The sequence below is a fragment of the Botryllus schlosseri genome, chromosome 16, assembly GCF_051294905.1.
Source record: "Botryllus schlosseri isolate E-star chromosome 16, Bs_hap1, whole genome shotgun sequence".
Taxonomy (NCBI): Eukaryota; Metazoa; Chordata; class Ascidiacea; order Stolidobranchia; family Styelidae; genus Botryllus; species Botryllus schlosseri.
The window spans coordinates 2084113-2200107 of NC_137251.1; the positions used below are offsets into that span (position 1 = coordinate 2084113).

The window sequence follows — 115995 nt, forward strand, 5'->3', positions numbered from 1 at the left end:
ACCATCGCATATCCGTGAATTGCCTTATAATAGATTCAAAAAAGCCCTACTTGATCACCTCTTGTCGTTACACTAACACTGTTGCCCTACCTCGTCCAGACATTGCTTCATTGATCATTTGCTACCATTGTTTAATTTTTTTCTATTTTCCTTTCGTAACTAAACATTTTTTTACAGCCAGACTGTTCTGAGTCAAGTGTACCTGTTTGATGCTGGTGTGATCAGACTAGATGACCTTCACGGTCTTATCGATCATTCCTATCTAATACCGAATACTGTGCACGCATATTTTCTGTACCACCATCACTGCCGTTTGTTATGTATTTTGGTTCGATGAAAATAAAGACTCTCTCTCTCTCTCTCCAGGATATACAGTTAGTCAGACACCCGAGTGATATCTGCGATACGTGCGATGTCGTAGTATATCCACGGGGCCGCGTCAAACTATAGATTACAAACGTATTGTGCGTACGAGTAGGTAATGGTATATGTATTGTATAGTATAGTTAGACTATAGTTGGATTAGCTACTAATTTATTGAACTACGGATGATCTGTCGTATTAAACATTGTGAACAAAGTCCAACCAATTATTCATAACTACTGACGGCGGTAGTGACTAGAGACTCACATAAGCAAATAAGCATACCAGGCGGAGGCGCAAGCTTCTCTTCTGGAGTGACAGCCTGACACGTATCCTAGCATACTCCAGTCAAGTCTGTCTGTGGTTTAGGTAGATTTTGTATATAGGTTCGTTCGAACGCCGGCCAGATCAGACCAAAAGAGTTGCTTGTATAAGGCGTTTGGCACTAGTGTTGACGCTGAGGACTTGATAACCTCTCTTTCTTTACATTGTCATCGTCGAAGTACCGCGACGCTGTAGACGCAAATACACTTCCTTCCTTTGCATCTTGCATGTAAACTGCGTACCAGAGATATGATATAGCTCTGTTAGTGTATATAGCCGGTTACGACTCGTATACTGTGTCATGCTGCAATAAGTAGCCCTCTTACTCTTCGCTATTCGGTATTTATGTATTAGGCTATATCATACGGGGTCAGATTATGTTAGGATCTGTACTGTATTGAGACTGCACAATTTATTTGTGAAACATTTACCACAAAATGGTTGTAATCCAGCAACAACTTCGCACTGCAATTATGTTCAGATCAGGCTGATTGCGCGAAATTCAGGAGTTGCATTTTATGCGATCTACGTATAGCTTATCAAGGTTGATTTTTCTGGCCCGTGTGAATAGGCCTATATTATATAGATATACAGTTGAGTGTGGCGGGGAACCTGATCTAAAAGCATGCTGGGTCAGTGGGTCTACCTTGCTACGTTACCTTGGCTTGGGACCAGAGTGGAATCGGTGGCAACGGCACACGCAACGTCACGCGAGCATTTATGTCTGATCACGCCGGTTAATGAATTATGCTGACGTCATGAAGCGTTACCATAGTCCATATCCAGAATAGGGAGCTTGCGCTTTACAATGTTACGCAAGCAAGCGTGGCATTTGCGCAACAGCGAATATACGGCGTAACCCTAGTCTGGCGTATACCAGATCTATTTTAGCACATTGTGTCGTTTAATAAGTAATTCAGTATTGAATCAGAGAGAAAAATAATTCCGTCACGCGGATGAAATTTTCCAATCACACGAGAAATCCGTCTGTCACGCACAACATGTTGTCGAAAACAACCACCGATTCCAGTCTGGCCTAAGAAAGATTTCATTTTTGTTTCGCTTACATGTGACTTGTGACATCTATTATGACGTAATAAATTTCAAAGTAGTGTAAAATGATGTGCATCAAACTATCGACCATTTCACCTAGACGAATTTATGATTGAATCTCAAACTTTCCAGATCTTTACACTAGGCTATGACGGGAGGGCATGGCATCCAAAAGTTGGGTGTCTGGGTATTCGGTTTGTCCTTTTGTGTTGCTGTCTATGGATTAGCATGGAATTCCGGAACGATCACTCCGGCAAAGAAAGTCCAGTTGAGGTATGTTTAGAATCTGGACTTGACTTAGTTTATGTGCAAGAACATTGTTTGATTTTCTCATTTGGTTCATAACTTTTAATTGACCCTACTAGATCTTGAAGTTATTAAAAAAAGTCTCTACCTGTATCTGTATGTATCATCACTGCCACAATACCACAATTTTGCTGAGTTTATTAATAAATAGTTGTGTCTTGAAATTGAGGTACTATTTCATTCTTAATGCACCACTGAGGCCGGGTCTGCATTATAAATCTCAAATGCAGAGTTGTAATGACTCCGGTCATGACTCGAGTCCCAATTTTTCTTTGACTCGTCTTGACTCGGATTATTTTCTTAAAAATGGGATGTGAATCGAGTCGACTTGAGTCAATTTGTGTATTTTTTCGACTTGTAGGCATACCCGAGTCATTGCGCATGACTCGACACGTTCGATATGATTGATCCAAGTCTTGTATATCAGGACCAATAATTGAAAAATAGACCCAGAAACTGACTTTTATCTGTTTATCTGTTTGAATGAACATGGTTAGAGTGATAAGAATAAGTATATTATGAATCTGAGGCCTTCGATATCAGTATCACAGAGAGTTGAACCTGGTTAGAACTCGATATTGAACAGTACAAACTACGACTACCCAGACTCGAACTGTTGCGCCCTTATTTGGACTTGACTCGGTGGTGAAATAAAAATGACTGGACTTGAAACTCGAGTCAAAACAATAACAGTTGGATTTACTAGTGACCCAGAACATTGGGACTTGAAACCCTGCCGAAACGTCTGTCTCTATTCTGGGCGCATTAGCCATTTTTTCTTGAGCATTCAATGGTTGAAGGTAGCACTTTATGTGGTTTAATATCAAAAGCTGCCTCCTCTTGCAACAGTCTACTTTTTTCAGGGATAAAGTTCTTGAAATGTTCACACATGCTTACTCCTCCTACATGGAACACGCCTATCCCGCCGACGAACTAATGCCAATAGCCTGCAAAGGCCGATACCGAGGAGTTACGACATCAAGGGGAGATGTTGACGATGCACTGGGAAAGTATGATAGAGTTCTTTTCTTTAATCTATTTTTAGCACTGCAACTTCATATGAAGTGCATTATTTTACCAGTGACTGACAGTGACTGAATATATTTTTGAAGACTCTACCAATTTTTGGTGTCATTTTGCGTTGGTCGCTATTATATATCTTGCAATTTTGAAAGAACTTTATGAAACCAGGCCTACTTACTGGAGTAGGCCTACTTTTCAGGCCTTATATTTAGTATTTCAAGTAGTTTTGACATGTTTTGGAATTTAATACGGTATTTTACTTGCACCAGTACTGGAGTAGGAATCTACAGCGTTTCTTTAAACTCTATTTGACTATCTTTAAACTCTATTTGACTATCTTTGACGATCTACGCATCTTAACTTGAAGAGCTTCTTGGAGGTACAGAACTTCACTATTCTATTGAGTAGTATATTCACATTGAAATGAGCCCGAATATTTTCGGCTGACACTCTTCAGGGGTAATCGTCAGCAACTAGTAGAGAATTGGAAAGAACATTGTATATCAACAATCGTATCGCTCTAATATGACGCCACAAGCGCAAAATTTCAAATAAGAGAGTTAGAGAGAGTTCAATGTAGCCTACTATTTTTAGATTGTACACTAAAATAGTACATTAAACCCTCTCTTATTCGAAATTTCGTTCTGGTGACGTCATATTTTGTGATACAGCGTACAGTTGTTGATATACAATCCAATTCTCTACTAGTTGCTGACGATTACCCCTGATGAGTGTCAGCCGAAAATATTCGGGTTCATTTCAATATGAATATGCTATCCAATTGCATTTTAACTTGAAGAAACTTCAGGCCACCTTTGAAGTCATTGCTCCTCATGTGAATGCTTTAGTATATTTCCACAGCTATTAGCAGGAGACTGCCGTTACTGCCGCTGCGTAAGATCACAGTTGAATATGTTTTGAATTCCTGTTCAGTTTCTCGTTGACTCTGATCGACACTCTGGACACGTTGGCTGTTTTGGGATTGTACGACGAGTTTGAGGATGCCGTAAAGAAAGTGGAAACTGACGTCCGTTTCGACTCCAATCTAATTGTATCGGTCTTTGAAACCAACATTCGAATTTTGGGGTAATTCTGCGTTTTCTCGAACTAAAGTTAGAGTCTGTCACCAGTAAGATTTGTAAACGCTGATTGTAAGGCCAATGTGAGATTACACCAAGCAATGCCTGTTTCGGTATGTTGAAAGATTTGGCTGTAGATCTAGAAAGCTTGTTACTATCAGTACCTGCAGCACTGGTCTAGCTGGCTGTGTTACTGTTGGTGAATGATTGGACTCAATCTGAGTGCTGTAGAGCTACCCCGACCCCCTGTAGATACTATTATTACAAATTAAAAATTTCAAAAACAAAAATTTTGCGAATCAAAACTTTTTAACAGTAATAGCTTCACTCTCCACATTTATAATTTAGCATTTTTTTCGTTTTTGAATTCTTTGGTTAGTAATATTATAGGGTTGCCATATTCGAAAGAGAGGACACTTGAAAATTCCGAAAGTACTGCTAGCGGCTAAGAAAACTGGTGAATTTGAAAAAAATTTTGTACCAAAACTTCTGCGTTCGACAAAAGAAAGGTTGTCACTCACCAATTCTGCCTAGAAGTCGACTGTTTCGTGGCATTTTAATACTTTTCTGATAAAAGGGAACAAATTCCCCCCAAAACAGAGGACATTTAGGCGTCCTCGGAGGACACTTTCAATTTCGCTTTTTCAAGAGGACAAATCCTCTTGAAAAAGGACATATCGTAACCATATAATGATAGTATTTACGGTGGGTAGCTTGATAATATATCTACTATACGCTAGTATCAATGCTGACTAGACTGCTTTGAATTCGTGCCGTGGCCAACAATTTCTGTTGCTGTCGCAGAGGCTTGCTCGGGGGCCATGCCTCAGCATTAGAAATCCAGTTGGAGCACGACCGAATGAAATGGTACAACGGTTCTTTGTTGAGGATGGCAAAGGAAGTGGGGGATAGATTGCTTCCCGCTTTTAACACAACAACTGGAATTCCAATGTCGCGGGTACGTAGATTTGTCCTTGTCATAAATTCTTGCTAAACGTGATTCTCTATTGTACCAGTACGTAATGGATATTCCGGCCAAGCATGTTTTATTCACGTACAGAATAGGATCCCTAATCCGCTGGGCGAAACTCCCGCACTGGAAAGGCCCTAACATTAGGGTTGTTCAAAAAGAACTTATTTTTCACTGATTAAATTGTTGGGTTGCCGAAAAAAACCATGCACACCAAATTTGGCTCGATTCCAACTGGTAGATGTGAACGTACAGGAGTTTGAAAATTCTGTATTTATTATAAGAAAATTAGAAAAAAGAATTTCAAACTCCATTTCCCACTGTTTCAGTACCCCTGCACTAGGGCAATATTTCAGAACCCGATTTCTACATAGTCTTGGTAATATCCTTGACTATTTTTACCGACTTCTTTGGATATATTTCAGTTATCAAGCATAATCTATCATGACTGTATTGCCTATGCCTGTGTGTAGGTAAACTTGAAAACGGGAGCTGTCAATAGAATCCATGATAAAGACACTTGCACTGCGTGCGCGGGCACTATGATTTTGGAAATGGCTGCCCTGTCAAGGTTTACTGGTAAGTCTTTGAAGTTAGATTCGCTTGAAGCCTCATCATCTGATATTGTTTGTAATTTTTATATGGATACTGTTGCTGTCACTAAAACTTTATCATCTCCATTTTATATTTGTGTCCTGTGATACTGGTTAATTGCTGTGCTTTTTCTCGGCCCAGGTGACCCCATTTATGAGGATAAAGCACGTAAAGCCATGGATTACTTGTGGTCTCGTAGGCAGAGGTCGTCAGATCTGATGGGGACTGTACTAAATGTCCACGATGGCGAATGGATAAGGTAAGGAATTTGAATTTGCTGTAGGTTGGCGTGATTCGTAAAACGTGCAGCTTTTAGGAAGGAAAGCGGTATTGGTGCGGGTATCGATTCCTACTATGAATATCTCCTAAAAGCTTACATCGTTTTCTCGGATGAGGAGTACTTACTTCGTTTCAATGCACACCACTCAGTAAGTCTTATGCTGTATCCAATTTCATAATCGTTCAGTAGGATGGATCAAAATAGGGTACCGTCCAGATTCTAATGGTGCTACAATGCGGTATCAGGGTGCCTATGACCTTTTTTGTTGAATGCCTTTCCTAAAGATGTTCATGTTCAGTCAAAAACACTGTTTTGTGTGATTTTTATAAGCTGTTGATCATTTTAAGGACCTAGATGTCTGAATTTAGTGTCTTGGGTCTGGACTGTCAAAGATTGGGAGCCACTGAGTGTCAGTCCACGATTATATTGGGACAAATTTTCTTTTTGTCGAATCCTAATCGAGACATATGTTGTTACAGTAACATTTTTGTTATGTATCCCAGTAATGCAGATATTAACTTGGCAATACCATCAAAAATGCTCAAACCATACTCTGAAACTCTACGTCATGACCTTAAATCTACTAACGTCGACCTCAATGTTTCGACAGGCTCAACTATCTTTAGTATGATAACCGTATTCAAAAATTTATAATGAATTAAAGTAATAATCTGAATATTCATAGCATAGTGCTTAGTTCGCAGTCTTTTTTGTAGTTTTTCAATATCAATTCATTCCGTGCATAAATAAAATCACTCTAATGCAGGAGTCACTAACTCATTTGTACCAACGGGCATGTCATCATTTTGTTGATTCCTAAGGGTCAAATCCTCTGATTTGGTGATTGAGTAACACAATTCTACCGTTGTACTGGAAAAAGTCAGCGTCGAATGTGGTGGTATGATATTTTCGTGTAACATTGGCGACAGCATGAAATGACCATTAGTTGGAACAAATCTTTAATGCTAGCTACATGCTATCAATTATTTATTTTGATGTTACACTGTTAGCATCTTACACTGGTATGCAGAAGGCACTTGTCATCGTGTGCTGGATGAATATTCCTTGGTATAATTTGATCATAATTAAAAAACAGGACATCGTTGTTGTGTCTTGATAATAATTTTTTTCGTTACTGACACACTGTGGACCCAACACAAAGTTGAGCTCTATCAAAGTAAGAAGGGGTGAAAAATTTTGAACTTATTAGAGAAATATTCCAACGATTTTATTTTGATGGCTACTATTGGAAGCTTCAAGTAAATTTGTATCGTGTTAAATTCTGGTTCTTGGCTTTCTGTCCAGGTGAGTGCACATTGAGGAGTGTTGTTCAACAATTTTATTCTTTATATCATATTCCTGCTTCTCAAATAGACTCGAATTTTGATAAAGCATTTCATATTGTTCCAGTTGTTCGTGTGTTCATATTCAAATGAACCCGAATATTTTCGGCTGACACTCGTCAGGGGTAATCGTCAGCAACTAGTCAAGAATTGGAAAGAACATTGTGTATCACAAAATATGATTAAGTGAGGCCAATTCCATAGATGACAGCATGAGCGATACAGTAGTCTTCAATACAAGGCCTGAATTCACTCGGTATCATGCCATAATCTACTAAAAACTTCAATACGCCACATGATCAATAAGATGATTGGAAATTCCATATCTAAATCGAATCCATTAGAGCGAAACTGAATTCAAACGTGGCCCAAATTTTTAATGCATTTTTAATTAACATTTGTTTGTATATCTGCGATAAATGGCATAGCTTTAATCGCGTGTCGGTTGTGCCGTGAGTAACGTCACGCAGGCTTCGGTTATCATTCTCAAAGCTGCATCGGTGCTTCAAACTCACCATGGCGCCTCACTTTCAGGCTATAAAGCAGTACGTCAAGCAAGGCCCGTTGCTCATCAACGTGATGATGCACCAGCCGAACACCCCTTCGCGGAATTTCATGGACGCTCTCGGAGCATTCTGGCCTGGACTTTTGGTAAGAAGCCTTGAAATTATGTAGTTCCTCGCGGTAACCAGGGATTGTCGATGTTCAGCATTGGTAATCATGAAGAACTAGATGTAGCGCTGTATATTTCTACTCTATTAGCCATTTTGGCGGTCAAAACTGCTTCAAGTGAAATTAGTAGGTCGCCAAAGTAGTCGAGGGGTCATATTATCAGTTCATCGAAATTGCAAGATGTATGTTTGCTACTGCCTCAGAATATATAACAACATCACAGACAGGTGCAATCTTCATCATTCAAGACTATATATACCAAGTCACAAGACTCCGAGTCACAAGTCAATCTCACTTATATACGTTTGACTTGAGTCAAGTCGAGTCATGTTTAATTCACCACCGAGACAAGTCCGAGGTCAAGTCAGCGAGCAGAGGGTCGAGTCCGAGTCATTGTGTTCGCTGCTCAGTTTTCAGTTAAAGTCTTGCTAAACCCGCTTTTTATAACTGTACTTGGTGATATCGAATGGTTCACATTTATAATATACGAATTTCCCTCACTTTTAGCAGTTTCTGGTCTCATTTTCAAGTACCAGTACCAATAGACGAAATGCCAATGGGCTGGTTACTTTACTATTCTTCGAAATTACAAATTGGCTGTCTAAGTCTCGAGTCATATGACTTGGTTCGATGCATGCGAATTTGCTCAATGACTCGAGTCCAAGTCGAGTCAATACACGAATTGACTCGAGTCGAGTCATTTCCGTATTTTGAGAAAATCAGTCGAGTCTAGTCATCAGAAAATCGTGACTCGAGTCGAGTCATGACTCGAGTCATTACAACCCTGGTTACCATGCATCCTCTGGTCAGATTTCTCCTCCTTTTTGATGAACTCGGAAATATCCTCCGAGGACGCCTAAATGTCCTTATTTTTGGCAATTCGCGCTCCTTTACAGCTTTGACAACCAGGCGATTGCACGGGCACAGCTAAAAAACGCCATAAATGACATACAATCTTGATCTGCACGGCAGAGATTGACTAAAAATTACTTTAGAGTGGATCTACCGCGAGTCGAGTTGGATAAATGACATTTTTTAAGTCAACACAACAGTATTTTTAACCGTACCGTGGTTTGTCAAAAGTGTCCGTTTTTTCGGATCTCAAAATATGTTTTTCGGATCTCAAAATATGTTTTTCGGATCTCAAAATATGGCAACCCGCATTCAGTTAACTTGATGCAGGGGCTGTTTACTGTGGTTCTCCTGACTATTCACACAAGGGTTGTAATAACTCTAGTCACGATTTTCTGATGACTTGACTTAACTCGAGTCATTTTCTCAAAGTACGGAAATGACTCGACTCGACTCAATCTGTGTATTGACTCGGCTTGGACTCGATTCATTGCGCATGATTCGAACCAAGTCATATGACTCGAGACTCAGATGGCCAAGACCGACATTTCATTGTAATTTCGAAAAACAGGGATTTCGTCTATTGGTACTGGACTGGTACTAAAAATGCGACCAGAAACTGTTAAAAGTTAGGAAAATTAGTATATTATAAATGCGAGCCATTCGATGTCACCAAACAGAGTTATAAAAGTGGATTTAACAAGACTTTAACAGGAAACTGAGCAGTCAACTCAATGTCTTGGACTCGGACTCGAGTCATAATACCATGACTCTGACTCGAACCTCTGCTCGATGACTCGGACTTGACTCGGTGATGAATTGAAAATGACTCGACTTGACTCGAGTCAAAACTCTAAAAGTGAGATTGACTTGTGACTTGGAGCTTTGTGACTCGGTTACAACCCTGATTCACACGTAAAAGCAATGCAAACTTATCCCAAACCTTCTTTCTAGTTGTTGGAATCCCAATTGTAGAAAGTATGCAAGCCTAGTTTTGCGTAAAATCTGTTTAGAAGAAGTGGAAGTACCAGTAATCAAAAGTTTCGCGCTGTTCTCTTGTCCGTACCGGTAGGCAAATTATTTTGAATGAGTAGAAGTACTTACTGTCACTGACAGCCTCTTGATTGTCGCTATGTGGATTTCAGGTGTTGAAAGGTGACTTGCTGCCCGCGATCGAAAACCACGAGCTGCTCTACCAGGTGTTCCAGCGGCACAAATTTCTGCCCGAGGCCTTCACCACCAGTTTCGACATCTTCTGGGGACAGTACCCGCTACGGCCCGAGTTTGCCGAAAGCACGTACCTTCTGTACCAGGTAATTTTGTGTCGTGTTTAGAGCTGGGAAAATTCCTACACTTGTGGTAGTTTATCAGAGGATTCAGTTTAATTGCGTTTCAGGCCACGAAAGACCCGTATTATCTTGAGGTCGGCAGAACGATTATAGAGAATCTGGAGAATCATACCAGGGTGGAATGCGGATACGCCGGGATAAAAGTGAGTTTGCTTTCATATTGTGTAATAAAAATAAAATATTTTTGGGATAAGTTTGTGTCAGTTCAATGCGTGAAATCATAATACGAACAGTCTAAAATCAATGTCACATTGACGCCCGAATATATTGCTGAAGATTGTAATCATTTCTAGTAGCATTAGTCAAGATACAAGATTTTTCGAAATTTCATGCCGGTGACATCGTATTTTATGGTACGATTGTTGATATACTATGTTCTTTCCAATTCTCTGCTAGTTGCTGACGATTGCGCCTGGCGAGTGTCAGCCGAAAATATTCGGGACCATTTCAATATGAACATCATATTCAATTGTATTTTGAGGATGCATTTTGCCGCTCTGACCAACTTTGTTTATGTAGCTGTTTTAGCAATACTATATGGACCAAAGGTTGCCGATTGTAGCCTACTACAAGAGATTTTACAATATAGAAGAAGCCTATTCCGGGTTATGTGATAACATTATTTGTATCCAACTAATAAAGGTCAAAGTGGAGTATGGTAAAACAGGATGCTTGTGCGTTCAACCATGAATATGTTTGGGCTTTGTGAGATTTTGAAGGGCGGTGTCTGATGAAACTACATTGTTCATGCCTCTATAGATTTAGAATTGCTGAATTCACAAATACTAAGAAATTTAATGAGATACCTAATTGAATAGTTTCTAACAAAATTTAGCAGAATTGATTCTTATGGGCAAAAAAATGGCAAATGTCTATAAACCAATCTTTTCTCGTTTAACACGATATAGTTATCCTGTAGCATTTACAGGAAAATCAAAATGAGATTCGAATTGAAGTTCTGACGATAGAAACATTCCCTAAATTAGACTACAATCAGTTTACTGGCCTCGTATTCTAACAAGTCTAGTTATCTATTGTAGTTATCCGAGTATGGCGCTTATAGACTATTATACTGATATTATTATTGGACCAGAGGATTGTAACCAAGTCACAAGGTTCCGAGTCGCAAGTCAATTTGTTTTTACAGTTTTGCCTCGAGTCAAGTTGAGTCATTTTCAAGTCACCACCAAGTCAAGTCGTAGTCGTGAGATTTGAGTCCGAGTCGTAGTGTTCAATGTTCGTTATCGAGATCAAGTCAGGTTTTTGAACTATTTGGTGACGATCATAATAATATACTCATTTTTCTCACTCGTAACATGTTTATTCGAATGGATAAAAGACATATTCTGGGCGTATTATTCATGTATTGGTTTAGACTTGCGACCTTGGTTGTGTGGAATAATTGTAGGCTCAACTGAAGTACGTTGAAAAATGCAGGATGTTCGGACGTTCAATCACGAGGATCGTATGGACTCGTATTTCCTCGCCGAGATGTTCAAGTATCTGTACTTGTTGTTTTCCCCCGCGACCAGCACGGAATGTGGCACGACCGGCCCGGGGCTAAAGATGGAAAATTATTTACTCACCACCGAAGCGCACCTTTTACCGCTGTACTTGTCGACTATGCCGCCGCACGGAAATAAAACGTCCAGCGTAAGATTTTTTTGCCATATTCAAGTTTGGTCATGCTTGACCTTCTGCTGTGTCATCTCCTGTTTGTCGTTAATATCTTGAAAATGTATGGAGAGTTCGAATAATCGATTTTGGTATTTGATCAGTGAAATTGTTACTGTTGTATTAAGAAATTTGAAAACGGCACAAAAGCCTGTGCTCTTTCTTCGGCGAGTTGTAAACATATTTCGGAAGGCGCCCTTTCGCAGTATTAAACTGCTTGCTGTACCTCAGTCTGTCGGCGGATCCGAACGGTTAATGGAACGACAGTGCGAGAACAGCGAGTACGTACGCTCCACAAACTTGAAGCATCTTCAGAAAGTACGCGGTACCGTGCGGAAATTTTTTCACAAGCTGCAGCCCGATTCCGCCTCGCAAGCCTCTTGCAAGATCAAGTACGTTATCATTGTCGTCTGGTTGCAGACTTGTCTTCATTAAATGCAATAGTTAGTTTTCTATGTTAGCATAGGCCTGCCAAGTGTCGCACATATCCAAAATTTTATGGCTTTGTAATTTCGTATTGAAATTTGAACGAATCAAGAAAGTTACCATAGTTACTCCCGGGCGTGATCATTGATCGGTAACGAAGCACTTCTACTCGACAGATTTTAAGCAAAACAACCTACATTTTAGACTTGGATATTGAAGAGTAGAAAATACTTTAAGATGTGTTTCCATCACGTTAACGAACCAAATTGTCATAGCGGTTGAGTGAAATATCACCTGTATCACGGTGACTGAATATGTTGGAGAAATTACACCAATTTGTGGTGTAATTAGTAACTACAAGTCATTTTTTTGCTTGTCGTGTAAATCGCCGCTTCTTGTAATTGATTTGAAATTGAGGCATTTGCTTTGACTTTTCTCGGGTGCAAGCAATAACTACTTAGGCCGCCACTGGCCCTAGCACATTAGCCTGCTACGTGGACTTGCGATTTACAGAGTCGGCCAAGACGCCGTGACCCAGCAGCTAAGATTTGACGGCCCGCGGATGCTGGTCGCCAAGGACTTTGACATGATGGACAAGGACCACATCAATCTAATCAAGCTGATGGGAATCACGACCGAGGTGATCGAGAAGGGGAAAATCCAGCTGAACTTCGACCCCAAGTTGGCTACTTCGGAAAGGAGCGCCGCGGTGAGTGATTTGGATTGACGTTTACCAGCGTTTTTTAGAAACGTGACATTACGTCTTGTATTCTGCACGAGTGCATTGATTTATAACTTGAAGACCATTATACAACAGTGATTATCAACCATTTTGACCTCGCGGATCAGTAAACCTTCAAAATATATGTCTCGGACCGTTGAACAACCAAGATTAACCCTAAATTTGAGCAAGACATATGTATGCAACTTGAATTTCATGCAGGAAACTTCTTATAAAGCCGCCTTTTTGACACAATATATTTATACGTGCCTCTTTTAAGGTTTCTGCAAGCCGCAACTCCCGGAGTCCTGTTAAAACCACTAATTTGGTCGTGATTTTTCGCTATCCTTTGAAAGAAATGAAACTTTTATGTTTGCTATAGCCTCTATTATTATGCCAACGGTCGTTTAATTGCACTGTCAGAATTTAACGAAGTTTGTTAAAAAAGTCTCCACCGTTTTCACATATAACTTGTCCGAAGTTGTAGGCTATTTCCAAACACTTGCACCATTAGATTATTACCGGGGTTTTGCAAACTTGTTCTGTTTGCTCTTTTAGGAAGGTCGCATATTTCTCTACGAAATTCAAGAGCTCAACAAGGCCACCGAAGAACAGTCCGTGGAACCCGTTCTCATTCAGTTGCTGAGCCAACCTTATCTCGGGGCGATCATTCTGAAGGGCGGACCCGCACAGTTTGGACCGTCCATGTCGGAACTCCCGCCTGTAAGCTGCCTAATGTGGATCAGCGGCTCATAAAGTAGTTTTGGCCGTGAAATAGTAATGCTTTATTTTCCTGTTGTTGCAATATTTGGGTGGATCTGTGTAGTGAGTTGATTTTTGATTAGTGACGACTGACGAGTGTCAGCCGAAAATATTCGGGTTCATTTCAATATGAATATACTATTCAGTTTTGTTGATGGTAAGTTGACACTCATTTTCCCTAACCGTAACGGACCCCTGCCCCCAAGTTACAGTTCAAATTTAGTGCAACTGTCTTGTGCAAATATCAACTGTAGGCTAGCGATAAACAGTAAAAAACGGCGTATCTTGAAAATAACATACTATGGTTTTTTTGGAGTAGTGATTATGTTATGTATATCACAGGACAAAAATGGATTTCTGAAAATATTTCAACGTCACGCTGATAGACCTTACCCTTCCAAGTACTTGTTTTTTCTACAAACCCCAACAAAACGCTTATAAACAGCAATATGTTTGTATCAATAGACTATTTCCAATGTGGCACAATAGGAGATTTCATCTCGGATGCTCATTTTGTTGATGAGCGTCACAAAGTTTTAAAAGTAATGAAGCGAAACTTGAAAACTTTTTTCTAAATTGGCTGCCGGGTTTGAAAGTTTATCAAGCACTGATTTTTAGGTGTAGTCAGGAAGTTTTTGACTAAATGAGTTTCAACTATGTTTTCTACTGAAAAAAAAGGTAAATTTATAATAACCAGATGGTCATTTACAGTGCAGCTGGCATTTTATTCGACCATCGTGGGCCTGTATCTACTACGTTATTGTTCGTTTTTGAGACGGTGTTCCAGTAGAGTGGTAATTTACGAAACAGGCCAAAACTACTCCCAGCAACAAAAATTTATTAGTATCGGGATTGCGGTATTCATTCAAGATGACTAATACAGAAACTGCACTCTGCCGGACTATAGTTCCGCCATAGTTTGCACTGTACAATTAGTCCGTTTTTCAGTGATGAATGCTGGTTATTGTTCAATGTGCGATTCCATCGGACGATTTATCTTCTGTCTGACAAATTCTCTTTTAAGTGTTTCTATGTGATGAGGGCAATATCGCTGATCAATTGTGCCAACGACGTTAATTAGCTTCTGCAAGCCCTTGACAGTAAAAGGCTGTGTCACCAAGTTTTTATCATGCCAATATGCCTGAAGAATCTTCCTTGAACGTTCGCGTAAGATAAGTGTGCAGACATTAAACTACTGCCCGTTATGTAATTTTCAGACAGTGGGAGCTCTCGAATTCGCATACCCCTTCAACGCTTGCTCCAAGTTGCAAGATTCCGACAATTTGCGAGGAAAAATCGTATTAGCCGGACGCGGCGACTGCATGTTTGTGACCAAGGTTCTGAACATCGAGCTTGCAGGCGGGGTGGCTGCGTTGATCATAGGTAATAAACTGATTGCTTATCTTGATTATGATGTTATCTAAACCGAATGACTTTCATTCTTTGTGTGCTGTCCAGTCGTGCTGAGGGTTATGCTATCTTATAGGCTTCAATATAGTAAGGTTGCAGGAGTAGCATAGCTTTTTAGGAGATATGTTCAAATGAGATTAGATATCTTGCATAAATTCCAGTCATGTCATCTACTCTATAAGATAATCTTTGAATTGCCTGTCAATTGCCTATTATAGAGTCGGTTGAGATGTCACTGGGCTAATTTTCGGATGAAGACGCTGGTAATCGCTGTATATACTTGGATATGATGACTGCAAATGAATTTGTCAATTGCCATATCCGGCAGTCGATCATTAGCCGTTGGCGGGTCGTTGAGTGGATTCTTTGCTCGTTAATTCATGTTGGATTGCTTCTTTCCATAGGCCGCACGCACTGAAATACCCGCTATGCCTATCTTGTGTCTAATGTTGTATGTTCGAATAGGCCTTTTGTGTGCTGTATTTTCGCACGGTATTACAACTTAATATGTTTTGCTCTGCTGGTTTTTTATGTGTCAGTACGGTGGCACTACAAAGTTCAAATGACAAAACATGTTGATCTCATTTTCAATTCGCCACCGAGTCTAGTCTGAGTCCGAAGGTTCGAGTCAAAGTCACTGTGTTCACTGTGCATTCTGGGGTTTAATCCTGTTAAATTCACGTTTTTACAACTCTGTTTGGGTTGTATTGAATGCCACACATTCATAATATTGTAATTTTTGTCACTTTACACAGTTTTTGGCCCCATATTACAAACACAAGTACTGGCAGACGAAATACCAATAATATGGTAGCTTACTTTTCATCGCAGTGACAACGACTGTCTTGGCCTTCCGCTACTCGAGTCGAGTCATTTTCCATATTTTAGAAAATGACTCGAGTTAAGCCGAGTCACCAAAACAATTCGACTCGAGTCATTACAGCCCTGCATCACATAGATTATCATATATTAACCCTTACGAGGTGGGCGTATCATATATGACATGGCATGTCTCCGACACCGATTTCTCCATGTTGACACGCCCTAGACATCGGGTACTACGTTTTTTGAAAAGCCGAGACTTTTCCGATGTATTTGGTACCTTACTCAAAAATTTTGGTTTATAAAAATAAACAAAAAATTGAAAATAAAATAAAATATGGTTATCACCTAAAACTTCCGGATATTTTCCGAGTGGGAAATATTGTCGGAAAATCTGCCAGAACATCAGAAGTCGACATGTACGGTTTTCTGTGTAAATTTTCACCGTTTCAAACATCAATACGTTTTCTGAGGGGGATTTGTAAATTTTGGTCACGCTTCAGTGCAAATTCAATCAGCATATGAGTCATAAACAGGTATACTATGCCTGCAAATGGTTGGATATGACAAAAGAAAGCATATCGCGTTGTTTTATGCCATAAACCGGACTGTAGGGGCCGATTGAGTCTTGATCATGAACTTGACCTTGATGACCACTCACTGACCACGCCCATTTGTAAATTTTATATGTATTTTCCATTTTTCGATATCTAACGAACCGCGCGGTTTACAACCATGGTTTACGGTTTGTTTGAAACCAGGCAACAGTGGCTACGCACTGAAGCATCACATTCCTCTCTCTGACGCCATCCTGAGGGTCAGCCTTGAAAATTGAGAGAGAGATATTTTTTTGGGGGAAAAGCTCGTTTATTTAAACTTATTAAAAAACCTCAGACACGTCATGGGGTGTCGATCAAGGGTGGAATCGGTAGAGGGCTATACTCCGCCCACTTTTAAACTGGAACGGCCCAGATTCAAGACCTGGTGGGGTCACGGTGAGAATTTGAAAAGTGAAGGTCAATTCTGCAAAATATGGCCCCACCTCGTAAGGGTTAAGGGCATAAGGACCAAGACAGACATTTCAAAGAATAGTGAAGTAACCAATGATTCGTATTTCGCCCATCAGTCCTGATACTTGGAAAATAGGGCCAGAAACTGTTGGAACTGAGTAAAATGACGATATTATGAATGCAAGCCCTAGCCCTTCTATATCACTCTGGCAAAGTTTAACAATTAAATAGTATATTCATATTGAATCTATCCTGTCGTTTTTCGACTTATTTCGCTTCAATATGAATATATTATTTAATTGTATATTGAAGTTCTATACCTCCAAGAAGTTCTTCAAAGTTTAACAAAGTGAATTACACCGCATTAAACTCAAAACTGAACAGAGAACACAATGACTATGACGCTATGACTCAGACTTGACTCGAGGCAACACTTTTAAAGGAAGATTGAGTTGTGACTCGGGACCTTGTGACTTGGTTACAACCCTGATATAAGGTATAAGTATTCCTGATGTTTTGAAATGTGAAACGCAGATCTCGGGGCTAAATCGTTTGTAACGTTCATAGTAATATTCGATAAACGACTCATTCTTCCAGATAACAATTCCGAGTCGGCCTTTGCGGAAGGCCCCGCGTTCACGATGGCCGGTGACGGTTCCACGGAGACTTCGATCCCTTCTGCGTTCTTGTTCTCGAAAGAGGCCAAAATAATCCAAGCCTGCTTGGAAGAGTTCGGCCTCGAACAGGAGTCCTTGGTGATATCGATGGGCTACCAACAGAAGTCGCTGGGTAAGGTTTAATACTGATCTTGGTCGATGGTTGTCACCATTTTCAGCTTTAGAAACAGTAAATTTAAAAATGAGTTTTGCTGACCCATGAAACTTCGAAAATCCTATAAATATATTTCGAGAGGGCGGTGAATCGAAAAAAGTTGAGTTTATATTCAAAAGAACTGTGACTTTGCTGTTTGCTGATCTATATTTTATCACTAAATTCTTGTGTCAAAATTTATGGGATTTTCATTAAAAAGTCTTCTTAGCTTCCACACGTAACTGGAATCAAACGAACTTCAGGCTTTTAAACGTTGGGTGTAATGCTAGCAGCATCGTGATGAGCACTAGTTTTAAAGTGGTGAACTCTACATTCCGACACGCTGCAGAAAATTTGTTCCGAATTTCTACACCGATTTTAAATTTGGTGCTAGATCTCTCTAATTATATGACATGCGCCCGTCTTGTTGCATTATGCGATTGAGATTTATAAAATTTTAGTAGATTCGGATGACCGTCGGTAAAATGTGGTGTTTTTCAACCACTTAATACAATAAATCATACCAAGCACCGAACACAAATTCTGTAATGATGGCAAATAAGCACAGATACAGTATAATGAATCCAGTTTTTTTCTTTAATGCGACATCGTTGCATGTTCGAATTCGGGGTGGCTGTCATAAAAATCCTCGAATGGGAGATTTCAACCTAAATTTAACATTGGATTCGAATGGTAAAATTACTCATTCGGTTTTAGGGATTGTATTTGATGTCGCAAGGTTAATAAGGGATAGGTTCTGGATTGGAATTCCAACTAGGATTGTGGAATTATGGTAAGAAACCATTTAAAATCGATGAATTCGATTGACGATATGAGGCAAATTTATTAGTTCAAGAATTACCGAGTCATGGTTAGCAGCAAAGTCGCGATTTGGATTTGGGCACGGAGTTCAAAGTGCTGGTGAGAAATGCTTTTAACTTCCAGGTGTTTATTAATATGTCACGGTCTCATAGTAAAGATGAAATCAGGAAAAATTTTTTGACCGCTTTCATTTTCTTCCGAAAGTCACCGTAATGGTACTGAATCTATATATAGGTTAATGTAGAAGTAGTATACATATAAATGAATCTCTATGGTGTGGCGTCCTGCGGTTCTACTACTAGTTGATTAGCAGTACTGACTGCTTTGACGCCTCTGCACAATTTTACAACATTTGTGTGAACTATCCAATCGTACATTAAATTGTGTACCTCTAAGAAACTCTTCAATTATTATTATTAATCATCATCTGTTTTCTACAGACGAGGTCATAAGGGACTATGGCTCGGAAACATCAGGAAGCGGGCAAAATGGTAAGGAGAAGGAGAGTCCGCCACCTGAAAACAGTTCGACGTTAGAACCTGACGGCGAATCTAAATCATCTTCCGACAAAACCAAGGAATCGGACGGTTTAAAACACAAGGACGAACTTTAACGACCAGCGCCGCGCGCCGTACAAAATGCACTTAACAGACGCCTCATTGTATGCACCGGGTGGGAAGCGTGGATGTCGGAGGCCGCTGCCGTCTTTTTCTTTAGGAAATCATGGGATTAACGGGAGGATCCCGGATATTATCCGAACTGTGCAATATACGAGTGCAGAGTGTGTTGAACGGTGATTCCAACGAGTTTACGTTGTTGGCATAGCGAAATTCATTTGACAAGCTGTGTGTTTCGCGATTTAGATCGTCCTGGGAAGTGCGCATTTGATTTGTCCGAACAATGTTGTGCGCGTTAGTTCAAGCTATATTGTCTTTGGTTCGTTGAACTGCTGTATCGACGCGTGGTTGACCTTTAGTTCATTATTCCCATTAGGGCTGTTCGAAATTATTTACAGATTCCAGTGATTCACTGATTAAATTTGCAGGTTACCCAGAAAAACCCTGCATACCAAATTAGGTTCAATTCCAACAAGTATAAGCTGCCGCAGAGCCAATTAAAATTTTCAATTTATTATGAAAAATTTGAAAAAAAAATTCCGATTTTTTTTGTCAATCCCATGAAATTGTTGAGTTGTCTTCAAAAACGATGCGAAACAAATTTGACTCTATTCCAACCCGTAGAAGCGGAGTTATTTGAGTTTTTCATTAATAATTCTGGGATTACCCACCCACCGACAATGCTAGTTTTGCAAATCCAGCACTTTCAGCTGCATTAACTTCACTTATACGGGTTGGAATTGAGTCAAATTTGTTTCGCATCGTTTTTGAAGACAACTCAACAATTTCATGGGGTTGAAAGAAATTTTTTCTTTTAATTTTTCATAATAAAGAATTTAAATTGGCTCTGCGGTGGCTTATGCTTGTTGGAATTGAGCAAAATTTGGTGTGCTGCGTTTTTCTAGGGAATCACTGGAATCTGGAAGTTATTTTAGAACAACCCTAGCTCCCATGCTTCTGTCATCAAATATTCGTAAACGGTGATAATCGTTGATGACACGTGCCAAAAATATGGTAATTAGTTGTGAATCGGATTAAATTTTGCTTCCGATAAGTTTCATATCTGGACATGAAAAACCTACGGTAATTTTTTATCGAAATCAACTTATTTAATCATATTGGCTGGTGCCGCAAGGTTTTAGAAATTGAAGTAGAACATCCTGGCCAAAATAGTCATCAATCCTGAAAGTACGCTAATCTGCCAAAAAGAGTGGTGCAGTTGCTCGGAAAATATATTTTCTTCTTTTACGGAAGCAGTGCTCCCCAGAAAAATATTGACAATTGTCAAAACGAATCAAACAATAACGTGAGGGTGGTTTCTGCTATGCATGCAGTGTATACCGGCCTGCTGGCGTATTTTCTCATTTCTTTGCCAACGCAGGGTGCTCAATGCTGCACGCTTTTATCGCTGCTGGTGCAGAATACCGACTTTTATTCGCATGGTGCGCGTTTGTGGTAGGCTATGACATTGCTTCATTGATTCTTTACTCTTTTGTGTGTGATTGGGGATGCTGAGGTCTTAAAAAACTTGATTGATTGAGTTATTTTGAAATTAGTATTTTCGATATGAGCCGACATTTTTCCAATTAACTTCGAGGTATTAGCCCTAAATTTTCAAGGTGATGATTCATATCTACCTCTCGTTGAGTTTTGGTGGCCTGGCCCAAAATGATTTTTATTAGAACATAAATCTCCAAAGTTTTCTGCAATCCGAGCGTACCTTTGCCTTTTAGTTTCCAGGGACATTTGTACAACTGAATACTCGTCTTAATTTGTGAAGGACCCAACAAAAAGGTTCGGGTGTTTCATATTTGTAGAGCCATACAATGATTCAAAGTTTTTTTGTGAATCTACAACCAGGTTTCCTTGTCAGGAACACAATCATTTCTGTCACAGGAAATGAGGATTATTGAATTTGGTATCTTCTGATTCTTGTTCTGATTTCTGGCTTGTTTTCCGAATGAACCCAGACTAAATAAAGACTGCCTCTGGGTGTCTTCCTCTAAAAACAGTAGGCTATGGATTGAATTTAAGATCGAATTTAATATCATTGTGGTGCAATCACAAACAGATACATGCTAGTCAGAATACTTGTCGCGATGCAGCATTTACATGTCTTATGTACTGATTTTGACCTGCGGTTAAAGTAATTGTGTTACCCGTATGGGTGAATTAATAGACCGTACCAATGATTCTCAATATATTTGATTTTCCTCATGTTAATGGTAAGGATCTGTGCTCAGTCATCCAAAATAACGATCAATTTCTAGTAGTTTTTGTTCATTGACTGTATTGTTAGCGCTGCTATCTTCAAATCCACATATTTCCTGGAATATATCAATAGAATTAAATATTAATGTGTTAAGATCAAAACAAGATATTCTTTCCTTTTATGCTTTTTTAGTGTTCCTGTTTACTTCGCTCCATACAACCTATCGATGACCCTCTTGCTGTTTCCGAATTCTGAAATATCTCTATTTTCCTGATGGTATGTGTATTTATATATTCAAGTCTCTGTGTCCGTTGTTGTTGATGATAGTAAATATGAACTGGCGTGGGTTGAATCTCTCGCACTGTGTTTTACTGCCTTCATTAATATATATTTTTCAAGCTTCTGTTGGTTCCAGCATAAATAGTAATGCCTTGGGCAAGCAATAAAAGGATGACTGGATAATGTTTGGAAGTGACTGGTCTCTGATATTAGTTTAGTGATTATGGACAGGTCAAGGTTATCCGGGACAAGAATGGTAATCCTGTTTCGGATTCGGGATATTTTCATGCGGAGGAGATAGCGTAGCGGTGAGCGTCAGCGCCGTCTATGCAGGCGGCCGGCGTCGGAGGTATTTCTAGGCTCCTTGTCCCCGTGTCACTGTATTTACGGCGACAAAAAGCCCAGTGAAAGATCTATTGAAGAATGAAAGAAAAGAGCAAGAGATAGCGTCTAACAGGACCGACGAATAAAAGTGACCAGCGACCTGTTCTTGAGTTGGCGACCCGTTTTAAACGAAGCCACTTGTTTTGAGTATAACCCTACCCAACGTCCAAGAAAACAAATCATGAAAATGAACGGGAAAGTAGAGTTTGAATTTCGTATTAAAGTGGGCTACATTACGTTAATAAATTCATTGAACACGGTTTTCAGTCTTTAGAAATCGCTTAAAGTTTACGTTAAATACGATATATTCCCGGTATAAGTGAATAAATTCGCGATTAATGTATCGATTCAGGAATCCGGCCCGCCGAGTGTCAGGTCCACCAACTGGAGAAGTTACCCGCCCCTGGCCTAGGCCAAGGTGGGTGTCTGATTTCAAAGACTATTCCAAGTGGTTTCGACACCTTCCCATCTACATATTTTCATTGTATCGCAATTTTTGTGGTATACTGAACTGATAAATAATGCTGACCAAGCGGACAGAACAGAAAAAAAATGCAGAAATATCCGGCTCGAGTCCGAATTTCGATTGATTTGGTCTGGTGAGTACGGGGAAATCCCTTGAATGTGCATCCCGTTTACAAGATATTGAATCTTCTTTAATTTTGTAATTCCGGAGTTGTAATTGCTTGGAAGGCCTTGTATCGAAGAAATCGTGACATGAATATTTCAAGACGTACAAGTATATTGAAACGACGTTACAAGCCATCAACGTACCGTTTGAAATTGTCAAGGAAGCAAACAAATCAGGGTTTCGACAACAGCCAGATGGTGAAGTCACACGAAGCTCAGTGCTTAAATTTGGTCCGGTATGCTCGACGATACGCCCCTAAATCCTTTCAATTGGTTACTAATTGCTAATGTTGCAGAAAAGGTGACTGGGAAGGATACGTTTGCACGCTGCTATTCCCCAAGGTCCCCAGAAAGTCTGCCTTCGCAATTCGTGCTTTTAATACGGAATTATCGCGGGTGGGTGCAGTATTGGTTTTTATGTGAGTCAAATGATGATAAAGCAATATATTTCGACATTCGACTGAATTCTGAGTGATTTTCTTCAATTAACAGAAAGGGTCAGAGTCTTCAAAGATTTTTTATTGTTTATCCTTCTATATTAAACATTGAATTTTAATTATAACATAGGAAATGAAATAGGAAAACATGTATAGTTAAGAATCATACATACAATTAGACATGTATCATTGAAAGAATTTGGGCCTGCTTTGGAAGTGGGAATTTCTACTTATAGAATTTTAGTTGAGTATGTCAATTACACAACAATACTACTACTTGAGTAGCCAGTGCCCCATTACCACATGTGTGTTAGTAAATGCGACGTATTGAGTATAGGTAGTAGCTCTATTGCTGTTCAGCTAGCATGTTGTCTGCAAACCTACTTCTGTGTAGTGTATTTTAGTATGCCAATACTTTATATTCCATCTTACCCACAGGTTGCCGATTCTGTATCAGGAAAATCTTTGGGATTCATGAGGTTTCATTTTTGGAAGCAAAATCTCGATTCAATATATCAATCCGTCCCTCCAAATGGCCCTGTAGGTGGTGAGCTGTATCGTGCTGTGCAGCGGCATGGGCTGTCTAAAAGTTGGTTGAAAAGAATGATTTCGGCGCGGGTGAGTTTGAAATTGGTCTAGATCCCAACAGTATACATTTTCTCGCGTACCGTACCCTCTTTTTGTGTACTGGACAGCATCCATATAGGACAGTGTGAAACTGGTCTCGCAATCTGTAGGCCCGGACTCAAGGCACATTGGTCATAGTCAACCTTGAACAGAGCCTCTAATGACCAAATTCCATATTTATATATGAATATACATATATTCTATATAGAACAACTAGTAGTGAACAGTGTACAACTGTATGTACAATCAGACCCTAAACTGTGTTCTGTGTGATATACGGATCAATATTGCCAAGTTGTTATAATGCTTAACCCATAATGAACAAGCACATTATTCCAACGGCAGACTTTCAACTCGACAGATGTAACAAGTCAAATGTAAGGTATCATGAAAAGGGTTTACAAGTAGTTTATACCAAGTACTAAATAAGTTTATGGATTACCAAGGAAAAGTAAAAGTTGGCCTACCAAGTTATGGACCACCACTGCTTATAAACATGGTAGGCCATAATAGACTTCATTGTTTGCTAAATCATATGCATTAAATAGCTTGTTATCCAAGGGAAAACTTTAAACAGTCACTATTGTTGGAAGAACTTATAGTTGAATAAGTTGGACTTCAGCTTGGCAATATATGAAATTCCATGTCTTTCTTTCTTTTAATTTCGTTTTAGAACGCTATGTCAAGTGCCTTTTCACCAGTCGGCACAGGGAAGGGTATCTTCACTTGCCTTACTTTACTCTCCATTTTTAATATGTAACTCGGTATTTGGACACTGAAATTCATTTGTCTGATCAGTGATCATGTCTCAAAATAGATACTCATTATTATGCATATTAGATTCTGAATGAGTGGTGATCTGCTCAGCTGGATGTTAGTAATGACAGAATGTCTTTAATATGTTAGTAGTTTTTTCTTTAATTTTTAGGAAGATCACTTAGATTCTGGTTTCAACAATATTAAGCAACTCGAAGACTACGCTGACAACACAAGCACAGCACAACTTTGTTTACTTTTACAATGTTTAGGTGAGTTCAGAGTATGCCAACGAGTCTTTTTAATATTACAATTCTTCTGTTTAAAACAGTTTCTATGCGTTTTATCTGAGGTTCTAACACATTGATGCACACTGCACAGTGACCTTGCTTTTGATAAATATTGGAAAGAAACGATATATTCGATGAAATGACATCTTGGTTTTGACCATTTTTAGCTAGCTTGTGGACACGTGCCGCAACTGGGGAGCAGTCGATGCAATATTAGAATCCGCCAGCCAATTAGAATAGGAAATACATGTTCATAGCACAATCTAGCCACCACTTGTCTTTTACCTGCTATTTCTATGCAGTTTTAGTCCTCAATCCTCATTCACAGGCAGTAATTAGATAGCAAATCTGTGAAGTCATAATTGGTTGCATAAAGATATCATTTATATGGTTGACAAGTCTTTATCTTATACTGTTGCAAGAACAGTTGAACACCAGAAACCTTGCGCTAGAAGGTGGATTCTCATTTCATAGTGTAGTTTGCAATGAATGTATTTAATTCTTGCTATTACGCGGCTAATTTCATGTTTTGTATTAGTATATCTTACTCATTTATTATGTGTACAATGGATATTTTATGCTAATTGGCATTTGTGTTCTCAGGTATAGAGGACGTGAACTGTGATCACGTTGCAAGTCATATCGGTAAAGCCCATGGTATTGTAACAGCGCTGCGGGCAACGCCTTATCACGCTGTGAGAAACAGGGTCTATATACCTTTGGAATTCTTGATTAAGGTAACATTCTTACACATATTTAGCGATAATCGCCACTACTATTTGACACCAAACATAGTCATGCGATACTGCTGATGCCGAATATCTCACTCTAAATGAGGGATGGGAGAAAAGCCAGGTTTGCTTTCATAAGCCAGTCCCCATCCTCAACCTCTTGGTATATTTCTTTTGTGGGCGGCTGAAACCGAGTTGGTCGACCTGAGTGATCTGATTCCGTATTGAGTATAAAAGGTTGAGTCTTTGAGTACCTCTTAAAGTAATGGCAATGGTGACTTGAAATGTTCGAATATATAGCTTTTTGCGTTCACCATGACTATTTCGATTCTGTTAGTGCCATTTCCATGAACATTTGTAGCCTTGTGTACATGCACATGTTTTGCATGCTGAGTTAACTACCAATAGGGGTTCAAGGCTCTCAAGGCGGAAGAAAGTACTGAGACTATATTCCTAGGGTTGTAATGACTCGAGTTATGACTCGACTCGAGTCCAGCTCGAGCCGGATTTTCTAATGACTCAACTTGACTCGAGTCATTTTCTGAAAATACGGAATTGACTTGCGAATGACTCGGACCAAGTCATATGACTCGAGTCTCAGACGGCCAAGACCGACATTTCATTGTAATCTAGAAGAATAGTAAAGTAACCACACTGTTGGTATTTCGCCTATTGGTACTGGTACCTGAAAATGCGACCGGAAACTGTGAGGAAAATTAGTATATTTTATATGCGAACCATTCGATTTCACCAAACAGAGTTATAAAAAGTGGTTTTAACAAGACTTCAACTCGAAACTGAACAGTCAATGTGCATTGACTTGGACTCGGACTCGAGTCATAATACCATGACTTGGACTTGACTCGGTGGTGAATTATAAATGACTCGACTTGACTCGAGTCAAAACTAAAAAGGTGAGATTGACTTGTGACTCGGAGCCTTGAGACTTGGTTACAGCCCTGTATATTCCTCTTCATTTTATGGGCATATCATTCCGTTGCTCAAGAGTCAGATTTCCCTGCTCACTTTGAATCATGACAATAGACTCTCTAATCATTGCGACCATCCCCAATTCATATATGTTACAAAGGCTGTCTGACCTTTCACACTTAGCAATGAATCATTCCTCATTTAGCATTCCGTCGCGCAAGAAGAAATTTTGAAAGGCGGCGAAAATCAAAAAATAAACGATGTGATCCATGATATAGCGTGTCAGGTAAGGATTTTCGATTAAAATACTTGCTATTCTTAACTTATTAATCCGTGCTTGTTGCACAAATGAATACAGTGGAAGTATTTATATGTCCTGTGTGATTATGACCGCAACTCTAGGATAATGCTAATAATAAATTTATGATTCAGGCTCATGTTCATCTTCAACATGCTCGCCGATTAAGCAAAGATATCCCCCAAAAAGCAAAAGTTGCATTTCTGAATACGGTAAGTGCTGACTGATTAAAACTATTGGATTATTTAGTCAATTATGGTGACTTGTTTTCATGTGGCTGACCAGGCACTGACAGATTTTGATATGCCGCATTCAATGTAAACTCCATTGTAGGTTGGCGACCGTATGGCGGGAGTTCTTAACCCAGTATCTGAAATTTAAACTGAATTTATGTGTGGCGAGCAGAACAAGTAATGCAACAATTGTTGCTTTTGGTCCTGTCGAAAAAACTTCATCAATATATTGAGCAAGAGTGCTGTGTATAGCGTCAAGGTATACAGTCGTTCGTCTATTAAATATTTCTCCAAAGTAAACTGAATGACTATTATCTGAAATACTCGAAGTAAAGAATTTGTATTCTCTCTGCACTACGAAATATTAACGTAATTTTCACGGATACGTTTTGTCTCACAGGATTTGTTTTTTTATTAACAGAGTTGTTTGGATTGGTATCTACGCAAATTGGAGATGGTGGATTTCGATGTTTATCATCCAACACTGCAGTCACGCAACGATAAATTGCCATTTTCTGTTTTATATCAACATTTTACGAAAAAAATTTAATATATATTTGTTATTCATCTTTCTTGACAGTGAGTGGTGTGTTTTTTTGTTGACTTTTGGGGGCCTCTTGATTGATGTTCACGATTAAGTTCACGCAGCTATTGTAGGATTGACAGATGTTCACTGCTTGGTCGGCTCTGCAACAACTCTCGGGGCAGTCCACGGAAGCTTCTGAATTTAGTTACTCCACTAGTGGTAACGATATGATCGGACACGGATGTGTGGCGTAAATGTCGCGATAATGACAGCAGAAGTCGTGAAAAGTGTGCGACCCCTCATCCAAATCTTTTTGAAACTGTTTACTTGAGTATTTTTCATACCAATTTCCTACTACCTGAAGTAGTTCTGACGTTACTTGGATAACGCGGGACTCAGATTGCAAGGACAGGACCATCCGGCGCGATAATCGGCCAATGTTCTGTCACATGCCATCTTTCTCACATTTTAGATCGTGTTGGCTAAAACTTTATCTGCCTTCGCTTGGTGTGTAATTTGTCGCCTAAAAGCTGGGGCCTAATGGTGGCGTGCCGTGCCGTTCCTTGTGATAAAGATGCGTTGGAGACGGTGGAGACCCATCGTGTTCAGTACCAGTTTATTAATATTTTCATCAGTTCAAAACACCACAAAAACTGCGATACAACTGTCTGATAGTCGGCAAGATTCTGTTTCACAATTGGGGTCCGGCAATCGGCATACTTGATAGAGCAATGCGTTTTCTTGTATTCCGTCCTGATCATATTGTAGTTGTTCTTCGTTGGGAGAGAGAGAGATATGGTAAACATGGAACTGGTACATAAGCTTGGTAATTTGTAGCTTCCTCATATCATCTATGTTTAGAACGCGAAATCTTTTCAGTACCGATTTATGAGTTGCACATCCAGGCCCCCGTGGTGCTTTGGCAATGATACGGATGATCCGATGTTGTAGTTTTTGCCGTGGGTCAATTGTGTTGGCAGTCTTTTGATTATTACATCCCATCGAGGGGCGAGGGGAACGAAATACAGACAGTAGCCTACTGAATGTAATCCTGTAGAAACCTAACATGGTAGGAACAACAACAGCGGCAGAAAGAAACCAAATCGTAGCGTGCTCCGGTCTCAGTGGGTATCATGCATGACTTCGCATGATTGACGCTCTATTGTGACAACGCTGCAGGTGATCATTAATTCAAGCGGTCATACAATCGCGAAATCTTCAAATTCGCATTCTCAGTTTCTGTTTTGTTGTCTCACTTTTGCGCCGGAGTTGAACTGGGATATTTCAATCTCAATTATGGCTACGGTTTCGGAAATTTCTGCTAATTGCGACACGAGTGATCTTGAAACTGCAATCAACGAAATCTCGTTGGACAGCAGCCATGCTCAAGAAGAACCTATAGTAAGTATGGTATGGGTTGGTGGTACTGTATACGGCGGTACCGTACCATAGTTGCAGAAAATGCAGATTTTTATGGATTTATCAGGATTGTTTATAGAAATAAAGATTTTGTACGTAGCCACTGGTATCAATAAGCGGTAATGTTTTAATATATTTTTCAAAGAATAGGATTTTATTATTTGAATTGTATCATTATTCATTATAGGCCGAACATACCAAACTTGGTTTATGATTTCATTTTCCTTTATCAATTATTGTGTTTTATAGAACTTCATTACTATTTTACCGAAATAGGTTCCAGATTTAGATTATGGTCTGATAGATTTGAGCTAAACTGAAATGAACTAAAACGGATTGGACAAAGCACTATTTAATCAGTTAAACATGATTTATGCTGGCTTACCACATCAGCGTTTCTGAAAAATATATTCATGCTTCGTGCCCATTTATCTCTACATATCAATAATTGCTGCATGTAGTCGGATATCCGAAATTAAACCTCATCATCACCGTTATCAATTTCTTGATGAGGTATTGGGCTATGCATTACTACCTATTTGCAGACCGCGATTTCACTGATCATATAAATCTGGTCCATTAGCAATTCTGCAGTTTAATAAATCATGAGCTGTGACAACAGATTACGTCATACAAAATTCATGCAGTTGGGTCAAACTAAATGAAAAATTCATATCAACTATTACAATAGCATGATATACAAGCCAATTTGTCAATATAATTTCAAATCAGCATACTGGATGTTTTGGGTCTGGCTCTGTGATCGTTGGCTTTAATGCTTAGATTGATGCGATGGAACAATTATACTATCATCATGAAATATACTATCCAAATAATATTACGATTCAATTCAGTGTTTGCTGTATTGTTTCATGAAATTTAACATCACACCCTGAACATTCATGGATGCATTTTTCTTCCCAGTAACGGTTGGTTTACTTTTCCCTTCTACATATTGTAATATGAATTAATCTATCCTGTGACTTTGCTATTCTGTTTAAATTGTAGACTATCTGAAATCAATAAGATAATGTCGTGAGTACATACCTGATATTGCAGACTTATATTATTGGAATCTGGTTTGTCACCAAGCTAAAACTGTAATCAGATTATCTCAGCTTGCTGTGTTCCATAATCCCTTCTTATGTACGAAATCTTATGAGTAGTTTTATACCTAGCCGTAACAAAGTCCTATCAACATTTAGATTTGAGATATAGGCTATAGGCCTACAGCTTAACCTGTTCTTCTGATTACCGTATCTGATTGATACAACATATTTTTAAAGGCCTACAATGGTATTTAGGTAATAAATGTATTTGGTGTAGTAAAACTGGCAGTGAAGAGACTTTTTGAGGTACTGAACTTGAATATACATTTCAGTAATATATTCATACCATAAGTATATAGAAACCCGAAGCTTTTCTAGCTGACACTCTTCAGGGGCAATCATCAGCAAATGAGGAATTTTAAAAACTTTCATCTAGCTACGTTGCATGCATCCGATTATGAAACCATAGAGTAAAATGCAAAACAATTGACAGTCTAAATATGCCGAATTGAGATATTTGCGAGCGTTAGTCCTGGCTATATCATTTGTGTTAGATGCATAAGTGCATATTCTAATGTTTGATTGTTTTGTTCATGCTTAGTATTGAGCACGTGCATCAACTGCCTATAAATTAGTTTATCCCAAATGATCCATAAATTCAATCGTGCATTCATTATCACCTTGCCAAACGAAATCAACGTTATCATGCAAAATGTTATTTGTCAACATGACTGGATAAAAAAAAACACCTTACTCATAATTGAACACATTACATACTTAGCTTGAACAGCCCTATTTGCATTTTAATCTACTAATTCAAAATCAGAATTTTCACTCCTCGCTGACGTTTTTCTAGGATGAAGACTTGCCCTGTCATTCGCCGCGGTTAATGCAACCTGCCGAGCAATCCGCAGAAACACTCTACAAAGTGTTTTCCGAAGATTTTGGAGTTTCAGATTGCAAACCCGCAGAGGTAAACCATTTACATTTGGATAGTTACGATACGTTCCCTACTCAACCGTTAAACACCTACAGTCCTACATTGACAAATGAGTGTTTGACCAGCATTCTAATTATGGGTTATCGCCTGATTTCCCTACTATATTTATGAATAGTAATGGTATCGATAATATGGGCCGGTGCTTCTCAACATTTTTGTCTTCACGGACCCGCTATGGACAGTCACGGACCCCGTGGATCACAATATGTTTGGTACCAAAATTGATAAACAGATGTCTAATGAACGTAGAACGTCTAGCCTAGTCATTTCTAGCAGCTCATCTTGAAGTTATTCTGGAATAGCGGTTATGTCTATCACAGGATAACATTTCAAAAAGCATAGATTAGGTTTTCAACCAATTTGGAGATTTCGCGGACCCCCCTGTTGAGAACCACTTAGACTACGTTTGAAGTACTTCTCCTTTTTCGGAGTAGATTATCTTATATAGAAAGTATCTTTCCGTCACCTTCATTTGTCAAACTTCATAATTCAGCTATGCGTAAAAGCTCCTGAATCAGGGTAACTGAATTGGAACTTGCATCAATTTGTGGTGTCATTAATCAAGTTGTGTTAGTCGCTAAAATGCACTTTGCAAGTTTGGAAGTAGAAATTTCTGATTCACTCTACCAGCGCTGACTAATTTCATCACCTCTGAACTATGCCAATTTAATAACAGTAGACCCGCGTTGGGCCTTGTAATTTTGCTGGAAGCGTGATCTTTAGTTTTTAGCTTGCTTTGTTATTAACATATCAATGTATAATTCGGAAGGTTTTGGCTCGCGTGCATTGCCACATTGAAGAAAGGCTCGGTAATCGAAAATGGATCGCTTTGTGGAGGAGTTGCTTTTCGTCCAGCGGGCAGCGGTTTATTGATACTTTTGTTGAGGTTTGTACACTATCATCTGAGATCAGTGCACGGACCCCTTTTGTAACAATGTAGCTTACTACTACCTTTATGTCAATTGCTTAAATAGTGTTCTTAAAACAGTATATTATAAACGTTTTTGATTTCGATATGCGCCGCAAGTATGAGAATATTTCGTTTTTACACACTCATCCTTATTATGAAGACCTGTGAAATGAAATCAAATATAATAAAAATATAATTAACTATCTATATGCTAAAATAATTACGTGCATCCCTTCTTCAGGTGGACGATGTATGCGGGGACCAAGCCCACGTTTCCTTGTTCACTCCGCCTTCCATATTGGAGTCCGAGCCAGCGCTTCAGCTGATCCAGGCACATTTAAAAGAACTGGAACACACTGTGGACGTCGTTGAACTCTATCCCGCTATGATGCCGGGATACACATCTGATTTGGAAGAGGAAGATATCACGGAAATGGCGACTTTTGTAGAGAACGTCAGGTCGGTTTGCGTTGAATTTTGATGGATTGACATCAATCCTATTAGTCATTGCTACTATACGGCCCAATTTCTCAATCTTGTATCGTATGGCAAATTGTTAGCCGGCTAGACTGAGGATGCAGCGTACAGTATAAGGCTAAAAACCAGTGCCCTGGCGTCTAGATGACGCGATCAAAGTCATGGGAAACACCTTGCACTCGGGATAACGCCGATGGGCTTAAATTTGATTGTGAATTTGGAAGCTGTTGGCACTCTTCGCAGCTTCCACTTTTATACAATGTATGTTTCGCAGTCCCAAGATCAATCATTGCACGCTTTTGAAATCGCTTTTGACATGGCACCAGGGTTGTAACCAAGTCGCAAGGCTCCGAGTCACATATCAATCTCACTTTGACAGTTTTGACTTGAGTCAAGTCGAGTCATTTTCAATTCACCACCGAGTCAAGCCCAAGTCAGCGATCATAGGTATTATGACTCGAGTCCGAGTCCACGTCATTGTGGTGATTGCTCATTCTTTAGTCAAAGTCTTGGGTGATATTGAATGGTTCGAATTTATAATACTCAAATTTTCCTCACTTTTAGCTGTTTCTGATCACATTTTCAAGTACCAGTACCAATAGCAGAAATACCAATAGTTTGGTTACTTTACTATTCTTCGAAATTACAATAAAATGTCGGTCTTGGCTGTCTAAGTCTTGAGTCACATGACTTGCTTCTAACTTTTTTCCTGTTCATATTTAAGACAAAGTTCTATGTAAGCGAGATAGAAACATGTCGCTTCTGCATCTTTTAAGCACAAAACTAGCTTTCTAGTCCAAGCGGTTACCAATGTATGGCAAAATTAACTCTTTTGGGCTCGTTCGGTGAAATTACACGGTCACTAGAGAGTTCACAAACACAAAATTATGATATAAGTTATTTATTTGATATTTGGCACCACATATCACGACCACTTTCTGAAATTCAAATCAGAAATTTACACTACTATTTCTACTTGGGTACCAACGTTGACTCATTCGACCATCTCTGCCTGTTTACGGCTCAGGTTTTTCTTCGAGCACATCCATCGCGATTGGGACGACGACGACGACCGTGAGCAAGACTTCGACACGTGCTTGCGATCCAGACTGCGTCTTCACTTCCTCATCAACAGCGGCTGCGTGCCTTCACCGATCGTAGCGAGATACAACCGTACCATGTCGAAATATTTGGTGCGTCGGAAAGATCTGCTCGACTACCAGGTATTTATGATGCCTTGTTGAAATTTTGTTCGTTGTTGCATCAATATTTTTGTAGATGTGACTGGGGGTACTGACCTATAATCTTGATTTCAGGACTACATTGATTGTAGTTAGGGTTACAATATGGCTTCTTTTTTGAAGAAATTGAAAGTGTCCTCAGAGGACGCCAAAATGTCCACTTTTTCTAGAAAAACTGCAAAAATTGGACACACCGAACGCCAGGTTTGGCAAGAAAACAACCGAAAAATGCGTCCCGACCGGTATTTCGCGAGCGAGATCGGAAAAAATGACCTTTTTTCTTTCTTTTTTACTATTACTCGAAATAATTTCCAAATCAAATGATTTCTCCCGTATTATAGCCAACATTTTTGACAAGTGTCCTCTTTTTAGGATCTCAGAATATGGCAACCCTAATTGCGCTAGAATTTATCGCATCAAAGGCTTGTCGTGTGCCCCTTATCAAGAGATAACGACACAATAAGAAGCATATATACAAAGAGATTCAAACCAAAACCTAATCGGCAAAGTACGTTGTGATTAGTGTGAGTCAAAGTAGTCAGCACTGCTACTCTACTGGAAGTAGAAATAATACCGTCAATTTCAAGTACAAGTAGCGATATCTAAGACATGGCAAAACTACTTCAAGTAAATGTACAAAATGAATAGGCAAATAGTTTTGTAGAAGTAGATTTTTGCCTGATACTCGTCATCGACTACCGTTGACGAGTGTCAGCTGAAAATATTCGGGTTCGTTTCAACATGGATAATACTGTTCTGTACCTCCAAAGAACCCTTCAAAAGTATATATGTTCTATATATATATTTTTAGTACTGGTAGTTAATCGTAGGGTCTACTTTTCAATCTTCGTTACTGATCCAATTGATGACACTACAAATAGGCGCAGTTGTCGAAAATAAGTTCAGTTGCTGTGATATTTCGACCAGTTATTATGACTATTTCTCCCATAATGTGTTGCAAACAGACCTCAAAACTCTTTTGCACTAAATTGAAAGTAGCCTATATTTTTCGTCTACTTTCAGGCTGTGATTCAAAGCCAAGGCGAACCCACCAACTCTGAGGCTGTCGAATGCTGGCGGAAATACTACGAAGTTCTCATGCTGAGCGGGTTGCTGCAAATATGGGAGAGCCTTCAGTTGAGGTGCGGACTGGTTTTCTGTATTCTACTCTATTGAAAAGATAACCTAGTTTTGATGCGGCGATTCAAGAGTATGTGCGTTGTGCATTTGCTGTGTAGGGGATCGTTTTGAAACTGATTACGCCCATGTAGAAGTAATCTTATCAAACTATAATGAGGTGCTAGCGGAAATAGTGGCTTTCAACACAGGTCAGAAGTGATTCTAGCAGACGGCAATAATATTTTAGTAGATTGTTCAAGTGTATAACTTAAGGAAGATGTGCAATGCTATAGCTACCGCTATGATTACTCTGCCAACTACATGCCAGCTCAAATGAAGTAAAGTTTCACTAGGTCTGTAATACGTATCCACCTAAAGGTTATGAAGGACCATCAATCTTTGTGTGGAGTTAGGAATAGGACCTAATATATTTTGCATACATGTATTTGATGTTTATGTGGCATATATACACCGACTCATTATATACATACACACGATCTGTACACATATGCACACTATGCGTACATGATGCACACATGTCGCCGGACTTGTAAGGTGCAAATATAGCCTTGTAAGGCTTTCTAAGTCTCTCTCCATATTAACATGACTTTGTACTTGTCTGTCATATGATGATGAGAAATTAATAAGCCTAAATCATCAATGGTGCACTTACAGTGTCGAGGGTCCGTGCTTTCCGCAAGTCCAACGAAGAAAGAAAGGCAAAAGACTCGACGGGTCGAATGTCACCCATTTGGTGACTCGTACTCTCACACCCGCGTTGGTGAAAAAATTTCCGGATAACGCAGAAATTATGTGAGTGTCATTTTTAAACTAATCCCACGGTACCGTATTTGACTTTGCGTATTCTGTGGGGACACCTGCAACGGTAGGCCTATTCACTGCTAATTTAACTGGCAATATTCTTTTAACTGAAGTTCAGCTGGATAACCTATTGGAATATATGGCTCATGATGTCCATTCTTACCTAGCTGCCAAAAGAATAGTGTCATGGTACTTGATTTTTTTTATTTCTTAGTGCGGAGAAACATTTGTAAAGAAGGCAATTTGACACGTCACTCTATTCCTTGTTCAGTTTATACCAGTGGTTCTTAACCTTTTTTCCTCCAGCGCCCCCTTTCAAAAATGATCATGCTCCAGCGCCCCCCAACCTCGTATTGTAAGGAATGTAATAAAGACAATCGGTAAGAGGGAGGGCCGTAACAGCACTTCGTCAACCCCCCTAAAAACGATTGCCTTGCGCACCCATAGCGTGATAAACCAAACTTCTGAGGGCTTCGCCCCCAAGAATCCCGTAGTGTGATTTCGATGGTCATCAAAGTTTGTGTGGCCTGTTCGCCCTAGGTACCAAAATTTTCGATAATGCATGAATGAATAGATGGTAATTATATAAGTCGCTAAAAACTTTTCATCCTCCCAGCCCACGTAATCAGATTTACCAGTAGCGCTGAGTGAGCTGTTGTATTGGAAAATATAGGGCACGTAGTGAATAAGATAACTCGGGCGTGCCCGTAGGTACAATTAATTCGTTACCAGGGCCGTAACAGCACTTCGTCAGCCCCCTCCCCCCAAAAAAAAACGTTTGTCTTGGGCCCATATCGGGTGATAAACCAAACTTCCGGGAGGCTTCGCCCCCAGACCCCCCTTCAGCTATCCTCTAGTTGCTTATACTAGTCATCTACATTTGGTGTCCATTTACTGAACTAGTTATTCTCGCCTAGACGCGCTAAGCGCGAAAAATTTCAATATTTATTGATTGAATTGGTCAATATGATCGGGAATTGCATGTATATTGATATCAATTTTTATCCTCTCTCTGCTCACGTAAACAGATTCACCGGTAGAGCTGGGTGATGTGTGATTGAAAAGGTAGGACCCCTCAATAATAATTATACATCTCCGGGCATGTACCCATTGGCAGGAACGAAACTGCACTTCGTCAGGCCCCCCGAAAAAACTTGGGTCTTGGGCTCCCACAGGGTGATAAACCGACCGCCCCCATCACGTTGTTTGCTTTTGCCGCGAAATCAGCTGTACTGTTTAGCGAGCCAGTGCGAAGCGCGAAAATTTTCGATAATTCATGATAAAATCGGTCAATCAGATCGGGAATTGCATATATATTGCTATCAATTTCTTGTCCTCTCTGCTCACGTTACCAGATTTACCGGTAGAGCTGAGTGAGGTGCAATGTTCCCTATAAGCTGCGCACGTGCGCAGTGCTGACACGGTCTCTGCGCACAGAAAATCTACGTTGCGCACAACAAATCCGAAGTTATGACCTTTTTTTAGTCGTTACGTACTGTTGTCCAAGGGTCTGCATAGTGAGTTGTTGAGTGTGCGCAGACTCGTCAAAACGTAGAGGGAGCATTGTGAGGTGTCCTGGAAACTGTAGGGCCCGTAACTAATAATTAAACATATTCGGGCGGGCGGGCCCGTTGGTATGACTTCGTTGCATGATGTTATTTCGTGACCTCCTGTCTGCTATATCAAAAAATATAGAACCGCCCAACAGGGATGTCTAACCCTATGTATCCCTGTCGCCCAATCGTACTAAACTTAAAGACGCACACGATTTCAAATTGGTATTTCTTCACTGGCACATAATTTTTCCCCGCCAGATGGAATTCGTCTTATTAGGTTCAGATTGCCACGACAGGAACATTCGGTGTCAGTCATTTAGGCGCCCATGGACAATTAAACCTATGTCTTTTGTAGGCTATATATAAAACGAAGTTTTCGGTGTTAATTTGCTCTGAATACTCATTAAGGATATGTCCTACCACCACATCACCTACTGCGAAGCCATTTTTCTCCAGCGCCCCCCGAGCGTTTCCGCCCCCTTCAAAATCGCCAGCGCCCCTTGGGGGGCGCTAGAGGCAAGGTTAAGAACCACTGGTTTATACCATAATTCTTCTGATAGACATTTTATGCCAAAGTCAATACTGTTAGTCAACTATAAAGTTGAAAGTGTTGAATTATCGTCCTTCTTACGAAGCAGTCAATTTGCGAAACAACCGATTACTTTAATTTTTTAAAGTCTTGTAGATCTACTTGAAAACGCAATTAAGATTACACAATACGCATCACGATCTACCTATGTCGGAATGGTATAGGACATGGTATGCGTTTGTCCATAATGTTTTTGCCGCATATACACCGACCCATGATATACAATATACATATACACGATCTGTGCATATGCATACCATGGGTGTATGATGTGCATAGGCCGCTGGACAAGGAAGGTGCAGATATAGCCTTGCAGGACTTTCTAAGTCATGCACCACCCCTCCATGCTATTACGGTAATGCTGAGCACCAAGCGGGGCAGTCACAGATACCAGTGTTACTAATCAGGTCTTTGGTCTGACCCGGCAGGGAATAAAACCTACCGATCAAGAAGCCGGATGTTACCATTACGCTATCTTGACGGAATGGGAAGCACTAACTTTGTGTTCTGAACTTGTTTGCACCCAACAAGACCATTGTCTCTCACCAATCCCATTGTCTTCATCTGATTGTTTCTAAAACGGCCAAGGCGCCGCTATTGTTCTACTGTGGGAACAAATTCTTTTCCGTTACAGGCAACATGAAACGCCCTTTGCGGCCTTAAAGGAATGCTATGAGGGAGATGTTATTGTTTTATTCCCTGGTACATACGCCGGTGATGGGTTGCATCAATTGACGGATTCGATCACGATTAAAGGTCAGTGATTTTTAGTGTCTGGTACCACATGCTGCGTACTTCTATGGAAGGCATTGGTTGTAGAATGAATTCTTAGTATTGTAATGCATATAAGTTGACAAACTATATCGCTTCGAAGTATCAAAAGTCATTCACAAATATTTTTCCAATAGTTTGCCTACTGTGTTTGATGACTTTTTCATGCCTGCTAAAAATGTCCACTCCCACTACACGAGATCCTCGTCTAAAGAAAATATCTACTTACCCCCACCCAATAGCAACCTAACTAAGAGATCCATCGACTACTCGGGACCTATCATCTGGAATGCATTACCACCACATATCTGTGAATTGCCTTATTCATAAAAGCCCTACTTGATCACCTCTTGTCGTTACATTAACTCTGTTGCCCTACCTCGCCCAGACATTGCTTCATTGATCATTTGCTACCATCGTTTAATTTTTCTCCTATTTTATTTTTTTTAACTACCGTAACATTTTTTACAGCCAGACTGTTCAGAGTCAAGTGTACCTGTTTGATGCTGGTGTGATCAGTCTAGATGACTTTCACGGTCGTATCGATCATTCCTATCTAATACCGAATACTGTGCATGTTATGTATTTTGGTTGGATGAAAATAAAGAGTCTTTCTCTCTCTCTCTCTATCTCTCTAATAAACATTAGTTTGGTGATACGATTGTTGATATACAATGTTCTTTCCAATTCTCCGCTAATTGCTGACGATTACCCCTGACGAGTGTCAACCAAAAATATTCGGGTTCATTTCAATATGAATATATTATTCAACTAAATATCGGTTGTTTCCCCAATTTTCTGTAGACGAATTAGATTAATTCAAACACAGGCACCGTGACTGTTTTTACTGGGTTTATTCTTTCGTAGTTACTTTTTACAATGCACAAGTCCATCAAGAAAAACGAGATTTACACTAGAACGTGATATTTTCAGGATCTGGCGATAAAGAAGATGTCGTCATCAAGGCGACGTGCTCCGACGATCTCTTCATAAATATCAGCTCAAGCACTGTGACGCTAGAAAATCTCACTTTAGTTCAGGTATTCAATACTACAGCACATAAATTCCAGGGCGTGCAAACGAATTACTGATTCGAAATCATTTTGTTTTTCCATCCCGTATATTTCGAATAATAAGGGATGCCAAATCAACAGGGATTATCTTATAGTGGGCAAAGCGGTTTTTATTGACATCTTCCCACGACAGTGATAGCTGTTAAGCTAACTTGTGCGGTGCAATCTCTCAGACTTGTACAGGCTACCGTACGGTACCCATATGGTTAGTTGACGGTCAGCTAGCTAACAGTTTATTGAGTAGTTTTAATTGCGGATTTTGAAAATTGAGTAGTTATAGTTTTAGTTCTAGTTGTGAATTTTGAAAAGTCAGTACTGGCAGTTCTAATTTTGGATGCGAATTTTGAAAGATGAGTAGTTTTAGTTCTAGTTTTAGTTGCGAATTTTGAAAAATGAGTAGTTTTAGTTCCAGTTTTAGTTGCGGATTTTGAATAATGAGTAGTTCTAGTTTTAGTTGCGAATTTTGAAAAATGAGTAGTTTTAGTTCCAGTTTTAGTTGCGGATTTTGAATAATGAGTAGTTCTAGTTTTAGTTGCGAATTTTGAAAAATGAGTAGTTCTAGTTCCAGTTTTAGTTGCGGATTTTGAATAATGAGTAGTTCTAGTTTTAGTTGCGAATTTGGGGAAAAAATTAGTAGTTCTAGTTCTAGTTTTAGTTGTGAATTTTGAAAATTGAGTAGTTGTAGTTCTATTTTTAGTTGCAAATTTTGAAAAGTCACTAGCTCGAGTTCATGCGGAATGACCCGAGTCATTACAACCCTGCGAAGATACATCTTGCAATTTCGATAGTCGTCATATCCGATTAACAACTAAAAGTATGCGACCCATCGACCAAACCTACTTTTTAAAACCTCCACTTGAAGTACTTTTCGCATGACTTGAAAACTGCTACTTCTACTTTTAATGGAGTGTAAATTCACGGCATTGCTTCCGATTGTACTTGAGTAGCAACACTTACTGCTTTGATCACCTATGATCTTGATTTCACAGGACGATAACTCGGAAGCCGTTTTGCGGGTAGACAGCGGACATGCCATCGTATCGAACTGCGCCTTCAGATGCAACGGCACCGGTGCTATAGTACATCAAGGGGCGCAATTAACAATGCGTGACACGGCCATCGCCTGCACGCAGGTATATGATACTGTGAATATTGTTTTTGTGCTGTTGGGAGAGCCATCAACGTTTGTCAACATTTCTATCACAAAATATGTCATCACCGGTATGAAATTTGAGTACTCCAAGCTGACAGGCTCAATGTACTGTTTTTAAATTGTGAACAAACTAGTTCCCATGTGTATGTATTATTCAACTGTATAAAGTTCTGTACCTTCAAGGTTATTTATATTACTAAATCTATCTAATCTGTATTGACGTCTCAAAATTCAACTCTGCCAGGGGCCTGCCGTTGAGGTGATGCCAGGAAGTACAGTGGTTCTGGAAAACAATGTGTTTTCTACTTCTGATGACGATAAGTGTGCTGAGGATGATGTCGCGAAAAACCAGGAAACAGGAAAAGGCCTGGTCCATCTGCACGTGAGTGGAAATGTATTGTCGTAATACCAGGGTTGTAACCAAGTCACAAATAAATCTCTCTTTCATAGTTTTGACTCGAGTCAAGTCGAGTCATTTTCAATTCACCACCGAGTCAAGTCCAAGTCGTCAAGTCCGAGTCATAGTGTTATGACTCGAGCCCGATTCCAAGTCATTGTGTTGTCTGTTCAGTTTGGAGTTAGAGTCTTGTTCAACCCTCTTTTTACAACTCTGCTTGGTGATACCGAATGCTACGCATTCATAATATACTAATTTTTTTCACTTTTAACAGTTTCTGGTCAAATTTTCCAAGTACCAGTACCAATAGACGAAATAGCAATAGTGTGGTTACTTTACTATTATTCGAAATTACAACGAAATGTCAGTCTTCGCCGTCCTAGCCTCGAGTCAATCCACAGGTTAACTCAAGTCGAGTTGAGTAATTTTCCATGTTTTGAGTTAATGACTCAAGTCGAGTCATAAAAAAACCGCGAGTCGAGTCATTACAAGCCTGTGTAATAACAGACGTGTTCCGTAACGACGTTCTTCTACTTTTTGGGGTACTTGATTAGACCTTTCCTGCTTGGTCTACGTACTCACATTGTTATCTTTTTGGACTAGTTCCAATTCTGCCTAGCACTTTTAGACAAAACCACTTAGCCTATATTTACACATTCAATTTTGTTTGGTAGAAAGTACTTTTGGAGTATGTTTGCATCACCAAATTCTCATACCAACTTTGCAATATAACCCTCGTTCTACGGCTACTTCAGAGATTACGTCTATAAGCATCCGGCAGGAAGTACCAATTCAAAATCTCTGAACTATCGCAGCGGTTTCCTCAGTTCAGTTTATTAAGAATTTTCATCAATTCAAAAACGCCGCAGGGCTTCGATACAATGAAAAGACAGGAAGGTGTCGAAACGACTTGGAGTAGTTTTTGAAATGAAACACCCACCCGGGCCTAGGCGATGTAAAGAAGAGGCATGCACACTGAACGAAAAGTAAAAGAAGATGATACAAATGATTTTTAAAGATCGTTGGTTCTAGTTCTAGACGCGCATTTTGAGAATCCAGCATTTAGTACAAGTTCGTTCAACACAGGTCGTTGACCCGCCGACTCTAAAGATGAACGGCAACACAATCCAAGATGGCGGCAAGAAAGGCGTCACAGTCAGCCGCAAGGTGTATTCCAGCTCGGACTTGATGGGATGCAAGAAAGAGAACTTCCCGGTCGACGTGGAGTCCAGCGGCGACGGGGAAGGCGCCGCCAAGAAGGATGGTATTCTCAAGCTGATATTCGCGGAGTGATCTTGCCTGTTTCGTTGCGTTGCTTGGTTATAGTACGTTCGAAAGTGTTCTTCACTCGCTTCGTTTTAAAGACGCCCTGTTTTCACGCGTGCTTGTTTGCAAAATCATTTAATAGTTGGTTATCAGAGTTAAATATATTGTCTGTTTTGACTTTGTGGTCGTGTGGCGGTTGATGAGTTTTCAGTAGGAGGTGCGTAGGCTTAGATGTTCCGAATTTAATTAGGCAGGAAAGGAAATCGGTTAGTAACGAAGTACTACTGCTTATTCGGATTGCTCCAACATGGTTCTTCTACTGATCTACCTGCTCGGGTTCAGATGACGTCTGCACTATTTCATCCGGAACCCCACAAGATTGCGACAGACTACGGTTTCAGACAGTTTCAATATCCGTTACATTTGAGCAAAGGTTCTTTTCAGCTTTGTTGAGTTTGCAGTAGCTCTTGGTTTTACGCGCTGCATCGCCTTGAGAATCGGGTTTGGTTATACGTGACCTTCATCAGAGCAACAGAACATGTTCCGATTCTATCTTGGTATTTTAGCGGCATCGTGGAATGTCTTCTTGCAAATTCGAAAGCAGGGATATGTAGAACTTCTAGAAGTTTCTAGATATCCCTGTTCGAAAGTAGTCGCCTAATACCCTTGATTGACGACGTATACTAAGACACTGTGATGGCTTTTGGGATGGGCGGTCGCCCGGGCCCCACTGGTCGAAGGGCACCCCCTCTTTGGTTTTAGAGCTTTTTTCAAGGTTTGTAGCGAATAGACGGGAAATCCTTGTACCAATCAAGAAGATTATTGCGTTCAGATGAGTCAATCAACAAATCTCCGCATTTGTTACAGAAGTCCCATATGACGACAATCATCAAGTCTCTGCATGCCTGTAAAGTTGGTAGGCGAAAGGGGGGTCTGGGGGGACGAAGCCCCCCAGAAGCTGCGAATACATACTTTATCCATCAATCAAGGATAATCCGAGAATTATCAAGGAAAAACTCCTACAACTCCACTTCTACTAGTTGGAATTGAGTCAAATTTGTTTTGCATCGTCTCTGAAGACAGCTCAACAATTTCATGGGGTTGACAGAAAAATTTGAATTTTTAAAAAAAAATTTAATTGGATATTGCGGAACCCTATACTTTTTAGAATTGAACCAAATTTGGTGTGCCGCGTTTTTTACGGTAACATGACAATTTAATGACTGAATGGCTGGAATCCAGAACAAAAAGTTATTTTTGAACAGCCCTAGTGGCCAACCTGCGGCCGTCGACACTTAATTCGTCGTTAGTATGTGTTGGCGGCCGTCGACATGCAAATTGAATTTACCAATTGACCCCTGTAATTGAAGATGTATATATTCGCATGAAGTAACAAATAACGCCAACTGAAACACCAACAGCCAACACCCCTGCAGCCCTCCATCTTTAATCCACTGATCAACCTCGTCAGTAAAGGCATCAAGACACTCTGATGGAACTGGGTATATTGCGCGGCGGTTCCTTATCTCCGGCTCTTCTTCGTTCTGCCACACCCATTCCAGTCCACAGTCCACTTCAACCCCGAATCTTTGAGAGATTTTTATTAATCCTAAAAATATTTTCGCGCTGCGCGCGATTCAATGCGATTTCATTTTCGATTTTAATGTAATAGCGCCCTTTGCAATCTGAGCCCCACAGTACAAATGCGAGCAGCAGAGGAAAATGGTGCACCTGATATAGATATAGCCTACCGACTCGGAATCGTGTGCTCCTCACAAAAGAAATTTGTTTCTGGTACGTCTGGGCAATTCCTATATATTTCCACTATAGCGACAATCCTGATAGGAGGTCAAGAAATAACAGCATGCTACAAAGTGACCAATAACAATTGGCCCACCCCAAGACGCATCATCATTTATTACGTGGCCTAAATTTTCGAAGACTTCATCAACTCTACCGGTGAATCTGAGCACATGGGATGAAAATGGATATACCTGTTTGAAAGTAATATTTGAAACAACTTATATTAATGACGAAAGTCATTCGTGAATCTGAAAATGTTTTCGCGCTTCGCGCGACCATGACCGTTGATATAGTATGACCACTCGCTGTTTCGGTGCGTATTAAGCCGATATGAATCAATAGATTAGCCCGGTCTTCGCCGGAAAGAGACATGGGCAGTTTAACATGGGTCTTTGACGTCCAGCTAGTTCATTACGACCATGCCCTAGCTGGAATGCGGTTATATAGGCTATTTGATAAATCGAAAAGCGGTCGTGAATAACAAAACGGTTGGACACCCCTGAGCTACACAAAGACACAATAAATAGGGTTACCATACGTCCTCCTTTATGAGGATTTGTCCTTTTTTTCCAGGTTTTTTAAAATGCCCTCCGAGGACACAGGGATGTCCCTTTTTTGACAATTCACCCGCTTTTACAGATATTTAGAGCTAAGATTCGAGCGAAAATGGGCATAAATTACGCTAAACAGGAAATTCGTGGTTCGAACGTAAGTGACGACCATTTTTTTAGACAACCATCCACAAAGTCCACCTCATTTTGTCGCTTGCGTCTTATTCTCTGCATTACTTTTCATTCTGTGTGTATGCCTCTTCTTTACTTCGCCTACGCTAAGGTGGATGTCTGATCTTAAAGGCTACTCCAAGTTGTTTCGACACCTTACTATCTTTTCATTGTATCGCAGTCTTGTGATGATTTGAAATGATGAAAATATTAATAAACTGATTGATTGATTGAAGCCGGGAAAAAATACCATTTTTCCGAATTTTACTCCACAATTCGAAGTCTAAAAATTTTGAAAAAGTGTACTCCTTTGCCGATCCTAAAATATGGTAACCCTAACAATAACAAATAACGAGATTAGCTCTTCAGGCTATGCGATTGCTGAATAAGATATACTGACAATACTGGTGATTATGGTAGAGTTGATTACCGATACAGTGAAACGGTTCATACATTTTTTGCATATCTAGTTAGCTACCTCGCTATAAGCTACCTCAAGTGGGCGCCAGTGATTCGTTGTTTAGCACAGCACTATCGTATCATACGGTAGAGGGCAGAATGAACACTGAACAGGTAAAACTATCATCGATACGCCTGATGTCTGCGGAATTATTCCACTGGATTGTAAATACCAAATGGAGGTAATGAGATATTACCTTCAATTCAAGTTCAGACGCAATACAAAATATTTTGTCGGTTATCACTGATTTACACCAAGAACACATACTATGATGATAGCAGAGAATGAGAACAGGCCTACAATGGAAACTACCTTACCCAGACGCTAGGTAAACATCGCTAACACACCGCGCTTGAGTGAGCGTTAGGAATTCGAGTTCTAATTCTAAAAGCGGCTTGTTGGTTCTCTATGCCAAAGCGTGTCGTATTCCTTTAGTTATTGTATCACCGAGCTAGGTATACGATCGGCCACTACGATAGCAACAGAATACGGAATTACAAGTCAACCCACCTAGTAGATAAGCTGGTATTCACAGCTTTGATGCAATGCTTTAGTTTTAAATTAATATCGTCTTTTATGTACACAAGGTGTAGCTAGCGGACCATAGTGAACGAAATATTTGATCGACGCCCAAGGCCATAGTATAGCGGAGAAAATAATAATTTGGACTCGAATTCGGGTAAGAAAAGCAAAAAGTGACACGCCATTGCAGATAGGTAGCCAAATATTGATATTTGTAATCGTCGTACGACAGTCAATATTGATAAGAACAAAGGCTACGGTTATCATCAAAGATGCGATAGTGCATGTTCGCAACATGCGATAGCAGGTACGAAATGAAATCGTGGTCGATGAAACCCGACTATGGAATCTGCTAGGCAACATCAGTGTTTATCAGATACAGGTATATGCCTGGCCTGGTCAATCGTACTAGGAAAGGTTTTTAGGCTTCATATCTAGGCTACATAGCTGTAAACCAGAAGTAGAGCATAATAGCCACTTATATCGTTTCCAGGGTAGCGAACCGTAGTAGACCGTTTCAAAACGAACTAAAAGTTTGGTATAGCCTACTTATCCAGTAGCTTACGAACATATACAGTACGCGGTATTCCCATACCATTTGCGGCATATCAATCAGACTCTAGCCTACGTTATCGTTATTGTAATGCCCTCCCGCTGTTTGCGAGACCGTGTTATTATATCGGCAAAGTTAGACGCAGCTTTTCGCTTAGTCTGATCTACCAGGAGCATCCAAATCCAAAATACAAAGATGTTAAGCCTATAAGGATTGGATATCCATGATATACAAGTGAAATGTTCAATTCAGTTTAACGTAAATGACTTATTACGCTAGTTAAGTCGTTCCTATTTGATATTGATCAGTTCGCAGCTATCTTGAAAGTATGCAATATGCAGTTGATTGGCCATCCATCAGCTCTGTGTCTGAAGGCCATTGGACAATGAGCTGAGCAATTCGTCTTACAGTGTTCCAAGGCTATTGTCGGCAACTGGAAGTTTATCGAAATAGGATAAGGAATTTGTGTCAAATTTTTTTTTAAATGAATATGATTGTAGTAAATGAAGACATCGATACAGCATATACTTTGTGCTGTGTGCCGTGTGACTGTATCTAGGCACTATGAAAATAAATATAGAGAAGAAACTTACTTGTAATGGAACGATTGGTACATTGACAGATAGAAGCAGTTACGTAGTTACCGGATCGAATTGAATTCCAAACGTCGTATGTGTTAGCTGCTGGAATCTTCTCACTAGTCATGTAGCAGCAGACCCGGCCCAGATAACATCTAAGATGAATATATAGATGAGCCGAAAAATTGCAGAAATATATTGATGCCATGATACGCAGGAATCAGCGAATATGGTGACACGTCGTCGAATTTGAGGTACTGCAAAGCAATTACGACATAGGATGGCTCAATTTTGTTCACTTTGACAGAAGTTTTTAGTACAACAATTGTGATATGGGTGATTATGAATCCAGTTCGTATCATCCCAAGTCATCACTATTCAACGGTAACAGAAGGTTTCATTGTGTTTTCGTACAGTTTCGTAGCGTAATCCTTAGTACGGAATGGCTTGGTCAAAAAGAGCACTAATTGAAATCAGTCTATAAATCTCAATCGCACACACAAGAAACGATAGATTGACTCTGAGCTACGAGTGTACACTTGTACAGGTGAGTGTTGTTGTTATACATTTACTGCTGTATGCAGTAGACCATGAACCAACCCCCTAAGCCCTAACGAATCTTTGAAGTCTCAGTCACATGAAAAAGAGAAAATATATCATTCACTATAATCCATACATTTTAGTTCAGCCATATTCCAATGATAAATCCTACTATATCTTGTCCAATCTTTACCAATTGGACTGAAATATCGTACCTTTATCGATTTAATTGAAGTCCAGAGTGCCCAACTGCCCACTGCCCATATCCGCTGGATTCGCAGCACCACTAAATGAAATCACGAGAGCATCTGAAATATCTGCCGAGTATATCTCAAATTGTAAAAGCCTATCCTCCCGCTTTCCCAGATTTGCAATGATTGTATGATGACATGATTTTGAGTACGACAGCGCGCCGGATTATTTCATTACTGGACAATAAATATTGCTCAGCCTCGCGTTAAAATAAGTCAACTTCCAGAAATATGTGAATTAAAAAAAAACGGATAATATGATATACGATATAGCAACGCAACCCTATGATAACTCAAGTTCTCGTATGCGCCACGTAAACTGTACACGTACAGTTCGATTTAGCACAATTAAACTTATAAGTTATTTTTTTAAGGCTAATACCAGAACCAGCACACAGCATCACAGCCCGATGGAGCTTGACGGGGGTTCTCCCAAGACGCCTGTCGACGAACAAAGTTTGAAACAGCGAGACGAGCGATATTTCAAATGGTTCCACGGCAAGATTCCGCGGAATACCGCGGAAAACCTTATGCGCCAAAACGGCGACTTTCTCGTCCGAGAGTCTATCGTAAACAGAGATGAATATGTATTAACTTGCAAGTACGTTCTTTAGGGAAAGAGTAGCATACGTGTAGGTTCGACTAGAACAGTGGTTCCCAACGTTGGCGATATCGCCCCCCAGGGGGCGCTTTGGCGGTCTAGGGGGGCGAAAATAACGAAGGGGGCGATAGGGGGGCGAAAATGAACGAAGGGGGCGAAAACAACGAAGGGGGCGATAGGGGGCGATGGCGCGTTAAAGCAGCTATATTAGAGTCAGGACCGTAACTGCCGTACCCCAAACCCCCAATTGAGGGTGGGGGGCCCGAACTCGGAGAGAGATCAAATGCATTTCGTGAATTAACATAAATCAGAGAGTAATTTTTTAGAAATTCATGCAGCTTTTTCAAAAAATTTTCGCGCTGTGCGCGATCTAATATTTTCATGTATTTTGATTTGAAGGTACAAGTCACCCAACAAAAATAGGCATGATTTATGGAAATGGGATACTTCGACGTCGGCCATTACTGCGCCACGACGTACCAAGACTATGAAGTTAGAGCCCATATAACATGCGACTCCGAGAAGTGTGCCAGAACGATCAGCAGCGAGAAGACCTTTGCCGAAAAGGAATGCTCCTGTGTTGACCGAAAACTTCGATATATATACCACACATGAATGTTTAATTCTCCATAGGCGCTTCAATGACTGGCGTTGAATGTTCCTGCCCTGGCGACCTTAACCCTACAGGGCAAATGCCATCCCGCAAGGAAAAAATTATTTGCCAGTAAAGAAATATCAATTTGAAATCAAGTGCGTCTTTTAGTTTGGTACGTTTTGACGATTTCCATATCTTCTGACATAGCGGATATAGGAGGTCACGAAATAGCATCATGTAACGAAGTCAATATAACAACGATCCCGCCCGAAGATGTTTAATTATTATTTAGGGGTCCTACCTTTTCCAACAAACCACACTCAGTTCCGACGGTAAATCTGATTACGTGAGCAGAAAGAGGATAAAAAATTGATAGCAATATATATATGCGATTTCTCACCATATTGACCGATTCAAACATGAATTATATAAATTTGTTACGTTTAGGCGACATACGGTGAATCACAAAACAGTACATGAAATAGGGTATAGCTGATATGTAGCGACAAAAAGCCCATTGTCCGAGTGGGTCTGTGGTTTGTTTTATCACCCTATGGGTTAAAAGAACAACGTTTTTGTGGGGGGGGGTGACGAAGTGCTGTTGTTCGGTTCCCAATATTTGGGGGATGATCTGTGTGGAGCTTAAAAAGGGGGTGGTGAGTCAAAAAAGGTTGGGAACCACTGGACTAGAACGTTTGTGACTTTAAGTTTTTGTGCATGTGATCATTGATCAGATCATCAATTTTAGCGCGAAATCCGATGCTTATATATAGGAAAACAGTCGATAATTCCGAGTCATAAACTCGACTGAACGCTGAGATTGTATCCCTGCCTTTCATAGTCCTAAGCTGTTTTAACTCTAACGTTGTAAACCATGCAACGAGCTTAACGTGACAGATCGCGCGGTAAAGGCAAATAAAGTGTATATATTGACTACTCATAACATTGTATTGTGTGGTGTCGTTGGTCGCATGGTAGAGCCATATCTCGAACTTATTTTCGGGGTACACGGACACGGACATTAATGCGCTGAGTATTGATCCGTCCCGCACATGCCGCGTAATTTGAAAGATATTTAGCGAGATGACTTCCAATTAGCAACGTTTTGCTCATGATGCAATGATTTATACGACGATTTCGGTTGTCTGAACTTCATAACATAAAATCGCGAGCATAAATATCACATTATTTACCAATGCGCAATGATTTATATACAATGAGTCGATCATAAATATCATAGCGTGTGTCTAGCGTCTCCTCTTGGGAAGAGAAATATTCCGCCTGATAAGTTATAGCTCAATCGCATGAATTGTAAATTGGACGACAATTAAGTAGGACTGATAAAAGCCTTAATTAGGAAACAGCGCTGAATAATAATAACAGCGCTGTTTGCTTGAAGTATAATCCTACACCTACCATCATCTGCTAATCCCTATTTATTTCCTTCAAACAGGTACCACAGCGCTTATTATCATTTCAAAATCACCAAAGTCAAAGTTCCTATTTCGCCAACCACGGCAGCTACTAGATTCTCTTTGGAGGAACACAATTTCGAAACTTTATTGGATATAGTTCTATTTTTCGCCACGGGAAGAGTGCCGGTTACGAAAAAGACCGGAGTTATTTTGAGTCAGCCAGTTGAACGTAACGTACCTCTCCCGGTGTCTGAAGTTCCGTACGCGTCTCTGAGAAAGGGAGACAGATTCAGCTCAGCAGGTAAATATCGAAGTAACCGCTAAAGAAAATGATTTTATTTAATGGGAAAAATGCACAATACGTAATCTACTCCTGCAGATAACTAAACTATTGTTGGAATTCCCCATACTTTGATATAAGGTATTCGGTCGAATTTTTGTCAGAATCACGACTTATAGTCTTATAGAATTCCGTCAATGTTGCGACGCCAATACCTTCCACAGTTTCGATGCCGAAAAAGAAAGTTAAATATTGTGAATAAAAAGTATTAGATGAAGCTAAATAACTCATGCCAAAATCGCCCGTCTTCAATCAATCAATCAATCAGGTTTACTAATATTTTCATCGTTTCAAAACATCACAAGACTGCGATACAATTAAAAGATAGGAAGGTGACGAAACAGTATGGGCCCATTTGAGACCGGACCGAGATCCGAGACCGCAGTGTATATCTATCAGATTTCAACCATCGCAAAAGTGCTGTTTATGTGCCGTCGATATGCTCGTTGTACACTTCGGCATACCCTAGCAATATGCGCGTTATGCAGCATATTTCCTGTTCACTTTGCTTTTATGATAAGCAATAACATTATCCAGCGCAGGAGAAGGTTAGTTCAGCGATTGCAACACTAAAGCTCTTTGTTTAACCGTTATTTCAGCTATAGTTGTCAAAAAGCGGGAAAACTAAAATATTTCTCTTGGCGTTTCACTCGAATGATCTTATCATGTGATGTATTTGCAGTCGATAATAATTGCTGGAATTGTCGTTATATTTAGTTGGAAAATCATTTATTGTCCTATTCTATGAGGAACAGTAGTCGTAGTTTTGACAAACGTGTGTCCGTAATATTCATTAACGGTACTCGATGCATGATTTACCTTTTATCACCTTTATAGTTACCATAAGTAAATTCACAGATCATGGCAGTATCTCGCCAACTACGCAGATGTATAACGCAGCTCCTGCACTTAGCAGCAACGCCAATAACAGCAACAGTAACTTCAACTCTTCGCAAGTACAGGTACCATTCGCATTGTACATTGTGTCTCGAGCGGATGAAAATAAGAAATCCGTTGATCATCGTTATGAGATATTTGAATATATCTTTGAATATTTACTACGTCCAAGGTTTGCATGGTAATCAGTGATACCTTTTGTCCTGTGTTCACATTCGGTACATTAATTTCACAGTAGACCTAAATCTTTTGGGCCATATGCGAAAACAATAGTGGCTTTATGGTTGCAGAATACCACGTACGACGTACCGCCTAAACCAAGCCGGGCGAGCGTAAAGGCCAGGTCTCAACACAACTCAAGTGTCCAAAATACGCAGTCGGATGTTACTCCCGTTCCAACTAATGCTGAAGCAACTCATAAAAGTGATAACGTGGACCCAAACGACAACGTTCGGTAAGTTCACGTATAATTACGATCTGATAAAGTGCTTGGTTTATGTGAAACTACATTTGTTAAAGAAGGCCTATGTATTTTGTTGATTATTATCAATAATATTGTAAAGTCTAGGGGTGGCCAACCTTCCTTTTTAGCATTTTAGTTCTGAACTTATATAATGATATAAACACCATTCCAGTTATGCTTTCTGTTTCTACAAATTACCATGCTATAGAATCATCTGAACTACAGACTGCTATTGCAGTATAATCCCACGAAGGTTAAGCATTGTAGATCTGCTGACGATTAACCGTGACGAGTGTCAGCCGAACATATTCGGGTTCATTCGAATATCAATATACTGTTCAATTGTGTGTTGAAGTTCTGTACCTCCAAGAAGCTCTTCAGATCTGTTATGCTGCGTACCTTCCGAGTATTACATTGGAGATGTCAAATGTCGGAACTCGCTACCGCCCAAATTGTAGCGAATGAATGTTCTGTAATAGAAAGTCGATCCACAATAAAACATGCAGGTCTGATAGCCTTTTGATCGCTCTAATATTTTTCTTCGTGCGTGAAAGTTCTAAATACCTTTTAGTATGCACTGAGGTATGCAGTGCGTAAATGAACTATGTGTCGTAAAAGGTGCTAATGTCGTTCAATGGCATTGTTAGCTCATTATGGCTCACACAGATAAGGAATTTCGAAATTACAAACTGTACGTAATGGAACCACGGAGGTCTTGCGCGTATAGCGAAAATTCATAACAGCTTCTGATGAAACGAAATAAACAGATAAGCGTCCCTGGGTGGGCTCGAACCACCAACCTTTCGGTTAACAGCCGAACGCGCTAACCGATTGCGCCACAGAGACCGCCGGCGGCAGTGTGATGTTCTCGCATCATTCTTACAAGGTGTGTGCTGGAATGTCAATTATTGAAAGTAAACAATCAGCTCTCGTTCGCATTATTCCTATTATCTACGGCTTCACTATCTTGCGAGGCACTCTTGTGGCTTGAACGGTTTCGGCGTACACCATATGAAAACCTTTATATTGAGTTGATCCCAGGGCTTTGGAGCAGCCGTAAATTTAAACTGCTCCAGCTCCGGCTCCGGAGCTCTCTTTTATCATACATTAGCTCCGGCCCCAGCTCCGGAGCCGCATTATAACCACTGCTCCGGCTCCGGCTCTGAAATTATCGAATGGTCCTGTCTATATCAGGGGTGGCCCGCGAGAGGGTTTTGCGTGGTCCGCGAGGTAATGTCCTATTATATTATGGAAAATGAATTGCTCAGGTTGTGAACTTGCAATGCCAACCAAAAATTACAATTCTGGCTGCGACACTTGGGATGTTGATGACTAAAATATCAGTTCCGACGCATTGGCAGATCCAGGGTCCAGTCACATTTCCAGTAAATCGTCGTACATTACAATAAACTAAAATAGTAGCAAAATTTTTCTTCACGCTTCGCGTGTTTAATTGTCACACGATTTCTTGCTTGTTAGCCTACCTCCTACTGAAAATGAAACAACGCCTAATTTGCCCGATTGAGTCTATTTGCAATTACGGAAGAAAGTCTTTTCGCGTTTGAGCTCGCATAAAAATCGTCGACGGTGAAATGTAGGCACAAAATGAGTGTCGCATATTATCGGAGACCTTCGATATCGATGTGCCCAGACGCCGAATAGTCGTGTCCTTGCAAACTGAGCCTATTAGCGGGTGGTATACAATAGACCCGCAATACTCACCTAGTTTATTTATAAACTTAGAAAATTTTACCTGCTTGGCGTGGCTAGTGAACCGCGCACTCGTTCGTCAATTGCACGTGCCCCTTCAGCAGAAAAGGTTGGCCATTCCTGCTCTATATAGATTACTAATCTACTAATAGGTTAGTTATCCATAGTAATCTAGAGTCCGTCAGCCGTCAGTAACATCCGATGTAGCAACAAATACATATAGATGCCGCCGTGCCGGCTCGTGGACTTCATACTGAATACTTGTCAATTGTAGACAACATCATAGTTGCACTAGAACGCAATTTACTCCGTGCCATTGCTGTGCAAGTGTGTATAGCATTAAAATTCACGCCTGGTGTTCAATTATGATAAATCACAGCAGGTGTGGTTGTTGCCTATATAATAGCATCTTATGAAATATGTCGGAGCCGGAGCTACTCCTCAAATAACGGGCTCCAGCTCCGGCTCCGGCTAAATTTTATGTAGAGCTCCGGCTCCAGCTCCGATGAAAATGCTCGGCTCCGGGACTCCCGCTCCGGGCTCCGGCTCCGGCTTCAAAGCCCTGGTTGATCCGACTGGGTATGGCGAACAACTACACATACACAACCGTGGTGTAAGTCTGGGGTATATGTTCTGGGTGTATATTCACACCCGTATATCACGGGTGGTGCAAGGGTGTGAACGCAAACTTTTTCCGTCCAGAGTGTACGCATAGTTACTACGCCTTCGGCTGTTAACCGAACGGGCGGACTGTTTTGTCCTTTTTCGCACCCAAATCCCGCCGTTGCAAATGAACTATCATCTGATAAATGGACTTAAAGGCAGACCTGAGATTGCAGTCTCCAGATGAAGTTTCAAATATGTTGATAACACTTGACTGAGAGATGCATTAGACCCGATCCAATCAATGTAGGACAAATGGCAACCGATACTGAAATCCCCAACCCGCCTTTAAATGGGTTGAAAAAAGATAACCAAGAACGTCCCTGGGTGGGCTCGAACCACCAACCTTTCGGTTAACAGCCGAACGCGCTAACCGATTGCGCCACAGAGACCGCCGGCGGCTGTGGCGATGTTTTCGCATCATTTTTACAAGGTGTGTGCTCGAATGTCAATTCACGAAAGCAAACAGTTAGCTCTTGGCGTATTTACAATATATGGTATGTAACCGGTTCCATTCGGATGATAGTCGTTAAATTAAAGCGGTACGCAACCATAAAATGTCGTGCTAATCCTAATGAAATGAGCCGAAACCTGAGCGCGAAACGAATCTCGAACATTCATGTCTGTGTTAGGAAACATTTCATCCTTGCTGCATATTCACTTTTCATGAAATTCTATAATATTAACTGCGCCTACGTAATACGTGAGGCGTGGGCTGCACTCGACTTACACGGCGGCTTTCAATGTTCTGAGGGACTTCGGACATTCCGGCAGAAGTTACGCGTGTGATCCGTAATTAATTTACAAGCCAATGCGATAAACCGACAATCGTTTAATCAGATGAAATATATTCGAGCAGTTATTTAAGACGTGGACGATGTCCGGACTGACATAACATTCACGATCATATTTCGCAGATTGAGGCCCAGGCCGTTCAGTCCGAAGAAGAAGTTGGATAACGCAGCGACTCGACGAAAGCGTGCTTCATGTTTCAAGGTATATTATATTCAATTTGTTTTCTTATCTCCCAGCGCATGCTAGAATCATTATTACCAAAGGTCAACGACCTTGAAGGCAGAGGCAAATGTTAGCATCAACCGGTAGGCCTGATCGATAGAGAGAAATCGTCCATCACCAAGAAAACCCTGTGAATGAAGCGTGGGAAAGGATACGACACCGCTAAAGGTGTCGTTTTGCGCTAAATAAATTCAGCTTGCATCGCAATCGTCGATATAACCCCGCCGCGGGTACGAATGCACTATACTCTCTTGCAAAGTAACAATTTCTCTCGGATTGACTGGAGAATGGAGATGCGATCTTTAGGGGTGTATGTATAGTTTCTGTTAAAATTAAATCATAAAGTGCGTCTTCTTTTTGAGCGTCACTTATCACAAGTTAAGGTCTATACAGTCGACGGAGTACATCGCAAATGAATTTAGAAAAATGGCATTAAACGAACCTATCACTACAAAGAACCGAACAACATGAACATTAAATTATCACCATAATATGTGAATAATAGTTATTACTGACCGTAATTGTGGATTGCGTTTTTGCAGCCCGCTCAGTATCGTTGTACGTTGCTATCGGAAGAAAACCCACCGCTGGAACCGAAGGCTTTGTCTGAAATGAAGAACATTCTCCTTCGCACCGATTCGTTCAAGCTCGCAAGGCATATGACCGTCGTAGATTGCAAAGTAAGACTTTAGATTCGTTTAGCGGCGTGAATTATGGGTTTTGCGATATGGCAACCATGATTTCGGTTAGGTCTCAATTTATGCGCGATGTCACTTAGTTACTGGCGTATTTTTGGTAATCTTCAATCTTCATTTTTCTTTCAATCAATGATCTAGAGATAGCATGCTCTGTTGGGCAATTCAAAAATAACCTATTTTTACAAATTTTACTGGCAATTTGATGAAATTATTAGGTTGATTGAAAAAAACGATGCACAACCAATTTGGCTCAACCACGAATGTCACTACAAATTGGTGCGAATTTCAAAAATATAGTACAGCCTATTTCACCGGCAGGAGTTAAACCCAGTCATTACGGCAATTTCACTCGTAAACAGTTTGAAAAGTAAGTGTTTTGCCTAAAAAACTTTATTGGAGGGAAACTAATGAGAATTCATATCCACTTGAGTAAGTAATGTAAGTATCGCACGCAAAAGCTACCTGCGTACCTGGCAAGAGTCGATAGAGACGTCTGCTTATTTCCAGGTATGTCATATAATGGACGACGGGATGGAGCATATATTTTTACCTCACGGGTCTCAACTGAGGCAGGATATAATTGAAAGGTAAAAATTGCTTTTTACCTTAAGGCTGGGATATCCCTACGCCATAGTGCGTGTTTCGCGATTTCCGTGATACCAAGGGATGTGCGATTGGCCGAAAAGGCACATGCATAAAATCTGAACACTTTCATCCATTTGGATGTGTCTTTTCAATGCGATTTTAGCATGATATGCAAGTCCATAGTGTTTAGGCTTACCATATTTTGGAAATCCAAAAAGAGGACGCTTTTTCAGAAATATACCACTTGCAAAACCGGAGTGAAATTCTCAAAAATGGGTTAATTTTTCCCACTCAGTGATCGGTTGACTAAAAAGATCTCAAAATAACGTTATTTACTCCTCATCGCTAGGTGGTTGACTAAAAAAAAAAAAAAAAAAAAAAAAAAAGGTCATCTTTTGGCTCAGAGCTAAAATCACCGTTTTTCACCCGTCGGAGCTTCATTTCTGTGCTATTATGTGGCATATCACTCGCAATTTGCTCTAAATATGCTATAAATCCTAAAAAAGAGGACAAAATCTCAAAAAAGAGGACAAAAGGGCGTCCTCCGAGGACACTTTCAAAATAGTCAAAAATGAGGACAAATCCTCTTAAAAGAGGACGTATGGTAAGCCTAATAGTGTTACACCTTAAAGTAAGCACGCTTGTATGTTGTATCTGTATTGATGTTTTTTTTATCAAGGATATAAGACTATAGCAGCAAACTAAGTTTGTGTATTGAATCCATGGCTCTTATAAAAGAATCTTCTGACATTCATGCAATGCAAGAAGCAAGCAAGCAACTCAACAGCGCTATCTCAATGGCTGCCGGCATCATCATGAAATTATCACAGCTGCTAGGTGTCGCTATGCTGTAAACAAGATATCACAAATTGTAGTTCTCGCCCAGAGAATTTGGATTTGACAAGAGAAATCGTAGTCCGACACGCGAAACACCGTACCTCAAAACTGTGATGCCTGATTATGATCGAATGCCTGTTTTGGGAAGTAATAGGACTGTGCTCAAATTTGAAGGATTACGTGCAACTCATCTCGGAGAAATTACTTTTTGAAATGTCAAAATTCATTTTTTCAAAAGTTTGCTGTGAAGTTCTAACTCGGACATGGTATATCTAGGCAAAACTGAAATTAGAAAAATATAGATCTGGATGTTGTCTTTTCAAAAATCCATGAGTGAGTAATTTACGACAAAGATTTGGTACAAATTTTTGGTTTCTGATGAAGCAATATAACGAGATTTTACAATGGAGAAAAACGCGACGGAACATTTTCGCAGCAAAAGAAAATACTAAGGGTATGAACGGTAAATTGAAATTTTGCCATTTTCACTGATTTTCCGGTGAGATAAGGCTATGATGTACAAACAGAAGGTACCGTGTTAATATTTCCAACGTAAAAATAATTTGATAATTGTGATACTTTTTCCAAATTTTACAGTTGCTAGTCCCATAAATCAAAATTTTCATTGACCATTGATCGACAGATATTCGATATTCAATTGTCGTACAGATTCCAATGCACCGCCTTCTGGGTGGTAATTTGTATCATCAAGTGCAGCAGCGGCAAAGATGAGCGGACCGAGATGCTAAACAAACTCATACAGGTAAATCCAAATGCTGTTAGCGTGCATCCTTAATTGCCGACTTACAGCATACCCGCCTGTATTTCAGGTTGCGAATGAACTTGTTCACAGCATGGGGAATGTATTAGGATTCTCAGCGGTAATGCATGGTCTGATCTCACCTCAGGTAATATAATATATGCGCCGTCGTCTGTTTATGTATTTCCATCATTTCAAAACATATCATACTCCCATAAAATGCGATAAGGAGTCAAAACGACTGGGTGAAGAGAAGCAATTTACCCACAATTTAGTTGAGCTGTCATTTACTAATACAATTTTCACTTTGTGACTACCATCGTGTGTTTGAATGCTCCATTATGTATCTATGTGTATTATGGTAGTTCAAAAAGAACTTCTTTTTTTCAGATTTTTGCGGCTACTAGCTAAAATTCTTAGGTTGGATAAAAAAACAACGTTTCACTCCAAATTTGATTGTTCTATAATACGAACATGATGTAGTACTAAGCTACGTGTGTTAGTGGAAATGAGATATATGTGAAGTTGTGATCAACCCACGACATTGTCACGAAGTGCAATGAACTTGTCATGGTCGAAATTTTTTTATGATTGAGAACGGCATTATATATTCTTCGTGGTAAGATAAAAGGCACGTACTTGAACTGGCTAGTGTTTCACGAAATTATAATTTTTAATTTTACTTCGCAGATCCATTCCATGGAAACGTTATGGACGAACTTGGAATTGAAATACACGAACAATGCAGTTACTTTCCGAAAGAAACTCCGACCGCTATTGATGCAGTTAGACCAAGGGAAAACTCAAATACGTAAGAATGTTCGAGATTTTGTTGCGAATTGGGGCCTGTTGCTCATATTTCCGGGCTACGGTCAGGAAACGTGCTGTATTATAGCTAGATCAGCCAAAATTCCGCATTTTACACATTCTAATAGGCCTAAAAGAGAGTATAATTTCACGCCGTATGTCCTACCCCCTGCTTTGGTTGCTCGTATCCTCAAGTCATACAAGTTACGTGTTTCCATCATGTTAGCGCAACAGTGGCGCGTGGAAACAATATCTGACAGCACTGACCGTGGTTCGCGTCTCGCGAGTGATCTATAGATTCCATCGTTTTAAATGCAGCTGAATGTTTTTTTGTAATTTCTCGGGCGTGTCTTTCTCGGTAATGTCCATTCTCGGCAATAGCATTCTTGGCCGTGTCCATCTGGATAATAGCATTCTCGGTAATATACATTTTCGGTAATGTTATTCTCGGTGGTGACCATTCTCGGTAATAGCATTCTCAGTAATACGCATTCTCGGTAATGTCATTCTCGGTAAGGTCCATTCTCGGTAATAGCATTCACAACAATAATGTCATTCTCGGTAATATACATTCTCGGTAATGTTGTTCTCGGTGGCGTCCATTCTCGGTAATAGCATTCGAAGTAATACGCATTCTCGATTTCTCGGTAATGTCATTATTGGTAATAGCATGCTCGGTAATATGCATTCTCGGTATTGTTATTCTCGGTGGTGTCCGTTGTCGGTAATAGCATTCTCAGTAATACGCATTCTCGGTAAGGTCCATTCTCAGTAATAGCATTCTCAACAACAATGTCATTCTCGGAAATATACATTCTCGGTAGTGTTATTCTCGGTGGTGTCCATTCTCGGTAATAGCAATCTCAGGAATACGCTTTCTCGGTAATGTCCATTCTCGGCAATAGTATTCTCGGTGGACGATGGTGTCCTTACTCGGTAATAGCATTCTCGGTAATATGCATTCTCGGTAATGTCGTTCTCGGTAATGCCTTTCTCGGTAATGTCCATTTTCGGCAATAGCATTCTCGGTCGTGTCTATATGGCTAATAGCATTCTCGGCATCGACAGGACACCCCTGAAAGCTTATCGCATTTAAAGCAACCACCGTAAATCTTAATAATTTCGCGTAGACGACACTCGATTAATTTTCAGTTTGTCGTTAACTCTGGCTTCTCTTCATCATTCGAACAAAACTTTCGCCTTTTACTAAAGTTTTCCGTGGAGAGGAGCGCTCAATGAGTCTTTGAAATTTTTCTCGCCCAGGTGCGCCTGGGCTTATATTTGACGCCTCATATCTGATGGAAGGGAACATATTAGACGTACAACACGGTTTAAATCCAGCACAACATGTTAATCCAAATGGTGTTGTTTATCATATGATGGATTCATGCCATATTCCAGGAATGGCAAGCACATGCATTCCGCACATAATGCCCTTGGTGCGGTTACTGGAGCATCAACTAGCGGACGCCACGAAAGAGGAAACGGCAGTTGCCACGACCGGGAGGGTGTCGCCGGCCGGTTCACCCACCGGCAGCATACGCTCGGAGAGTTCAAATGACACAAAGGTACAGGTTGAACAAGCAGCCCGTTTTTTCTCTATTTCTATCAGATACGGTCTAAGTTAGTGGTTCTCAACCCTTGGGGGGCGTGAAAGCATCTGAAGGGGGCGCGAAGAAGTGGTCAACTGAAAAAAAATTCGCTCTCTGCACGATTACCTCCAATTCACTCGTGTTTCTCTATATATAGACCGAATTTAATATTTTTCAATTCTCTCATCAACATCATAACCTTCCATGCCATCGAACAATCTGTTGGGGTTGCTAGCATTCCGGTTGGATTTAGTGATATCACGATAAGGGGCGCGCGAAAATTTTCACTATCATAAAAAAGGTTGAGAACCATTGGTCTAAGTATTCAACAAAGGTATTGTCCCATTAAGAATAAATCTTTTCTCAGAACACAATTTTACACCGCTACAATCATTAGGGAATGGGATTTTGCGACAGCGGATCAAATGTCCTATCCCCCGGCCAACGTGTGGGTCATACTCATTAGCTTCATTAACCAAGACAAGCCATTCTTTTATCAGAGAGAACCAGATTTAATGAAATTACAATGCGTGTTGCAAGCTCGCGTGGAGTAATATCGCTCCGAGACAAGCTACATATCTGCGCATTGCAATGATGCTGATATGTCAAATAGATAATGCCTGTGATCATCCGAGCAGAGCGCAGGAACTGATTACCAAGTTCAAAACATTGATATGAATACTCATGTAACTGCTAGAGTCATTCATGTAACTCACAGAGTCTGCCATTTTAAAAAATCTGGTAGTTTACGGATTGGATAAGCAAAATTTAAGTTTAAGCGTCGAATATCATTCGTTTTTATATTCAGATTGGAATTATTAGTTATCATTTATACGAATTTCCTTCATATGCGAGGGGCATACCTGTTTTCTTTAAAAATATGGCGACCGGGGTGGGTGAGTCTGTTTTTATGATGTAGGCTATGCAACCCAGGGAAGTAGTGAAAAACGTAACCGCTTGAGCAAGTACGTAAAACCTACTTGAGTACTCCGAAAAAGTAGACGTATTTTGTTACTGACCACTTGAGGATACTCCGAAAAAGTATATCCATTTCGTTTCTAACCACCTCTGATTTTGAAGCACCGTTAGGTAATTGTCAGCATTATTTCCTGGGATGCTGATACAGCAGCTGTACCAACGCTGTCGGCTCTTACTAACTTACTACTTACGGTATTTTTATTTAGTTCCATTGGTGGGAAAACGTTCCAGACGAGAGTTTCGATTCTCTCCTTCACCACTTGCACTACGGCAGGCAGGCGGTAGAATCTGCTGCGGAATTCACCAAAACCGCCAACGCCAGGTTATCCGGTGAGTGTGCGAATAATTGTCAAGCCGTGTTTCCGCCCTCCGTAAATTTAGCCCTTGCCTTTAGGACTGGGCAAAATCGGGTAGCTAAGTGAATTGAGTATTCCAATATAACTCGTTATATCGCCATAACAGTATGGATGATTTGGAATGGTAAAATATATACCTTTAAAGACCATGAAAAAATACTCCCAGTTAGACACCATATCAAAGATAATAATATGATATTTTTCGACCCTATGTCATTTTGCTGTGTGAGAATGCTCCGGTTTGATCACAACGTCATAGATTTGTCGTTTCCGCTAATGTAGCCTGCTTCGTGCTACATGGTTCGGGTGTTCCAGTGTGCAGGCTGAGGTTTTACGCCTTATGCCCTCGCCGCTGCGTTTATCTGGGGTTGGCAATGAAATCGTATTTACTAACCACTATTGGGAGATAGCCAGCGGAGCTACCTGGTTTGCTTTAGCAAATATGTAACCTCTGACATACGTTTGAGGATGTAGCGACGAAAATCAAGTGTCTATGTTAAACTATTATTGTTGTTTAATCGAATTGAAGTAATTGTGGAACAATGTTAGAAAATACGTTACCTATATTGCTAATTTTATATATATACTCTCCTACTTTTACAGATTTCGAAGAAATAGTAGTCGTCCGCGAGATGTTCACGACGGATTTCCAGATGAGGCTACTCTTCGGTTTTCGCAGTTCCGAGTCGCCCAGACGAGAACGATTCGATAAATTCGACCGCATATTAACTGCCATATTGCGCTTAATCGCAGACTAAGTCGGCGAATTAGAAGCCACTCGCAGGGTGGCGTTTACGAGTCATAGTGATAGTACCAACCGGATGCATCGCAACATTCTTGTCTTAGTTTTGACAAGTGGCGTTCTATGACCGCTGCGTTGCAGCAATATGACACGTCTGATCCACGTAAAGTTTCGGAATAAAATTTATTTTGACGAATAATAATAAATGAGTGTCTATAATTGCAATATACTTTTCGACAAACAGCGTTTTGGATGATTGCAAGACGTCATTATACGAGGATAAATGTTGTCCAACATGCACCTTTGATGTGAAAGATTAGTCAGTTTTATCCACGGTTACCATACGACCTCTTATAGGAGGATTTGTCCTCGAAAATTTCCTTCGAGGACACCCAAATCTCATCTTTTTTGGTAATTCGTCCTCTTTTATAGCTTTGAGAGGCTGGCGACTGTACTGTACGTACTCGTACAGCGACAACTAAAAATGCCATGAATGACGCGACATCCCCAACCTAATTTTCGTGAGAACGGAAGGAAAAATGGCCTTTTTTAGTGAACCCAATAATATTACTTGTAAAAGTTTTCAAATTACCCGTTTTCTCGTCCGCTATTATATCTTTTGTAACTTATAAAAGGTCATATTTTTCGGATCTGAAAAATGGTAACCCTGGTTTTACTGTATTTCAATCTGTGACAAAACCAGTCCCAATAAAGGCGGAGAAAACATTTAACATGTATAGGGTCATAGCCAGGACGATTTTACTTGGCTGTAAAATAATATATGACCTAACTAACGATGCGTTGACCGGCATTAGAGGGAAAAGCGTAGTTGGGTGCCTTTGACCTTCATACAATAGTATTAGTAGTGGCGTAGAGCACACAATAATATCAACGTATCTGGTGCGTGTTCGTGTTCGTGTCTGAGCGATAAATGTTAGGCACAAACAGCTTCTTGAAACCATATCGTAAAAGCATTTGTGAGGATTTTGGATCCATATTTTACCTAGGACGAGTCAATGAGACATTCCACGGCACTCATTTCACACATGAACAATCATTGTTTGAACGTAGCAACGAAATATACCTAATGCTGTTGGTATGGTAGCTTCCTGCACTATCTGTAACGAAGTAATCGACAAACAAAGACAATCATAATTTGACGCTGGGAAAAGACATATGGTACCCGCGCCACCGCGGTTCGATAAAGGACGTTTTCGTTATGTTCATTAGACGGATTCTTAGAAATGGTGGTTAGTAGTGTCGACTCACGTACTTCGCAGTACGCTATGTATCTCTTCTCGCCTTTGGATGATCGGCAGCACTCGAAATAAGTTTGTTACGAGTTGGAAGAAAATAGTAGCCACACAACGCATGTTACGTAGTGTCATTGTATAATGTATATACATTACATTGCAGTGTATTTCTGAAGAAATTAACTCATGTATGTTGACGCGCTTCCGTAGTCCTTGTACAGGAAATAAGCCGAACGCATGCCTCTGCATTTGTCACATTTCGGGATGTGCGGTTGGCGTGTGAGTCTGGGCTGCTCGTGCTCATCAATGAAACACGAGAGTAAAGCAGGAGCTATCACGAGAAGTGTACATGAATTCTGTAGGGCCTGCGGTGCAGTGACGACAGGTTAGGATTTGTTATACGCAACCTGGTGATGTGGGCTTAATATATGGCTGGGTTAGGTAATTTCGGCATGTACGGATAGCGTGTGAGTCTGGGCTGCTCGCGCTCATCAATGGAACACGTGATTTCTGTAGAGCTCGTGGTGCAGTTGCGATAGGATTTGTCACACAACCTAGTGAAGCGCATTGAATATAGGGTCGGATTAGGTACCATAAGTCAGAGCGAGGCAGGCTCAAGAATATGGTTGCTTGTCATCAAGATGGTGGATTGCTGTTGTTGGTGCTTGGCGGCTAATCAGCAATCAGCTAATCACGCTTCAAAAGTAGCCTGTGCGAAAAAGTTTACTCCGTTCAGCCAATGTCTTTATGATTCGATTTTCACGTGTTAATTTTACCTGTTGTAACCGAACAACCACAGTTTTGACCTATATTTATAGCACGTTTGTTTGAAGCATGCATTTTATCAACAAATGGATACTAGCTCGCGTCTATACGAGTGCATAAACCCATACTGGCTGGACTGTAGCAATGCTTCCTGTTGAAGCGAATTACGCGTTTGCTAATGGATCACTTCCATTGCATCCTTGTCAAAAATATCCCACATGTCGAATATTTGGCAGGTTGCCGTGTATAGTTTATATAGCCTAAATCCTGCAGTACCTGGCATTTTTATAATTCTGTCGGAAAGACAAAGTACGCATATCATGAAGACACTTTGGATATTATATTTAAATGTGATACTGTTAGTAATCGCTTCCTCCGACGATTCACATGAAGACGAGACCGTTACTACTGCTTATTCTAACTCGTCCGTTACAGCGACTCCACCAGGTATGTTTAGGTTTTATTGCAGTGATATCTATCAAATTTTGGAATCGATGATTGTTTTGTGGTGTTCAGCAAGATAAGATTTGACGCCATTCAAGTAATCGGTTGATACAAATATCTGATTTTAAAATAACTTCGTGAAATGACGGCGAGCACACCTTTTTAACCGTCCGTGAATATAATAGCGATTTATTTGGAAACGTGGCTTCTTCCAAAGAGAATAACGCTCAATAGATGACTTGACATTGAACAATGATCAATGACAAGTGACCACCATATCTGTACCGACAGAAAAATAATCGGTCTCGTTGAGAAGTGATTAAATCTTCAAATTTATAGGCTATTTCATTCCCGTAGCCGTGGTGGTAGTTATTATTATTATATCTTTTCGCCGAGACATTCGATAGTCCTTCCGCCTAAGTGATAATTAAACCTTCAGATCAGAGTTGAGCTTGGTGATCATAAAATTGCAAATTGTATCGAGTGACTTTCACATCCTGGATATTGATTACCCGTTTACGAAGATAAACATTAGACAGTCATTCACTTGCGCACTTCTCCAGCTTTACCTGGCCACGTGCTGGATCGAATTTCTCCGGTTTCTCAATAGCCTAATAGCGGTTTCTCAACAGCTCAAGACATTTTGAGTTACTTGCAATAGGATGTCTTTCCACTACGTTAACCTACGGTCCTACGAACCCAGCTTTCTCGCAATCATATCGCTGGGTTAGACGAAACTGCATACTTGCATAGCCCCATAACCGCATTAAATACATCTTGTTGCCGGCAAGTTTCAGGTAACGCGACGGCCATAACAAGTGACTTGCATTGCATAAACAATTACGGAGAATGCTTGTCTGCCAACGATACTTGTTCTAGCGATCGAGCACGGGTTTCGGGAGCGTTGTGTGACGATTCGGACGAAGACTGTTGTATTGCAAGTGAGTACAGACTACTTTATTACTATGAACAGCGCCGCCAAATCCGCCCTATCAGTTTACCATATAGTTTTCAAGTACAGTAGTAGGCCACAATTACTCTGTGACTAGTTCACTGGGAATTATCAAGTATTGGAGGGTTTTCAGGTTTGCAAGTTTTCTGTAAAGCAGCTCTAAATATAGTGGGTTGCCACTTGCCATACGTCTGGAATTTCGCTGTTTAAACTGCGTCCGGGAGGAAAAGCTAAAATATGCCTATATGTCCGGAATTTTGAAGACTTGAAGGGAGGTGAAAAATGTTTCGTAAATCAACATAAACAATATTTTATTTTAGGTAAGATTTATGCTACTTGAAATCTTTCTTGCGCTGCGTACGATATACTGTCACGTATATTGATATTAATTTGAAAAATTAACGATAAAAATATATTGAAATAAATATCATTTACTCTAATAAGACTAATTGTAATCGTAATCGTAATTGTAGTAGAACCGTATATTCCTAGTGTCGATAAGGCCGTTTGGATGCTTTGTCAAAGTTACTGGTGCTTAAGCTTGCAGTCGTTTGTCCTTTCCGGCTTTTAGTATACCCTGGTAGCCTATCTGTCAAAGGTGTAAAGGAGGATGTATTTCCAAAAAGCAGGAAATTCAGACGTCAACGGAGGACATCTTCGATTTCCTGAAAAAGGAAGACAAATCCTCCTAAAAGAGGACATATGATAACCCTAAGGATGCTACTCTAGTAGAAGTGAACGTCAGCTGTAAACTTCCGCACAAGTATGGGTGCAAAAAGCGATTTCCAAGGCAGGGCAAAAAGTACCAGCAGAAAACGGTACATTCAAAACGTATCGAATAAAAAAGCGATTGGGGTGTTGATATCGTGAGAAGACGAATAAGACTTCTGAATACGTCCCGATGCCCGTTGCAACCAATACCAGTAATTTAGAAACAGATTCCGTGAATGTGATACGTCGTCATATCGACCGATTTTCATGCAAATCCACTCGGAAACAAAATTTTAAAAAAAATTGAAAGTCGGAAGTAATTTGATTTGAACTAGGTTGAAATAAATAGTTCCCAAGTACTATGTCCATTTATCTCATCGGATACGCGTTCTAGTACCACAAAATACCACCATTCGAAAACAAAATGCATATGAAAATATAAAATATACGATACGATAGCATCATAATCATTTACAGGTTGGGCAGTGCGGTATCCGAGCCTGTAGAATGGTGATATTTAAGGGCGATTAGTACAAATAAGGCCATAGTTAAGTTCAGTTACTAAACTTCCGTAAATTGATAATACTGAGGAATTCGAACGCATAAAGTGAGGATATAGAAATATAATTTGAAAAGGTGATATTGATCACACGTAAAGAAGTGTTAGTTCTCACTTTTGATGTATTACCAGTGTTCAATCGCGAGGCATATCCAATATCCATACAGCTCTCAGTTTTTCAATGTGAGGTGAGGTTCCTAACTGCAATATGAAATAGCACTCAATCTGCGCGTTAGTTAAGCCATGGCTAGATGCTATGATGTGGCGACTATAGTCTTAGATATTTCATTTGAAAGGGAACGAATAGCATTGTGAGTGTGTAATTGGCACTGCTGACATGGAGAGGGAACTCGACAAACGTTATGTACGTTTTAGAGTTGCCTACAATATAGAACATCGATATTATAGGTTGTAGTCCTCGTTTGGCAGAGTATATTTCGACATCTTAACGCCTTATTGTTGCAATGACCTCCCAGCGCTTGACGAGCGGAATAAGTGGAAAGACAGCGACAAAGAATGTCTCGCGCAGTACGGCGAATGCATGCTGGAAACACACGAATGCAAAGGATCGTTCGGGAACTTCACATGCGGCGGAACGAAGCATCGGAAATGTTGTGTGCCATGTAAGTTTGCAATACTTCCAAATTCACCTGCTCGTGGGAATATGCTAAGTTCGTCACTGGGGCGGGTCTTTCATTTTAGTTTAAGCCCGTTCAAAAGATCGTGGTTTATCAATCCCGTGTTTATCACTATCAGCATGGACGTTAGGGTTGTTCCAAAATAATATTTTTTCAAATTTTGCAGGCTATTAGCTAAAATTGTTGGGTTGGCTAAAAAAACGTTGCACACAAAATTTGGCTCACTCACTTTGAATTTTATTTAAAAAATATTTTAAAATTATGTTTTACTGTCTACTCCATGAAATTGTGGAGTTTTCAATTCCAACTGGTAGAAGCGAAGATATTGAAGTTGAAAATCTTGGATTTGAAAAATGGTATTTACTGTGGGTAATCCAAGAATTCATATTTCAAAACTTGAATGACTTCATTCGGGGCCTACAATATCAATATCGTAGGCCCCGCTTCGTTTCTACTTGCTGGAATTGAGTCAAATTTGTTTTCGATCGTTTTTGTAGACAACTTAACAATTTCATGGGTTAGCCAGACAATTATTTTTAATTTTTTTTATAATAAGTCAAAAATCTTCCAACTCTTATAGTTGCAATTGAGTCAAATTTTGCCCATAACTTTTTTTTGGCAACATAACAATTTTAGCTAATAGTCGCAAAAATTTGAAAACAAAATGTTATTTTTGAACAACCTTAATCGTCCATACAAGCACAGGATTGATGAATCGCGATCTTATAAACGGGCTTAAATTAAATTAAAAGTCCTACCCTACGGTTGCACTAGCATATTCCCATTGAACGAATTTGAACATTCATATAAGTACCAGCGAGTATAACTACACACTATAAAGCTTAAAGAACACGCTACTAGGCTAATCGTTGTACCTAGGCATTATATTATTTGACATACGCCTGTGCAGCTCCCCTATTCCTAATTATATGATTTGATCGCATTAGCGTGGTGCCTACCTTTCACCATGACTCATCTCACACTGATAAAAACAAAAGTGTTGGTGCCGTTTTTTCATGAAGACGTAGTTTCAAAATACAACCAAGGTCACGTCAGCCGGCGTTGGTGGAATATGAAAAAGCCTAATTCTTTACAAATCGCGGTCGATATTGTGATATCATCGTATACCGATAAAGTGACGGTGGATCCAAGAGCCTCTTCGATGTTTGAAGTTATTTAGTTCAAATGTAATTATCATTCTGACCATGTCAATTGTCCATATTGTCCAAATCACAACTCTATTAATCGCTATAACTTTATCGGAACTCAATTTATAGAAAGTTGCCCAGATAGTTGTTAATTAATTAAGCCAGCGCAGGTCACAATCATTTCCGGACCAGCAATGGTGAATACGGCTCTTTCATTTGTATTGTAAAGGCTAGCAATACCTGCAGAGTTTGGCTACCGGGCCGAAATTTTCGTTAAATAGTCATCAGCACTTGAAGGAACTGCTCCGCATTGCCTAGATGTCGTATTAGCTTGATCTAAAAACCTTGCAGCCGTATCACCACAAAATAATAAACTTCATACAATAGCCTACATTTCATTGTGACGTCATAAGTTCGTAGTTTTGAATCGTTGTGTTGTGGCTCTTACAGCCAAGATTTTTGATATTTGGCTCGCGCATGGAGCAGATCTGCCCACCACTGGTATATCGTATTTTTGCGGAATACCGATAGTTAGATTAGCAATAGGGTCCTTGTGTAGGTAGGGCATCGCGAGTCCATTGACATTAGAGAATTTCAATGCGTATATTTGGAAAGATTACCGTTCGTTCGAAGCAACCGCCATTTCTCTTGCCGCTTCTCGAATTATACGCGTCGCGGTAAAGCCCTTGCTCTGCTGTTTTATGCCAAAGCATCCCCACTAAATCACTTCTAGCGTACATCGTGCTTCCTGCTTCAGCATCGTAATGCAATAAAGCGTGCCAATCGATCTATTTCCGTTGTCGCCTATTATGTACCGAAAACGGGTTGTCCTCGTTAAATTGCGTATGTAACGCAAACGCAGCATTAGTTGACGCCGAGATATCCTTTTGAAATCAACTGCAAAACTCTCAAATCACTTTGTCGCACGACTTGAACCCTTAGCCCCGGGTTGTCATACGTCGGGATGTACTCTACCATCTCCGGGATTTTGGTGTAAATCTTGGTCCAAGCTATGCTATGTTTAAAACTCCAGTAATCTCAAAAATATTTGATTCTACAGGTCTTTCTATAGGTTGCCACTTTATCCTAAATTTTTTGATTTAATAAACATTCTCTGTCTGTCACTAACCAATATCGACCCTCTAATACACAATTCCAAATCGAATTACATCATAATTATCAATGGCGCATTGTTTTAGACCTTCAAATCCAAATTTATCCTCCATTCATGACTCATATGGCACGGACATTATAGGGTAGGGTTACCATACGTCCTCTTTTAAGAGGATTTGTCCTTTTTTTTGACTTTTTTGAAAGTGTCCTCGGAGGACGCCCTTTTGTCCTCTTTTTTGAAAAGTTAGGTCAGATTTAGAGCCAATTGCGAGTAATATGCCGTAAATTAGCACATATAGGTGACGCTCCGGCGGGTATTTAGGAGTGAAAAACGGTGATTTTAGCTATGAGCGAAAAGTTGACCTTTTTTTAGTCAACCGATCACAAAGTGGGAAAAATTCACCGGTTTTTGAGAATTCTTCTCCGGTTTTGCAAGTCTCAAATTTCTGAAAAAGTGTCCTCTTTTTAGATTTCCGAAATATGGTAAGCCTACATTAGGGTGGTGTCTGGAACTGATTATCAGATCTGGTCTTGAATGAGATTCCAAGCCAGGTCTTCTGTTCGACCTAGGACAAACTCTTATAATCCATATTGAAGCTCAGAATGCTTGAGAATCCTATAGTCATCACTGGATTTATAAATGGTTCCTAGTGTTTCCTATATCCTAGCTTCAACTCAAAGTTACCTGTATTACTATAACATGTACAATGGTACATTGTACATTGTACATTGTACAATCGTCGACTGTAGGCGGTAAGCTTAGTATAGAGGCACCTGATCATGTTTTCCTCCCATTAAAATTTAATTCAAATTATAGATACCTCACACAGCCCACTTGAATGCTCATCTTGTTACATCTACAGTAGATACGGCAAACCAAATTATATTTCTCTGTTTAGCCACCGAGGAGATGGACACTTGGACAGACGAAGATAAAGTATGTCAGAAATCGATGGGTACTTGCAAACTGAACTTCCCCAAGGAGTCTTGTCAAGGAACGTACCAGGATGAGACGTGCGGTGGCCCAACGCAAAGACAGTGCTGTATTCCAGGTAGCGAAGTATAGATCGGTATATTATACTCTTGTGCACTATATTGAAATTCATATATGAAAATCAGGTCGTGTCTGCACAGTGCACCACTGAGAATGTGGTGCTTTGTTTTAGATGGACGGATATTCAATGTTCTTTCCAATTCTAGTCGCTGTCGATTACCCCTGACGAGTGTCAGCCGAACATATTCGTTTCTTGTCAATATGTATATATTATTCCATCTTATACTTGAGTTCTGTACCTCTTCAAATAAGCGCCATTTCCATGTGATTTGGGCTATATCAATGATACTGTAACCTAGATTTATCTTTACTATATTTTCCCAGTATATAGTCTTACGAATCATATGAACATTTATATCAAAACTAGGGAAGCACTCTTACTCCATATGCTGCTACTGTTTCGTTAATCGTAATCAGCGATGTTCAATCTCACTTTATTGCAATATACGACACCATCGCATTCGTTTTGGCAGACAGTGATGTTCAGAAAAAGTGGGTGGAAAAGGATGAAAAGTGTCACGACAAGTGGGGGGTCTGCCAGTACAAGTTGGACGATTGTTCAGGAAGCTATGAGGATGGACTGTGTGGAGGTCCGGTTCAGAGACAATGCTGCATCCCAGGTCTGTCTATATCGCTTATTAGTCTTCGCGTAATGGCAGACTGAACACAGGTACATGGTAAAACATGGCTAAATTCTAATCTGCCGACTTTATAACTAGAGACCGACGGTTATCGAATTTTTTAGCCGATAAAGATAGAACGCCGATATTCGAAAGATATGACATCTAGCTTAATGCGCATTTTCAAAACTTCAGAGCATGATATGAACAGGTTTACAGGCATTGCTATGCTGGCACATGATATATTGATATACACTAGAAAGTATGCAAGCTATAAAAATACATCAATATTCCCAGTCTGAGTTTCAAATTATATGCCATTTGATACCGATATTTCTTTCAATGTGTGAAATCCACTTGATATCATCGGCGAAGCGATAATCGGTCGGCTCATACTTTTAACGCTATCAATTTGCCATCTAGGTTTTTTGTATGCTTGCTTTCTGTGATCTGGTCACCTTCAGCCTTGTGGAACTGATCTTTTTGATGCTCAGTGCAAATTCCTATTCACAAACAAGTTTAACTTCCTACTAGACCATTTGTTTATTATTTCTCCTTTTCGTGAACCGTTTTTGCGTCCACAGATGTCAAAGCTAAGAAGCACTGGGACAAAATGGACAAGAAATGCTCGATAAAATTCGGCCATTGCCAACATGACAAGGACAATTGCACGAGCAGTTATGAAGATGGCTCAGACGCACTCTGCGGTGGACCTGACTATAGAAAATGCTGCGTTCCAGGTGATTCTGCAGCTCTACATCATGAATCCATAACATTACACAAAATTGAACCGTCTCTATTGCCTCAGTAACATAATATATTTCTCTTCGGTTTTAATCCTAGCTTGTCTATAACGCCGATTTCACACTCACAGATTCGGAGACTGTTTCGGGATGGAGTGCGCACGACGAGTCTTGCTCGGCGAAGGGTGGTACGTGCCAGAGTACCGTCAAGAAATGCAACACTGACTTTGCTGAAGGCTTGTGCGGCGGACCGAAGGACCGACAATGCTGTTCCTCTCCAGCAGAAGAGAGTGAAGAGGAGGACGAAAGTGAAGAAGGTACTGTCTATGTTATTATGACGTCATTCGTATTGTTACCCTTCAGTGTTACCGGGTCTCACAAAAGAGAGACTACGAACACGAAAGCGAAGAAGGTATTTGCCCTGTTGGATTATTATGACGTCGTTTGTACGGTTACGCCTCGTGTTTCCGGTTAACCATTCGAATCAATTAACAGACGCTACTGACAGCGAAGATGACAAAACTACAGAGAAGAAACCACCGATAAAACAGAAGCATTTCTACGAGAATAGAACGCTGATGTTAGGCATCTCTGTATCGGCGTTAGTGGTGCTGCTCATAACTTTAATTTGTTTAATAAGAAAGGTAAGATACGGTAATTTCAGTCGTGCCGCATACAATATTTCATTTTTCGTTTGCTAAACGACGCCCTAATTCCCATAAACCGACAACGATTTATATTGATATCGTTCATATGCCTTCCTAACTAGTTTTGATCTTAGTGAAGGGATAATTAACCGTGAAACCAAGAGCTACTTCTTGCGTACTGATCAATGCGCAGGGCTACCCGCCACTACCGCCATTTACCAGTATCTATGGTTGAATTTCTTCACTTTGACAATCAGAGCTCTGAGCAGGGTTTGCGCTACTAAGAAAAGATAACTATTCCTGAAACTCACGCCAGCGTCTCCCAGTTCAGTTGCGTTGCCGCTCTGGGCACCAAAGCATCAACTTACACATCGTCGCCCGGAAATATTCAACAGATTCCTTTTCTGACTCCGCGAGGACGAAAACAAGCAACGCCCCTCAATCGAAAACTGCGTTCGCTTGTTCTTTGATGTAGACTGACCCAGGTTCAACTGCTGTTTACAACCCCTCTCCACTTAGATATTTAAAGCTCTCATTTGAATATTTATACTACTGCCAACAAGGGCGTTGGTGACCCCTGATGCAGTGCATGTATATTGTCAATGTATCGCCTACGTGCAGATATGTACGTTGCCGTACACCCTTGTGAACATTATCAGCTCTTTCTGCCTGTATAGGTTCATGGACAGGCCAGATCGTGCTGATATTGCCATCATTATTGACTTTATGACAATGTGACGACGTGACACCGAGTAACAAGATATATTCTATTCAGAACCATATTCAGTTTGTCTGAAGAGTATAAGAATAAAATACATTATTTTCAACTGTTTTATGTTCCAGCGGAGATGTTGCAAAGGTCACCGTTCATTGCGCGGAGATCCCAAGAAAATGCCTTGGTACAAAATGGAGTATAACGAACGTATGTTATTCTAAATGTGTTGAAAAGGGATGTTTTGATATCCACTTCTCCCCCTAGTTGAGGAAGAAGACGAGGGCGTGAATCTAACTGCAATGGAAGAAACGACGCCGACTTACGCGTAATAAACGGTATGTGATCCCGTCGGTTTTCCCCATGCTTTTATGTGTGATCTCTATGGACGGGTTCAAAAGGGCGGAATAAAATGTCACGTATCGGCGCAGTTATGTTTCTTATAGACATAGTGCATGTAAGAAGAATAACACAAATTTGACTAAATTTCTAAGCCTGACCACTGACCGTGGCTTGGTGCATGGCCTACAGCCCTACACATCATTCAACTCAGTGTGTCTTAACCCTTTTAGCGCTCGTACTACCTGTCCATTGTCAGGCCGCCACCAAACCCTGGTCCTGGACCCACCAATGGGTGGTTTCAACACATCTTGTTCTAATGGGTGTTTCATCACTATCCTTTAGACCAGGGACGGGAACATACGGCCCGCGAACGGATTTTTACCGGCTCGCATAGAGTTTCTACCCAGAAAGTGAAATTATATTCTGAAAGTATTGACAAATTTCATGAGTCAGAGAATGAATCCAAGTTTGTCAACCTGAGAAAGATGGACATGAAACTACTTGCTCTGTTCGGGTGTACTTATATTTTCGACCATGTAGATTAATGAGACAAGGCTGCGTTCCAATATAACTGATGTTCGCGTAGAGTCTTTACCAAGGGTTTCCACATACGAGATGCAGCCGTAGTTCAAATAACTTGTTGAGATCTCTGACCGACCACAGATGTCTGATTGACTTCAAAAGCTACTGTTAATAAATTTATAAAATACTTTCTGTTCCGTTATACTTCTCTATTCTTTGAACTTGAAGTTTACATTAAATACGATTTATTCCTTGTACATGTGGATATATACGCGATCAATGTATATATTCTGTAATCCGGCCCTCCAAGTGATTCAATTTCCCATATCCGCCCCGCCGATCGTAGAAATTGCCCGCCCTGCTTTAGGCACTCGATTCACAACAAACACAGTATTTCCGTTCCGAACAAACCCCGGGATCGCACATATCACGGACACTAATTCATTTCGTACCCCTAACACTAATGCTAACCCCTAAGACTAATGCTAACCCCTAATGCTAATGCTAACCCCTAAGACTAATGCACTTCGTACCCCATTTCATACCCCTTCGTACCCCCAAGCGTCCACGTACACCTGGTTAAGAACCCATGATTCAACTATTGCAATACATAGGCCTGCCGAGTGCCAACATCGCCATTATCAAGCTGCTTCGTATTTGGATTTACTTTTATTTCCCCTCAATCCCGTATATACGAAATCCTGCAACGCATTCGCTTGGTCCATGACACTCATTTCCCTAACATTATGCGTTTTGGTGCGAAGTGAAGGGCACTACACAAGCTTTGGGGAAATATATCTAAATATGCCGTTCTTCATAGATGAACCAGGTATAGAACGAAACTATCTACAAGCGGTGGCAAAGACTTGAGGACAGGGCTGAAATTACTGCCGCAGCAATCGATTTGTGAAGCATTCATCTCCTCGAGCAAATTGATATCGTTACAGATGTCAACTATACGAACTCGGCACAATTGTGCGGTGGATGGAAATCCAAAAGATTGCCCGCGCTTTTTCTGTTCGATTTTTTCTAGAGATAGTTGTTCGTAATACTTATATCACAGTGAATGTAAAGTTTTTTGTTCGGTATACTTTCTGCAAGATATTCAACCGAACGGGTACAATGTTTTTAAATAAATTCAAATCGATTGGGATGCCGGACTCTTTTGAGCAACACTATTGGGTCGTGGTAGACGTTGGGTTCCATCGTCAAATAGATATTGTATTGTTTTTCCATAATTTTGATATGTGAAATGGTTCTGGAATATCTATCTGTACATGTATAACACTGCTGGTCGAGATGGGCGTTCTATTACTGCTCCTACACATTGGAAGCTTCTTATTCGTATTAAGAGCAGTATATCACGGCTGTTTCTCCAATTAAGCGTGACCTGGGTTTGCCATAGGAAATGGATGAAGGAGGCGATATCATTATTTGTTACGGACTCTCTTATGTGTGAACAAATCCGAAACCGATTGTTATATGCAACTTCAAGACCCTTCTTCGTTGTATAGAATAGGGAAGACATCACACTCGTTTCACATAACATATAGTCCGGGAACCGAAGTGCATGTCCGTTACGATGTCGTAGTACCTTATGTGCAATTATTCAATTTATCGCCTCTCTAAATACAGGTACCACGAAACACTTCGTATCAATAACGAATTCGTAAGTGTCGAGTGTTATGTGAATCAAGTGGCTTTGCAAGACAGGTTTATGGCTACTTGGTGCTTATTATTATTGGTGTTTTGCTGACATTAACAAGTTGATGTACGCGTTAAATTACCACTTTGATTGCGAGCGTGGATATCTGATGTATTCGGAACTTCCTCTTTGGATTCCTTATAGTGAGTCATTAAATGTCGACAGAAGTTCGACAACAAGTAGGCTTATATATTCCCTATATTTACATGTGCTTTTCAAGACCAAAGTTCTATTTATAACTCTATTCACCAGGATTACAGTCATCTGAAGAAAACTAAGCTGAATTATAATATTTCACCTGAGCTGTTAGCTAATGAAGAAAAGATTCTCTGAAGGAAAGTTGATGGCCCCGACTCTGACCCACCAAGCCCGGTATTTGAAACGGGACTGGTACGCTACGCTGTCGGTGTATGACCTTATATAAGTCACGATTAAATCAACGGTTCATACTAAGCAATAACTCGAAGAGCATTCAGGTTCATGAATAATATTGCGAAAGGATTTCCGCGAGACGAACCTAACCTATATTAGACTACTGAAAAAATCAGTAACCCCATCGTGCCAGGAACATTCTGGAGTTTGTAAGATAGTCAGCAATCGGTAAATTTGGCACCCTTAAATTAACAATGTTATTTTAAATAACCAATATACTATGATGTATATATTTAAACGTTTTAAGATGGGGTGTAGCAAAGTGCATAACCACCCAAACAACGCTGATGCGTACGATGATTGGAGTCGGCGACAACCGACGCGCCTTCAAATCTAACAATATTTTGATAGTCTTGCATCTCGTATCTTCATAAACGCTGAAGAAATACCAGTTTTGCTACATTGCCCGGAGCGATTGAACAAGTAATCGTAACCAAGCGAAATATCATAGGTATCAAATGCAGAATGCGAGGTTATGATATAGGGATGCGATGGTTGTGCCAAGCATCACATTACTACTACTCAGTATCTTGTTCATATCCAAGTTACTGGCTTCGCAATATGGAGTAATGACAGGTCAGTTAGAATATTTGGAAGAAATTCCAGAGTTTTGAATTTGCGTTAAATAAAAGAAAAGTAGGTCTGCCGTTGATTTGTACGGGTTTACTACAAAGCGGGTATACCACTCTGATTTTGCGCAACGATGAGGGGCTACATGGATTGGTTACGTTATTAGGAGATGTGTAGAGTGTAGTGTGAAATTGAAAGCATTGTAAAGTAATAAGTTGTTATAGTGTTACGACTTGATTTCGTCTAAAGCTTCGTTAATTTTATAGCTATGTGATGAGATTGCCTAGAGGTAAATTATTATCTACGTAATTTCAATAATTAGTTTTCGACGTCGCGTGATGTGTTTTATCGACTTTTGACATTAAAACAGTAAATTTAGCGATGACAAATAGAGACAGAGAAATGCCTGGTGTTACAGCTAGATTTAAATCCAACGGATACACGAGTATGATTCGCAACCAGCGTATTTTCATAACTACTTCAAAACCTATAGCTCGAGATAATGATCCAGCGCAAAATGTTACGGTAAACGCTTTGGTTTGAGTGAACTGCATGCGTTTATTGGCGATTAGAGCTCTGGAACTTGCCGTCGAGTGCGGAATTCCTCTGGAAGACCTCGGAATAGCCTGAAAATTGCCACATTTGAAAACAGTGAAGGCAACCAGGATATATATCCATTTAGGAACATTTCAAACTTGGGATATCCAATTATCCATTAAAATCATTAGGCTGGTCTGTCAGTTAGACTTCGCCACGAGTCGTTTTGATTCCTACCCATATCTTCAGCTCACAGCGAAATTCCTGACAGTTGGAACTGGTGAAGTTGCTAATAAAACTATTGGTTGACAATAGGAAATGATGCGATTGTGCGATAGGCGAGCCTTGATTAGAGGTTCAGCACAAATATACTCAATTGCTTATCCATGTCGGTGGACTTCCATACAATTTACATCCAGACCCTGGAAACTGTTGCAAAAGACTCGACAACTCAACAGTTTCAAGACCCTGCAAATCGACGCGACTCAAGGCCAACGAATTCCAACAAATAATTACAACTCCAGGTTATCCCGAACCATTTGACCCGGACGTATTCTGCAAATGGGAGTAAGGATTTCAACTTTAATTTCACCGCTAAGCCACCACAGAGTGTGATTACCAAACTGCCTTTGATGCAGAATATTCGCGCGACCGGGTCGACGAATTCTGGTAGACATTAGAAACCTGAATTTGGCGGCAAAGGAGCAGAACGAATGTCGACTGCAGAAGTTGGTCATCACATCGCCATTGACTGGATTATCGATGGGAGCCTTTTGTGGACACGATGGTACACCCAACATTGTAACTACAGGCAAGTCCTTGACCATGGTTGTCGGATTATTATGAAGTGACAGTGAGAATTTCATATGATAAGCGTCTCAACTGCGCGGTGCGCGCCAGCACGTATGGTGATAGTATAGAGCAGACGTCTCAAACACGCGGCCCGCGAGAACATTTTGTGCGGCCCGCGACGGCATTTTGGATTTTTAAGTATTCGACAATTTATTCAACTGCCACATATCTTTGATCGATTCGAGAACTTAGAGTTCACTCTGAAACTACTTTAAAAACCGGAAATCTCGTCAGACTTCACTATCACATCACTCTCAAAAGCTATTATGCGGTGTAAGATCAGCTATTAGGTCAGATTTCTAGTCCATGATGATAAAACACGATACGTTGATGATTCGTGACTGAAAATTGTGTTTGGGACTTGAGGCCAACATTTCGTAAAATGACTCGAATTAGGACTGACTGGATCATAAAATATAAATGACTCGCGTTTAGTTAAACGTTAAAACCACAGAAGGACTTGTGACTGGGAACGCCGTGACTAATTGGTAAGACCAGTTATGCAACAAACTATTAAACTATCATGGGAAATAGTAGACTAATATATCAAAATGTCGTTACTTGCGTTACGTAGCGTATTTAGCTATCTAATCAAGTCAACATGGAATCCATTGGCATCCAGTCACCCCCGTTATGTATAGTTAGTTATACATCCTGGGTGATCTTTGGTCTCTTCCTCCATATTATTATTGGCGGTGGCGAGTAAGGTAGAGGTACGCTCCACAGACCACAGCTGTAACACCAATGGATTATTCGGTGATGTTTCTATTCTAGGGGTTCTTAATCAAGGGTCTGTGGACCTCTTCGGGGTACGAAGCACCACGTCAGGGGATGCGAGATGCATAATGGAATTATAGGCCTATAACCTATATGCTATCTAGAACTTGAAATTATGTTGCAAACCAACCAAAAGTGGAATCTTTTCTTGGCTTATTTATTCAACTGATAAATATTAAATATGCTTCGCATTATGCATGATTTTACGAAAATAGGCTTTTTGATCCCGTCCCGTCAAATAAAGCCTACTTGGTAATTATACATTGAATACCCCTATTATTGATGGTGCGGCCCGCGGCGTCACCAAAACTAGGAAATTGGCCCGAGAACACATTTGAGTTTGAGACCTCTGGTATAGTGATAGAATATGATAGAGAGAATGAATGTGTTGGAAAGGTATGACATAAAGTTATGAAATGGTGGTGAATCGTTAATGGTAACAAGTCCGCCATTACACACGCGCGTCCACGTCGTCCAAATATCATATGACCGACCGAAAAGATCATCGCTCTATCAAATATGCCGGACCTGATGTGTGGAACAATATCCCGCCGGCCATCCGGCAGTCGACGAGCATATCCAGTGTCCACATTCAAGTCGAAATACAAGCAATTACTACTAAATAAATACAGTCCATCCTCAAGATTACCGGACCACGACTGACCTATCGATCTCGCTTCCCATGACATGACGCTCTATTTCTTGTCGCTTCCTTTTTCTATACTATCTTCTTTACTTTCATTCAGTGTGCATGCCTCCTCTTTACATCGCCTAGGCCCTAGGCCAAGGTGGGTGTCCGATTCCATAGACAACTCCTAGTCGCCTCGACATCTTCCTTTCTTTTCATTGTTTCGAATTTTTTGTGGTGTATTGAACTGATAAAATTGCTAATAAACCAATGATGATGATAATTACCGAATAAACATGTTTTAATTGCTCATGAAACGAAACGTATTCAAGCGGTCGTTGTCGTCTCTGTGGCGCAATCGGTTAGCGCGTTCGGCTGTTAACCGAAAGGTTGGTGGTTCGAGCCCACCCAGGGACGGATTATTTTTACCCACCCGATTCTAGCGGGTTAGGGAATTCACCACCGGCTGCGATAGATTTTATCGGGTCTAGTCTATTCAATTTAAGTCTAATAAATAGATGATGGGTTAAAAGTGCTTACTATTTCAGTTTGCAAACCGATTTGGTTGCAAAAAGAAAAAGCAATCCGTCCCTGGGTGGGCTCGAACCACCAACCTTTCGGTTAACAGCCGAACGCGCTAACCGATTGCGCCACAGAGACGACGACAGCCGTTTAATTACGCTTTCTCTCATCACCAATGACCATTGCATATGTCCGCACTTACAGTTATCACGGTTATCACATCTTCATGCCGTATGCGGACAAACTGCATGAGTGAGCATTGTATTGCGTAGCGTATTGGTAAATATTTATGATGACAAATATATCACGCGCAGCAGCACATAGAGACGGCCGTATAATACAAATCACAATATCCGCGATTTTCCTACAACCATTCTAGCCTAATAACTATTATGTATCTTCAGGAAATTATGTTGTTGTGGAGCTGCTCTCGCCATACCCAGTCGGATCAAATCAATATAAAGGATTTCAGATGGTGTACGCCGAAACTGTCCAAGCCACAAGCGTACCTCGTAAGATAGTTATGTAGATAATTGGTATAGTGCGACTGTTACAGTTCCCTTTCGTGTTCTGAATCTGAATCTTGATAATTTAGAACTGGGGTTCCCCACTAGTGGGCCCTAGGGCATCACGAGTAGAGGTCGACTGATTACCGATTTGGCCGATTATCGAGGCGGATATTTGAAGCTTTCCCGATATCGTTGCCGATATTTTATATTTAAATAAAAATTCAAAAATATTGGAAATTCAATGCTCCGTGTTCTCAATCTCATGAAATCTACGACACAAAGGGCGATACGTGACATATTTACCATTGCAGGACGAGTTTAACTGGGTCAGCATGCAGAGAAACTATGCTTCCCGCATTACAATCTACCTCTACTAGACCGATCCGCACTTCTGTATCAGGTTTTGCTTTTTGGCATATCCCAAATTTCAATGAATGTGCACAATAGGCATTAATTCTTTTTAATTTCAGTTTTATCGTTTGTTGTTCAGCATTCTGTGGCACAAGTGCCATCTTGCCTAATATATAATATTTTTAGCGAAATGGTTCTTTGATCCTTCTATATTAATATCGGCCTATGTTATCGGTTATCTGCCATGTGAGTGTGTCGATAATCGGTATTGGTATCGACTTGCAACAATCAATATCGGTCGACCTCTAATTACGAGCCTTTTTCAGGTTAGCCATGAAAAAATTATTATCTAAGTCTGTTCCGCTATATCAAAAGAATTACGGTAAATTATAATGGGGCTGGCTCTTTCCAACAGCAGAGCAAAAACAGGCTCACATTAACTGAATACATATCTATTTTGTATTGTATTTATAACATTTTATCATGGCCTTTATAAGAGGTAATATGATTTCCAAATTTGAACTACCGATTATTGTATTACCTATTTAAAAAAATAAAATAACGTTTCTCATTTCTTTTCAAATGATTGAAAAAATAGGGGGGGGGGCATTGATTTTTAAATCTTTTAAAAGGTGCTACGGCGTGAAAAAGGTTAGATCCCCTGATTTATAGTCTCGATTCGAATCTTGGTACTTTCGACTCTGTGAAAAATGAGAGTAGTATTGCAGTAATAGCTTTTATCATCATACTAACGCGATGCTTGTCTACCGTCAGTGCGACCCACGGACTGGAGCGACAGCATGTACCTCGAGTACCAAACAACACCGAGGTATAGTCTACCAAATCTATATGGATAGCATAGTTTTCCTTGCGATTCTATAGTAGCATTATTTCTATTGCAACAGAAACAGGCGCCCTCCACGGATCACCACCAACCGCGACCCGGTTAATGTTAACAAAAACACAAATCGGGATTCAAAACCTACTGTCAAGACTGTGCAAAATACGAGAGGTAAAACTCAACAATATCTCCACACACGAGAAATAGATTCATATTCAGTTTCGTATTCAAGCACCTACTTTCCCGAAACGGAAGCCCCCCAAGGAGAAAGACAGAGTCAGGTCTAATGGCATCAAACCCCGGGACACTCCTCCAGGATATTTTAATCCACGTACGTTTTGCGGAAGAGATACGGCCTAACCTGTCTCTTTAGTCAAACCATATGTTATCACCGACAGCGGTGGTCAATGTCTCAATGAAGTAATTTATGCTACTCTTGTAGAACTATACGTAATGCCATAATTATTCACTCAATCAAAAGTAAACTTGGTCATTACCAGAGCCGGCCAAGTTTAGTTTGAAAAAGTATAGATTGGAACGAGGCGTAGCAGAGTATTTTGTAAAAGTTTCGGCCAGTTTTCAAAATTACGAGATCCATCACCACGATTAACGGAAAATGCCAATGCCAATAAAAACAGACGCAATATTCGTAGTTGTAACCTGCTGACATCATACAGAGTCTGCTAGGTCTAAAAAGCCTAAAACTAGAAAATAATTAATTTGACTTTCAAAACTGTTGAAGCAGAAGTGAAGCTTTCTGAACCATAGCAACTTCAGCAAGTGGTGAGAGTAGTTAAAATGACCTTGTGTACGCTACACCAAAAAAAGTAGAAGTACTTCATTACGAGTGCCTCCGATCCCCCCATAAAGGGTGGCAATCGATTCTGCGTTTTGTATCTTAAGCATTCAGGTTTCATCTCCCTATAGGGCAGCTATCGAGCATATAATCATTTCCCACATAATATCATAGCATGTATCCGACCGAATAGAGAATGAGAAAAACATAACTTTTTCTTGTTTTATTTTGTTGCTCTTTCATATTACTTCAAAGTTTGACGAACCATCTCGGTGACCAATCAGAACGGGTTTACAACTGTGCTAGGGCAATGATGCGATTTCAAAATGAACTACATTGCACATTTATATTCAGTGATTGTAATGCGGTTTATATCGTGGTATATACTGTTACAATATATCTTCAGTACTGAGATGTATAAATAGTTACCTTTACAAACCCTATCATCGATAATACCGTCGGGTTTTCTTAGCTTTCAGAATCCCCACAAGGATCGATACGAATTCAGATGAACAAGGCATGGAGACAGCAGCGATCGTTGGCCTTGTCTGCGGCGGAGTGATTGTTCTGACCTTAGTTGCTGTTGTGGTGACAAAGCTCCGCAAATCGCAGAGAAGCGACAGGGGAATGAAGGAGGCCGAGGAGACCACAAGTAATGTCGCTCGTAGTGAGATTCGATTGAAAGAACGGTATGCTAGGTGGCCCCGACTCGGTATGTGCAATGTGCAGTTTGGGATATATAAGTCAATTGTAGTTTTGTAATAAATCCAAGGCATCCTGATTCATCCCCCCGGATTGTAAAAGTATAATTGCATACGTGGAACAAATTATAAACAATCATGTCTATTAAATCGATTCTAATCATATGCCGATTAAATCCGTACATGCATGGCATTCCATTTTCAAGCATAGGCCCATTCCGAACATAACTGATTTTGTTTGAAAATTTCGAATGAGATTTACGGATTGTTTTTACTTGGAGGGTAGTCAGTCTAGTCCAGGGGTTCTCAAAGGGTGGGCCATGGCCCACTGGTGGGCCACAGAGCATTTTGAGGTGGGCCACAGAGCGATGTAGAAAATTTCAGAATTAATGTAAGTTTAGTTATATTTTTTATGTTATTCGCTAAAAATATATTCGTATTATCTAATTGTACGTAGGCTACATAGCTACAAAGCTTTTCATCCGACCCTGATTAGACGTCACGTATGACGTCAGCATGTACAAATCGAAAACGTTAGGGAGAAATGGTGGCTTTTTCTACTGGCTATGACAACCTACGGTTAACAGCAACTAAAATAATTTCAAGCGTATAATAACTGAAAGATAATGCTAAAGTAACCAAGTATTACGGCAGCGTCATACGCCGTATGCTGTTGAAAGGGGTATGCAATGAACTCGCAATGAAGTGAAATTGATGTACAGATTTACTGTACTTCGGCAGGCCGTATTATTGTAAGCTAAAATAGTCATAATTGCCAATTATTAGCAACTTCTGGCGAAGGTATACTGCACCACCTCAACGAATCTTAATGGATTGAGGATTTATCGGGGCGTATTAATCTTTGAGGATTTATCGGAGCGTGTTCACTGTTCATCTTTGAAGTCGGTTTAAAATGTCCGGCCTGGAAATCATTGCACATTATGAAAGAGTCACAGGAATAGATTGTATCATTGGATTGGATATTCTGACATCGCAACTTCAGTTGTTTTGGTACAAGACATACGAAGTATATAATGCATATTGAAAAATCTTTCTTCACTTCTCTGTAGTACCCCATCCACCAATGAATTGTTCGATGCTGGCCTAGAATGATTATAATATTTCCCACAATAGTATCACTCAAGTCCCAATCACACAGTGCGGGGATCATTGTGATCATTGTGTTTCGCGACGCGAATGGAGCAGCGGACGAAAATGATCTACTTAGGAGTTATAGCTTATAATCTACCATTTAAATATCATGAGTTAGAGAAATATGCGCATATTTGAGAGAAATAGGCATATCGGCGCTGTCCATGACCACGCATTAAATAGGATTATGACTCTAAGATATCAGGTGGGCCACAGCACAATTTTAAACCGCAAAATGGGCCACGGCCAAGAAAGGGCTGAGAACCCCTGGTCTAGTCACACGTGTTTGAACCAAATTTAATACGAATTTATAATTGCTGGAATAAAACCGAATACCACTAGATTTTTACCGGCATCCAGATTTTCCAAACAGTTCCTGTGGCCCACCTCAAAATGTTCCACAGGTTAAAAACCACTGATAGACGGATTGAATAATTTTACAAGACCTTTGCCTCAAACAAACTTAGCAGCATTAGGCTATACGGAGATCATATCGCAGCAAATACCTATAAAATAGCCTTCTATTTCTTACCGTGCAGATGCTCCTGATCATCTCAAGTTGGATAATATAGCTTCCTACAGCCACGTCTACAGCCAGAAGCTATCCAGAACACACGGCAACAACATCGCCGCTAATCAGAATCCGAAACTATCAACCTCGGGCGCTATAAATAATTACCGGAACGATCGCTCAAACCCCAAAACTCAGCCCACACAGAAGTTTCACAATCCTGCAAAAATTTCCCCACCCAAACCGTCTGAGAAGCGCGAGAAAGTTCGCCCAAGTTCAAAACGAAGGCACGAGACGGACACCCGGGAACGTAAATCAAGATCTCCCACGAGGGGGCGATCTCGGACTGACAAGACACACCGAGCTTCAAGTAAAGCTGAGACAAGCCGGCAGCATCAGAAACCGAAACAATATCGCCTTCCCGGAGTCAATACTGGTAGACCTTGATGAATTGCGCTGGGCAATGTCATTACTATGAAAGAACCGATGTTGATAGGTCGAGGCGCACGTTGCTCAGACGATCTGCTGGCGGCAGGTGCTGTGCAAAATCTGGTACCTGAGTAATGCGCTTCTGAATCGAGTAATATGCTTCGAGTGGAGTATTCAAGCATCACTAATTATGATGTCATAGGAGTATGAACGATGTAGAAAGTTCAAATATGTGCCTTGTATGCGACCATGATGAATATAATGGCAGCTCCACATCACAATAAAATAATTTGGCATTTTTTCGACCGTGCCTATTCGTATGTCACAAATGCTAGTTGGGTATCGTTAGCAGTAGTGTATATAGCTATACAGTACTCTATACAATGTAACGTTACCTTGAAGAACTCCTATGGACCTGCATGGCCTGAAATTAAGGCCATCCTGCTACGCCTGCCCTATATATATAATTTGATACCTCACTATATGCCTGTTGTATCGGTGCATCTGGTAAATCTCAAGTCCAGCCTAGCTGTAGGAACTAGGGGTGTGGCAGAGGATGCAGGTTCTCGATGCGACGACATCAGATGTTTTGGCAAATGTTCGAACAACTTTGAAATATCGACCCGGGCTTTGAAGATATTAATCAATTTCCGGTATTGCGTGTAGGCTCTGCATGAGATAGTGGATTTTATAGTCGACTTAGTTATCGTTACAATTCTTGTTTTCTTTTATTTAATAAATAGTTGGTATTTATCACCTTTGTCTTTTCTACGTTATTGGAAATACCTCTATCTCGGGCAAATTGAATGAAATTCCGGCATAAACAGTTGTGGCACGCGTCACCCCAAACTTTCATCGCCTCCTATCCCCGCACCTCAGAACACCCTTTAGCAGTGGCGCATATCCTTCCTACCACAGCGGTACACCCTATACAATTCAAATTATAGTACACTATTGGGTGTACGACGTACCCCGGTTTCTACCACAAAGCTGGTGCCTCGAAGGGCCAGTACTGCAAGAAAAAAGAACGTTGAAAACGTTACAATGTGAAAATGTTGTATTGATTCCTGTGTTTTCATATTCCATAATAAATTCCGAAAGACAACAAGACCTGCTATGGTGTCAATTCTGGAATAGCCTATAAAATGTTTAGTCCGTGTATACCGCCATCGTTCCGTGCGTGGTTTGCAGAAAATTTTTCTTGAGAAACGGCATTATTCGAATCCAGTGAGTATGAAAATCCTCCTTAGTAATTGCTCGGTGGTGTGGTGAATTGTCACAATATGAATTATTGTAAGTAACAGCAATATGTACATTGTACAAATATAAAATGTCACAATTTAGACGTATTATCCGCCTCTTCCGAGAGCCCGACAGGATGCACAGCACGCCTTTTGGTAGAACCAATGCGAGCAGAGATTTACGCGCTGCACTAGAACACAGTTCACCGATGCCTTGTTTTTGCACAGTCCTGAAAAAGAAACGTTTCGTGTTATCAACACAGGCAATGCATGACTTTCGTGACGTCAAACATTCCAACGCTCACCTAACTCTGACAATTTCTACAACGGAACGATTTAGACAGGGGAAGGGATCCCACCGGGATATCTAGGAAAACTTAGATGTGGACGCTAAAAGACAGATCATATATATCTAGATTGATGTGTCGTTACGAATCAATCGGTAAGCTACATCAATAGTGCAATGTATCGCCCAGCTCCGGTTCGAAACAAAGCCGATTTCCAGCTTCGAGGGATATTCTGGGTATTCCAAATTCCCGTGACAAGATTAGTCCCTCATAGATAGTACCTTTCGATCGCGAGAGGCAATAAGACGGCTGATTCCGGGGATGTGAATCACGGGCAATTGACATCTGGCATCACGTGACAGGCATCAGAGATGAGCAATGAGCATGGATTAGGATTAGGATTTGAAAAAACCGAATTTGGGTTTGCTGGATTAGGATTTGAGTTTGTATTTAGATTAGGATTATATGTACCGATTGGTGAATGGTGACTAAGTTTCGCCCTATAACGAATTTACAAAGATTGTTAAGTTACTACTTGTACTCTTACACTCTAAATGCGTTTTATTTCATTTTCACAGAATTATATATGCATAAAATGTAGGATATAGCTTTTTAAGTAGAATTCCAAGTTTGGATCGGATCACGATTAGGACTAAGATTTGAATTTACAAAAGTTGTGGATTAGGTTTAGGATTAGGATTAGAAACTTCAAATTTGGATTGGATTAGGACATAGAAATTTTAAATCCGCCCATCTCTGACAGGCATGTTCATTCAGAAGATCGACTGACTGATTGTGAATTTCAAGGTGTCCTCGAACGCGTTGGTAACTGTTTGGAGTTTAGATGACCAAGTTGCCCGCGCGGCGAAACTGTCTCTATTTACAAGAAATTTGTACGGCTAACAATGTCACAAATCTGATCGTGTGCAGTTACATGCTGCAACACGGTATTATTATCGGAGTGATGGTAATCAAGACAAGAATTCCAACGAATTGTCCAGAGAACATAACTTTTAGTGACGTATCGGTATCACTCTATATTCGAGAAAGCTGCATCGCACACATCAAAGCGTTCTAATTTTAGTAATTGCTGTAATAATGGAATCGATCGACAATGGCGAACTGAAGTGCCTGCATGCGAGTACTATATGAAAATACGATACCACCGGTCTGATAGTTAATTAGCAAACTGGAAATGACTTGATGGTTATGCAGTTTACACGAGTAGTAATTACAGACATGTGACGTTTGATGTATCTTTTATTTTATCGCAGTCTTGTGGTGTTTTGAAATGATGAAATTGTTTATAAAACTGATACTATTTTAGTTTGGACTTGGATAATCTGTAATATATTGTATTGAAATCCAAGCCTGCCGAATAGTAGGAGTGTAGGATATTTTGATATATATAATAGTTAACATCTCTGCACTAAATGTCATTCTTCATCTATATCAGATTATGTTTCAAAAGAGTTGAATCAGATAAAATTATTACTGATACCCAGAAGATGACAGCGATATAAATTCATCGTAACATCACCTGCTGTGGCTTTCGGACATGGTGGCCCATTGCATGGTGCGCTATCGACAGGTTTGAGTGATGCATCGCATCCTGTTGTAAGCGCCCCGTTTCTGTAGCAGTTCACCTGTCTTGATAGCCGCCCTGACCCGCAGGTTACGGAACACTATAACATGAGATGAGCGCCCATTATCTTGTATATACAGAACGCGGTATCAGGATGCATTGGTACGAACCCGTGACCAAGGCGATGAAAGCCACACGGGGTCGCATTCTTTCACGTGGCATGATGCGGTATCGGGCGGCTTGGCCGTAGCATTACACGGAGAGCTGTCTTCATAGTGATGAACTTGACCGTCTATAATACCGGAACACAGCACGACTCTCTTTTTAATGCCGTCTCCGCATTCCGTGGAACACTGCAATAAAAAGCAGAACAGCGATATTGCTCCTGTTAACGATAGACCATGTGGAATGATGCAATTTCATACCTCATCCCATTCCTGAGTTATCCAATCTGGGCGACAATTACGATCGCCACACGGATGGAAGGTTTCAGGCTTGATCCTGGAATCGCATCGAAATTCCGGATACCTTCGATTCTCATTGTCAAAGCAAGCAACTGTTCTTGTCTTGCGACCGCCACCGCACATACCAGAACACTAAGAAAAGAGTGTTCTGTTTGTTACCAAGTAACAGGAAGTGATTATTAGTATTTATATGCTATTGCTCCATCTACGCAAGACGCGCATTACGTGAAATCAGATATACAAGACTCAATACGATGCAATGCAACGTGCATTCCATCAATCTAACATCAATCATTGCCTACTGCAGTATTGAACTGCTGGTATTAATTGATGCCTGACATGACAGTGTGACAACGACATAGTTCATGATTATGACGTCTCGAATCCTTGGCAACTCTTCGCCTTTTCATACTGTTCCCTCGACATCGTATACCAGCAGCGACACGGGTGGTAGATAGATTGCAGGTGGTTAATTTTTGATCAGACACACGCATATGAATAGAGTTCGGATTCAATTGCATAAAATGGCTTAAAAATCAAACTTTCGGTTTCTATCTGCTTCAAGTTCATCTTTATTGCTCTCATAGAGGGTCTATAGGGTGGAAGATATTGGATGCACAGATTGGTTAGGGAATTGTTTGTCGCTACATGCAAACATATCGAAAGATTACCCACCTCTCCCCAATCAGATACTATCCATTTCATAGTACACCTGTTTCCTTTGCATCTCTCCACAGCGTGTGGTTTCGGAGTGGCCGCGCACATGTGATCATCACCAGCCGAGCATCTGACTTCCCTTCGTTTTGTACCGAATCCATCACATGGCGAGTGGCACTAAACATAAGACGCCATCGTTTGAATTTTTTAGAGGGATACTTTCAAAATTGATTTTGCACAAGGGAGAGAGAGTCATATATGTGATTGTTATGCTTCTTGAGGTCGATGGATTACTTACAAAATCGCCCAACGTAAGTCCGAGGCATATACGATACGAATCTCGCAGGCCTTGGTCAATCCAAGGTTCTACCTTTTTAGACTTGAACAATTAATAAAACAGCACACTTGATATCAATAACTGTACGCATACAGGATTACTTTTCAAAGGTATATCGTGAAGTAGGTTGGAGACCCTTTCGCGCATTGCTAGCTGACAATTGCTCAGTCTTTGTTCAATGTTCATTCGTCTAGTTCAGGGGATCTAAAACTGGGGGCGCGAAGCCGCCAGAAAGAAACTCTCCATGGTTGTGTTTTAGTAGAAATTGTATTAGGATCATAATTCAATGCGTAACAGTTCACCTTCGACCAGTCGCTTGTCTCCCATAAAGGCCCGCACAGATCGCGAACTTTGCAAGGTTGAGTCTCGCTTGGCTTCTCCCCGCTTATATTAGCACAGAGCTCGTTGTAGATGGTGCTATCGAAGCCGGGAGAAATTACTTTCCAGCACCTCACAGAACGTCTTTTCTCCCCGACGCCGCAGCTCTTGGAACACTGTGACCACGGACTCGCTTCCCATCTTGGCTGACACGGCTCTACGGAATATGGGAATAATCAAAATTCAGAGTAAATAGTAGGGATGGTGTGAACCTCTGAAAGTTCAGGTTCGTGTGAACGCGAACCTTTTTAAAAGGTTCTGTGTGAACGCGAACGTGAACCTCATGACGTCACGTGACGTCATATTGCTAATTCCAACCCTACATTTCAATTAAGTGATAACCTATATTAGTGTGCACGATACCTAGCGACGACTCGGGCCACATAATGACACAATGCTTAAACACATATTGGCGTTTGAAACCTCGCTATAGGGCAATTCCCTGCACAGACAACCGATGTTCCCACCACTACCTCTTCAAATCTCCTGAAATTTGGTACACGCACAGATGAGCTAATTCCAAACAGGATGAACTTTATTTCATGAAAATTGGACTTTGGGGTCAAAAGTTACGTCACTTTGAAAATTGACAATTTTCTGCTCATTTCGGGTCTGCACTTTCAGGTTTTATCAATGCAATATTCAACAAGGTGTAGCTAGATGTTAGACGACAGTTGAGAGACGGCATTTGGATTTATTTGAAGCTTGTCTGATCGTCTATATTTTCAAGTGAAATTTAATGCCCTGTAGGTTAGGGTCAAAGGTTAAATTGAGGGGGAATTTGGTCAATGGTCTAAAATCAGTCAGGCGTTACACGATTTAGACTGCGGATTGCTCCAAAACATATTAAAATATTTTGGAAAATAGGATCTTAAATGCAAGTTTGCTTCAAGGAGACTTCGTTCATAGCTGTTTGATTTTGGTTTTTAGACCGTAAAGTGATGAAATTGCAGTTTCAAGAGCACACTTCATTTGCACATGGAAATGCAGTAGCAGTAGGGTGTGTTCGGACATCTATTCTGGGGTGCGTGTGGACATCATGTCTGGGGTGTGTTCGGACATCATGTCTTGGGTCTGTTAGGACTCTGTTGCCATTCGAACATCGTGTCTGGGGTGAGTTCGGACTGTTTTGTCCCTCGGACATCGTGTATGAGGGGGGTGTTCAGACACCATGCCTGGCGTGTGTTAGGACTGTGCTGTCACTCTGACATAGTATCTGGGATATGTTTGTGTTGCGTCAGACATGACTCAGACCTGATATCTGCGAACTAATTTTATCCGGACATGCTCCGGAGCTGATACCTGCCCACTAAATACCCCCAGGCATGGTCCGAACCGGATATATGCGCGCTTAATGGACACAGATATGCGTCAGACGTGATACCCGCGTCCTAAATGACGCGTTTTTGCTGATATCTGCGATAGCTGGCTATATCCACAGTAGTGGTAGCTGAGTATATCCACATTCACAGTAGAGATACCTGAGTACATCCAAAGCTATAACTACTGTGGTTATACTCAGCTATCACTGCTGTAGATATACCCATACCCAGCTATCGCAGATATCAGCAAAAACAGCAAATATAGAGGTCATATATAGGCCAAATGTCGTTTAGGACGTGGGTATCACGTCTGACGCATGTACGTGTCCATTAAACCCGCATATATCAGGTCCGGACTATGCCTGGGGGTATTTGGTGCGCAGGTATCAGCTACGACACATGTCCAGATTAAAATAGTGGGCAGGTATCAGCTCCGGAGCATGTCCGGATAAAATTAGTTCGCAGATATCAGGTCTGAGTCATGTCTGACGCAACACAAACATATCCCAGATACTATGTCAGAGTGACAGCACAGTCCTAACACACGCCAGGCATGGTGTCTGAACACCCCCCTCATACACGATGTCCGAGGGACAAACAGTCCGAACTCACCCCAGACACGAAGTTCGAATGGCAACAGAGTCCTAACAGACCCAAGACATGATGTCCGAACACACCCCAGACATGATGTCCACACACACCCCAGAATAGATGTCCGAACACACCCTACTGCTACTGCATTTCCATGTGCAAATGAAGTGTGCTCTTGAAACTGCAATTTCATCACTTTACGGTCTAAAAACCAAAATCAAACAGCTATGAACGAAGTCTCCTTGAAGCAAACTTTCATTTAAGATCCTATTTTCCAAAATATTTTAATATATTTTTGAGCAATCCGCAGTCTAAATCGTGTAACGCCTGACTGATTTTAGACCATTGACCAAATTCCCCCTCAATTTAACCTTTGACCCTAACCTACAGGCATTAAATTTCACTTGAAAATATAGACGATCAGACAAGCTTCCAATAAATCCAAATGCCGTGTCTCAACTGTCGTCTAACATCTAGCTACACCTTCTTGAATATTGCATTGATAAAACCTGAAAGTGCAGACCCGAAATGAGCAGAAAATTGTCAATTTTCAAAGTGACGTAACTTTTGACCCCAAAGTCCAATTTTCATGAAATAAAGTTCATCCTGTTTGGAATCAGCTCATATGTGCGTGTACCAAATTTCAAAAGATTTGAAGAGGTAGTGGTGGGAACATCGGTTGTCTGTGCAGGGAATTGCCCTATATGTATCAACTGAGGCAGTCAAATGATATGATACTCCCATAAAATCAATATCATCCGTCACTTTGCCGACAATTTCGACGAGGAGTTGCCAGTGAATATAAGCTTACGCCTTAACGGTCTTCCCCAGACCGGACAATGTATTCGGCGGCTGACTATTGCTACATTGGGCAATGGGCAGAGCGTAAAACATGTTTCCATATTTGGCACCGATATTAGGCTACCCCACAAGTGATACAACTGTAGCCAACACCTCAATCGCACGGATTTTGTTTTAATGATACAGTAAACATATGAAGTCAAGATTGACTGCTAGATTTATCACATCAGAAAGCGATATCAATCTCATTGATTGGTTGAATAAGCATCATTCGCTGACTACAGGTACTGCATGTCGCTCGTGATGTTGTGTGGTTGCGGGTCAAGCTCACAGCAGAGAGTCACTAAATATTCATAACCGGGAAGCTGGATATTTCGTGCAAACTTTTGTAACAAAGCCAGTAAAATCTTTTAGATTGTCAAGGTGCATGCTCGTTTTGTGTTGATTTTTTTATGCTGCCAGCGTCATGCATAGAGTGGCCCGCAGTTGAAATGCAATAAATTCGAACCAAAAATATCATATTGAAGTGAAAATTGTAATATATGAAAAAGGTTCACAGTGCAGAACCTACCAAGGTTCTGTTGTGAACGCGAACCTCTAAATTTCCGAGGTTCACACACAGAACGCGAACGTGAACCTCAAGTTCACACCATCCCTAGTAAATAGGTTTTAGGTTACAGTCACTCATGTGAAGACAACGGCTACAATGCCAACCTGCACAATGCACAATGCACATGCGCAAAGCGCATATACGTTTGCTCGTACAATATGTGTTTCCGCAAACACTTCGCCGCAATTCCATACATATCGAACAGCTAAGGTTTCTCACTAATGGCAAAGTCCTTACTGGGTAACTGCCGTCAGCTACCATAGACGTGAACGCACGGAATTTCATTCTTATATCATTAGTTGATTACGCACTTGATCGACACGATCTCCGCACTGGCTCTGGCCTTGTACGCGGATCGCAGAAACGGTCGTCAACTCGTTCACGCGTCTGCGTCTTCTCGCAGTGAGTGTAGGTATCTTGTAGCCCGCTTGTGCACGTGCTGGTGCATGGAGAAAACCCCGTGGAACGCCAGGAGTAGATGCCAGGAAGTCCTAATTCCGGTAGGTCACTGATTGCAATACGAGAACACGTGAGCTTAAACTAATCGAATCTGCAGAGATTGAATTGTAAGGTGCGTCTTGGTGGGATTCTGCGAGGCTCGCGCTTGATTTCTGCGAATTGTAGCGTACAATAGTGAGATTATGAAATGTGTGTAGTCTTAATCACAAACCAGAGTTTGAAATATGCTAGCCCCGACCAAGTGCGGAAATTCCGGCTAATAACAGTATAACCATAACGTTTTGTCCGTCATTGTCGTCGTAATTTTGTACTCATCTATTCGTATTCTATCATTAGGCAACGTGATGACACGTTCAGATGTGATAGCCTTGAATCTATCGGCATTAGTACACTATGTGTTCTGTATATGTTCAATATAATCGTTCATCAATGGATGTGACAATGGACAATGTACAATGTACATTGTACATGTACGTACAATCGTACATGTACTTGTACCATGTACAATTGTGCAATGTGCATCCGCAGGATGACTCGTATATCTGCTATCACGCTACTCGGCTCATATATCTAATAGGCCGATGCAAACACATAATGATTGGTATCTCGACCACCACGAAATATATGGTTGTTGTTCTGTTGGTATGTATGGTGTTTAGACATCTATGGTCATGTTAAATTTGGTTATTTTATACCAGGCCGATACATACTTATTTTGATTCATGAGCTGCTGACTAACGACACGGCCCGCATTCGTTTCAAGCTTTAAGTAAGACACCGGTTTTGCAGATTGCGTTCCAATGGGGCAGACATAACATATAAATTTTCATCGTTTCTACTGAATACCCCGCCTATTATAAAATGAAATTAAGGATGCTGATTGCTGGTATTGATTGAGGTTGCCCGAAATGGTGTGTGACCGCAGTTTGATTGTAAAGTAGGGTATTCGCCACTCGGTGCCATTACTCATATTCTAGCCTAGAGGGAGCGATTATTATCTCGACTGCTACTCATTTCTGCAATTAGACCGCCAATTCCTAAGCAAATCGTACTAAAATATCGGCATCGTTCATAGACGCTACATGGCTATAACAGTGAAATCGGAGATTTCGACATCTGTCTCCTGGTTCAAATTCTTGTAACAATTTATATATGTTACCCCAATTGCGTTCCGCTGGGCGGAGAGCGTTGTCTTCCTGGTATATCTTCGGGCACGTTTGTCCGGCCAGGTGTAGGATCGCTCTCCGGTGGTGATTCTATCACTTCCGGACCTGATTTGCATTATTTCTTTTGTAAGTGAACTATGGTACAATAGTGTAAGACAGTGGTTCCCAAACGGTGGGGAATTCAATGGTTTCTGGTGGGGAATAGATGCATTTGTTCAAGATTATATAAAGGACAGTCTATACATATTCACGGAGACTCACGCGCAATTACCGTTACCTGTTAACTGCTCAGGAATGTATGTATCGAAAATTTCATTGCGTGTTGTTCACAAAACCTTATTTTTAACTATGGATGGCCAATCATGACGTCACAAACGCATCCAGCACGACAGTTTGACGTGAAATAACGCTTTCGCGAAATTTTGAGCGTTACTGGTAGGCCTATCGGTTTACAATGCGTTTCATGTTGCAGTTATAGGCGATCGTCTTGTCTTGCGTACTGGTGTGGTTGTGTGTCTTGCGTAGTCCAACCAGCAAATAGCTGCTCTGTGATGATGAAAATGCTGGGTATTGGGGAACAGTCCGTAACTGCCGCACCCCAAACCCCCAATATTGGTCGAGCTCGAAAGGGCCCAAAATTATGTCGTGAATTAACATAAATTATAGAGTATTTTTTGGAAATTTAGGCCACTCTATCAAAATATATTTTGCGCTGGGAGTGTGATTTAGTATTGCCGAATATCTTGATTATTGGGTACCCTTACCCCGCGAAAATGCGTAGAATTTATAGAAGTGGAGACTTCGGCGTTGGCCATTACTGCGCCACGACGCACCAAGGCATATGAAGTTATAGGCCATGTAACATGCTACTCCGAGAGGTGTGCCAGAACGATCAGCAGCGAGAAGACCTTGGCCGAGAAGGAATGCCCTTGTGGAGACCGAAAACTGCGACATATATACAATATACATATATGTTTAATTGCCCATAGGTGGCTAAATGGCTGGCGAGAAATGTTCCTGTCCTGGCGATCTGAACCCCACTGGACAAATGCTATCCCGCAGAGAAAATTATTTGCCAGTAAAGCAATACCAATATGAAATCGTGTGTGCCTTTTAGTTTTGGCGATTTCCAAATCTTTTGACATAGCAGATATAGGAGGTCACGAAACAGAATAATGTAACGAAGTCAATATACCAACGGGTCCGCCCGAAGATGTTTAATTTTTATTTAGGGGTCCTACCTTTTCCGTCACACCTCACTCAGCGCTATCGGTAAATCTAATTAAGTGAGCAGAGAGCTGATAAGAAAGTGATAGCAAAATATATGCAATTCCAGATAATATTGACCGATTCAAACATGAATTATATAAATTTTTCGCGCTTCACGCGTTTAGTCGAAATAAGGCGACGCACTAAACAGTAGACCCACGGTATATCTGATATGTAGCGGGGAAAAGTGCACAGGCTCAGGAGGGCTGAGGGGGTTCTAATCCCCCAGAAGTCGGGTTTATCACCCAGTGAGGGGCCCAAAACCAACGTTTTTTTTTGGGGGGGGGGGGCTGACGAAGTGCTGTTACGGTCCTGGTGGGGAATTAAGGCTCGGAATAAATCTGAAGTGGGGAATGAAGACAAAAAGGTTGGGAACCACTGGTGTAACAGTATAGCCGCGAAAACACGCCAACACCTTATATTTTAACAACTCTATCGTGCAGTCATCGTGGTTATGGTTGTTTGGTGTATTCTCTAACCTTGATGGATTCTCCTCTCCACTGACTCCACTGCGGCAATATCGTTTCTGATTCCGGTCGTTTCGGGTACGTACTTGTGTATCTCATCGGCAGTCCCTGAAACGCATAGTTATTGATGAATATTCGTGAAGTGAAAGACGTTGGGAATAATCAAATTAATTTAAGGGTATGCGGTTATTCCAGGGTGATGATCCCACAATAGAAGTAATGGGATATCGTATCACTGGCAACGCTTTCTGTATTGTGCTTAGCCGATGGGTATGGGAGCAAAATTTGCTACGGGATTCTGATAAATACACTTGTTTACCACCAATTTATTTACAGTGTGTGATTTAATCGATAAGTGTGACTCTTATCTTTACATGACTGGGTTTTGAATGCCGATTTTGACGCTTGATGTTGCGAGGCTGACTTCCCTATCGTTAAAAACTATCAAGCCCCTCGCTGACCTTTTAACATGACGATGTGGGCTATGGGTGTGTCACCCGTGCTATAGCGCTGGGACTGAACCAGGAAATGTTCGGTTCAATAATGCAGAACCTTACAACAGTCTTCGTCTTCCTTGATGTCAAAATTTTGCATCTTTGAAATTCCTATGTTGTCATATTGACTCATACACGTGAATTTAACCTTCATCGTATAAAGGGGGATTTCATAATTATCTTGAACTATGATGGAGATAAATTTATCTTCAACTAAGTAAGTTACTTCGACACGTAAATTTGGAAGGTAACGGATGAATGTTTTTACCGTTCGACTTTGGTCCTGTGAATATCGGATTCTTGTCGCCACTGTCCAAAGAATCTTCGGTCCCAGTCTCGTTGCTCAAATTTTCGGTCTCTCTAATAAAGTGCAAACTGTCAGTTAACGGCGTATATTTCCAACTTTTGCGTTTAATATTACGTTTTAAAGAATCGTTTGAAGCAAATCTATTTTTGTACGGAAAAGGTACGTGTTTGGTAGCTTAACAAGGACATAATTATGGAAACCACCATTTATGGAAGCTGCGCACTCCGGTGCTCTTATATACACTTATATATCGCAGTGTGTGCGTAACATAACCGTCAATTGCGCCCGCATTGGTAGGGTTGTTTTACCATTTTCAAAAGCAATTGTGGGGAAATGCAAAATTCAAAAAGTCCGTGTCGGAAGAAGAGCGTTCATTGAGCGACGGAGATAATAAAGTTGGATCTGACGAGTTAACAAACTGGCAAAAACTATAACTAGTTATCTATAGAAACTGCGTACACTGCGTATCATTAAAACGCGCAAATATTTCCGATAATGACCGTGCCGATTCTCTGTCTCCTAGGTAATGGCTTCACGAAACAATCAACGAATTATGTACCCGCCATTGCAGAGCGATATCAATATTCTATAATCCGTTTCTTAGCTGTACCGTAAGAATTAGTCACGATTTTCATTTCGCGATGATAATAATTCTAGATCTTGCAGTATCGTTATTAGCAGGCTGCTGTTTCATTCAACAAATTGACAACTAGCGGCCTATAGCGCATTTTTGCATTATGATGTAACAGATGTAACAGATAGCGCCACTTGTTTGAAAACTCGGATCACCTCGACTAACCATCGCGCGTAACCTTTTCCAACTTTACGCGTCGCGGGTAGCAGTTTTCAATCACATGATTATGATTAGCATTCTGCCGGATCAGCTAACTTTCTCATCTTCGCCCTATGACGTGTCAAACTACATTTTACAGAATTTCGAGGAGTAACCGTCAACATAACATCACAAACTTTTTTGGCTCGTACGATCAGCTACATATATCACAATGTATTCGTTACTATAATCTATACGTAAATATGTCCTACAGACACGGACAGCTCTGAATTAAGCTGATACATTGCGACGACTGTCTGAATTTAGGTCACCGCCTTGGTTAGGCTTATCTTTCAATTCTCAAATTGACACAGAGGTGTATTTGTATACTCACTGTGATATTGGCACCGGTTCAAATTCTCTAATATAAAGGAAACTTTCGTCATGAACTCGATCCAAACCCTGGCCGTCACTACGCTCTTCTGGAACTTGCAACGGCACAATTACTGCAGAAAAACACAATAGATGTCGTAATTTAGTAGTGAATTATACGGAGTTAAGATATTCTTCGTCGTCTACCCTTGCTATCAATATCGACTATACCGGAGTTTCGAAAACTGGGGAATCGCGTAACGAATTCCGAGGTCGCAGCGTGTAAACCAATTTCGGTCCGAGTACTGCGCATTATACTATTGAACTATTGTACAGTGTACAATGTACAATGTACAATGTACATACATGCTAGCTGTGCGGTTATAATAATGTTGACTATACAAGTACAATTCGGTTATGAGTCTTGGTTTATTGAATGAATTACCGTTTGAATACATAATTGTACTAACACATGCCCGGTAATCTTATGTTTACTGGTTCGTTAGAATTCCTTACTGCTCAGGTGCGCACCGTTCACTGTGCCTTACTTGGCATCCTCGCGAAATGGCTTGAGAGAATGTCGGTAACGCGCATATATGACTTTACAAAGTTTGAAGGGTAGGCCTATACTATATTTATGCTCAATAAATGAAAACCCAACATATCAATGAATGACCGATTGACAAAGAATCGAGAAATAGCGTTAGTAACATTAACAAGTTAGTTTTGTTGAGAGTTCGTTGAGGCACACGATTCTCACTATATCGAAAAAAAATGAGCACTGGCCAGTAGGACTGTATTAATTTTTTATTCAAATTGTACTGGCTGCTTGATAAAATTGTTAGGTTGCATTGACAACGCTGCACACCAATGGCCCGATTCCAATCTACGGTAGCATTTGGCACAATTCCAACCAGTGGAAGCGAAGTTGTTGCAGTACAAAATTTTGGATTTGAAAAATATTTATTACGGTGGGTAGGTCCATAATAAGTAATCAACGAATTTGCCACCGTAAATCCTATTTGTCATTGCAATAACTTCGCTTCCACTGGTTGCAACTAAGCCAAATTTGGTGCGTAGCGTATTCATAGGCAGTAGGTGTAAATATACCATGTTATGCAATCCACATTCAAAATATATGCAGTCAAGCTGTATTACCTACCCCGTCTTACGACTGGCTCAACAATCCGGGCAATCGGTCCGACGGTGCGAACGGTGGGCATGACAATGCTAGATGGAACTAATATCTTTATTGGAGCCAGGGTCGGCGTGACCTCAATTTTCGCCGCAGAAGTAGCTTCCGTCCACTTAGTCGTTTCTGGTTTCTGGGTTTGGTATATGGGAGTCTTGAACTCGTAATGTATTGAAGCCGCGTGTCCTCGTCTTCTCGTAGCCACCTGAAGAGAAAGATTTTGATAGAATTGAAACGCCCATCGAATCAAAGTGATGGTCATATTAGGATGATATTATCAGACGTTTATGATATATAATGTGATATATCAAATATGCTGACCCTAATGTAAGAAACTGAATCTCATCATTATAAAGTTAGTGCTTATAGTTGATAGAAAACTATTGAGATATATGGTCTTCATTTATGATCGATACATGGATTGTTTTTGCTACATTCATCTTTTCATCCGATAAGCTGTGTACTACTTAACGATTGTCTACTGTATAAAATAGCCCTGTCTATAGTTATGATGCACAGAGAACAGAATAGTATATTGCCAGATCAGTCCAAACTTATATAATCACTCTACATTGGGTTGTTCAAAAATAACTTTTCTTTTTCAAATTTGTGCGGATATTTGATAAAATTGTTGGGTTGGCTAAAAAAAGGTTACACGCCAAATTTGGCTCAATTCCAATTTTCCACTAGTAGCGGCGAAGCTACAGAAATTTTAAAATTTTGAAATGATTATAAAGTATATTCTTTTCAATTTACTGTCAACCCCATGAAATTGTTGAGTTTCTACAAAAACTACGCAATTCTAACCAGTTGAAGCGAGGTTATTTGATTTTTTCATTAATAATTCTGGGATTACCCGTCGTCAATTCAATTGTTCAAATCCAAAATTTTGAACTGCATTAACTTCTCTTCTACCGGTTGGAATGACTAAAAATTGTTATTGATCAGTAAAATTTGAAAAATATGATTTAGTTTTTTTGTTGTAATAAATTCAAGTTTTTTCTACTTTGATAACTTCCCTTCTACTAGTAACTAGTAGGAATCGATTCATATTTGGTGTACAACGTTTTTTTTTAGCCAGCCTAACAATTTTAGTTATAGCCGCAAAAATACGAATAAAGTTAATTTTGAACAACCCTACTCCACTTGCACAGTCCTAGTGATACTTTGGAGTTTGGGTCTAAATTTCGACAAACGTAGTCCTGTGACTTCAAGATGACATTCCGAAATTGCGTAGTAGATCATGGAAACATCGACTTGGTCCGTTTTACAAACTGCTACCCACATGCACGACAATATCCTGAGTGATTGATCCGGTAGTCAATAAATACATATCGGATGAAGTGTGAAGGGTAGTCTCCGGTTGCCTGAAGCGAAACTCCACGCCGGCGATGAGAACATTTCTCGGGCCCTGAGTGCCTTCCGTCGAGCCGATGTCGCTGTGGAAGAGTACATTCCCGCCTACGTCCTTGACAACTGAAAAACAGGCACGAATGGCATGCTTCAAGCTCAGAAATGGCGGAAATTGAACCTATTCTAACTTCTAGTCTGTTTGATATATTGCATGACAGTATATGTAATGTATATTCTTGCGCACACCATTGGGAAAGCGAATACATTCGCTCAATAACTATGTGAAGAACGGCCTCACTCTCATCGTAGCTAACGCCATATGATATTTCAGACACGGTGTCTGCAGAAAGGAATCTCAACGGTAACTATCTGTGGCACTGTAGTTTATTGTTTTAGCGTGTGAGATGAAATATACGCGAGCGTTACGGGGTCAATCCCTCGAATATCTTACCGGAATTACGTGATCGACGCCTTGTGATAAAATTTGTTGTACATGTGTTCAATATTATCTGTAGTCGGCAATTATCAAGTTTAGTAAATCGATTAGTCTAGTATGCATTCATAGCGTCTTACTTTAATATATAATCACTTATATGAAGAATTGGCGATCCGACATGCGGTAATCGTGATTTGTAATCGTATTGCTGCGAAAACAGCTGTTTCAGTTGATCGTAATCGATTTCATTTGATAAAATTTAAAGTAATCCCAAATTCCCAATCGTAATCGATTGTTTGGCTTGTTTATAGTCAATTGCTTTACAAAATGTATATAATCCATTGTATGGGATTGTAATCGATTTTATTCGATAACATTGTAATCGATTATATCTTTCATATAATGTATAATGGATTGCTTTACAAAGGGACGATTGCTCAACTTCTTAGTTTTACAAGGACCATTGAGTGTGGCAATAACTGAGCAAGGGGGAGTAAAATGTTATATACTCGTGAATAACCCCCTACACCCGGGGTCAAGGGTTGGTGCATTAGACTCGTTTTTAACCATCGGAATGAGTGTGAAATCAAAATTTGGTATCGGAAAGTGTTGATTTGCACCCTACGCTATCATCGTGGTTAAGGTAATACACAACACATACTTTTCTCCCATGCATTCCCAGAGAACATTTTAACCACGCAGGCACTGCGGGTGTGTGTCAGGCGCGGTCAAATCCTTACCGGCACCAACGAGCCCGGTGCATAGGTCACTGTTGCGGGTTTCGGTATGCGCGAATAAGCCGCTAATCCTATCATACTACATTATCATGTTACCGATGTCTGAAACATATCTTCGCTTTCCGAGAATTAGGATGTCATACGATTCTTGAGGAATGCGAGCCACTTCAATTTCTCCTGTACATGCAAAAGAGTAAAATGTCAGTCTCCAACGAGTTACCGCTGGCCACCCAGTTTGGCACCGGTCACAAGAGCATGCTTGTCAACATGCTTCGGTTTGATTGATCGTATGTAAATCGACACAAATTTAGTATGATTGAATCGTGCTGCTATACTCGAGTAAGAACATTGAATTTGGAATGTATAGAATTGTTGTTGGATCACGTCTTATGTTTGCTCTAATCTATTTACAAATTCGCCAATTACGATATTATCGTTCATACTAGGACTGGTGCGAGACTGCAATACTGTCTTTAATGTTATATTACCAAAAAAGGTCCGTTTCATCCTAAATCTTAAGCTCAGAGTGAAATTACTTGACATATTTTTGTGAATTATGGTTACGAACTATGAGAATGATTTTTAATGAATGTCATTCCGTAGCACTAATGATGTTAGCGGTTGAGTATCCTCAGAAGTTATTGGAAGCAATTCACATTGTTACGGGAGTATATGCGAACATATAATCATACCTATACTGTTGACCGTTTATATTCATGGCGTCAATGGACATTATAAACCAAATAATTGTAAATAAGACGATCCATATATAGTCAGGAGGGCTTTCGATGAAATGACAGGTGTATTAATGGGTTCAGTCTGATAAAACAGTTAGGACTCAAACCTGGTTCATCGAAATTGTGCGAGAATTCCTCGTCGATAACGGAACACGTGGGTTCATTGTCGTCGTCGCATTTTCCGCATCTATTGCGCAGATTTGTGGAGTTGATTCTCCCGTCGCAACCGATGAACTGCAACGCATTAAGAATTAGTTTACAGTGTACATGAATAAATAAATATTCGAAAACATGTCGAACATTACAAGCCGTATAGATAGAAACGCACATGTATAGGTGAGAACAACCCCAAATTGACCAGTGTAAATTTTAAATTGGTGTCTGATACGAATAATTTGTGAAAGACTTATTATGGATTCGGAATTGATTAGTATCAGCATTTTGTGATACTTAACCTATATTGGATACCGTGTATCTTCTCTGCGGATCGCCATTATAACGGATCTAGGGTGAACTTATGTCTCGCTGTATCGATATGTTATAATGTCAAGCTACAAAACGTTGCCCATAACTTGCGATCCATATATTTAGTCATCACTATTCACTGCCGTTATGGATGATGTGGAACGTTCCAATATGTATCTTTCAGAAGATCACAAAGAAAATAATGCCAGTTACACACAACATAAAGACAATGTGACATCATTTTGAATTTTGACCATGCCCATTTCTATACATTTTAGGTCGATGCTGTGGGTTAATCAGGACTGAAGATGTATGTCATTTAGTTTTATTGGAAAGTGGGTGTCAAATTTCAGTCCTCTAAAAATATCTCTCGCTACTCCACTCTAAAGATTAAAATTATTATTCGTACTCAAGTACTCGAACCATTTACCGGGGTCTAACGGTAAAAGGAAATATTAATGTTTTGGATATATAAAACAAAGCGCGGAAGTCTAACCTGCTGCAGCCGTCTTAAAGTAACGTTAATATATGCTGCCGGTTAGGAAATGAGTCGAAAGTGTAGGAGATGTGGTCTTGACCCTAACGTACAGATTAGTGTCATCCAATAGCCAATACTTACTTGGCACTCTCCTCTGACGCATCTGCCGAAATCCCACGCCCTCCTGCATTCCGTGCCGTCCAAGGCTTTGGTGTTACGCTGCTCCTCTCCGTTCGTCGATATGCATACGATTTGGCAAGGCTCGCTGGACACGATTTCATCGTCTGGTGTAAATGGGCGTGGTATAATCACCAACCACTCAAGAAATTTATTTAATTCACTTTCAGATAAATGTAGTACGGGTACACAGTAAACATCTATATATTAGTGCTTGTGCTGGTTGAAGAGGTGGTCAAAGTAGTCAAGAACGCTACTCAAGTAGAAGTAGAAGTAGCGACGAAAAAATCTACTCGAGTACGAGTAAAAGTACTTCTTTCATAAGCAACCTGAAACTACTTGAAGTAGAAGTAGAATTGACTGACTTTAAATCTACTCAAGTTAGTAAGTAGTTTTGAAAACGGTCGTAATTCGTTCGCATTGACTGTTAAAAACTGTAAATTGAGCTATGCGGGAGGTGCAGAGAGCTTGATTCGTATTGATGCAACCCTGTAAGTATCAATTTTCGACAGAATAAGCATTTGTTGGATCGTAAAATTGTATATAGTGGAGCTTTATTTTCGGAAAATAGAGGGATTACTACACTTGCTTTTATACTTCAACATGTATGCTCTGCAGACAAGAGAACTGAAATTAATTAAAACTCAAAGCATGATACTCGGAATTGAAAGAGAAATACAAAAAAGTGGAAAATATATTTCACGTCTATTGTCCAGAAAGGTGGTCTGCTAAAACAGTTGTAACGTTCAGAAAAGCCGGAGTCCACTTTTCCAGATTAGGACACTTAATGGGCTGGTAGATTACGATGTGATAGGCAATTGCCAGATTGCGAAACGGTAGTTTCAAGCGTTATGGTGGGCCATAGTTACTGTGATGAAATCTCTGCAATGGCGACAATGCGGTGTGAGCGGAACCACGCAATCCGGTGCCTAAATCATATTCACCGATACTTTCGTGAAAACATATACTTGACACTCCAAAACTATTGTGCGCGAAGCGCAACAAAAGCTCTGGGCTTTACTTGACTTTTATGAAAATTCAATGTTGGTACGTGAAAACAGCCCCGAAATTCGTCAGGCTATCTTTCTTATTGGAGGATTAAACTACTTCTACTTGACAAACTGAAAATAGCGAAAAGTAAGTTAGCGAAAAGTAAGTAAGTAAACCACAAGATATTACGAAGTAGAAGTAGCGAAAATCAGATCTACTTGAGTAAGTACTAGAAGTAGAAGAAAACAACTTGAGCACTTCAAAAAAGTAGAAGTACTTCGTTACTGACCATTGACCACCTCTGATAATGCTGTCGACGTGACGTGTCTCATTCTATAAAATCGTTGGGGCTATGTGCTAAAATTTGGGGCCTCTTCTACTAACGTATATCAAATTAAGCTTGAGGTTTGAATTGCATTTACTGTACATTTTTGTGGTCTTAACTTCGATAGCGTCTCATTTAAACAGCCCTATGGTCTGGTTGAAATTGGAGCTTAACTGATATCTCGTTTAAACAACATTGCAAGGTTATTCAAACTCATGTTCAACTGTACAAGGTGAACTAAACAAGTGAATTCAAACCTCGATTAACGGTCTCACTTTATCAATTCAAATAGGCCCACAGCTTTGTTATTTGTGCGTGTGCATCACAATCCCGTAGTTGTATGAATTTGTTTCAAAGTACTGTATGTATATTTATTGAATATTGTCCTTACTCCTTCTTATCAGCTGTTGCATGTGTTTACAATACGGACTTGTATTGCGTGAAATGTTGTAAAGATTCTCATCTGCAGGTGCTGGTGTACAATACGATGTAGTGAGCAGTTAGGCGGATCATATACGGTTCATCGATTTGACGAGGTGAATTAAAAAATTCATGCAACGCTTGTGCCACCCTCCTGCAGATGGTAGCATGTGTCATGTATATCAAACTTTTGATGTCTCACCAGGATGGCCGTAAGGTTTCCACGTGTAATACCTCCCTCTGACTCGCTGAGATGCTAATTGAGAACATTGCAACTTTCGGAATGACGGAGACAACGGAGGACAGGGTTCGGTGGAGCATATTCGATATTTCCTAGTCGATCCCTCACAGATGATTTGTCCTCGTTGATGCGTTGGTATGTACCTTCGACATATACATTGCAGATGTGATTTACGCTAAAATGCTTGATGATAGTTACGATGCGAACATTGTACAATGCAATACAATGCGTGGGGCGATATGGGGGTCGCTGGGCTCAGGGGGGCGATATGGGGGGCGCTGAAGAAAAATGGCTTCGCAGTAGGTGATGTGGTAGTAGGACATATCCTTAATGGGTATTCAGAGCAAATTAACATTCCACAAAACATGTCAAATCCCGAAATTTTTGGTCGCGCTAAGCGACGATGTCTGCTACATATGTTTGATAAATCAGGGATATATATATCCCTGTCATAAATTTAGTGGGTTATTATAATTCATGTAAAACGAATTGCGCGTACTTTCAGATCGCCGATTTCCCGTTGAAACACTGCCGTCACGCTTGCTAGGGTTATTTTCAACAAATTATTTCGCATTAGGTATTATATTCCGCAGCGCGCAGCGTGTGAAAATCGAAGAAGGAGGCACTGTATATAACATTTGAGAGTGAGAGCCCCTTGTACATTAAATAAGTTTTGAAGCTTTGTGCACGAAATGAATAACTAGTATTTCTTATAACTATACTTGTAATTGAGAGCTACAAAATTAAATCGTGAGAATATTTCTTTATCGTGTCATAAAGGATGATACTATCTAGTGTTGTGGTTCACAACCTTACATGAACGTTATATGATATGAGTCGTTTTGTTTGGAATACATCCATGTTAAAATGAATAACTGGGTACAGTACTAAATTCAATGTAAGCAGATATATGCATCCAATTCTCCGTTGACTTACTTATAGTTACACAAGCACTAAGACAAAATCCAATACCATTAATTTCCTCGTATTGCCAATCGCAGATGTGAATTCGGGATGGTTCGAACCACAGGATATGAGACCGTACCCGATTGTTGTTATAACTACCTTGATTTGACCCTGAATATACCACACACAATTAATATATGGTTTATTATAGTCGAATGGTCCTCGAGTGCGATTAAAGCGCGAAATATTTCCAATACCAAAGTCCCGAAAAGACCGATTGGACTTTGACTTCTTACCAGGACTGAAACTGCTGCAACCCAAACCCCAAATAGGTGAGCTCGAAGGAAGCCTTACATTATTTCGGTGAATGAACATAAATTACACATCATGTTTTGACGACTCCCCCATGGAAGTATTCGCATAATTATAGAAAATATAAATAGGCATTTCGGCATCGGCCATTACCACGCCACGATGCGCGAAGACATATGAAGTTCCGGTCAATATAGGACTCCGAGAAGTGTGACGAATAGATCTTCAGCGAGAATCACTAGCCGAAGAGGATCGCCCTTATGTTTACCGTAAACTTCGATTTATATAATTCTAATTGTCCAGGAGGTGCTTAAATCGCCCATGCCGAATTATCTTGTCGTCGCAATCTGCACTCCACAGGACAAATAACATCCATCAGAGAATATTGTTTGCAAGTGAAGAAATACCAATTTTGAATCGTGTGCTTACTTTAGTTTAATACCTTTATGCGTTTCAATATATTTTGACTATATAGAGAACGAGAGGTAACAAAGTAACAACATGTAACGAATTAATTGTACCAACGGTCACGTCCGAATATATTCAATAATAATTACGCTGCCTTCATTTTATAATTCAACAGCTCACTCAGCGCTGCTGGTAAATCTAATAACGTGGGCTGAGAGGATAAAAAGTTTTATAGCGACATATATATGCAATTACCACCTTTTCATTCATGCATTATAGAAAAATTTGGCGCTTATAGGGTGACCAGGCCACATAAACATTGCTGTACATCAAAATCACGCGACGGGGTTCTTGTGGGCGAAGCCCTCAGAAGTTCGGTTTATCACTCTATGGGTGCGCAAGAAAATCGTTTTCTGATATGGGCTGACGAAGTGTTGTTCCGGCCCTCCCTCTTACCCACTGTCTTCATTATAGTCCTTACAATATGAGGCGGGGGGCGCTGGAGCACGATAAGTTTTGAAAGGGAGCGCTGGCGCAAAAAGGTTAAGAACCACTGCTCTAAATCATGATGCAATCATGCAATGGCTCCCAACCTTTTTTGTTCATTCCCCACTTTTGATTTTTTCCGATATTTTATATAGTTGCGCGTATAAAGGAAACTTGCCGTGGATATAAAGAGGAAGCGCTTGCGTTTTAGGAACTGTAGCGCATGAAAATGCAATGTATTGAGCACTCTGTTTGATTGCACTATCAAAATTTTCTTCTTAAAAAATCTCTGGGGCCTTCCCCCAGATATTACCAACGAAAATCATCTACTTACCGGGACCCAAGACAGTGCCTTTCCTGAAATTGAACACCACTGCCGCACGTCCTACCGCACGCACTCCAAGAGCTCCACTGACCCCACCACGGTTTCGCTTTGGCGTGATTCATTCGTTGGCGAATCTGGAGTTGTTGGGCGATGCGCAATTTCGCGCGGGTCTCCTCTTCCTTCACGTGCGAATGCGCGTAGCTCCTCTGGTTGATGACACTCCATGTGGATCTCTGTTCGTGGACGAATGGATTAAAAACGGACACGAACGATATGGTGGCTTGGTCGAAGCTGCGAGAATTATATCTATTGCGCGATCAAATTCGATTAATCATTTCTCACTTCATCGCATCTTGTAGCTATAGCGTTTGTTGTCGGCAGAGTGGGAAAGCTTCGAAATCTTCAGCATTTCCAAAATGAGTTGGAATTAGGATTAATGAATTCACAAGAACTTGTAAATTGAATGAAACTCCAAATTAGAAAAAAATGCAACCAAAATTCAGTTCATGTGAAATAAGTGTTTATCCTCATATGCATTAGAATATGCTGAATGGAAAATGTATGTACAGTGTGCTGTACACAACATGGCTAGTTTCGCACGGCACAGTTCTGTAGCATTTTCAGGAAACCCAGGAATTAAGGTTGGAATTAAAACGCATAGAGATAGTTTATGCGTTCCATTTAACCATGAGCAATAAGGTTCAAAAATCCGACGATAATTACGATGCATCTCACTATTCTTTGGTCAGCTTATGTCACAGTCCTGGTAGGACCCAGTTTCTGACATAGTCAAGAACAGTCCTTGTAAAACTCACAAGTTGGGTAATGGTTATTTTGCGAAGCAATATAAAAACGATCGATTACGATTGTGATTGATTGAAAATGCTGCGATCGTCGTAATTGACTATGATTACAAATCACGATTGCCCCGTGCCTGGTTCCGATCGACCGAATTCTGGATATGAAAGGTCATGTCAAACTAGACTTTCCGCATCCATATATTTATTACCAAGGGTAGCTATAATAGCCTCTCAATAACATTGAATGACACACAATCCAATATAGAATTATAGATGAGGACTAAAATTTGTAATAGTGTCGGAAATAGGCTACCGAACTATATATCGTATTTCATTCATTTATGAAATAGGATTCATATTTCCTAGCGCTATATGTACTCGACTAAATGCCCGACCGCAGTCCTCTAATTAGCGGCATTGTGCAAGGCAATAGAAATTTAGCAAGGCAATAGAAATTCTTTCATCTGGTTCATCGTACCGATTGCTCTATTTACGATTTATGATCAGTGATCACTTCCCAGAAAGAACGCGTCAAGCTGGTAATATTGTTGTCTCTATGATTGGATTGGTTGTTTAACGTTCATTACCCGAATTGATACGGTCGAGATGGATGGAGAAAGGTCATCTGTTATTTTGCAAAATATGCACGTAATGGAATGGCAGCTATGATTCAATTTCGATATTAAAGGGACACTTCATTCCTACAATGATGCCACCGAACCTCAATAATGTCGATATGTATATATGTTGCGAGTTGGACACCACAGATATCACACATTTGTTATAGTTAGGGATACCACATTTTGAGATCCGGAAGAGAGAACACTTTATACAAATCACAAAATTTATAAAAGCGGACAAAACGGGTAATTTGAAAATCTTTACAAGAAAATGCTTTTGTGTTGAAGTCAAAGCTGTCAAAGCTATAAATGAGGACGAATTGCCAAAAAGGAGGACATTTGGGCGTTCCCGGGGACATTTTCGATTTCCTGAAAAAGGAGGACAAATCCTTCTAAAGGAGAACGTATGATAACCCTCGTGTTAGCGAATTAAAAAAAAAATCTTATAGCTGCAGTTCGAACACGGTGGCTTTCTGAAGAAGACTGCTGCCAATAACTTTCCCAATTGTAAGTGATTTGAGTCCTCATGATATTTAGAGCGAAGTGCCTCTCTAAATTTGATTGTCAGTTCGAGATATGTCTCCATAATCTGTTATTGGAAATATTATTATCCATGTAACTTTATTAAATTGCGGTGGAAATCTTTATTTTATCTTTGTCGTCCAGCTGATTAACGAGATACCGCAAAAACACGCATAAATTAGTGTGACGAAATCATCGGTGATCAATAATCCTATTTCGATGGAGTAACATTGCGTACCGTGACCCTAATCATTTCCCGGCGCGCATGTTTTGCGCACCCGCGGAATTTAAATTCAACGGTAATCACCAGATCAATCATTGTTTGTGTACTTTTGCGATTTTTGGCTCGTGCACCCACTTAACTGAGACAGGCATCTCGCAGTGTAGTGTCTTAAGCGATGACGTGCCGGTGAAGCTCTGCCTATTGGAACAGACTCAAGTCACCCGTGGCAAAAATAAGGCATGTTGTGGTATCGTTTGTAAAATTACCATGGATTACGTAACTAGCTGCGATAAGAGAAATCGACGTGAGTAGCGGATGTAATCTGTGCGGTCATGTATCGAAGCGTAATTGCTTCGTTCCCCAGTATTCAATTTCCTGTTGCAAATATTTCCAAATCTGACTAATTACATTAAGTCCGACGACGTTTCTGCGTTGTCAAGCTATGAGCCAGCGCAGAGATCATCCATCGGCTACTTCAGCGATCACGCGAGATGCGGCGTCGGTGTGGCTACCATGCGCAGGCTGATCACACGCAGGAGGGACAGCAGAGTCCGGTAGTGCTTGAAGTACAGAAGTTATTTGGAGAGATCGCTTGTTTCTCAAATTATGCCTGATCCAATGATGTTACCCACCAGAACCCACGTTGTGTATTCGTGGCCTCGCCACCATTCGGAGCGTATCGTTATATATATATCACAATTCCAATTTTAATTTGTGTTGGTTATATACACACATATATAGATACAACTCGAATTAGATATGAATTTCCATTCACATTACTCATATACAGACTAAAGCAACACAAAACTTTGACCCTATTCAGATCGACTGCGTCCAATCTCGTGATGTGATGAGATGGCAGGGTTAATCGACGCCAACGCAATTATATGTTATGCATGTGTTGGATATGGATAGTATGGAAATGGGTGGTAAAATCATGCGTGTAATATATGTAAGGTTTTAACTATTCTGTAGCTTTCCCTCTGAAATACTGCTCCGAAATGATTGTCTTTGACAAGTTTCAATTAATTATTAACACATGAGCTAGATTTCACGAACACAGAATTGTCGATTATTTTAACGCCTAATTGGCACCGTTAATTGTATTTTAGCGACTGCAGTGCGGACTGTCCCCGCGCGGTGGGACTTTTCACTTTGCATGGCATGATGTATTGCCAATCGATTGCGATGTTTCGTTTTTATATATCAATCCGCTGAAAATCGTGATATGTTGTCGAATGACGAAATTTGAGATATTCGGGTACGTTGAGTGCATTTACATTTACACCGAAGGGTGTGAGTGTGGTAGAGACGGGCGTAGCCTCCCCTATGAACATAATCAAAGCTAATGCGGCATACGCATGCGACTGTTGTCTATATATTGCCTGCACATTTGCAGAATCCAGACGTGTTTATTAGTTTATATACCTGCATTTTCGTAAACCTTGCAAATATCTCCAACCATTCCCGCGTATAATGACATATTTGGTTTTAATGATAGAACATGAAACGGCAAATCAACATAGACTAATAATGTACAATGTGATGTGCAGAAGGTAACTTTTTTGCTACTGGGTGGCGGCTCGCGCTCCAAAAATGTTAATAGTGGATAATAATCGAATACTATTGTAGCACTGCTTCCAAAAATCCAAACATTAATAATGTCACGTACAATGACCCCTCTTAATCGCATAGGAAATTGAAAATCGGCTGTAGGGTACTCAAAAACAAAGTCAAAGGTTGCGAACAACCATAACGAAAACGCATGGGTCTATTTTGAGTATGGAATCGAAACGACAATAAATTTATGTTTTTGAGTCATGGCGACCCCAGGAGAAGTTAAGGCGACCTACAGGTTCGCGGCCACTGCTCAAAATCGATGCTAGTATTGCTCGTCATTTCGTACCACATCCATTCATGCATGTACTATTGTAATGTTCACTGGTCTACCATAAGCACCGAGCCGTATTCATCAAACGCATCACGGCTCATTAGTATTCAACCAATCACACATATATATCATTTGGCACCTCTGATTGTGTCAATTCTATTTTACGTCTTGCATATAGGCCTACTTCTTCGTTGTGTGAACTCTCGGGCCAATACAGAGTGACATTTCCGTCGCCCGGTAATTGGCAAATTAATAACATAAAAACAAACTAAAATAGCTATTCACAATAGCTCTTATATTAACTGAAATCAATATTGGATTGAGCATAACAATATTATACGAAAAAACTGACGCAAATCTAGAATGAGTCTGATTTACCAACGCTTGCAAATCTTAAATCGGTCATTGTAATCAGTTTTCAACTAAATGAACGACGCTGAGAGGCTGAAATCATTCTATACATGGTTGTTTGTTTGCTAGTAATCATAAGTTTATATGACGAAATTACAGAGAAACACCAGTACATCGCCCGGAATAACTCAATCAAGAAAATCACCTGAATTGCGACTCTGCTATTGACGACCTACCATAAAACACGGCCCCGTTACTTACTTGATGGCGGAGATACCGTTTAAGCGAAGATGGATACGAAAACCTGGACAAGGTTGCATGTTCTGATCGGCGATACATCCTTCTGAGGCTTGGCCGATCCCCGGAAACCAGCCCCGAGAGAGCCAAGGTCAGTACGACCCAGATGCATTTATCACTACTAGGAAGAATCATACTACAAAATAATATAAAATTACACGAGCTTGCAAAGCACTGTTTAGATGCGAATAATAATAACATCCGAACCATTTAGCTATACTCTGCTATTCATGATGCTGACAACTTAGCCGAACAGTCGCTCACGATTGCTGAGACGAAATGCTAAACTCTTGCAATTACGACAGCTACAAGTCTATTATAATCACGGGTTTCCTCGGTTGGTTTGTGAACAGGAATCCGTAGAATAACACGGTGATCGCGATAAACCTTTAATTCGGTTCGTTCTCGGCGGATACATTGTTTTCAAAATAATCGAGCACGGAAAAAAACGAAGAAAAACAAAAATCATGAGCTATGACGTGAGGATCGCACAAAAAGACGGGGCCCATCGAGATATCGAACACGGAGTAGTTAGACGGTGAATCAACTATTTTGACGCCACCGTGAAATTATCTTTGTCTCGAATTTCGGATGAATAAAATACAGAACGGGTGACTCGCGTGACGGCAAATGACAGAGCTAGAGCGCTTTGGACATTACCTCAAGCAAAAGGAAATGCCGATGCACATATTTACTAGGCTGCACTTGAGACAAATCTGCGCGCAGACTTTGTAATCGCCTAATCTCGCGCTATGTTGTCTTTCGATCGCATTAGCAACTTATCCCGCGATCAACTTTATAAGATTAATTGTTGCCGGTTTAATTTATCGATGCGGTTTATTTTGATGGACTAAAGTAAGCAATGTCTGCGCAAGAGGATGATTACATCCTGCTCCGAATTGGTTGCGGACGCAAAGACGGGGCATTTGAGCAAAGCAATCAATGGAATGTGATGAGAGCGATGTTATAAAATAGTTGAAGATATGAATGCTAATCTCAATGCGGACTTCGCCAATGACACCCGTGACTGTCGAAGCAAAGTGCAGCTCGAACGAGTTGAGCGCAAAACTGGCTTCAACGCTTCTACCCACTGTCCAGGCAAAATCAATCAATGGAATGTAACAAGAACGATGTTATGTAATATAGTTCAAGACATGAATGCTAATCTCTCTGTATAATTTTCAATGACACCCGTACCGGTTTAAGCCAGTGATTCCCAACGCTGGCGATATTGCCCCCATCGGAG

The 115995-nt window shown here is 40.4% G+C and overlaps 7 protein-coding genes and 5 non-coding genes across 14 annotated transcripts; 8 read left to right on the forward strand and 4 right to left on the reverse strand.

Moving 5' to 3' along the window:
• Nucleotides 1-668: 668 nt before the first annotated feature.
• On the forward strand, nucleotides 669-21956 carry LOC145458955 (ER degradation-enhancing alpha-mannosidase-like protein 3). Its single transcript, XM_080337467.1, has 19 exons — nucleotides 669-732; nucleotides 799-949; nucleotides 1873-2013; nucleotides 2910-3056; nucleotides 4003-4155; nucleotides 4953-5106; nucleotides 5592-5697; nucleotides 5854-5971; nucleotides 6029-6140; nucleotides 7870-7986; nucleotides 10005-10172; nucleotides 10256-10351; nucleotides 11646-11861; nucleotides 12114-12274; nucleotides 12822-13017; nucleotides 13588-13752; nucleotides 15009-15174; nucleotides 17631-17822; nucleotides 19106-21956. Exons 3-19 carry the CDS (start codon nucleotides 1889-1891, stop codon nucleotides 19276-19278), a joined length of 2565 nt encoding a protein of 854 aa, XP_080193593.1. The 5' UTR covers nucleotides 669-732; nucleotides 799-949; nucleotides 1873-1888; the 3' UTR covers nucleotides 19279-21956.
• An 828-nt stretch (nucleotides 21957-22784) lies between these two features.
• Nucleotides 22785-27672, forward strand: LOC145459440 (NADH dehydrogenase (ubiquinone) complex I, assembly factor 6-like). The gene is made up of 8 exons (XM_080338072.1): nucleotides 22785-23023; nucleotides 23084-23183; nucleotides 23663-23842; nucleotides 24780-24879; nucleotides 25501-25634; nucleotides 26764-26844; nucleotides 26991-27068; nucleotides 27511-27672. The coding sequence occupies exons 1-8, from the start codon at nucleotides 22875-22877 to the stop codon at nucleotides 27637-27639; spliced, it is 951 nt and encodes a 316-aa protein (XP_080194198.1). The 5' UTR covers nucleotides 22785-22874; the 3' UTR covers nucleotides 27640-27672.
• Nucleotides 27673-28824: 1152 nt separating this feature from the next.
• LOC145459141 (testicular spindle-associated protein SHCBP1L-like) lies at nucleotides 28825-42634 on the forward strand. The gene is made up of 12 exons (XM_080337768.1): nucleotides 28825-29016; nucleotides 30940-31056; nucleotides 31853-31969; nucleotides 32235-32452; nucleotides 33498-33693; nucleotides 34735-34853; nucleotides 35506-35643; nucleotides 38432-38553; nucleotides 39502-39608; nucleotides 40631-40774; nucleotides 41039-41176; nucleotides 42278-42634. The coding sequence occupies exons 1-12, from the start codon at nucleotides 28912-28914 to the stop codon at nucleotides 42482-42484; spliced, it is 1728 nt and encodes a 575-aa protein (XP_080193894.1). The 5' UTR covers nucleotides 28825-28911; the 3' UTR covers nucleotides 42485-42634.
• Nucleotides 42635-46284: 3650 nt separating this feature from the next.
• LOC145459140 (SH2 domain-containing protein 3C-like) lies at nucleotides 46285-63186 on the forward strand. Of its 2 annotated transcripts, none has more exons than XM_080337767.1 (14): nucleotides 46285-47632; nucleotides 48259-48487; nucleotides 50536-50798; nucleotides 51696-51799; nucleotides 52025-52188; nucleotides 55488-55566; nucleotides 56130-56267; nucleotides 56793-56872; nucleotides 58377-58470; nucleotides 58538-58615; nucleotides 59158-59278; nucleotides 60676-60842; nucleotides 62051-62174; nucleotides 62804-63186. In XM_080337767.1, exons 2-14 carry the CDS (start codon nucleotides 48297-48299, stop codon nucleotides 62956-62958), a joined length of 1758 nt encoding a protein of 585 aa, XP_080193893.1. In that variant the 5' UTR covers nucleotides 46285-47632; nucleotides 48259-48296; the 3' UTR covers nucleotides 62959-63186. The 2 variants fall into 2 exon arrangements, with proteins under 2 accessions (XP_080193893.1, XP_080193891.1); XM_080337765.1 differs by having other exon boundaries at nucleotides 46287-47642; nucleotides 48261-48487.
• On the reverse strand, nucleotides 52970-53043 carry Trnan-guu (transfer RNA asparagine (anticodon GUU)). Its single transcript has one exon. It is a non-coding gene; the product is annotated as a tRNA-Asn (tRNA).
• On the reverse strand, nucleotides 54889-54962 carry Trnan-guu (transfer RNA asparagine (anticodon GUU)). The gene has a single exon. It is a non-coding gene; the product is annotated as a tRNA-Asn (tRNA).
• Nucleotides 60435-60549, forward strand: LOC145459526 (U5 spliceosomal RNA). The gene has a single exon (XR_013921447.1). It is a non-coding gene; the product is annotated as a U5 spliceosomal RNA (small nuclear RNA).
• A 1425-nt stretch (nucleotides 63187-64611) lies between the features above and the next one.
• Nucleotides 64612-76318, forward strand: LOC145459142 (uncharacterized). 2 transcript variants are annotated; one of them, XM_080337770.1, is made up of 11 exons: nucleotides 64612-65407; nucleotides 66202-66345; nucleotides 68103-68249; nucleotides 71425-71577; nucleotides 72053-72199; nucleotides 72784-72939; nucleotides 73074-73259; nucleotides 73438-73586; nucleotides 74433-74511; nucleotides 74569-74639; nucleotides 75986-76318. In XM_080337770.1, the coding sequence occupies exons 1-10, from the start codon at nucleotides 65179-65181 to the stop codon at nucleotides 74631-74633; spliced, it is 1455 nt and encodes a 484-aa protein (XP_080193896.1). In that variant the 5' UTR covers nucleotides 64612-65178; the 3' UTR covers nucleotides 74634-74639; nucleotides 75986-76318. The 2 variants fall into 2 exon arrangements, with proteins under 2 accessions (XP_080193896.1, XP_080193895.1); XM_080337769.1 differs by having other exon boundaries at nucleotides 64615-65407; nucleotides 66196-66345.
• Nucleotides 76319-77517: 1199 nt separating this feature from the next.
• LOC145459143 (uncharacterized) lies at nucleotides 77518-87588 on the forward strand. Its single transcript, XM_080337771.1, has 9 exons — nucleotides 77518-77878; nucleotides 78829-78976; nucleotides 79048-79220; nucleotides 81593-81700; nucleotides 82823-82877; nucleotides 82954-83060; nucleotides 83122-83220; nucleotides 84158-84337; nucleotides 86078-87588. The coding sequence occupies exons 1-9, from the start codon at nucleotides 77794-77796 to the stop codon at nucleotides 86494-86496; spliced, it is 1374 nt and encodes a 457-aa protein (XP_080193897.1). The 5' UTR covers nucleotides 77518-77793; the 3' UTR covers nucleotides 86497-87588.
• On the forward strand, nucleotides 81010-81083 carry Trnan-guu (transfer RNA asparagine (anticodon GUU)). Its single transcript has one exon. It is a non-coding gene; the product is annotated as a tRNA-Asn (tRNA).
• On the reverse strand, nucleotides 81253-81326 carry Trnan-guu (transfer RNA asparagine (anticodon GUU)). Its single transcript has one exon. It is a non-coding gene; the product is annotated as a tRNA-Asn (tRNA).
• LOC145459139 (ADAMTS-like protein 2) lies at nucleotides 87518-114913 on the reverse strand. Its single transcript, XM_080337764.1, has 19 exons — nucleotides 114714-114913; nucleotides 110055-110278; nucleotides 107570-107751; nucleotides 105597-105739; nucleotides 104620-104746; nucleotides 103872-103952; nucleotides 102535-102725; nucleotides 101220-101454; nucleotides 100080-100191; nucleotides 98875-98966; nucleotides 98125-98220; nucleotides 96370-96481; nucleotides 95063-95259; nucleotides 91352-91584; nucleotides 90731-90889; nucleotides 90017-90187; nucleotides 89762-89944; nucleotides 89547-89691; nucleotides 87518-87949 (listed from the first exon to the last, which is right to left on the reverse strand). The coding sequence occupies exons 1-19, from the start codon at nucleotides 114882-114884 to the stop codon at nucleotides 87828-87830; spliced, it is 2976 nt and encodes a 991-aa protein (XP_080193890.1). The 5' UTR covers nucleotides 114885-114913; the 3' UTR covers nucleotides 87518-87827.
• Between the last annotated feature and the right edge of the window lie 1082 nt (nucleotides 114914-115995).

What these genes read in the sequence shown, in the direction of transcription:
- LOC145458955 (XM_080337467.1), top strand. Translation starts at nt 1,889, where the DNA reads ATGACGGGAGGGCATGGCATCCAAAAGTTGGGTGTCTGGGTATTCGGT. An exon ending in CAAGCCTCTTGCAAGATCAA is followed by an intron (nt 12,275 to 12,821) that starts GTACGTTATCAT and finishes TGCGATTTACAG; the next exon opens with AGTCGGCCAAGACGCCGTGA. An exon ending in CCATGTCGGAACTCCCGCCT is followed by an intron (nt 13,753 to 15,008) that starts GTAAGCTGCCTA and finishes TGTAATTTTCAG; the next exon opens with ACAGTGGGAGCTCTCGAATT.
- LOC145459440 (XM_080338072.1), top strand. Translation starts at nt 22,875, where the DNA reads ATGAATATTTCAAGACGTACAAGTATATTGAAACGACGTTACAAGCCA. An exon ending in TTAATACGGAATTATCGCGG is followed by an intron (nt 23,184 to 23,662) that starts GTGGGTGCAGTA and finishes TCTTACCCACAG; the next exon opens with GTTGCCGATTCTGTATCAGG. An exon ending in AAAGAATGATTTCGGCGCGG is followed by an intron (nt 23,843 to 24,779) that starts GTGAGTTTGAAA and finishes TTTAATTTTTAG; the next exon opens with GAAGATCACTTAGATTCTGG.
- LOC145459141 (XM_080337768.1), top strand. Translation starts at nt 28,912, where the DNA reads ATGGCTACGGTTTCGGAAATTTCTGCTAATTGCGACACGAGTGATCTT. An exon ending in TTATTGATACTTTTGTTGAG is followed by an intron (nt 31,970 to 32,234) that starts GTTTGTACACTA and finishes TCCCTTCTTCAG; the next exon opens with GTGGACGATGTATGCGGGGA. An exon ending in AAGATCTGCTCGACTACCAG is followed by an intron (nt 33,694 to 34,734) that starts GTATTTATGATG and finishes GTCTACTTTCAG; the next exon opens with GCTGTGATTCAAAGCCAAGG.
- LOC145459140 (XM_080337767.1), top strand. Translation starts at nt 48,297, where the DNA reads ATGGAGCTTGACGGGGGTTCTCCCAAGACGCCTGTCGACGAACAAAGT. An exon ending in AGACAGATTCAGCTCAGCAG is followed by an intron (nt 50,799 to 51,695) that starts GTAAATATCGAA and finishes GTAAATTCACAG; the next exon opens with ATCATGGCAGTATCTCGCCA. An exon ending in GACCCAAACGACAACGTTCG is followed by an intron (nt 52,189 to 55,487) that starts GTAAGTTCACGT and finishes CATATTTCGCAG; the next exon opens with ATTGAGGCCCAGGCCGTTCA.
- LOC145459142 (XM_080337769.1), top strand. Translation starts at nt 65,179, where the DNA reads ATGTCGAATATTTGGCAGGTTGCCGTGTATAGTTTATATAGCCTAAAT. An exon ending in TAGAAAATGCTGCGTTCCAG is followed by an intron (nt 72,940 to 73,073) that starts GTGATTCTGCAG and finishes TCACACTCACAG; the next exon opens with ATTCGGAGACTGTTTCGGGA. An exon ending in GGAGGACGAAAGTGAAGAAG is followed by an intron (nt 73,260 to 73,437) that starts GTACTGTCTATG and finishes ATCAATTAACAG; the next exon opens with ACGCTACTGACAGCGAAGAT.
- LOC145459143 (XM_080337771.1), top strand. Translation starts at nt 77,794, where the DNA reads ATGGTTGTGCCAAGCATCACATTACTACTACTCAGTATCTTGTTCATA. An exon ending in GACGTATTCTGCAAATGGGA is followed by an intron (nt 78,977 to 79,047) that starts GTAAGGATTTCA and finishes CCTTTGATGCAG; the next exon opens with AATATTCGCGCGACCGGGTC. An exon ending in GAGTACCAAACAACACCGAG is followed by an intron (nt 82,878 to 82,953) that starts GTATAGTCTACC and finishes CTATTGCAACAG; the next exon opens with AAACAGGCGCCCTCCACGGA.
- LOC145459139 (XM_080337764.1), bottom strand. Translation starts at nt 114,884, where the DNA reads ATGATTCTTCCTAGTAGTGATAAATGCATCTGGGTCGTACTGACCTTG. An exon ending in AACGGTATCTCCGCCATCAA is followed by an intron (nt 110,279 to 114,713) that starts GTAAGTAACGGG and finishes GTCCACGAACAG; the next exon opens with AGATCCACATGGAGTGTCAT. An exon ending in GGAGAGGAGAATCCATCAAG is followed by an intron (nt 96,482 to 98,124) that starts GTTAGAGAATAC and finishes AATGCAAATCAG; the next exon opens with GTCCGGAAGTGATAGAATCA.